This window comes from Delphinus delphis, chromosome 3 (assembly GCF_949987515.2).
Source record: "Delphinus delphis chromosome 3, mDelDel1.2, whole genome shotgun sequence".
In the NCBI taxonomy this organism is placed as follows: domain Eukaryota; kingdom Metazoa; phylum Chordata; class Mammalia; order Artiodactyla; family Delphinidae; genus Delphinus; species Delphinus delphis.
This window is the reverse complement of record NC_082685.1, coordinates 167,540,943-167,685,121: the sequence shown is the minus strand read 5'-3', so window position 1 is coordinate 167,685,121 and position 144,179 is coordinate 167,540,943. Positions and strand designations below refer to the sequence as shown.

At 46.3% G+C, this 144,179-nt stretch overlaps 3 protein-coding genes across 3 annotated transcripts; 1 reads left to right on the top strand and 2 right to left on the bottom strand.

The window, feature by feature from the left end:
• Positions 1-46,350: 46,350 nt before the first annotated feature.
• NSUN2 (NOP2/Sun RNA methyltransferase 2) lies at positions 46,351-75,835 on the bottom strand. Its single transcript, XM_060009684.2, has 19 exons — positions 75,640-75,835; positions 75,380-75,537; positions 74,117-74,221; positions 68,568-68,673; positions 66,191-66,262; positions 65,326-65,410; positions 63,962-64,154; positions 61,858-61,932; positions 60,590-60,720; positions 57,589-57,662; positions 56,890-57,020; positions 56,476-56,572; positions 53,576-53,760; positions 52,841-52,933; positions 51,976-52,111; positions 51,104-51,184; positions 50,651-50,789; positions 49,408-49,447; positions 46,351-47,434 (listed from the first exon to the last, which is right to left on the bottom strand). Exons 1-19 carry the CDS (start codon positions 75,742-75,744, stop codon positions 47,212-47,214), a joined length of 2,229 nt encoding a protein of 742 aa, XP_059865667.1. The 5' UTR covers positions 75,745-75,835; the 3' UTR covers positions 46,351-47,211.
• Positions 75,836-76,209: 374 nt separating this feature from the next.
• On the top strand, positions 76,210-103,465 carry SRD5A1 (steroid 5 alpha-reductase 1). The gene is made up of 5 exons (XM_060009683.1): positions 76,210-76,632; positions 89,290-89,456; positions 92,707-92,808; positions 94,507-94,657; positions 101,543-103,465. Exons 1-5 carry the CDS (start codon positions 76,352-76,354, stop codon positions 101,607-101,609), a joined length of 768 nt encoding a protein of 255 aa, XP_059865666.1. The 5' UTR covers positions 76,210-76,351; the 3' UTR covers positions 101,610-103,465.
• A 16,869-nt stretch (positions 103,466-120,334) lies between these two features.
• Positions 120,335-120,853, bottom strand: LOC132422325 (glycine cleavage system H protein, mitochondrial-like). Its single transcript, XM_060007109.1, has one exon. It carries the CDS (start codon positions 120,851-120,853, stop codon positions 120,335-120,337), a length of 519 nt encoding a protein of 172 aa, XP_059863092.1.
• Between the last annotated feature and the right edge of the window lie 23,326 nt (positions 120,854-144,179).

The window sequence follows — 144,179 nt, the reverse complement described above, 5'->3', positions numbered from 1 at the left end:
GAAGCGGGGCGGGAGCTTCAGAGCAAGGTCCGGGAGACAGAAGGTCTTGCTGGTGGCCCGTGAGGCCCTGGGCTCAGGGAGGGGCTTGGAAAAGCCAGGAGAATGAGGAGCCAGCAGCGTTCGGGCAGGTGACCAGCCTCTCTGGACTCGGATGCCTGTCTGTACAGAGCCGACCGGCACTGGTGCAAGGACATCCATCCCAGTGCCCTGAACACCCCAGACCGGCACCAGCGGGAACGGGGAAGCAGGTGCCTCGGGGTACGGGCGTGAGAGCCAGTCAGACAGGACTTGTGCTGGCCGGGGACCCGCACAGACGCTTATGGCTGGTGTGACCGTCCCCGCGGGCACCAAAGGCTCCACGTCCCCCAAGGTTTTCCCAGCTCTTGTGTTACTTGTTCTCTTGCTGAAGGTTATTGAAGATGGTAATTAAAACGGCAATGACATCTCAGAGTGTGTGCTCCTTTCCTGGGGAGGTTGAAACAAATTCACACCCACTGTGTGGCTTGAAACAACCGAGATCTATTGTCTCAGCGTTCTGGAGGCCAGGAGACTGAAATCAGGTGTCTGCAGTCCCTGTGAAGGCTCTGAAGGCGGGGCCTTCCCGCCTCTCCCAGCTTCTGGTGTTGCTGGCAGTTGTGGGCAGTCCTTGGCTTGTGGCTACATCTCTCCCATCTCTGCTCTGTCTTCAGAGCAGTGGCTTCCCCCCCGGGTATCTGTGCTCAGATGGCTCTCTCCTGATAAAGACTCCAGTCATTGGATTAGGGCCACCCTAGTCATCCAGGGTGACACCTTCACTTGAGGACCTCTGTGAAGACCCTATTTCCAAATAAGGTCACCTGCACAGGTGGGAGGGGTTAGGACTTCTCCATATCTTTGGGGTACTCAGTGTAACCCACACCAGAGGAGGAAGTGCATGAAATAACCGCTAGTCAGTAACCCTTCCGTTCACCTTTGTTTCTGCCCCCATTAGCCTGCTGGTTACTGAGGGACCAGAAATGGAGGCCCACGTTGATGTGCTGCACAGGTGGTAGCCCAAACAGCTCGGCTGTGTCTGGGGCAAGAGGGGCCAGGGAAGGAGAGGCAGTGGGGTGGGTGCTGGGGTCAGGGACTAAACGAGGGGAAATTTCATGGCCCAGGAAGCGGGCAATGGTTCTAAACACCCCCTGAGAACTCCGTCCTGGCCGGCCTTTGGCCCTAGTGGTGTCCCTGGATCCAAGATCTCCAGGGTCGCTCAGCAACCACCACCCTTTTAGGTTCTGAGGGGCAGCGACTGGACACACCTCAGAATTGAGAAAATAATTCCCAGGGCTTGAAGCCTGAGAGCTGCTGCTTCATAGATTTATGGGAGCTCAGAGTCGAGCAATTATAAAGGTCACTGAAATCTTCTCTCCCATCCAAACTGAATCCCTGGTTTTCATAAAACATTGAAGAGGTTGCCTTCAGGGAGGAGAGGATCGCCCAGCTTAGCATCATCTGCGCTAGAAAAAAGCTCAAACTCTTTGCAAACTTGGAACTTTTCTTCATTATGGAAGAAACTTCAGTTCATTGGGAAGAAATATTTTGTACAAAAGACGCATAAGGAGAGAAAGTATACCTGTCCTCGACCCTCGCCTCCACTCCAGGAAGGTACCTGCCCTTAAATGTCTGATGTGTGTCCTCCTTTTATCCACGTGCGAATGCACATCACCTTAGAGTAAGAACGTGGTCCCGTGGGTGTCACGGGTCCCCCAGGCACTCTGTGCTGCACGGGCTCCTGTCACACAGCCACACACGCCCCTCCTCTTACAGGGGCTTACAGCCTGATGACAGGGCCAGGCATCCTCAGGGTCTCTGCTCAGGACCCCCCTGTCCCGCTGGCCACTCCAGCGCCCCTCTGTCATTCTTCATCTGCGTCTGTGACATCACTGCTGTCTCTGTCGGCTTTGTGCCAACAGGCAGTCTGCTCCCCGCCCCCTGAGACTCCACGGCCATCTGGACCTGGCTCTTTGCTCAGTGGCCTCCAAGTAGGACATTGTCCGTCTCCTTTACACATCCAGCTACCTGGACATTTGGCCTCTTGTCACTTGGAGATTAACACTGACACCCGTGGGGTTCATGGGATAAAATTTAAACATGTCGTTGGATTGGTTATATGCTTCCCCCACCCTTTTTTTTTCATCTTTAGATTATTCTGATGTTTGTGTTTCTGGCAGTTTTGTTCCAGGTAAATGGAACAAATGATCAAATTAGCTCAATGCAGATAAGGGTGTTTTGTGATTGAAATGATGCCCTTTTAGCCCAAATCTAGACCCCTGTGCCTGCAGGAAGTGCAGGATGGGGTGATGGGTCCCCCTTTGAAAGCAGAGGGTGCAGCAGGTTGGGGAGAGGTCAGACAGAGCTGGAGCAGGGCAGGAGCATGTGTGCATGGACACATAGAAGTTTCTAAAGGCGGGGACCAGGGTCACAGCTGAGCCCCTCTGACCGGCTGGTTGCACACACTGTTGTCAAGGCTCTAAAATCCTTCCCTTTGCCTGGAGCTGCCCCAGGGCTGCTTATAGCCCAGGAGTGGGTATTTTTAGAGCTTCTGCGTTCAACTTACTCGGTTACCTTGGGTATAAAGAAGAAGGGTCAGCGTCCCTGGCTTCCTCGGGCTGGTTTTCGGGGCTGCTATAATAAATACCACACACTAGGTGGCTTAATAAAGGAGAACTTTATTCTCTCAATGCTCTAGAAGCCAAAAGTCCAAAGTCAAGGTGTCAGCAGGGCTGTGCTCGCCCTGACTCTGGGTGGAATCCTTCCTCGCCCCTCCCAGCTTCCAGTGGTGCCCATATCCCCATGCCCCTAACGTCTGCTCCAGTCTCTGCCCCATCACACACGTTGTCCTGTGCATGTCTGTATCTCTTCTCCTCTTGTTATGACCACACCAGTTACATCGGATGAGGGGCCACCCACTGTGGTGTCACTCATCATAATTACAACCGCCATGACCTTATTTCCAAATCTGTTCACAATTCTGAGCTTCCAGGGGTGAGGACTTCAATGTATCTTTTGGGGGAACATGATTCAGCCCATAACATCCCTCTCTTCTCTCAGTGACAAGATGGAATCACTGCCAACCGTGACCTGCTTATACCTCGACAATACCTCCCAGAACCCCTTGAGGTGGTGGATGTTATCAACGGGCTCTTCCATGGAGCAAATTTAAGTCACATAATTACATATAACACTGTGATCGTCCCATCATTTTTGGAATGAATAAGTCAATTTTTTCAGCCTGTAGCTCAGGGCAAGAAGGTAGTTATGCCCGTCAATTCGCCCTCTGACTGATTTCTGTGCTTGTAGCGTGAGGAGAGGATTTCCAGTTTGCAAGTGAGAACCTGAATGGAGAGAGAGGCTCCCCCCATTGCTGGCCGAAATGCCGCCTTGCTGGGACATGGGAGCCTCCCCCACCTCCCCCCAGGGACCTCCCCAGATACGCAGGCTCCAGGCCACTGGCATAGAAGTGGTGGGGCTGGTGCCGAGGGACAGGGTGCCTCCTACGGGTCACTATGAGAGCAGCATCCCTAGCGTGGACTGAATGTGTCCCCCCAAATTCGTACATTGAAGCCCTAATCGCCAATGTGACTGTATCTGAAAATGGAGACTTCAGGGAGGTAACTAGGCTAAATGAGGTCATAAAGGTGGGACCCTAATATTACCTACAGGACTAGTGCCACCTTAAGAAGAGGAGATTAGGACACAGGTATGCACAGAGGGAAGGCCATGGGAGGACACAGCAAGAAGGCGGCCATCTGCACCACAAGGAGAGAGGCCTGAGGAGGAACCAGCCCTGTCAACACCTTGATCTCGGACTTCCAGCCTCCAGAACTGCAAGAAATGAAAGTCTGTTGTTGAAGCCGTCCGGGCCGTGGTCCATTGTTACGGCGGCCCGAGCTGCTAATGGCCGTCCCCATCCAGATGTGAGGTCTGGAGCAGGGCAGGGAGGGCTTCAGGTGTATGGCTCTGGCAGTGGGAGGACAGGGCTGTGGCTGAGGGCACTAAGAGTCCAGGTGTCTTAGGTGTCAGTCAGCTCAGGCTGCCGTAATGGAACGCCTCAGACGGGGCAGCTGAAACAAGGGAGTTTTACTGCTTGCAGCTCTGGAAGCTAGAAGTTTGACACCAAGGTACCAGTACAGCCAGGACCCGGTGAGGGCCCTGTTCCTGACTTGCAGACGGCCGGCTTCTGTCCTCACCTGGCTGAGAGAGGAAGCTCTGCACTCTCTTCCTCTGCTGGTAAGGATTCTAATCCCATCGTGGAGGCCGCATCCTCAGGACCTCATCGAAACCTGGTCACCTTCCAAAGGTCCCACCTCCTAGTACCCATCCCACTGGGGCCGGGGATTCGGCCTTTAAATGTTGATGGTGCACAAGCATTGAGTCCGCAGCACCAAGCCAGGCGTGAATGGGAAGGAGGCTGCGGAGGGTGAAGCCGTGTGGATGGCTGAGGGGTCCAGGGAGGGAACCGCTTGCCTGTGGCGCAGCAGGTGCCACACGTTCTGGGCAGCGGGAGCTGGGAGGCGGTGACTTCGGCCTCAGGCAGGGCTTCCATCCAGGGAGAGGGTGAGGGAAGAGCCAGGCCCCCTGCTGAAGTGAGACCTAGGTTAGAGCCAGGGGGCGGGGGCCCAAGGCCCTCCTCCTTGTCACCGAGGATGCTGACACCCGTTTGGGGCCTTCCTCTCCCCCGGGACCCCTGCCCTCCCGGCCCCTCAAGAGGTGAGCTCCCTCCACCTGTGCCTCTCCCGGCTGTGCTCCTCCGATGTCACTGGAATGTTCTTGTGGCTCTGCACAACCTCTTGCCCGTCTGCCCCGGCCCCACCAGGCCACTGAACTCCCGGGAGATGACACCCCGTTGTTCCCATTCCCGGGCCTGCCTCTTCCACAACTCCCCTCCCGCACCCAGCAGGTGCCCGTCACAGGGGCCACCCTTCCTCACCCTCTCCAGCAGAGCCGGGTGCCCCCTCCTCACCCATGTCCAGTTGGTCCCTCCTCCAGCCACCCAGACCCTCAGGCAGTAACAGAACTCGGGGTCTCCTCCATTCCCCCCAAACCATCCCCACAGGGGTAAATGCCGCAACGGCTGTGCTCGTTCACAACCATCTCTCTGCTTCTCCCCCTCCCCTCCCCCAAGATCCTGGACTCCTGGGGGCAGAGGTCAGGCCTGGATCACTTTGAACCCCGGCAGTCGGGGCATCTAGCAAGCCATCTGGTACATAAGAGAGGCTTGCCAGTTAGTTTTTAGGAAATAATTAATAAATCCCTAAGAGAAGCTACAGTTCATTACTTCTAGACAAGTCTGAAAACTGTATGTGAGCATTACGTTTAATACTAACATTTTAATGGTTACATAAATAAAATATTTAATGCTTTGTGTCTGGGACACTTTCAAATTGTCCAAGAAAACTCATTTCTAAGTGAGCCTTTTCACATTTCATGGCGTCCCTACTCAACTCTGTGTTCTGTGCCAGGAGGAATATAAGAAAGGATGATCAAGACTGACTCTCCTTCCTGTTCTAGAACTTTCCAGCCGTTCCTGCCGCCCCTCCCAGCTCAGTCTGGAGACCGAGGACCGTGGTGGCCACCTCTCCTGGGAGCAAACCAGAGGCTGGGGGTGGAAGGGGACACTGCTCAGGGGAGCCTGCCTGGACCACACGCGCCTCCCCGGAGCTCTGCAGGCAGCTGACCACGGGCACAGGCCATGCGGCTGAGTCCTGTCCCAGCTGTGAGTCGACCTTCCGCCCACAGGTGGCCCTCTGCCCACGGGTGGCCCTCGGACAACAAGAGTGAGGCCTCTTGCCCCAACCCTGCAAACAGCCTCACTGAGGTAGCTCTGCGTCTTGCTTGGGACATTGTGGAAGGCCTTAGGAATGGGTCAGCCCCAGAAAGAGGGAATGGGGTCTTGTGGGCAAAGCTCCTTCCCCACTTCCCTGCAGGCCAAAGTGAAGCAGCCTCCCACTGGGGCCTTCTGAGCAGCGGGAGGCCTGTCCCTGCAGGGTCACAGGGTGACCTCAGCTGAGTGCAGCACAGGGCAGCAGGGCAGCTGGGGAGTGGATGGAGCCCCAGTCCCCAGGACCCACTCCCGCCTTCTCTGCTGTCTGTCTCCCAACCCCACAGAATGACCGTTTCCTACTCGTGCCCCTTCCTTGAGGAGCCAGCCCCCAGACCCTGGGAGCTCCTGGAAATGCCGGTTCTGGCTGAACCCAAAATAAGCCTCCGTGTCCAAAAGCTTCCCATTAACATCAGGGGTCAGACCTCTCTCCTGTTGAGCCAGTGTCCAGCAGAGATGGATGCAGGGCACTACCTACCTGGAGAAGAGGCAGCCCACCAGGATGCCTTTCCTGCTTGGGAGGGTTTGGGGTGAATCAGTACTGGGGGCAGCTCCCTGATCCAAAGCTCTCTGCCACCTCCTTCATTCTGTTTGATGCAGGTCCTGCGTCTTGGCAACCCAGGAGCCTAGATGCCAGGGCTCTGGCCAAGAAGAGCTGTTTTTCTAAAAGAACATGTGACATTCTTGGCAGAGATGAAAGAGAACGTCCTTCCTGCAGCCCAGCCTGGCTGGTAACGCTCTGAAGGGCGATGGATGCTGAAACTCACTTGCAAGATCTCCCTCCAGCAAAGCCTTCGGATGCGCGGTTTCCCTGGGACTCATGCCTTGGCTCACAGCCCAAGAAGGCAACAAGACGAGGAGGTGAACCCAACCAGATGCCAAACTCCCGCAGGGACCCCGTCCCCTCCCTCCACGAATGGTGGATGCGAATATTGGCAGAGGGGCTGCTGCCTTGGCCCTGGGCTGAAACCCCTGCCAACTGAGAGCTCGGGCCCGACATCTGGTGGCACTTGGTGAAGGAACCCAGGGGGCCTCGCTTCTTCTCCCTGGGGCTGTGCATGGGGTGATCACATCCCTCCCACCTTAGCTGAAAGGGGCTCTGGAAACTGACTTTTTTCAATGGATGTAATGTTGTCTTGGATAACATTGGGTTTCCCCTGGTAAGGAAGGCAGAGGTGAACACGGGATGGGCAAACAGCAGCTCTGCCCCAAACACAGAGAAGACCCTTCAGAAGGAAATGGGGGCCCAGTGACCCTGCTGCAGGGATGGGGCAGTGGATCCCGGGAAGGGTGGGCAGTGGGTCAGGCCATGTCCTCAGGTTGCAAACAGAGAACAGGAGAGAAAGAGCAATACCTAGAGGCCCAGGAAGGGCTGTTTGCCTTCTTGGGACAGTAAGAGTGAGGGTCACACTGAGCTGGGGGAGGAGCTTGCTGGGGAAGGGGCCCCCGTAAGCCAGACATGCTCTTGCACAAGCATGAATTCCCCACCCAGGCACCCCGCTCGGAGAGCTCTCACTGGGGACCTTATCTAGGGCTCTGGTCGCCACTGCAACTCAACACTGTTCCATTCCTGGCCCTTCCCCCCCCTCCCACGGCCCCCCAGCCCTCTAGGTTTGGAGTTCCTGGCAGTGGGATGATGTCCCCAGGCCGCGCTGGTCCTCATGAGCTCCACCTGGCGCCGTCTGTCCAGGGAGCACATGAAACATGGAAGCCGATGTCTTCCCCTGCCTGTCACACTCCTCGTGAGTCAACAACGAGACCTCGGTTGTCACTTTTAGGTTGGCACGTTGATCTAACTGACCACCTGGACACCTGATTGTTCAACAATCTCTAGTTTCTAGCATCGATCTGGGGTCCAGCCTCCTAACAGGGATGGAGATGCCAGGAGACCAGTTGAGGAGGAGCCAGCCTCAGAAGGCAGCACCGGGGCATCAGCTGACGACCCTGCAGGCTGAGCACCGGTCAAGGTCCCCCTGGAAAGGTTGGCCCCTGCCGCCAACCCCGGAGTGCCCTGTGCACTTCTCCCAGCAAGGATATGGGGATGCAGAAGTGGCCTCTCACTCACTGGCCACTGAGGGCCGCAGGCCCATCGTCCCACTCCATAACCACTGCTTTCTGCCCCCGACACAGGGCCTGGTGGACACGTTCACCAAATACTCCCCGAGATGGGGCGGGAGGGAGGGAGGGAGTGGATGAATAATGAAAAAATGGTGCCCTAAACTCGCTGAAGAGCTGAAGCCAGAATCACTTGCTGCGTGGCTCCTGTTTCCCCTCCCCAAGCACCAGGCCAGCATTCAAGTTACTCAGCAGGCAGAAGCAGGGTCTCCCTTTTACTGCTGACTTTGGAGCCCTTGGGCATCCCAGCCTCAGTGGACATGCCTCCAAGGACCACACCTGTCTCCTCACTCCTGAGTTCACGTCCTGTCCACAGAGCTGGCATGACCCTAGTGCCTGTCTCCAAGGCCAGGCCTCAAGGGAGAGGAAGCTTCCATATCCTGTACCCTGGGGCTTGATGTTGCCCAGCCATCATGCTGGGAGGAAGCCCAGGCCACATGGGCATGTCCTGGCCGACAGCCTCACTGAGGTCCCAGCTGACAACAAGCAATGGCCACCGGACATGTATGAGGGTGGTTCTGAGCTGACGGCTGGATGCAATCCTGCAAGAGACCCTGGTCAGCTCCTTAAAGGAGGAGCGGAGGGGGCAATAATATGAATTTAAAAGTAATAAAATTATTGTCTTTGCTTTAAGCCACTACATTTTAGGCTGATTGGATATTCAGCAGTAAAAACTGGAAGAAATGGTCAACTAATAAGAGTTGCTAAAATTGAAATAATAGCTCCTTCCCTGCCCTTCTTAGAATCAGCCTTCTGAGCTGTTAAATTCCATACAAATGAGTCATAGCTCTTCTTAGGAAAACTGCAGAATGCTCTTTTTATCACTTTGAATCTCTTGAGAAATATCACCTGCATTGTGGGCCAGATCTTTAAATTTTAAAATGTCGATTTGCAACGCAGGCCCTAAAGGCTACTCATAAAAAAGGCGTCAGAGAAGCAACTCCCTTTGTTCATGAAGACAGTATTTTCTGCCTGGCTCTCTCTCTGAGCAGCATAAAACTGTTTGCTCAGGGAGCCAATATTTGAGCAGGAACAGGTTGCTTTAATAATTGATTATTAGATAACTTTAATATAGAATATAAGGTAGAATGAAACACAAGGTAAATGCACGAATAAAAGTGAATGGGGGCTTCCCTGGTGGCGCAGTGGTTGAGAGTCCGCCTGCCGATGCAGGGGACGGGGATTCCTGCCCGGATCCGGGAGGATCCCACATGCCATGGAACGGCTGGGCCCGTGAGCCATGGTCGCTGAGCCTACGCGTCTGGCGCCTGTGCTCCTCAATGGGAGAGGCCAGAACAGTGAGAGGCCCGCGCACCGCAAAAAAAAAAAAAAAAAAGTGAATGGGGTTCCCAGAGCTCCCAGCACAGCAGCAGTGGCAGTGGAGATGACGGGCCCAGGTAGACAATGAACTTGCAAGCACACAGAGCCAAGGTGTTACCGTCTTCCTCTGAGTGTCTGCAGTTCTACTCTATTGAACTTGACCTTGAACCCATCCTACTTTATACCATGTTCTTTCTAGTTTTCCTGGGTGTGGTCCACTCATCCAGGCCCAGTGAGCCTCTCAAGGGTGAGGAGGCTGTCTGGGGGCCCACTCAGTCATGAGAGATTGCCATTTGTTGAATTAATGCATCAAAAGCCATCTTGTCTGGAGATTGGTTCAAGATGGCGGAGTAGAAGGACATGCACTCACTCCCTCTTGCGAGAACACCACAATCACACTAACAATCATTGACAGGAAGACACTGGAACTCACCAAAAAAGATACCCCACAACCAAAGACAAAGGAGAAGTCACAATGAGATGGTAAGAGGGGCGCAATCACAATAAAATAATATCCCATAACCACTGGTTGGGTGACTCACAAACTGGAGAACAATTATAGCACAGAAATCCACTCATTGGAGTGAAGATTTTGACCCCCATGTCAGGCTTCCCAACCTGGGGGTCCAGCAATGGGAGGAAGAATTCCCAGATACTCAGACTTTGAAGGCTAGCAGGATTTAATTGCAGGACTTTGACAGGACTGGGGGAAACAGAGACTCCACTCTTGGAGGGCACACACAAAGTAGTGTGTGCATTAGGACCCAAGGGTAAGGAGCAGTGACCCCATAGGAGATTGAACCAGACCTACCTGCCAGTGTTGGAGGGTCTCCTGCAGAGGCAGAGATGGCTGTGGTTCACTGCAGGGACAAGGACACTGGCAGAAGAAGTTCTGAGAAGTACTCCTTGGCATGAGTGCTCCCAGAATCCACCATTAGTCCCACCAAAGAGCCTGAGCAGGCTCGAGTGTTGGGTCACCTCAGGCCAAACAACCAACAGGGAGGGAACCCAGCCCCACCCATCAGCAGACAAGCGGATTAAAGTTTTACTGAGCTCTGCCCACCAGAGCAACACCCAGTTCTACCCACCACCAGTCCCTCCCATCAGGAAGCTTGCACAAGCCTCTTAGATAGCCTCATCCACCAGAGGGCAGACAGCAGAAGCAAGAAGAACTACAGTCCTGCAGCCTCTGGAACGAAAACCACATTTACAGACAGACAAAATGAAAAGGCAGAGGACTATGTACCAGATGAAGGAACAAGATAAAACCCCAGAAAAACAACTAAATGAAGGGGAGATAGGCAACCTTCCAGAAAAAGAATTCAGAATAATGACAGTGAAGATGATCCTGGACCTCGGAAAAAGAATGGATGCAAAGTTCGAGAAGATGCAAGAAATGTTTAACAAAGACCTAGAAGAATTAAAGAACAAACACCTGGAAGAATTAAAGATTAAACAGAGATGAACAGTACAATAACTGAAACGAAAAATACACTAGAAGGAAACAATAACAGAATAACTGAAGCAGAAGAATGGATAAATGACCTGGAAGACAGAAGGAATCAATAACAGAATAACTGAAGCAGAAGAACGGATAAATGATCTGGAAGACAGAATGGAGGAATTCACTGCTGTGGAACAGAATAAAGAAAAAAGAATGAAAAGAAATGAAGACAGCCTAAGAGACCTCTGGGACAACATTAAACACACCAACATTCACATAATAGGGGTCCCAGAAGGAGAAGAGAGAGAGAATGGACGCAAGAACATATTTGAAGAGGTTATAGTCGAAAACTTCCCTAACATGGGAAAGGAAATAGCCACCCAAGTCCAGGAAGCGCAGAGAGTCCCACGCAGGATAAACCCAAGGAGAAACATGACAAGAAACATAGTAATCACACTGACAAAACTGAAAGACAAAGAAAAATTATTAAAAGCAACAAAGGAAAAACAACAAATAACATACAAGGGAACTCCCATAAGGTTAATAGCTGATTTCTCAGCAGAAACTCTACAAGCAAGAAGGGAGTGGCATGATATATTTAAAGTGATGAAGGGAAGAACTACAGCCAAGATTACTCTACCTGGCAAGAATCTCATTCAGGTTCGATGGAGAAATCAAAAGCTTTACAGACAAGCAAAAGCTAAGAGTATTCAGCACCACAAAACCAGCTCTAAAATAAATGCTAAAAGAACTTCTCTTTTTTTTTTTTTTTAACATCTTTATTGGGGTATAATTGCTTTACAATGGTGTGTTAGTTTCTGCTTTATAACAAAGTGAATCAGTCATACATAAACATATGTTCCCATATGTCTTCCCTGTTGCGTCTCCCTCCCTCCCACCCTCCCTATCCCACCCCTCCAGGCTGTCACAAAGCACCGAGCCAATATCCCTGTGCCATGCGGCTGCTTCCCACTAGCTATCTACCTTACTACGTTTGTTAGTGTGTATATGCCCATGACTCTCTCTCGCCCTGTCACAGCTCACCCTTCCCCCTCCCCATAACCTCAAGTCCGTTCTCTAGGAGGTCTGCGTCTTTATTTCTGCTTTACCCCTAGGTTCTTCATGACATTTTTTTTTCTAAGTGGGAAACACAAGAGAAGAAAAGGATCTACAAAAACAAACCCAAAACAATTAAGAAAATGGCAATAGGAACATACATGTTGATAATTACCTTAAATGTGGATAGATTAAATACTCCAACCAAAAGACACAGGCTTGCTGAATGGATACAAAAGCAAGACCCATATATATGCTGTCTACAAGAGACCCACTTCAGACCTAGGGACACATACAGACTGGAAGTGAGGGGATGGAAAAAGATATCCTAAGCAAATGGAAATCAAAAGAAAGCTGAGGTAGCAATACTCATATCAGATAAAATAGACTTTAAAATAAAGAATGTTACAAGAGACAAGGAAGGACACTACATAATGATCAAGGGATCCATCCAAGAAGAAGATATAACAATTATAAATATATATGCACCCAACATAAGAGCACCTCAATACATAAGGCAAATGCTAATATCTGTAAGAGAGGAAATCGACAGTAGCACAATAATAGAGGGGGACTTTAACACCTACTTACACAAATGGACAGATCATCCAGACAGAAAATTAATAAGGAAACACAAGCTTTAAATGACACAGTAGACCAGATAGATTTAATTGATATTTATAGGACATTCCATCTGAAAATAGCAGATAACACTTTCTTCTCAAGTGCACACAGAACATTCTCCAGGATAGATCACATCTTGGGTCACAAATCAAGCCTCAGTAAATTTAAGAAAATTGAAATCATATCAAGCATTTTTTCCAACCACAATGCTATGAGATTAGAAATAAATTACTGGAAAAAATCTGTAAAAAATACAAACACATGGAGGTTAAACAATACGTTACTAAATAACCAAGAGATCACTGAAGAAATCCAAGAGGAACTCAAAAATTACCTAGAAACAAATGACAATGGAGACACGACGACCCAAAACCTATGGGATGCAGCAAAAGCAGTTCTAAGAGGGAAGTTTATAACAATACAATCCTACCTCAAGAAATAAGAAAAATCTCAAATGAACAATCTAAACTTTCACCTAAAGGTACTAGAGAAAGAAGAACAACAAAAACCAAAGTTAGCAGAAGAAAAGAAACCATAAAGATCAGAGCAGAAATAAATGAAACAGAAACAAAGAAAATGATAGCAAAGATCAGCAAAACTAAAAGCTGGTTCATTGAGAAAATAAACAAAATTGATAAATCTTTAGGCAGACTCATCGAAAAAGAGAGGGAGAGAACTCAACTCAATAAAATTAGAAATGAAAAGGGAGAAGTTACAACGGGCACTGCAGAAATACAAAGCATTATAAGAGAACACTACAAGAAATTCTATGCCAATAAAGTGGACAAACTAGAAGAAATAGACAAATTCTTAGAAAAGTATAACCTTCCAAGACTGAACCAGGAAGAAATAGAAAATATGAACAGACCAATCACAAGTAATGAAATTGAAACTATGATTAAAAATCTTCCAACAAACAAAGGTCGAGGACCAGATGGCTTCACAGCTGAATTTTATCAAACACTTCCAGAAGAGCTAACACCTATCCCTCTCAAACTCTTCTAAAAAATTGCAGAGGAAGGAACAATCCCAAACTCATTCTATGAGGCCACAATCACCCTGATACCAAAGATAAAGATACTACAAAAAAAGAAAATTACAGACCAATATCACTGATGAATATAGATGCAAAAATCCTCAACAAAATACTAGCAAACAGAATCCAACAACACATTAAAAGGATCATACACCATGATCAACTGGGATTTATCCCAGGGATGCAAAGATTCTTTAATATATGCAAATCAACCAATGTGATACACCATATTAACAAACTGAAGAATAAATACCATATGATCATCTCAATAGATGCAGAAAAAGCTTTTGAAAAAATTCAATGCCAATTTATGATAAAAACTCTCCAGAAAGTGGGCACAGAGGGAACCTATCTCAACATAATAAAGGCCATATATGACAAACCCACAGCAAACATCATTCTCAATGTTGAAAAACTGAAATCATTTCCTCTAAGATCAGGAACAAGACAGGGATGTCCACTCTCGCCACTATTACTCAACATAGTTTTGGAAGTCCTAGCCACAGCAATCAGAGAAGAAAAAGAAACAAAAGGAATATAAATTGGAAAAGAAGAAGTAAAACTATCACTGTTTACAGATGACATGATATTATACATAGAGAATCCTAAAGATGCCCCCAGAAAACTACTAGAGCTAATCAATGAATCTGATAAAGTTGCAGGATACAAAATTAATGCACAGAAATCTCTTGCATTCCTATACACTAACAGCAACAGGTCAGAAAGAGAAATTAAGGAAACAATCCCGTTCACCATTGCAACAAAAAGAATAAAATACCTAGGAATAAACCTACCTAAGGAGGTAAAAGACCTGTACTCAGAAAACTAAAAGACACTAATGAAAGAAATCAAAGATGACACAAACAGATGGAGATATACCATGTTCTTGGATTTGAAGAATCAATATTGTGAAAATGACTATACTACCCAAAGCAATCTATAGATTCAATGTAATCCCTATCGAATTACCAGTGACATTTTTTACAGAACTAGAACAAAAATCTTAAAATTTGTATGGAGACACAAAAGACCCCAGATAGCCAAAGCAATCTTGAGGGAGAAAAACAGACCTGGAGGAACCAGATTCCATGCCTTCAGACTATACTAAAAAGCTACAGTAATCAAGACAATATGGTACTGGCACAAAAGCAGAAATACAGATCAATGGAACAGGATAGAAAGCCCAGAGATAAACCCACGCACCTATGGTCAACTAGTCTATGACAAAGGAGGCAAGGATATACAATGGAGAAACGACAGTCTCTTCAATAAGTGGTGCTGGGAAAACTGAACAGCTACATATAAAAGAATGAAATTAGAACACTCCCTAACACCATACACAAAAATAAACTCCAGATGGATTAAAGACCTAAATGTGAGACTGGACACTATAGAACTCTTAGAGGAAAACATAGGAAGAACACTCTTCGACATAAATCACAGCAAGATCTTTTTTGATCCACCTCCTTGAGCAATGGAAATAAAAACAAAAATAAACAAATGGGACCTGATGAAACATAAAAGCTTTTGCACAGCAAAGGAACTATAAACAAGATGAAAAGACAACACTTAGAATGGGAGAAAATATTTGCAAATGAATCAACAGACAAAGGATTAATCTCCAAAATGTATAAACAGCTCATGCAGCTCAATATTAAAAAAACAAACAACCCAATTAAAAAATGGTCAGAAGACTTAAATAGACATTTCTCCAAAGATACAGATGGCCAAGAGGCATACGAAAACCTACTCAACATCACTAATTATTAGAGAAATGCAAATCAAAACTACAATGAGACATCACCTCACACCAGTTAGAATGGGCATCATTGGAAAAATCCACAAACAACAAATGCTGGTGAGGGTGTGGAGAAAAGGGAACCCACTTGCACTGTTGGTGGGAATGTAGATTGATACAGCCACTATGGAGAACAGTATGGAGTTCCTTAAAAAACTAAAAATAGAATTACCATATGAACCAGCAATCCCACTACTGGGCATATACCCTGAGAAAACCATAATTCAAAAAGAGTCATGTACCCCAGTGTTCACTGCAGCACTATTTACAGTAGCCGGGACATGGAAGCAACCTAAGTGTCCATCGACAGATGAATGGATGAGGAAGATGTGGCACATACATACAATGGAATATTACTCAGCCATAAAAAGGAATGAAATTGTGTCATTTGTAGAGACGTGGTTGGACCTATAGTCTGTCATACATAGTGAAGTAAGTCAGAAAGAGAAAAAACAAATATCATATATTAACAAATATATGTGGAACCTAGAAAAATGGTACAAATTAACCAGTTTGCAAGGCAGAAATAAAGACACAGATGTAGAGAACAAACATATGGACACCAAAGGGGGAAAGCGAGGTGGGGGGCGGGGTGATGGTGGTGGGGTGAATTGGGAGACTGGGATTGACATATATACAGTAATATGTATCAAATAGATAACTAATAAGAACTGCTGTATAAAAAATAAATTTGAGAAAAAACATGTAAAGCACAGGGAACACTACTCAATACTCTGTAATGACCTACATGGGAAAAGAATCTAAAAAAGAGTGGATATATGGGTATGTATAACTGATTTACTTCACTGTACAGCAGAAACTAACACAACCTTGTAAATCATCTATACTCCAATAAAACTTAGTTTAAAAAATAAAAGTGAATGAGATTAATAGCATCATTGTAGAAAAGGCCTCCTACTGCCCAGCAGGTCCATGTTTGCTTGACAAGAAAAATCAGTCACCTCATACTCCTTCAAGAGGGTCAGAGCATGCCAGCCAAGATCAGGGAAGACTCAAGGGCAGTTGACTGCCTGGGAAGGAAGTTCTTTGTATGTCATCAGGGACTTGTTCAAACAATGAGTCTTTAGAGAGCACAGGCTTTGGCTTCATCTACAAGAAGCCTTGGGAACACAATGCTACTTTTGGTGCTAGAAGGACCAAACCAAGACAGTTTCAAGGAAGTTGTTGACAGGGGCGTGATGGCTCCATGCAGACTCTACACCTGGGTTCTAGAGCAGCACGGAACGGAACGTGCATTTGCTTGGGGTGGAGGTAATCAGGACTATTGGGAAGACTTTTGCAGCCTTACAGCCCCTTTCAACCTTCCCCAGTACACCCCTGAGCCAAGAGTGTCTGTCAGTCTTGGAAGATGGATTTGGAAACTAAAGCCAAACCACAAGATTTATAAACAGTGCATTTGTTCCTGGTCTTCTTGACATGTGGTAGCTCAACTAAAGCAAGGTTTCTGTTCTCGTTTCTTCTCTTTTTTTAAAAAACATTGGACCTCAGATGTGCAGAATCGGGGTCTGTGCATAATCCTAGATTCAGGTTATCATACAACCATTGGTCCATGTATGGCTGTCTTTGTTAGGCACGCATGTCTGTCTGTCTGTATATGATAAACACCCTGAACTCACCAGCCAGCTCAAGCATGAGAACACTGCAGATAACGAATGCCTTCATACGCGCTCTTTTCCCATAATCACTTTGCTTCTTTCCTCAGAAGCAACTACTGTCTTGAATTTGGGATTCATCATTACTTTGCTTTAAAGAAAACTATATGACATACACATGTAGGCCTAAATATTTTGTGTAGCTGTGCATTTTTAAAACTATATTAGAAGGCTCTCATGCTATAGGAAGTCTTCTGGGACTTGCCTTTTCATGCAACCTTATGATGCTATGAAGCATTGTGTTTTGAATTTTATTTTATTTCTTATACAGCAGGTTCTTATTAGTTATCCATTTTATACATATTAGAGCATATATGTCAATCCCAATCTCCCAATTCATACCGCCACCACCACCCCCGCCGCTTTCCCCCGCTGGTGTCCATAACTTTGTCCTCTACATCTGTGTCTTGTTCGAGACTTCTTATACACGACTGTAAGCATCTCTCTTAATGGTTTCTAGGACTGGAATTGCCAGATTTTTGGGTAGGCTAATGTTCAACTTTACAATGTTCAAAGATTGATTTCCAGAGTAGTTTTAACAACTTAACGCTCCCACCAGCAATGTATAAAGTACACTCTTTTTTTTTTTTTTTTGTGGTATGCGGGCCTCTCACCGTTGTGGCCTCTCCCGTTGCGGAGCACAGGCTCCGGACACGCAGGCTCAGCGGCCATGGCTCACGGGCCCAGCCGCTCCGCGGCATGTGGGATCCTCCCGGACGGGGGCACGAACCCATGTCCCCTGCATCGGCAGGCGGACTCTCAACCGCTACGCCACCAGGGAAGCCCTAAAGTATACTCTTGATCTGCTTCCTCTCCAATACTTGGCACTGTCGGGCTTCATAATTTTGCCAAACATAGGTGTGCAATGGTATTTCATTATGTCATGGGCATGTCCCTGATTTCTAATGAAGTTCATTACAGTTTACTGGGCCCCTGTATTGCCTCTTCTCTGAAAGGCCTGTTCATATCTTTCACCCATTTTTCCCATAATCACTTTTTCTTATTAATCTCTAGAAGTTTGTTTTATAGTCCGTGTCAGTTGCATGTGCTGCTAATGCTGTATTCTAGTTGCCAAACTCATCCGTTTCATAACGCAGGCTTTTGCTGTATTATTACAGAAAGCTGTTTCTACCCCAAGGTCAGAAAAATAATCACCTATATTTCCTCGTTAAAAATTTTAGCGTTTTGTTTTGATGTTCCTACATGTAAAGTTGACCTTTGTGTCTGATGTGAGGCAGGGATCCCATTTTACTTTCTTCTGTATGGACGAAGAAAAGCCACTTTTCTAGTTCCATTCACTGAACAATCTCCCTCCAACCAGCAATGTCACCTCAGTCGTGTATCAGGTGGTCCTGCTTGTGGGTTCTCTGTTGTGCCCCATTGGCTGATTTGTTATCCTTAGCCCAACACCACACTGTCTTAATTGCTGTAACTTCGTGATAATACTTGACGTCTGCTAGGCAAATCCTCCTCATGTTTGTTTAGAATACACATGGCTCTTTCTCAGTCCTTTGAGCTTCACTACACGTGTTACAAATCAGGTGTCAAGTTCATGAAAACCCTGTTGTGATTCTGAATGGAGCTGTCTTAAATCTAGAGATCTATTTAGAGAGAATTGGTATTTTTGAGCCGTTCTGTTTTCCTATTCACGAACATAGGATATCCAGCCATGGACATGGATCCAGCCATGTCTTTGGTCCTTCTTTAATGTCATAGTCTGTACAGATTTTCTGTGTAAGGGTTTTACAAATAATTTCTTAGATTTGTTCTAAGAAACTTGCAGATTTTTTCTACTATAACTTCTTTTGCTATTCACTTTTCTTTTATTTCTTTTTTTTTTTTGGCTGCGTTGGGTCTTTGTTGCTGCATGTGGGCTTTCTCTAGTTGCAACAAGCGGGGTCTACTCTTCACTGCAGTGCACGGGCTTCTCATTGCAGAGGCTTCTCTTGTTGTGGAGCACAGGCTATAGGCACGCAGGCTTCAGTAGTTGTGGTGCGTGGGCTCAGTAGCTTTGGCTCATGGGCTCTAGAGTGCAGGCTCAGTAGTTATGGTGCATGGGCTCAGTTGCTCCGTGGCATGTGGGATCTTTCTGGACCAGGGATCAAACCCATGTCCCCTGCACTGGCAGGTGGATTCTTAACCACTGTGCCACCAGGGGAGTCCACTATTCACTAATTTTCTTTTTTTTTTTTTTTTTTTTTTTTTTGCGGTACACGGGCCTTTCACTGTTGAGGCCTCTCCCGTTGTGGAGCACAGGCTCCGGACGCGCAGGCTCAGTGGCCATGGCTCACGGGCCCAGCCACTCCACGGCACGTGGGATCCTCCCAGACCGGGGCACAAACCCGTGTCCCCTGCATCGGCAGGCGGACTCCCAACCACTGAGCCACCAGGGAAGCCCCACTATTCACTTTTGAAAATCAATTTTTCATCTAGCCACCTTGCTAAACACCCAATTTTTCTAATAATTTATAGACTTTTATGTTATCACTGTAGATAATCATATCTACAAATAATGATTTGTATTTGCTCAGTAAGCAAATAATGATTTGTAGATATTAATATTTGCACATCCGAAAATAATGACAAGTGTTTCTCTTTTTCATCCTATGCTATTAATTCCTTTTTATATGTAATGTCAAAAAGAAGCATAGGGGCTTCCCTGGTGGCGCGGTGGTTGAGAGTCCGCCTGCCAATGCAGGGGACGCGGGTTTGTGCCCCGGTCCACGAAGATCCCACGTGCCGCGGAGCGGCTGGGCCCGTGAGCCATGGCCGCTGAGTCTGCGCGTCCGGAGCCTGTGCTCCGCGGCGGAAGAGGCCGCAGCGGTGAGAGGCCCGCGTACCGCAAAAAAAAAAAAAAGCAGCATAGAGATATGGGACAGCTTTGCCTTGCTGTTGATTTTAAAGTGGACGCTTCCATGTTTCGTCATCAGAATGATTCATTGTGTATATATTAGGTACCCTTTATTAGGTGAAGAACATGTACTATTACTCCTAGTTTAATAAGAAATTTTTATTTTTCATCATGAATGGTTAAGTTTATATGAGGTTTTTTCAACCTCTACCGAAATGATTTTCTCTCTCAATAGAATGACAGTTTCAGATTTTCTAACATTAAATCTTCCTTGAACTTGTAGGCAGTCCTTAGGTATTGGCTATTATCATTTTCATACACTCTGGGATTCAGTTTGCTAATATTTTGTTAGGGATACATCTTCATAAGTGAGATGGGCCAACAATTTGGCTTTCTTATACTATCCTTGGTTTCAAGGTCGTACCTCGCTTAGAGAAGGAGCAAAAGCCAGTTCTCTCAAATAAATTAATTTCCTATCTCTCCTTGTTGACATTTTCAAGTTAACAGGGCCAGCTCAGTAAGCAAGATGGGAAGGAGTTCAAAAAGAGACAAGAGGGGCATTTTAACAAGTTATTAGGTTATGAACAAGAACATGTTTTATAAAGACAGCCTATTTCAGTGTCTCTCAACCCTGGATGCAAAATAGGATCACCTGGAGAGCTTTAAAAAAAATGCCTGTGTGGCTTCCCCGGTGGTGCAGTGGTTGAGAGTCCGCCTGCCGATGCAGGGGACACAGGTTCCTGCCCCGGTCCGGGAAGATCCCACATGCCGCGGAGCGGCTGGGCCCGTGAGCCATGGCCGCTGAGCCTGCGCGTCCGGAGCCTGTGCTCCACGGCGGGAGAGGCCACAACAGTGAGAGGCCCGCGTACCGCAAAAAAAAAATTGCCTATGACAGGCACACCCAGGCCAATTAGACTAGACTTTCTGGGGTTGGGCCCAGCCGTTGCATTTTTTAAAAGCCCTCTTGAGTGGATATAACCTGTAGCCAGGATTGGAAATACTGGCACCTAAGAACCTGGATTTTCCTTTCCGCAAAGCAGTATCACAGATCTTCATCTTATTAATAGAGTGTTTGCTGCATATTTCTGAGTGGTAACAATGGTGCTGATCACAGCATAAACAACAGAGACACTCATACTCGACAACTCGTGATTGAATAAACTATGGTTCTTTTATTCAATGAAATCTATGTAGCCACCCAAAGAAAGGTCTACAGAGATGTCAGTGATCTAGAGTTCATGCAGATTATAAACCAGGAGGTACTGATCATGACATTTCATAAAACATTTAGAAAGAGGAAAAGTTGCATGGATAAGCAACAGATAACCTCGTCAGTTGTTCTGTGTTGCGAGTAGGAATTGTTTCAGCTTGCTTTTATGGGTTTTTTTTCCCCTAGCCTGTTTGAAATGCGTAGGAAGTTCTTAGGCAAAAGGAAAACAATAAACGTAAAATATAATGAGACAGTTACATAATATCTTATTTTATTTAAGACAGTTTTGTTGCAAGGACAAATCCACTCATGGCAGCTCCAGCTTCTTTATGCAGCACACACACACTCAAGATGAGGCCAAGCTGGCGTAGAACCAGGACCGAAACTTCAGGGGCAGCCCCTTCTCCGAACTCCTGTCTCTCTCCCTCTCTGAGAACCTGCTCCTGCTTCCGTCTCCCCAGACGTCCCGTTTGCCCAAGTCTGTAGCTTGCCGTGGAGAGCCTCGGACTTAGTCATGACCACACGATTTTGAATCCAGTGCCATCCTTTTGGGCAAGTTGCTAAACCTCCTGAAGGCTTAGCTGGTCATCTATAAACAGAGACATAATGGGACAACCTCGCATATTTCTAGCAAAGTACCTGTTGCCTTAAAAACATTCAGCCCGGGCTTCCCTGGTGGCGCAGTTGTTGAGAGTCTGCCTGCCGACTGGGGGGACGCGGGTTCGTGCTCCGGTCCGGGAAGATCCCACATGCCGCGGAGCGGCTGGGCCCGTGAGCCGCTGAGCCTGCGCGTCCGGAGCCTGTGCTCCGCAACGGGAGAGGCCACAACAGTGAGAGGCCCGCGTGCCGCAAAAAACAAAAACAAAAACAAAAAAAAACCATTCAGCCCATGTTCACTGTAAAACATCAAGTGTGATTATTACTTGTTGAAGATGTGCGATTAAACCTCAGCATTGCCCAGGGGGACAGAGGGCAGCAAGGACATTCTGGGGCCTGCGGGGACAACAGCATGGACCAGCCTCAGCATCCAGCAGAGCCAGGAGGAGGGAGGCTGACGTGTGAAGGGGAGAGGGTGCCTGGAAGGATGGGCCCCTGGCAAGTCACATGGATGGCCTGCTCTGGAAGGACCAGGACCCAGAGCCCTTCCTGCTTCCAGAGCCTGAGGCTGGAAGGGGGGCAGCCACCCCTGACCTTTGCCATCACCATGAGCCTGGACCTAACTGCCCCGGCCAGCACGACCCGAGGAGACAGAGAGGCTGGACACGTCGACATAAACAAGGATGGGCACCCACAGGAGAGACGAGATTCTCTCCAACTTTCTGCGACTCTAATCCCACTAGTCTGTGCAGGCTGTTCACTGAGCGCTCGCCGGAGCCCAGGCACCAGGGCCGTGGCACTCGCTGACCTGCTAAGTTCTCTGACCCGCCCAGGCCACTGCTGTGGCCTCAGATGTGGGGCGTGAGGCACAGAGGTTGGAGGCACCTATCAGCCCCCTCCCCAGGGCACAGCCCAGCCTCTCCCCTCAAGCCCGTGCTCCCCGGGATCCGTGAGGGGCGTCACTTCCCCCACTCCACTGCCTGCACCCCTTTCGACCTGTCCCCCTCCGAAGCCACCACCCAGGTCCCTTCTGAATGACAGTGCTGACCTCTGAGATGCCTGGACTGCCTCCAGCCCACGTGGTCCGTACGACCATGGAGACCTTTCCCAACTGCCCACCTGACAGCGTGGGCCCTGCTCAGAGCCCCTCCCTTGCTCCCTATCACCAGGCACCAGGCGTCCCAGGGTCGTAGCACGTGATCCTAGGAGGTACTCTTTGCCAAGTCCTTTGAGGGGAATGCATTTGGAAAGGGCAGCGCCCCGTCTGCCCTTCCTGCGATCTACAGACACAGGAGCACGTTTAAGGCTCTGACCTGAGCCCAGAAAGAGGCAGAATTTACTGTCCTAGAGAAAGAAAGCAGAGCCAAGCTAACTGGGCAGGGGGAGGGAGGAACGGGGAGTTAGTGTTTAATGGGCACAGGGTTTCAGTTTGGGACGGCAAAACAGTTCTGGAAGTAGTGGTGATGGTCGCACAGCGTTGTGAATGTACTTGATGCCACTGAACTGTACACTTAAAGATGATTAAAATGGTAAATTTTATATGATGTATATTTTACAATAAATAAACCTAAATAAACAAAACCCCTAAATTTCTCTCGTGGTTTCCATGGCACTCGAGCACAGGTCAGCAGGGTTCTTGACTTCCAGGCTGAAATCACACTGTCAGCCAGCTGTGTCCTTACCTGGAGGCTCCGGTGAGGAATGATCACCTTCCACGGCCCTCGGGGTGGTGGTGGAACATATTTCCTTGCAGTCGTAGGAGACCTGGGGTTCCCATTGTCCTGCTAGCTGTTAGCCGGGGATGACCCTCAGCTTCTAGAGGTCACCCTCAGGCCCTTGCCATGTGGCCCCCTCTGCAGGCCCCTCAAACTTCCAACCTCTTGCTCCAGGAAGGGCTCAGCTCCTTGAAGGGCTCACCTGATTAGTCCAGGACCCCGGGATCCTCCGCCTTTTGATTAACTCAAGGTCAACTGATTAGTAACCTGCTTACAGGCATGATATCCCATCGGACTCACAGCTTCTGCCTCCAGGGGGCAGATTATAAAGGGCATGCCCACCAGGAGATGGGAATCTCAGGGTCATCTTAGAGTCCTGCTACCACACCTGCCCGTGTATATTAGAAGTTCCACTAAATCTGATTCAACCTACAATAACCAGCTGGTTCCACTGAGGTTCTCCGCTCGGCTTGTAGAGCCTCCTGGGAAAGAAGGTTTTACTGTGAGACACAGAAGGAATGAAAAATTAGTCTTTACCCTTCCACAGGGCCAGCCTGCTTTGAAGACCTCAGGAGGAGCATTTGCAAGACACAGGCAGCTGGAACGGTTAGTGTGTGAGTCGCTCCATCTCTCTGCAAAAGAGAACCCCTTGTGGCTGTCAATTAGCTGTGTTTGCTGGCTTAAGAGTCTGTTGCCCGGACTTGAAGGTAAAAAAACTGGGTCAAACGAAATGATATCGGGCCTGCGAAAGAGTTCTGTCTGCTGAGCATCCTGTCTGTGCTCTAGACGCTGTCAGTGCTTGGAGGCGGGTGGACAGTGGTCTCCACCCAGGTTGCCCGTGAGAGCCCCTAGGGACCCTTAAGAAACCGGTGCCTGGGCCCTACCCACCGAGACTGATCACATCACGTTCTCCTGTGTATTCTCAGCACTGCTCAGGTGGCGCTAACGGGCGGCCCAGGCAGAGAACCACTACATTGGATAATCATTTGGGGAACACGTCCTAATAAGATAACAATTAGAAACCAAGCTGATTTCGATGAAAGCGTACCCAGCTTTTTAGAGCAAAACTGGAGCCCTGTAGGGAGCGGGGATACAGCTTAGAAAGCACTTGGTTTCATGCAATGGGGGAGGGATGGCTTGTTTCCAGGACATCCAGAGTCAGAGGAGGATTCACGGGGCCAGAGACGCAGCCCACTGTGCACAGCACGGCCCTCATGGAGCTGTGGTCTCCTGGGCACATACGGCAGCAACACGATGTGTCCCAAAAGCTGCTCAGATCCTGGCTGTGTGTGTGTGTGTGTGTGTGTGTGTGTGTGTGTGTGTGTGTGTTTTAACTGGAGCACAACAGGATTCAACTCTGTGATCTTGCACTTTTTAGGTGAGATAATTGTATCATGGTGTGCTAAGAGAAGGCAGACCTTTTCCTCCTGGAAATTTATGAATGAGATCATAGACTGTCTTGGATTTGCTTTAAAATCATCTAGGGCAGGGGTGTGTGTGTGGGTGTGTGTGTGTGTGGGTGTGTGTGTCAGGGGGCGGGATCTGTAGACATAACAATGTAAGCCCCAATGTGACTTGTCAGAGTTGAGCGATGGTTGCATAGGGAGGGTTCATTGTACCATTGTCCCCACTTCTGTGCATTTGAAATTTTCCATAATAAAAGTTAACAAAATTAATCTGATGAACCAAGAGACAAAAGAATAACACATCAATTAAAATTTTACAAGTTACCTTAAGAAGAAACAGAGGAGTTCAAAGCGGCACGGAGCACTGCCGCTGCATGAGAAGATCATCACGGCCCTGAACCTGGAAACCACGTGCATTATGACCTGACACATATGCGAGACCCTGCGTTGGGCTGGGACCTGCCCCTGCCTTGGCCGTGGGCTCCTGACAGAGAGAGAGAGACAGCGCTCTTGATAGGATCCCCTCCACCAAGATCTCCGGGACAGCAGGGCCAGGTCTGCATCTCTTTGCACCCTCAGCGCCTGGAACAGCACATGGTGCAGAGAAGTCCCTGAAAAATCGCTGGGCGTTTACAGAACCAAAATAAACCGACTGATTTCTTCTTCTCCTTCCAGGTCCGGTCAGGCCCTTGCAGAAGATGCTTCCATCTGGGGATCCCTGTTTCCCAAGGATGTAAACAATGGAGAGAGTGGAGATGTTGAGACAGAAGGGCCTTAGCAGGGGGAGCAAAGGCAAACCGCAGACGTGCAAGGTCTGGACCAGGATGGGACTGGCTATTTCTCCATGTGGCACCCAAAGGAGATGAGAGGTTTCTATTCTGGATCAGGAGTGAGCCACGTGAGAGACGCTGAAGAGCTTGCTGTGCGGTCATCCCACGGGGCAGAGGTCATGGCTGTTCTCTCACCAGCCATCCTGAGCACACATCATGGCGCTGGGCATGTAAGGGTACACTGTGGAAGGAAGGAAGGAGGGGGAGGGAGGGAGGGAGGGAGGGGGGATAGAGGGGAGGGGAGGGGGAGGGCAGGAGGGAGAAGCTCATTATATCAATAGGCAGTTACGGCATATTCCACACTGGAGACCTTTTAAAGAAGACAGAAACCGTTCGGGGATTTGGACTGCTGAGTCGCAATATTGAAAATGCAGGACTCAAACCAGTCCAGGAGATCTGAACCTTGAAGCGGGTGGTAGAAGAAACACACAGGACTTATAACACACAGGCCCACAGCCTGCAGTGACCAGCGCGGGAAGAAACGCCTTATCTGCAGTAACCAGCCCAGGACGCTGCCTGCAGTATTTAGTGACAATCCAGGAAGCAAAACAATAATCCCAGCCTCACGTGGACAGCACTTGATTAATAACTAATGACTTCCCTAATTTTTTTTTCCCCCTTCCTACTTAGGAGCAGCCAGAGAAAGCCAGATGTGCTCCCCTAATCAGTCACGTAGGTTACCGGCGTCCAGCCCCCAGGCCCGCAGCCTCGGTCTGGACCACCTGAGCGTCCCTTCTCCCCACCAGGAAGCTCGCCCACTCCTCGTCTCTGCCAGAATGCCTCGCCACAGCCGGCTCTGGGCAAGCAGACTCTGCTCTCCTCACGTGGCGGGCCTTCTGTCATTTCTACAGCCCTCACCCCCAGACCGTTTTCCTCCCACTTCTGCCCCTGCTGCCCATGCTCCCTCCTGTTCCCCTTTCTGCCTTTGCTGGTCTCTGGACTGGGCTTACTGGATAAAATACAAGATGGGAGTCAAATTTGAATTTCAGAGAAATAACAAATAATTTTTTAGTATAAGTATATCCCAAATATTGCATGGGACATACTTATGCTTAAAAATATACAGTCATGGGCTTCCCTGGTGGCGCAGTGGTTGAGAGTCCGCCTGCCGATGCAGGGGACACGGGTTTGTGCCCTGGTCCGGGAAGATCCCACATGCCATGGAGCGGCTGCGCCCGTGAGCCATGGCCGTTGAGCCTGCGCGTCCGGAGCCTGTGCTTCGCAATGGGAGAGGCCCGCGTACTGCAAAAAAAATAAAAATAAAAAAATATACAGTCATACCTTGTTTTATTGCACTCCTCAGATATTGCATTTTTTGCGAATTGAAGGTTTGTAACCCTGTTGAGCAAGTCTATTGGCACCATCTTTCCAACAGCACTATTTTTTAACTAAGGCATGTACATTTTTTAGACATAACTGCTACTGCACACTTAATACACCACAGTATAATGTAAATATAAATTTATATGCACTGGGAAACCAAAACATTCCTGTGACTCACGTTATTGCCACATTCGCCTTATCGTGGTGGTCTGGAACCGAACCCAGGATATCTCTGAGGTCAGCTTGTACACGTGTTGTCTATCTGCTAGTCAGATTTGACCACGTGTCCCGTGTTCTTATTTCCGAAGGCTGATGACCCTACCCTGTGCTTCTCCAGGTGGCCATTTACCCCCCCTTCCCCCAGCTCAGTGACGACTCGGGACAAGAAAGAATGGCCTCTGGCAGCAGGACCTCTACACCCCCAAGATTTCAAAGAAGGAAGCGGAGACTCAGGACGCTGATGTGCACACAGGGAGGTGTGGTAGCTGCACTACCTCTGCGCTCCCCCGAAGCTGGGGAGGGGGCCCTGCCGGCTGCCTGAGTCACACAGTCACATACGTGTCACGAATGATCCTCTAATCGACACTGTGCAGTCATAATTCCACCCATTTCAGATGGGGAAGCCGAGGTCACAGCAGGGCTGGACCCGCACTCTGGCCTCATCGTGTGGTTGGGTGCCCACCTCATCCAGGTGACCACAGGCAGCAAACACAGCTCCCCCTCTGCCCCCTGAGGCATCCAGGCTGTGAGCTGGGAAGAGGGCGAGGCGGGAGGACCCCCCTGAGAAGAGATTCTCCAAGCCTGGAAATGCAAGAGCATCCTTCAACTCACCTGCCAACGATTACCTCTGCGCCCGGAACGCACGTGCTTGTGCCTTGATTAGAGCCCCACTCGGAGACGCTGGCTGTTAACTTGATAAACCTCAAGCGACATCTGTCCCCAAATGTTATGCCACAGCTGCCCCGTGGGCTAGTGCCCAATTTTGCATCATACAAGCTTATTCCAGCATCTCCTTGCCAGCTGACTGTGCCTATCTCCATTCCTCAAATGTTCACTAAACCAGCTTCACCTTCCCGCCGCTCCCCTCGTTGCCTTATGAATCATCAATGAATCGTTGATCCACGGTCACTACACACGTGTCTCAGAATCGGGTTTTGAAATGTTCGCCATTATACCTGGACCCCAGGACGGCACGCTTGTGCTGACCGGTTTTCTTTACATGCAGCAAATCAAGCCGTGCTTCCAGAAAGCCATATACAGTAAAAGTCTGATGTTACGATTAGCTACAGGCTAATATTTATCTTGTCCTCAAATACCAGCATTATTTTTAAAAGAAAAGAAAAGGCTTGCTGAGCTGTGGGGCCCATGGCAGCAGCCGGGACTGGAGAACTATAGCACTGACTGGAAGATTGTCACCCACTTTGGTTTCCACTCTGGACTGTCACCTCCAGGATGGGGGGAAGGGGCATGTGCTTGCATATCTTGATGTCTGGTGATGGTGCTGTGTCCTTGTCTACAAAGCCCTGAGGGGGCAGAGCTACTCTGAACAGCAGTAATCACAAAAGGCCCTTCAGGCGACCTAATTTGATGGGACAAGCAGGCAGCCCACAGGTTTGTATCTGGCGAGACCCTCTATCGAGATGGGAAAGTGAGGCAGTTATCTGATACGACACGGATTGTGGAGGGGTCAGGGGGCCCCACTCAGGAGACAGGGCTCAGGCCCTAGCTGGACCCCGTGTGGTCTGCTCCCTCACCAAACAGCCAGGGCGTGGACCGGAGTCCTCAGTCCCAGCTGCGGGGAGAGGCGATTTCGGGCTTCCTGCTCTGGAGGAGGAGGCCTGCCAGTCTTGGGGCTCCTGTGCCTCCAGTTCTGTGACTTTGGGTGACGCCCTTCTCCATCCCGAACGCCATTTCCTCACCGATAAGCGAGCCGGGAGGGCTGTGTAAGCTCTGAGATTCTTCATCTTGGTGGGTGATGATATTCCCGCCCCTGATTATGGAAGTTTATAGTAATCATATTTTTATTTGCATGACAACTTTTTTGGTCTTAGCTCTGACTTATTTGATGCCAAGCCCTTGTTACGACAGCCAGCTCGCCCCCATTTTATACCATCTCTTATTCTCATTGTTCCCTTGGGGAAATACTGCCTGCCTTCTAACCATTTCTAGAAATGCACTCCGGCAAAACACCTGTGGTGCTTGTGCCGGGCTCTCCCAATCACGGGGTGAGGGAGCTTCTGCTACGGTCGGGGGTCGGCCTGCGAGTTCCCTGCTGTGGCTGACACACAGTGACGGTCCTGAAGGTGCAGAGCAACGGGGGCTGGGGGAGGAAGGCCCCAGACACCTCGTGTCGCCTTGTATGCCACGATGGGGAAGCAGGGCACTGAGGGGGTTCTCCAAAGGCCTGCAAGTACTTCTTAGAGCCACTGCGCTCTCTTCCAAAGAGATTGATCCCCGCGGGACATTCACGCGTGTCTGGGAAGCTACTGAAACCTCAGCATGTATTCATCCTCGGAAGATGAATGATGCATCTTCAAGACAGAGGAGGATCTCCCTGATTCATAGTGGCTGCCAGTCCTGGGACGAGGGAGGACCACACACGAGAGCCAGTGTCCGTCGTTGGTGTGAGGTTGATGGGCGTTGCTGATTCAGCTGATGTGGAGGTGACGTGGCAGCGGGTCAGCAGGGAGGGTAGGGCCCCGGCTCAGGGATTCTGATGACTCTTCCATGGCTTCCAGACACACTTTTCTTTGAGTCAGTGACGGGCTGTCTGGTGCCAGCCTGCAGCCTCAGAGGGCAGGGTCACCACCTGCTGGGCTGTGCTAGCCACAGACGAGCCTGATGCCTGAGTGGTCCAGGCAGCCCATCCTGGGCCAGGAGGTTGGAGAGGCACAGGGGTGGGGGGGCAGGGCACAGTTCCACCCACCGTGAGCTCACGAGCAGGCACCCAGCCCAAGAGCAGGGGAGGCGAGAAGGAGTCTAACTGCCCACGTGGGCATCAAACCGCCTGGGAGGTTATCCCAGGGTTTGAGGATGTGTTTCCTTAGCCCCAGATCATCTCCTTACCTGAGGCTCAGGTGAAGAAGGAGTGATCTGCTGCAGCAGGGAGACAAAAGCTCTGTCTACCTCCTAAATGGCACCATGCATCACTTGGGTCACACGAAGTGGTTAGCTCTCATCTTGGTAACTCAGATGGCTTACACAGCAGAAATTTATTACTCACAGCTCTGGAGCCTGGAAGCCCAAGATCAGGTGCCAGTGAGGTCGGGTTCCGGTGAGGACTCTCTTCCTGGTTTGCAGATGCTGCTTTCTTGCTCTGTCCTCATGTGGCAGAGAGCAGAGAGATAGCAGCTCTTCTGTCTCTTCTCATCAGGACACTAATCCCATCCTGGGAGCCCCACCCTCATGACCTAATCACCTCCCAAAGGCCCCACCTCCAAATACCATCACATTAGGGATTTGGGTTTCAACATGTAAATTCTGGGAGGATGTAAACATTCAGTCCAAAGCAAATGTATTAGTTTTGTGTACCATTTATTTTTAACAAGTAATATATATACACAGGACAAAATTTTAAAGTATACAATGCATTCCCCTCCGATTCCCATTGCCCCAGATACCCGGTCTCCTCTCTGGAGACAAGCACAGTGACAAGTTCCATGGGTATCCTCCAGAGATGGCCATATAAATAGTGCAAAAGCTGGCAGGCCATATGGGCCATTCTGCACCTTGCTTTTCTGCACTCACCGATGTATGTTAGAGATACACACCAGTAAATATAGAGCTGCCTTATTCCTTGAGCAAGTTTTATTCCGTTGTGGACATAGAGCAATCTGTTTCACCGATCCCCTATCAGCAGCTGGTTTCCAATCCTTTGCTCTGACCAGGCCATGGTAATTAAACTGAATACACACCCTTTTCCCACTTACCAAAATATTTGTGGTATAAGTTCCTGGGAGTATAATTCCCAAGTCAAAACGTATAGGAATTGTAAATTTGACAGAGATTGCCCAACCGCCATCCAGAGAGGCTTCATCAGTGTGCACCCCACCAGCAATGTGCCAGGGCACCTTGCTCATAGTGTTACAGGGGAAAGACAAACTATCCCATTGCTTAAATTTGCATCCTCTCATAAGGCTGGGCATATTCCAGAGGTTTACTGGCTATTAGTATCTATAGATTTTGCCTGTTTCTCTGGCTGTTGGTCTTTTTGTTTTTGATTTGGAGGCACTCTACTGGAGAAATTAGCCCTTTGATTTGGTGTGCTTTTCCATTTATCTTTCGTCTTGACTATTTTATAGGTTCTTTTTTCCATACAGGGGATTTTTATGTAGTTGAATTTTTGAATCTTTTCTTTCATGTTTCTGGGTTTGGGGGCATATTTTTTAAAGCCTTCCCCACCCCAAGGTTGTAAAAATCAGTTGAACTTTAAACGCCCCCTACACACACACACACTCACACTCACACTCACACTCACACTGTATTAAATGTAAGTCTACTGCAGTCACACTGCTTAATGTCCCCCCATAGAATCACTGATCTTCTAAGCTGAAGGGAGATCAAAGGTCAACAGGTCTGGCCCCCTTGTTTAAGCAGTGAGGGAACTGAGACCCGCTTGTAGTGACCTTCACCCCCTGCAGTCCCACTGGCAACTGGCCATGTGGCTGTGTGAGCACTGGCCACAGGGAACCCATCCTCGGTCTCCCCTGGATTCTGCCCAGCCCTACCCCACCTCCAGGCCCAGTCTCTCTAGCGAACCCAGAGAAGAGCTGAGGCGTGGCTTCCGTTTATAAAGTTCACAGTGTTTCTGGTTGAAATTCAATTGATATTTAAATCATGCAATGCCTTAGGCTGGGGGCTTTGGTAGGAATTTCAAGGTACAGGTAGAATTCCAGGGAGCAAAGAGAAGAAATTCTTCTTCCTGCCAATCCTTTTTCTGCGGGATAGAAAAACACATCCTCGAAAATGCCCATCCTGACCGTGGCATTCCCTGGAGAATGACACACAGAACAGCACAGGATGAAGAGCTCAGAAGGGGGACCACTCTGCCCATCCACGCGCAGCCCTTGGGGAGAACCCGGTGGAAGATGCCCGGGCACCTGACCAGAGGGTGGGGATGGAGGAATAGTGGCCGCGAAAGCTCTTCTGGACACTGAGGATTAACTGTTGCTGCTCGGTGGGACCCAGCCCACGGGTCACCTACGAGAAGCTCCCCCACTGGGATTGGAAGTGGCTGATTGGCGTTTCTTCCTCGTCTATAAAATGAGTCATTTATTACCCATCCCACCGGGACGATTCACTTCCCGATGGCTCTAAATCAAAGAGCAATTCTCTCTAACCATCTAATACATGATCTCAAATAGATCCCTGGCCTTCTGCTCCACTGTAAATCCTGGGGGCCCAGGGCTCAGAAGGTGGGCACAGCACCCCAACTCTAGTGAAGGGAGGGCAGAGCCACCCCCAGAGAGAGCTGGGCTCTGTGAGCAGGTCGGAGACCTCAGGGCTTTAGTGACTCCCCCTGGCGTGTCTGACATGCAAAGACCCACTGCCTCACCCGCTGATGAGCATGTCTGTGCAGCTGTAACTGGTGCGTCTTCAAACCCCGGATCTCTGGGAACAAACGACGCACTGGCCCCAGGAGCTGCAGAGGCTGCCCACACCGCACAGGCGAACGCGCTGCCCACTCGGGTCCCCGCATGGCTTGGCTTTCCCAGGCTTGCTCGGCTCCCGGGCTCTCAGCTAAGGGGACAGCAGGGGGCAGCAAAGGTGAAAATGTGACGGGAGGCTGGTGGGGCAGTGTGGCCCGGCGTGGGGAGGGGAGGGGTGTTCAGAGGCCGACATCAACCACTGGCCTGATCTTTATTATTCACAGATATCGGGGTGCCCTGTGGCCTGTGGCTGGCCCTACTCCACAGGAGTTAGCCCCTTATAAGAACTCAGGGAAAGCACACCTGTGTGTCCTCCTCGGCGAGGGCTGTGCCGTCCCCGCCAGCCCTGCGGATCCCAGGCACCGGACGCTCACCCTCGTCCATCATCGAAGGAGCCTCGGAATGCACCCACCCACCCCTCCCCAGGCAAAGGAAACCAACATGCTCCTGGCGCATCCCGCTGTCCCCAGGAACAGCCCGAGGTATCTGGGCGCCCGGGTCCCTCCTCCAATCCAGCCCAACCACGGCGACTCAGAGCTGCCCCCTGCTGTCCCCTCGGCTGAGAGCCCGGGAGCCGAGCAAGCCTGGGAAAGCCAAGCCATGCGGGGACCCGAGTCGGCAGCGCGTTCGCCTGTGCGGTGTGGGCAGCCTCTGCAGCTCCTGGGGCCAGTGCGTCGTTTGTTCCCAGAGATCCGGGGTTTGAAGATGCACCAGTTACAGCTGCACAGACATGCTCATCAGCGGGGTGAGGCAGTGGCTCTTTGCATGTCAGTTACAGGAAGGACCTCCCCGCCCCCCCACCGCGAGGGCAGCACGTTTCACAGAAACGTGGAAGCTTTTGCCCTCTATGTATGCACCCGCTTCTGCCCCTTCCTGATGACAAAGAGGGAGAGGAGAACAAGGGCTCAGGGCCGTCTGAGACCTACCCGGCCTCCTGGTCCTGAACCTCCAGGGGGAGCTTTTAAAATCCTGTGGCTGAAACTTGGCATCTTTCCTCTCACTCCCCCTCCTGGAGATTCTGATACTGTGCCTGCATGGAGGGGAGGTGCTGGGAGGGCCCCAGGCTGGGAAGGGGGTCTTCTACAGAGCTCCACCTGCCAAGATTCAGATGAGCTTAATTTTCTGCAATTAATGATGTTTTAATGTTCTTAGTGTCATGTTCCAAGTGTAAAATTCATATTCATAATGCTGAATAGACATGCTTTTTAAGCTACATCTGCACAAGACTGCACGAGGGGTCTCTCCTCCCCCCACAGGCTGCCCTGGCGAGGCAGGAGAGAAACCCCAGCTCTGTCCCTGGGTAGAGCCCTCTGAGCGCTTCCTCCCGTTTCCTCGTCCTGAAACGTGCCAGGCAATGATGCCCACCCACCAGGCAGCGTGTCTCCATGTGGGAACAAGGCACAAGCATCCAGCAGGTGTCGGCTTGGGAGGTGAATCGGAGAGCACGTGGGAGCCGCACGCCAGGTAGATGCTTCCCAAGCACCGGCTGGTTCAGGTTCCGCTCCTTGAATCTCACAATAGGCTGGTGTCCCAGGGGTGGGGGGATGGGGGCTTGTTTAGCCCCTTCCCTGAGTCCTGTGACCAGCTGGGCAAAGCAGACACACACACACACACACACACACACACACACACACACAGGTGACCAGAGAGCCAGTCTCACTTCCTCCCAAACCATAAGCCTGAGGGAGGGACAGAAAAGCCAGTGTCCCCACGAGAGGCTGGCATCCCTCACACAGGACGCCTGCCGCTGGGATTCGCTTACCAACACCAGGCCCTGCGGAGAGAGGTAAACCTCCCCGTCCTGGCAGAGCTTGCTGTCTAGAGGGAGGGAAGCAGACAGAGAGCGAATGCTAGAGGGCATGTGGAAGCGCAGGTGCCAATGTGGCCGCCAGGGTTTATGACAACAGGTGAGCACCTGGGCGGGGCCTGCGGCTTCAGCTGGTGAGAGAGGGCTTGGGAGACATCTCAGCTCCCAGACTCTGGGTGACACCTGACACCACCGCTGTGGCTTTTATGCACATCATGCCAGTGAAGACCTCTACTAGGACTGTCACCCCTGGAGGGTCACAGCCAGCCAGGCAGAGGCTAAACACGCAAACAAACACACCTGGCCACCCTTCAGCCCCGTGAGAGAACAGGGAAGAGCCTCATCCGTCCGACTCCTGGGACCCAAGTCCTAGAGCAACTGAGATCCACGGAGATCCCCGCCCCTAACCCAGCACCACAGCCTCTCCTGAAATCTAACCGGAAGCACAGGGAGAGCCCACCTCCCAAGATGTGGCGCTAACCAGAAGGGACCCATTTGCCCACCACCTTCACCCCTTCAACTTTGGTCCCTTTGATGAGTGAATAATCAAAACTCCTTGACACTGTCATTTCTCATTTCTGAAGTCTGCGTGGGGCTGTCTAGTGGTCACTTGCACATCTTTTTCTGCAAACTACCTGTGTCTCTCCTTTGCTTACTTTTCTCTCAAATTGTTCATCTTTCTCTTAGTGATTTGAAGAAGCTATTTACATAGCATGGAGGTGATGTGTTATCTGTTATACATATGGCAAATATCTTCTCTCAGCGTGTCACTTTGTAAAAATCTTTGTTTATGATGTCTTTTATCTTTATCAAATCACTGAACTATTTAAATAAGAGAGTTTTATATACCATTACAGTTCATTCTCTTGGATTTTCATACATAGATAATTATCTGACATGCAAATGATGGCAGTGTTGATTTCTTCTTTCCCTCATTTCTTCTCTTGGTCTCACTGAACTGACCAGGACTGTCGATGTGGACTAATTGAGACAATAGTGAACAATATCTGTTAGTTGGTTCTGGTTTCTAATATTTTTACTGTTAATTATGATGTTTGATACAGGATTTCTGATAAATACCCTTCATGAAGTTAAAAAAGTTCCCTTCTTTTTTTTTTTTTTTTTTTTCAGTACGTGGGTCTCTCACTATTGTGGCCTCTCCCGTTGCGGAGCACAGGCTCCAGATGCACAGGCTCAGCAGCCATGGCTCATGGGCCCAGCCGCTCTGCGGCATGTGGGATCTTCCCGGACCGGGGCACGAACCCATGTCCCCTGCATCGGCAGGTGGACTCCCAACCACTGCGCCACCAGGGAAGCCCTCCCTTCTATTCTTAGCTTATTTTTACTTTTAAGGTAAGGAATGAGTCTTGAATTTCATTAAGTCAATATTTTAATTTTTCTCCTTTAACCACTGAGTATTCCTATGATTCCTTATGTAGCTGTATTAAATGTATACATTCATATATAGTTTATTTTATAATGTAAATATATAATAAATAATATCTACAGTATATATAATAGAATATATAATTATATAGAGAATGTAATTCCTTATGCCCCGTGAATACATCATAGCACATCCCTTATTTTAATTCCCGGCTTGTCTTGTCTCACTAATGTTTTACTTGGGTCTTTTCACATCCACGGTAGTGATGTGTCAGCAGCAGGGTTTCCTTTTTGTATGTGTCCTTGACCACGTGGGGCCTCCTGGGTACGCCAACACAGAACAATGGGGGAAATGTCCTAACTTTTTCTATAAAGTGAATTTAACATAGGAAAGAGGTGTTCCCTGAAAATTTGGCAAAGTTCACCTGGAAATCCCCCTGGGCCTCGTGCCTGTTTGGGGCGAGGAGGTGGGTGCATCTCCAACCGCCCTTTCCCTTTGTTTCTCTCCATTTCTTGGAACAAATCTGGTGATTTCCTGTATGTTTTCATTTCACCCATGCCTTCAAGCCCATTGGCACGAAGGGGGATGGATGTGTCCTTGCACACTTACAAGTCTCTCCAGTAGTGCAATTGCCTTCTCTCACTGTCTCTTTCTTCCTTGAGCAGTTACCAGAGAGGTGCCTGTTTTACTGGTCTTTCCAAAAGCTTTTGAATGATCGGTCACTCCTAATGGGTATGTGTTCTATTTCATTACTTAGTGTTTGCTCAGGCTTGTTAATTGATACTCAAATCGCTATCTTCTACTTTGCTTGTCAATTTCTGATAGATGTTATTATTAAAATTTCTTAATATAACTGGATTTGTCAATTTCTTCTTCTATTGGCAATATTTTTTGCTTTTTTAGTATTTTGTTGTAAGGTGTTTTAAGGTTAAATGCTGTTATATGTTCTTGGTAGATTATTTCTTTTATGAATATAAAATATATAAAATATTCCTGTTTTTCCCATTTAATGTGTCTTACAATGAATTGTTTTATTTGATATTAATATCAACACGCCTGATATCTGTCCTAATTTAAAATGCACATATTCCCTGATCAATAAATGTCACTGCTAGGAATTTATTCTAACCCACATGCCGTGTGCAGTATTTGAAATGAAAGGTACAAGGTTATTCTTGCAGGCTTTTGGGGTAGTAACAAAGGACCGGAAACAACCCAAGTGTCTATTCACGAGGTTTTGGCTAAGGGGATCCTCTGCCCCCTAAGAAAGAACGAAGCTCCTGAGGTCCTGATATGAGATCATTTCCAAGCTGCATTATTTAATAAAAACAAATGCTAGGAGCAGAACATTCTGTACAGAAGTCATATTTGTGTAAAAGGGAGAAAATACCTGCATGGAATATCTCTGGAAGGATATACAGGAAATTACTGATGCTCGTGGCTGCCATGGAGGAGAAAGGGGGCCGGGAGAAGGTGGGGGGAGGCATCCTGCTGATCTGAACTTCTCAAATACGGAACGCTGTGAATGTTGGACTCTTCCACATAATATTAAAGCAAAACACCCACACCTCCATCTTTCGTTAGTGTTTGCCTGTGTCCGTCTCGTTTCAGTTGTTTGAGATGTTTTGTGTTTGTGTTTTCTTGTTATTTCTATCCTTTTTCCCCATTCATTGCTCCCCTTAGACTGATAAAATTTTGTTACCTTTTTCCTCTAGTGGATGGGAAGTCATAATTCCTATTTTTATGTCTCTACCATGTTGCCAAACACGTGTCAGTTGTGTAGGGAATGCACCATGCTTGGGCACACAGCCCAGCCCTGCTTTCTTCCCTGGGCCTAGCGTTCTGATCCAAACTTCCTGCATGCAGATCTCCAGCCCGGGGCTGTTTCCCAGGGAACCTAACTAAAACATGCATTGATTAATCAGCCTTAGAGAACTGTCACCTCGCTCCCAAGCAGGACAGGCCCTCAGCACACCTCGACCTTCCCTCACCCACCGGACTTGACTTGCTGATATCATTGGGAAGCAGAGCACTGCCCACTTCTATATTTATATGTACTTTATGTCTCTGCCTTTCCAAAGCCTGGGCCATGCAAACGGTCCAACGCTAATAATGAGAGATCAGTTATAAAAGGCATATCTGAACGTTGGCACTGGTTGCATCCCGTTAGTGCATGCTCTGGACCCTTTATACTGTTTGTACTTGTCATTGTTTAAAACTGGCTTAAATATTTAGACATTTTGTTACTGGGAAATGCTATCTGTTGCAACCAAAATCCACCTGGAAAAACAAACCACAGATATTTATTTTTATTTCAAAAAGTGTAGCCATTCTCCTGACACCAATGACAATCTTATAAATAATCTAATTAGAACACAAATTTGCATAATTTCCCAGGTGCTTGGATACTTTTAATGCAAGACCTATGTTTTCCAGGTTTTATGAGTTTCTCATTCGCTACTTTAAAACTATCTTCAATACTGAAGTTTGACTTTAAGGCTGGAAGGAGCTGGTGATGGAAACTGGCGCTTGAAAATCAAAGAATGGGGTCCACTACACAGTTCTGTATTTCCTGCCGAGACCAGTTCCTGAGCTGCTACCCCTGGCATGAAACACCCCCTCCCCGAGCCCAGGAAAAGAAGTGAGAGCAGAAGCATATGAACCAGGTGGTGCTATGCGGTTCCCGGGCTTTCCCTCCGTGTCTGACTGCCTTAGTCACTCCTGAGACTGAGGACCTTTGCAGCAACAGAACCTGTGAGCGAGACCACAGTTTAAGCTGCATGTACTTCACCCAGCTGATCTCTGTCTACCTGATCAAAAGGTTTTATCCAAGAGGGAAAAGAAACAAGGGCTATGGACTTCCCCGGTGGTGCAGTGGATGAGAATCCGCCTGCCAGTGCAGGGGGACACAGGTTCCATCCCTGGTCCGGGAAGATCCCACATGCCACGGAGCAACTAAGCCCGTGCGCCACAACTACGGAGCCTGCGCTCTAGAGCCTGTGAGCCACAACTACCAAGCCCATGTGCTACAACTACTGAAGCCCATGTGCCTAGAGCCCGTGCTCCGCAACAAGAGAAGCCACTGCAAGGAGAAGCCCGCACACCGCAGCGAAGAGTAGCCCCCACTCGCCACAACTAGGGAGAGCCCATGCACAGCAACGAAGAACCAATGCAGCCAAAAATAAATAAAATTAAATCTTTAAAAAAAAAAAGAAACAAGGGCTTAGCAGTGAATGCCTTGTCCTAGCAGCCTAAAAAAATCAGCCTCCACGTTGAAACACTTGCTGTCAAGTGCTGTCCCCAGCGTGTCCCACTCTGTCACAACTTCAGCCCTATCAGGTGGGTGCCGTCATTATGCCCATTTCACAGATGAGGAAATGGAGGCCCAGAGATGTTAAGAAACTTGCCCGGGCTCACACAGTCAGTCAATCAGTCAGTAAGTGACTATATCAGATATCTATGGCTGCATAACGAATCACCCCAGGATTTAGTGGCTTGAAACATTTACCGTCTTGTGGTTTCTGTGGATCAGGAATTTGGGTCTTTTCTGGGTCTCCACCTTCAAGGTGTCTCACGAGGCTCAGTCATCTCAAGACTTGACTAAGGACAGACCCACTTCCAGGCCCGCCTACACAGCTGTTGGCAGGATTCAGTGCCATGTGAGATGCTGCCCGAGGGCTCTCAGCTCTTTGCTCCTTCAACACAGCACTCACGTCATCCAAGTGAGTGAGCCAGGGCAGAGGTGTACCGGGAAGAGCTAACACAGCAGGGCTGAGACCACTGTCCTCAGAAAGGCCTGAATGCAAGGCTGGCCTCTGGGAACTTGAATTTGGGGAGTGTTCCTCCCACCCTAACTGATTGGGAGGGTTTCTGTGCCTCGACTGTTTATGCAATGTCCTGAACACCTGCTTTCCTTGCGGAAGGCTGGGATTTTGAATGTGCCAGGCAGGGGGTGCCTACATGACCAGCCCTGGTACAAACCTTGGGCTCTGAGTCTCTGATGAGCTTCCTGGTGGACAGCACTTCACACGTACGTCGCAACTGGCTGGATGATTCTCCCAGTCCCCTGGGAGAGGACTCTTGGTTTCCTCCCGCCTTTTTGATGGCGGGAGTGTTCCTCTGCATGGTTAGGCATCATTAATTTCACCAGTGCCCTTGCCATGGGCTTCGCAGGTCTTTCCAGTTTTCTGTTACCATAAACGATGTTGCATTGCATGATGCAGACACATCATTTTGCTCACTTGCAAGTGCAGGAAGTGGACTTGCTGGGTCAGGGTTATGTATATTTGTCATTCTTTTTTAGGAACTTTATTTTATCATCTTCTCTAAGGTGGCATTCCAAGGCTCAAAGGAAACAGAGGCTTTTAAGTGAAAAATTTGTCTCCCAGGTTGCCTCACCTGCAACCAACCCACCGCTATTTCTGGACGTGTGGGTCTCCTTCAGAGATGCCCTCTAGGCAAATACGAGCGTATCTGTGTCCTGGCGAGAAAACGTTCGTTCTTCAGCCAGATCGGTCTTTTCTCCTGCAACACCCTCTTTTCAGAGCAGAAACCCCTCACCAAAATATTGATTAGAACCGGAGAGAAACCTTCAGTGTAAGTGTTCATGTTAAGAACATCCTTGTCAATTTTTATTTCGGGTTTTTAAATGGTCTCATCAGGCTTAGCCATATACCATCATCCTCTAGCTTATTTTTTAATAAAAGGGGTATTTTTTAAGAAGCTTTCTTCTCCCTGTAGTCTGTGCTTCTTCCTAGCTGCTTTGTCCTGTTTGCTTTGATTCCTATATTCAACGACAGAGGCTGTTTCCAGGTGTCTGGGGAATCCTTGGTTGTCCACTCTTGACTACCGAGGGCTCCAAGGCGTCTCAGCGGCACTGCTGGAGAGAACGCCACCTGAGGGTGACTCTAGGCGGCCAGCTCTGGGAACCCTGAGGCCACACTTTAGATCTTTCCCCTGGAGCTGGACGGGTTCCAGAGAAGTGTCTTCCAATAATCTCCCACGGGGAGACTGACTGCCCCAAACATTCAGGAGCCCAGGGAAGGGCCGCCTGTGGACAGCTGCACAGCGGACTGCTTCTCGGCTGTGCTCACCACTGACTTAGGCGTTCACTCTCTCGGTTCTCTTAGTACTACCTCTCAGTTTGCTTTCCAGCTTCTGAAATTGTGTTGCTTCTGTACTGCCCTCTTTTTGTTTTTGTTTGTTAAAATATGGTTACTGTAGTTTTATGAGGGCTTGGGGGGCAGTGAAATTAGATGCCTGGATTCAATCCATGTCTCAAACCAAACCCTCCTAATTATCCTCTGCTTCAAGAAAAGCTCATAAATTTACATTTGACAAAAAAAGCTTAGAGGTTTTAAATAGCTTTAATTTTAAAAGAAGCAAGAAAACATATACTCATATATCACATTTGTTCCTCTGGAGGTTCACTCCTTACTGGCAATTTTGAAAAGCTGCTGAAACCATGAAAATGTGATCACTAAAAAGCAGCCCTTGCAATGCAACTATCCCTTAAAAAGGGAGGTGTCCTGTGATAGAGGCCCCAGTCACAACTGAACTGCCGGCTCTGCTCCTGTAGGTCAAGACTTTTTTAAAAATTGGAATCCTGTTAATTCAGGGAAGGAGCAGGTCTGAAGAAAAAAATCTGAATTTATTTTTTCAAAAGGTAATGAAGACTTGGTTATGTAAATAATAATAATAAATGTTATATGCCAATTGCTGTACCCCTAATTAGGGAATCAGGGGAAATCATTTACATTTAAATTTGAATTATTTTCTTTATGTTTTGGTAACTAAAGTTCCCGTATTTATCAAAACAGCCTACCTGCAGGCTGCTCATAATGTGATAAAAAAAAATAAACTACTGTGTTTTAAAGAAAAAACAAAACCAAAAAAATTGGAATCCTGGCTTTGTCACTTACTCTGTGTAATGTCTGGCAGTTACTTATTTCTTGCTTCAATTTCCTTATCTGTGAGCAGGGGTGATAATACCGCCCTCCATTAGGTTGCTGTATTGAATGAGTCACGTATCACTGGTCAGTTTATTGTCTCATGGCTACAAGTTCATCCATCATTGCCCTCTCTGCCAAAAGGGATCTGGGTCCTTGAAACAGTTCTGCCAGTTCTGGCAGTAGAGGGCACTAGAGAGACACTGCAGGAAGAAGGGGTTTTGCCTCAAGATTCTGGTGTCCTTGCTCCCCAGCTGCCCCACTGTGTGCAGCTGCCCCGTGTCCAGCTCCTGCGGGGTGCAATGGCCAGCAGCGCCCAGTGGCCAACAGCCTTCCCCGGCACCCTAGAGGGCAGATTTCCAGCAAGTTCCACCAACGCAGAGCCATAGCAATGTCCCTGCAGTCACACACTCCTCAACAAATCCCGGGGTGAGGAGTGATGGGCTCCTCCTGCGGTGCTCTCGCCCAGGGCTAGCTGCTCCTTCTGTCATTCCCATACCCTTCACCATTCTCTTTACTTTTTACCAGCCAAGCCCTCATTACCCCGACTCCACTACCATAAGCCATCCTTCCTATTAAATTTCCCGTTCCCACAAATTACTATGTGGTTTCTCCTGGTCACACCTGACTGATATGAGTCAGTGTAAGTAAATCACTTAACTATCATTGGCAAAGGTCCGACATTGCCCTGTTAAATGACTGTTATTACCTAGGACTTGGGTTTGCTTATACATTAGATTGGGATGAGATCTAAATACTCAAGGGTGTTTTATCGACTGCGTGGGCCCACAGCAACTATGATGCAGTGTGGACAGACCTGGGTTTGAATTATGGCTGTCATTTAATATTGGTCGTGACGATCTAACCATGCCTATATAGACTACAGCTACACAAAATGTTTGTAAAGTACCTCAACTGAACAAATGTTAGCCATCTTTACTGCAAAGAAAACGGCAAGGGTTCTAATTTGCCTTTAAGGTTATATAAACCAATGGTCCTCAACCTGATCACAAGTCAGGCCATATGGGGTTTAGACTCCACACGGCCATAAGAAATAAGAGTCTCCAATAATAGGGCCAGAAATCTGCATTTTAAAGGAGCTCTGGAGAAACTTGAACAGAACTAAGAGCTCCCCCTTCCCTTTGGCTGGTGAAGTTGGCTTCGGCACAGCTGGTGGGAATTGGAAGGGCCAGGGTCTGAGGCTTTCAGCTCCAGTGAAAGAGGGGATTAGTACCTTCAAATGTTGAACAAATAGAAATAGGAAAACCAGGGCTACGCTGCTTACGTGGGAAAAAAGGGAGGGTAAATATGGCAGGGGGACTACAATAGAACCAGGTGGTGGGTTGGAATCAGAGGTATTGGTGTGACATGGTTTTAAACAATGTACAGGTAACACATGCAGATGTACAAATGTAAGGTGTGTGCACACACACGCATTTATTTCCTAGCTCTCTCTGCTGAGAGGGCCTGTAAGAAACAACACCCCAGTAGCTGTGAGCACACCTAATACCAGACGTTGGTTTCTAACGACCAGGTTCCACTAAAAGGATCTGGGGATCCGGGGTGGCTCCAGGACTGGACCATCATTGTACCAGAAAGAAGCATGATGGGGACATGTGGAAGGACGTTAGAACCGACTAGAAGCAACTCCCATCAGCAAATCCTGGGACAATGACAGTAACATATAGCTTACTGAATAAAATAGGAATCCCTGAGTCCACACGACATAAATGAATAAAGAAGTAAATGGGGGAGAGGGGAAAAGTGTTTAGTGTAGAATGCAAACTAATAATGTAGAGGAGTGATAAAATTGCAAATTATCATTTTGCAGATCTCATAGTAAATACTAGTTCAGGAAAAATTACCAAGAAATGCTAAAGCTGGTCAAGTTTGATAACAAAGAGATACACAGTCAAAGTATCTCCCTGCAAAATACCTGTTAATGTTTTAAGTGAAGAAATGTGGAGGCAGTTTTACTCCAGTAAAACTTAACTAGGAAGCGACAAATCCACGTCACGAGCCTCTTGATATGCTCCCGGTGCCTTTGTTTTTAGCAAAGACATGCTGAAGTAGTAAGGGATAATGAAACATGTCTGCAACTAACTCAAATGGTTCAGAAAAAAAAATTAGTTACACACACACAGACACAGGAATTTAGGTGAAGGGTAAATAGGAACTCTTCACACTACTGAGCTGGAAAGTATTTCAAAATCAAGACTTAGGAGACAAATCAACCAAACACGGCGTGTGGCCTATTTGTCCAAACCAATTTAAAAAACAAACTGAGAAGAAGCAAATGTGAACATTAACTAAGCTATTGGTGGGGTTTTTTGGTCTTTATTTCTTCTCCATCTCCCAGCAGCCACTTTTCTACTGCTTTTTTCTGAGTTCAACTTTTCTTTTTTAGATTCCACACATAAACGACACCATGTCGTATTTGTCTTTCTGTCTGCCTTATTTCACTCAGCACAACGCCCGAGGTCCATCCATGTTGTCACAATGGCAGGACTGCTTTCTTTTTTACGGCTGAATAATATCCCGTTGTATATACATGCGCCACTTCTTTACCCTTTCATCTGTTGATGAACACTTAGGTTTACCCGTTTCCGTACCCTGGCTATTGTAAATAACATTATGACTAACATGGGGGTGCAGATATCTCTTGGAGATAAGTTTCATTCCCTTTGGATCAATACCCAGAAGACTGCTGAATCATCTGGTAGTTCTATTTTTAATTTCTCGAAGAACCTCCAGACCGTTTTCCACTCCCACCATCAGTGTACCAGGGTTCTCTCTTCCCCATGTCCTCACCAGCCTTTCTTCTTTTAGGTAACAGTCATCCTAACAAATTGTGAGGTGACATCTCGTGGTTTTGATTTGCATTTCCCTGATGACTGCTGATGTTGAGCACCTTTTCATGTATCTGTGGCCATTTGTCTTCTTTGGGAAAATGCCTACTTAAGTTCTTTGCCCCTTTTTTAATTGGATTTTTTTTAAAATTCAGTTGTATGGGTTCCCTGTATTTTTAGTATTAACAGGTTAAATTTTAGTATTAACCCCTTATCAGACATATGGTTTGCAAACATTTTCTTCCATCCCATAGATTACCTTTTCATTTTGTTGGTTTCCTTTGTAGTCCCACCTGTTTATTTTTGCTTTTGTTGTCATACCCAAAAGAGTCATTGCCAGAAGCCATGTCATGGAACTTACCCCTTATGTTTTCTTCTAGAAACTTCAGAGTTTCAGTCTACATTTAAGTCTTTAATCCACTTTGAGCTGACTTTTGTATATGTGTAAGATAGGGGTCCAGTTTGATGCTCTGTGCATGTGGCAATCCTCTTTTCCCAGCACTATTTATTGAAGAGACTGTCCTGTTCTCATTGTATAGTCCCAGTTCCTTTGCCAAAAATTGACCATATACGCATGAGTTTATTCCTGGGCTTTCTATTCTGATCTACATGCCTGTTTTCCTACCAATAGCATACTGTTTTGCTATAGCTTTTTAATACAGTTTGAAATCAGGAATATGATGCCTATAGCTTTATCCTTTTTCTCAAGATTGCCTTGGCTATTCAGGGTCTCTTGTGGCTCCATATAAATTTTAGGATTCTTTTTTCTGTGAAGAACGCCATCGGAATTTTTTAGGGCTTGCGTCAAATCTGTAAGATCACTTGGGGCAGTATGGACATTTCAACAGTATTAATTCTTCCAATCCATGAGCATGGAGTATCTTCCCATTTATTTGTGTCTTCAATTTTTTCATCCATGTCTTAATAGTTTTCGGTGTACAGAATTTTCATGTAAGTTATTTGACGTTAAGGAATTGTTACTGCTTTTGGTGTGAAGTTATTGAGGTTATTTTTTTATTTTTATTTTTTTTTTGTGGTATGCGGGCCTCTCACTGTTGTGGCCTCTCCCGTTGCGGAGCACAGGCTCCAGACGTGCAGGCTCAGCGGCCGTGGCTCACGGGCCCAGCCGCTCCGCGGCATGTGGGATCTTCCCGGACCGGGGCACGAACCCATGTCCCCTGCATCGGCAGGCGGACTCCCAACCACTGTGCCACCAGGGAAGCCCCTGAGGTTATTTTTTACTTTTATTTTTTAAAAGATTTTTTTGATGTGGGTCATTTTTAAAGTCTCTATTGAATTTGTTACAATGTTGCTTCTGTTTTATGTTTTGGTTTTTTGGCCATGAGGCGTGTGGGATCTTAGTTCCCAGACCAGGGATTGAATCCAGGCCCCCTGCACTGGAAGGCGAAGTCTTAACCACTGGACCGCCAGGGAAGTCCCGAGGTTATTTTTTAAAAAGAAAAAGGGTCCTTATCTTTTGAAATGTTAGACACGATTTACTTCAAAATAATATAAAAAGGTGGGTATTAATAAGACTGTATTCACTGTGAAAGCCAGATGACAGGGCCATGAAGGTTCACCACACCCTACTCTTCTCTTCTGAAATTTTGATTGTCATGATAAGATGTGTCACCCAGAACCCCGCCTGACACATAGCAGGGACCTGGTAAGTGATTAACTGAAATGACCGCGCAGCTCCTGCCTGGTCAGCACAGTGCCCGAGGGAGCCCATTCAGCACTGGAGATGGTTCCCAAGCTGCTAAGCAACCCTCTACCCACCCAAATCGGGCTCACTGTAGTTGAAGGGTCAATACCGCCCTCTGGAGGATAAAAGGTAAACCCACAAGAAAGTCCTTCAAGCGCTTTCAGGCCTAACTACTGACTTTATTCAAGAGCTGTCTTCACATTAAAATTCCTTCCACCAGCTAAGGCTTTAATCCTAATGTTTCCATTTACCCCAAAATAAGTTAGTTCCTTCTGCCTCATGAACCGGAGTAAACACTAGAGTCGTACACATACCCATTTTCATTAACGACTCTTTATTTAAACTTTCGAAGGATCCCAAACCCCATTTAAAAATTAAAATTGCAGGGTACTCCAATAACAGCACATAAGCCCCTCACGACTAGTATCACAATTCACAATACAGCTCTTACTGTGAGAAAGTGTATTTTACCTTTTATTACAAAGGCACAGAAGTCATCTGAGACCTCAGATATTAACCCCACTGCGTATTAATGTCGCACTAATGGGCAACTTAATACAATTATTAAAGCTGATAGTACAGTTTTCCAACAATCCACGCGTAGTTACAGATTCTCCCTAAAAAAATGCCTAAAAGAAGCACTAGGCCTTAAGACCAATATAGGCATAACAAAAGGGACCTGAAATTTTCTGCCAGGGCAGTTATATGTCTTGGTGGAATAAGACTTTAACAATGAAAGTCTATTACCGGCAACAGGCATACTGGACCCATCTTTGCCAAAGAAATGGGGAAATTCTAACAAGCTAAAAAAATACCTTCCATACGCTCCATGTGAAAGGAGTCCGGGGGTCATTCAAAGACCTAACCTTCCGTCACTTCCCAGTCTTTACAGATGTGTGCCTCACCAGTCAGAAGTAGGCCTGGGTTTCGTCTCAGCGGCGACGCCAAGGTGGAGGCCCCCTGCAGCCAGCGCACCAGGGCGGGCCGGCCGCCGGGTCACTGCCTGTGGCGGCATCCGGCCGGCCGGCTACTCTGCCCCTTGCTCGGCACCCGCCTTGTCCTCCGGAGCCCCAGGGCTGGCTGCACTCTCGCTTGTCGGAACAGCCCCCTCTTTCTTCTTTTCTGCCAACACTTCCAGCCCCATCATCCTGAGATAGTGAAGCCGTTCGTTCTTTGGCACAAAAGTTCGAATCGAGGCCTTTCCCCGCCATCCACACAACACGATGGGGCACTGGAGTGTGTCTGGTTTCCTGTGAACAGAACGGCTCCGGGTAAGCGTTAAACATCCTCCTAACTGCACCGTAGGCAGTACTAACATAGAACTGCTCCCCCAAAAATACCCCCAAGCCACGGGGAAGGCATTTTAGTCTGTGATTCTATGGAGGCTTCTCTCAAAGAAAACCAGCTTCCTTCTTCCTGTCCTGAAGAGCATCAACACCCTCAGGTTGGCCAGTCTTTCCTTCTAAAAACTCACAGTGGAATAACCCCCAAATCTGCAGATTTCAAACACTTTCAGTGTTAGAATCTCCAAATACTTGCGTCTTCGCCAATGTGAAGACCTATCTGTATGCCCACCCTACCCACCAACAGGAATCTGTCCTGTCCCTCATGGCTCCTTGCAGCTCCTGCCCACGTCTACAGGTGAGCAAACTGAGGCCCCGCAGAGGCCGGGTAACTGGGCCCAGAGCAACAGCGCCAGCTGCGTGGGGTGCCAGGACCGGGAGCCAGGACCACCAGTCTTTGCAGACTCAGTGCTTCCCAGAATTGGGTCTGGTCACCCACCCCCACAACGGTACAATGCCCAGCACACCAAGCCTGCCTGTGTCCAGCAAGCAGTGCCATCCGGGCCCAAACACCCCGGCTGCGCGACCGGCTTCCCAGGCGGCACCGACTCCCCTTTCCTAACTGGGAGGGCGGCTACTGTCTGTATTGCGCATGTGTCCCTTATCAAGCACTGTGCGTATCAGCGTGTACCATGCATACTGTTATTTACTTTCTTTCAAATGTGACTCTGGTCTAGTTTTTAGGCTCCTAAAGCCCTCATTTAAGTAAACATGTGTCCCAAGCCTACCTGATGCCAGGCATCAGTGACACAGGCTGTGCATGGAACAAACAAGCGTTTCAATCATATTTCTTAAAAAACAAACAAAAAAAGAGAAGAGAAAGGCCTGAACCAGGAAGAGAGAAACCACTAAGAAAAGGAGATGGAAACACATCTCCTTTTCTTAGTGGTTTGGTAAAAAATGATGACAGGAAAATACCAGAAAATTCCCATACTCCCATTGTCTTCCTCTTTAAAAAATCTAATTCCTGAAGCTGTCTTTTCACCTGTGTACTTCAACTGGTAGAAACCAGTGTATGTGGAAAAGCGGACCCACATCTTAAAACAGCCTACAGTTTTCTACGTGGGCCACACAAGCACTGTTACCTTAAAACCCACCTGCCATCTTACTCCTGGTCCCACCCCCCCCACAAGGCTGCTCCCCGCAGACGATGCTGGATGCTGGGACCTGGCCTCCTGTGCAGACTCCACCCAGGCTGCTGTCCAGCTGGGTCCTGCCTTCCAGAGAAGCTGCCCAAACCCCTCTCCAGCCCAGACCCTGTTCTATCTCCTCCTTTGGAAATGGTGCTTTATTTGACAGAGGCAGCTGTTAAATGTAAACCAGTCTGGGGATGAAAACGCTGACTCTGCCATCCCCTTGCTGAGGACCCCTGGGCCTGACACCCAAGTCCTCTGTCTTGTTTCTGGCAAGTGCTGACCACGTGGGACCTGCTCCCCCTGTGAGGGGTGTCGCAGAACAGTGGTTCTGTGCTCCCGAGGTGGCTGTCAGTCTAGCTACGGGGGCCGGCCCCCCATGCCCCGGCCCAGAGCAACACTGCCTGATACCTAACGGGTGATCCACAAACACCAGCCAAACCAACAGCAGAGGTGGAAGAACTCAACCTCTCTTGACTGTCCTATCTGTACACTTCCTCTGTTTAAGATAAAAATCAGAATTAGATTTCTGGGGCACAGAGAATAGGACTCTGCATTTTATCTTCTAAATAAAAATACACATGGCTTGTTTTATCAAAAGTATCTTCATGATATACGAAAATATTCCATTTCTAAAATTTGCACAGTACTATTTGAGGGGAACATCATAAAAGGCTTCTAAGACCACCCACCATCCTCCCACCTCCAAGAACACGGAGGCTCCGATGGCAGGAGCGTCTCACTTACGTGGGGTCCGGTTCGTACTTCAGGACGACGCTGCCCTTGGCTGGAAGAGAAACAGACACACACTGGTCGAGCTCTGCCAGCAGAGACACCTCTGCGGTGCACGTTTATGTGCCCAGAGAACAGTAATCTGGACTCTTGATCTCAGGGGTCTTGAGGCAGAAAAGAGGCCTTTCCGTCTAAATTCACAATGCCGTCCGCAAGCCAGGCACCAAGTGCCAGGGGACAGTGTAGGAGAGGCTCACGTCAGACCACTGAGAGACGGAAAACACTCAGCAAGCCTCTCTCAGGAGCAGGGAGGTGGGGATTAGCTACTGCTTAATTCTCAGAACTCAAGACTAAGTAAATAACTGCTCCAACTCCCAGAAAGAGCATGGAGCAACACATTAAAAACTGTCAAAAATTATGCTGCGGTCGTCCAAATGTAGGATTAAAAGAGAAAGAGAACACATGTCCCCATATCCTTTAAAGCAATCCCTACTTTGAACGCAGCCCTGCCTGGGGAGACGAGGACGCCTCGGCACGGCGAGCTCCTACTGCTCAGGCTTCAGGCCGGAACGTAAGGCATGAGACCACGTAACTTCAATGACTGATTTGTGCCCTTTTCATCCAATCGAGCCGGAAATAAGGAATAAGTTATAAAAAAGCAAGCAAGAATGAAAAGAAAAACAGAACTAGAGTCCCAGGTGGAATTATTTGTATTCGTAGGAGGAAACGTCACGCAGTGATTCGAGGTGGACGTTTATGAAACAGAAAAGCAAGGATGTGACCGCTACCCACAGAGCAGCAGGAACCTTGGGCAAGGACGCACATTCTACCGCGGGGGGCTGGTCAAGCTGCCAAACCAAGCCGACAGCCTGCGCTCGTCTCTCCTGGGCCTCGAGACGCAGACACACCCGAGTGCTGGGACCTGCCCTCTGCGTCCACGCGGGGCCCGGTCCTGGCTGCCTGAGTGACAGCGGGCGGCTTGGGGCTCTGGCAGGTGGGCCGGCCGGGCCCCGACACCTGCACAGGTGACCGTGGAAGGCTGGCTCGGGGAAGGAGAGCAACCCCAGCAATGCCCTTGACCCTCAATGAAAGGGATTATCAGGTGTGTCTCCAGAAATCCCTCCGAAAATCGACACAGGCACTAAGAACAAAGCCACAACATACATAAAAGTGAAAAAGCTCCGTCAGGCAGGAACACCTGCATCTCCACTATGTGTGCGAGGACAAGCAGCGCCTCTGCGCCAGTCAAACTGCTTACCCATGTCCTTGACTTGGCCGTATGCCTCACTGCTGAGTTTTCTAAAGAATGGATTTTCCTGGGTTAACAGAATTTTAACATCTTCCATCGAGACGGTGACAATTCTTGAATTAATAAATGGATACAATGTATATATTCCCTGTGGGAATAAAGAGAGTGGCCATTACGAATGGCAGCACACCGCCCATGCAGTGAGGTGAGCCGCCCGCCCAAGGCCGCGGGCTTTGGCGGGCCCTCCCCTCACGTCAGCCCCACCCCTCACCACAGCCCCAGGCAGGCGGGACACACGCCAGCAAGCACAGCCCCACCCTGGCGCCCCGGGAAAGCTCAGTGTCTTCGAGAGCCCCCCTGGCAGCAGCCGGCCCGGTGCTCAATGGTCCTGACCCGCCGGGCCGGCTCAGAATCACCCATCCACGCCTTCACGGCTCGTGCCGCCCCACCAGCTGCGCTTACCTCCTGCGCCAACCGGAAAGCACAGTCGAACTCTTCACCGCTGTTATTTCGACACCAGACTTTAACCCCAGTGTTAATAACCTGGAATGGAAAATATCAGGTGAAACGCACGTAAGTGAAAGTCAGGATAATCGACTAAAATACTCCTTTCTAGCACAAGGAGACAGAGCTCTAAGTAGCTGCTGAAAAGAAGGAAAAAAGGAGTGGAAAATACTTCAAGAGTCATCTGACTAAAATAGACGTTCTCTTGCCCCGACCGATACTCTCACACGGCTTTGGTTTCTGTGGCTTATACGGACTGATAATTACAACAGACGTTAAAACGAGGAAACTCTGAGAACACAAGAATAGGTCAGCACACATTCCACGGGCCATCGGGAGCAAGGATGCCGTCAGCCTGGAAGCCCCAGCGGACACCCAAGAGAGGACAGGAAAGATGGCACCTAATGGCCTAGCACTGTGCTGAGAACACTCTGACCTCGGGGGCCTCCAGACCACAGAGATGAGCTGCGTTAAACAAGCAGGCAAGAGGGAAATGAGCTGGGAAAACTGTAAAGCAAATGAAAAGGGGGCCCAGAAGTGGAAAAAATCTAAGGAAAATGGAAAAGAACAAAGCCAAGCGCCCACAGGAGCAGCAGGCAGACGTCGGTCCCCGGTGACGCAGACGGTGTGAGCCCAGCGGGGCGGACGGGACATGGCCGGGCAGCCTGTGCCTGGCAGTGGCTGAGGCCCCCGGGCAGCTCGGCTCCCCTCTGCCCACGATGGACAGACTGGCAGGGCCGCGTCAGGGCCAGCCCCTCCCAGCCGAGTCCGAGCAGACACGAAAGCACCGCGCGCTGAGCGCACGCGGGCCCCGGGGCTGTGAGCTGTACCTTCACTCTCTCACTGTTGTTCAGCAGCACGTTTCTCAGCTCCTTGGACACCATGTAGAGCTGCCTTCTCTTCCCCTCCACGGTTCGAGTTAACAAATTCATCTTTGGGAAGGAAGGGCCCAAAGCATAAAATTTCCTGTGAAAAAGACAGGGCTGCTTATAAGAGCTCCGTTCAGAATGTGACGAATGCCTCTTGGCGGCCTGCTCTCCCCGACAGATCCCATTTCTCAAAGCTGCTGTGGTCAAGGGTGCTGGCACTCTGCCGTGGACGCCCACCTTCACCTGCTTCACCTGGGCCTCCAGGAGCTTCGCCTGAGCACAGCTAGATCTGGGACCTGCATTAACAGGTGTAACTTCTCCCCTCAACTGCTGCTCCAACAGCACACCTGAGAGGACCCACCTGCTCCACGGGCATTTTAGGAGGGAATTTTACAAACACAGGCAAAGGACCAGTTATCTACAAGACGATGAATGTAAGTGACCACTCTGGTTTAAAGATACTAAGTTCAACAAACAAGGAAGAGATGAACCCAAGACTGTTATCCTGAGCACCTTGTTCTACCTGGAAATCCCACCCAGACGCACTACTCTTCATTTCCTAACCGGGAGCAAGGCGGGGAGCCCTGGCCGCAGTCCAGAGTTTTCCATCTCTCTATCTTCTGTACCTTTGGGTGGCTTAGGTTCTCTGATTACTGCTCACCTTAAATTGAAGGGTTCAGTAAACACCCTCTAAACTTTCATCCAGCTCTGACATGCGTTGTTAAAAAGGGGCTAAATGAAAAACTGCAGTTAAACGTGACCACATGTGCATTTCACCCTACGGGAAATTTAAAAGAAGAATTTAAAACGCTGAATTCATCCTTACTGGATAGGTGGAAATAATGGGTCGTCTTCAGGAATAAATACAAACGGATCTTCTTTAAATCCAAATAACTTCATTTTCTTAGATGGAGGAGGACTGAGAAGGGAATGGAGACGAGGTTATCTGTCATCCGAGGAATACCGCTAAATCCCAACAGCACATCCCTCCTCCCGCCCAGCCCTCATCCCAGCTCCATGCCGCCCAGGCTCTGGAGGGAAGTAGGTCTCTTCCCTCCGGGGGTCATCAGCACTGAACCGCGTCCTATACAGCAAGGACCTTCTCACCCCTGCAAAACCACCCCCGAGAGAGATCTGGGTTCCTGTTTAATCTACAAGGGCTGGGGAGACACAAGAACGTGAGGATCAAGACACAACCGTTGGGCTTCCCTGGTGCGCAGTGGTTAAGAATCCACCTGCCAATGCAGGGGACACGGGTTTGAGCCCTGGTCCGGGAAGATCCCACATGCCACGGAGCAACTAAGCCCGTGTGCCACAACTACTGAGCCTGCACTGTAGAGCCCGCGAGCCACAACTACTGAGGCCATGTGCTGCAACTACTGAAGCCCGCATGCCTAGAGCCTGTGCTCCGCAACAAGAGAAGCCACCACAATGAGAAGCCCGCGCACCACAACAAATAGCCCCCGCTCGCCGCAACTAGAGAAAGCCTGCGTGCAGCAGCAAAGACCCAATGCAGCCAAAAAGAAAATAAACAAAATAAAAAGACACAACCGTTTCTTACCCACACACACCATCTTTCTTATTTTCATTATTCTCTAAATTCTCAGCTCTTTCAGTTGCTTCTGTGTCACTAATACCAGCGGCCGGTTTACTCTCCAGCTCCAAGGGGTGGGAAATGCTCCTTCCCATGGGATCTGCGGGGCCTGGCTGCACAGGCCCCTGCGGCTCTGCAGACTCACCCTGCAGCTGGAACAGGGGGTAAGCTTGTTTAAACTCAGACAACAACCTCCTCTGCCCTGATACAGGAAAAGAAGGAACTCAAAATGTCACAAAATCCATCCAAATGAATACAGCATTTCATGTACAAAAGAGAGACAACAGAATTTTTTTAAAACAAGTGTCTTAAATCTATCTGCTATTATAAGCAGAATTCACGGGCACTGATTCTAGTTTTAACTTCCTGTTTCCTAGCAAAGGCCAACAACGCCAGCTTGTCTTCACTCAGAAATGCTGCCGTGCATCTGCTCTGCGTGATGAGTCGCATGCTGCCCCAAACATACTATCTGGGGCCGAGAAGACAAGGACATACATAAAGGACAGTGGAAACTCTCCCAGGATCCCTGGGTAAACCGCTGTGGAAGTTAGAAGAAAGATAGTAGAAAGATAAAGTGGACCTCTAGGGACTGAGAAACTACCTGTAGAAAAACGAACTTCTGATCTGGGATAACAGTATAATTTTGGCTTTAAGAATGTGCAAAATGTTTCACTTACATTAATTTTTTATGTATATTTTATATACAAGCTTATATAAAAAAACTATTGCATAACACAGTACAGCGACTACAGGTAATAACACTGTTGCATATTTCAAACTTTCTAAGAGAGCAGATCTCAAAAGTTCTCACCATGAGGAAATACATTCTGTAACTATGTATATACAAACAGAATCATCATGTCGTCCACCTGAACTAATATAATGTTTTATGTCAATTACACCTCAATAAAATTCTTTAAAGCTACACGTCCTTTCTAACAGGTCACAAGATTGGTAAAAGTGATAATTCTCAATCCCTATGAAGTGAGTTTACAAATTAGGACACCTGAACACAGAAAAGTTCAACATGTCCCTCAGTTCACAAAGCTATTAAGTGGACACGTTGGTAAGGTTCTAAAGCTATTAACACTAGGCAACACTGCCTCCCAGAAAATGTACTCTATTTGTTTAAAAAAAAAAAAAAAAAGGCAAAAAAGAACAAACCCTTTGCCAAGGCTAGCAATGGTACGCATCCTTTCTATGCCCACCTGTGCCTGCTGTTCGGAGCCCGTCTCCCATGGCCCTCTGTGCAGGAGGCTTTTTCTGTTCCATTGCAATGACCCAGATCTAATCCTGCCCCCTCACAAGGATACCAACAGCACTTTGTCAGCATGGCTCTCCCCGGCTCCAATTCTGACTGTTTTTACAAGCTCCATCACTTCAACTAGACAACGGCGTCCTGAAGACTGAGAATCTGAGTTATCAATGTGGCCCCAGCAGAGTCACGCTGGGCGAGCTCACAGGGCAGGCCGCCAAAACAGGTTTTCAAAGCTAAATGAATGAGGAGCTGACATACTCACAGGAGACAGAAGTAGTAGTAAGATTTAAATGAGCAAATGATACCAAGTTGTTCTAAAAGGTAAGATGCCCCATCAGAGGTGGCACACTGAAGAGAAAGCTCAAAACCACTTATGTGACAAAAATGTCAACACAGCCCCAAGTGCAAGTGAACCTGAAGTACACGTACGTGACAGGCTCTGACCAGTACCCTTGTAGTACAGCACAGTCGTGCACTCTGACCATGTCAGATGTGCCCGGTGCTATGTAAGATGCTTCTTAGAGTGGAAGTTCACACTGTTTTTAAATCTCGGAATGCAAGCATGAAAAATATTTCACTAATAACTTACTTTAATTGCATGAAAATCACATTTTATTATACTGCGATAAATAAAATGTCATTAATCTCACTTTTTCGTTCACTTTTTATAATGCGGCTGCAAGAAAATTTAAGTTACCATGTGGCTGGTGTTCATGTGTCAGGGAGTGCTGCTCTGAGCCCCATGGCCCCATTCCTGACCGGGAGTGAGGGGCTGTGACAGCCAGGGGCTCCGCCTCTGGGAAAACCTCTCCAACCTCACAAGCGCCGTGGCGACGGCCCGCAAATGCCACGTCCCTTCAGTGTGAGGCTGTGACCCAAGCATTCGTCTGGATTAGCCATACCCCAGAGAACAGTTTCCTTTCTGTTTCTCCAAAGGCCAAGCATTATTTGTCCTCGTTTTCCAGCATGGACTGTGACTCCAGGCCATGTTCCACGGCAACGGAAGGAAGGCTGATGGACATGCTAACAAAGTTCCCCACGTTGATACACTGATAAAGGGGAGGAGAGCGCATCACACAGCAACTTTGTGTCAAGACTGAAGGCTGCCCTCTCCGAACCCCTCGGCTTCATGGCCTCCCTTACATAACCCAGGGGGCGGCTGAGGTTCGTTCGACAGGTCAGGCCCTATCTATGTCCACTTCAGCCAGGCCTGGACAGCTTGTCATTACCTCTTATGGCCAAGGCAAAGACTGGCTGGCCTGAGGTTGGCAGAGTTGTTCCGACTGAAAACTACCCACAGGAAGGCAGACACAGACACTGGCCTGCAGGGGTTCCTTCTGATCCTAAACCACAGAGCAGCCGTCTTTATGACTTTCCAATTTTTATTAAAGAACTGGATTTAAGATATAGAAGAAATGCATTTCCCAACTCCGCCTTTTCCACCTCCCTTATAAGACACGGCTGCTTTCTGGAAAACTCAAAATTTAAATTTAAGAACACCACCATCACCGCCTCACACACAAAAACGCTCCACTGACCTCGGCCAGCTTCTGCCTCAACTGCACAAAAAGACCACACGGTATGCTACATTGTTTCGGAAGATGTTTACCTTTGGGGGACGTTTATTCCATGGCATTGAAGACTTTTTCACTAATACTGCTACGAAGAACCCTCCAGTGTTTTGATGATGTGGTAATATCCTAAGACTGAAAAAAACAAAAACAAAAACCCACACAATTTACCCTTTTTAACTGATCCTAAGTACATTCTTTTGCTGTAAATATTCACCCAACCCTCACTGACAGAATCATCAATGTGTAATGTGTAAAAAGTTAACGTAGTGGCCAAAGTATTACCTAATTAAGTTCAAGCCATTTATTTTTGTTATTTACAAATGCTCAACGCCTGCAGCTCAGGCCCTGAGAACCTTACTTGCTGAAAAGTTCACACATGAGGGGTCGGCCATGGGCGCAGCCCAGACCACGCAGGATACGCTAGAGGTCCCACCTCCCCACAAGCTCACCACCGCTCTAGGTGCATCGCCTGTGACTTCTCGGGGTCCTTTGGGGGGAACATGGTAGGCCGAATTTGGGTGTGTCTGCTGTGCGGAACATCATCCCATGCTGCAAACCACTGCCCATCCTTCGTCATCACCTGCAGAACGAGAGGGTGGGATTCTAGATTACCAGCCCCACCTAATAATAGGAAAAGTCAGAGTGGGCAATTCTCATTTCTCTCCAAAGCGAGGACTGTTTGCAAAGATAAAAATGCGACCACCTTTTATTCCATGAAACAGGACAATCGTTCTAGAAAGCAGCATTTTCATTTTCCATGTGGGTTTTTCTTTTTCTTTTTTAAAACAAGCCTCAGATTGTTCCTCGTTTAAAACTGAAAACTGAATTGTTTCATATTGGAAACAAGGCTTGAATTCCAGCCAGTTAAAAGAAAAAAAGCAAAACTATACTTATGGGGATGAGAATAAACAAAGCTGACTTCTAACTGCAGAATAAAGACAGGAAAACTTTTCCAGTGCCAGAGAGAAATATTTGTGTAATCATACCATTTGTCATTAAACATAATTTTGAAATTGATTCTGAGCTGCATAACCAAATGTACTATTTATTCAAGTTACCCAACTGTGGGTGCTCTAACACACCACAAGTCTAACAGGTCTATCAAGTTGAGCTGCCCTTCTGAGTCAGAGTCCTTGCAGAAAGACTACCTTCCACTGTGTGAGTCCAGGCATCCACTTTAGTCCTGGCAACTCAGAGGACACATCAGCAAGTTCCAAGGCACCTATGTATCAAACAAAAGACAAAACAAAAATTCACATTACGCCCAGTGAAAGAAACTAATTATAAAAGATCACATATTGTATGATCCCATTTACAGGGAATGTCCAGGGAGGGCAGATCCACACAGGCAGAGAGCAGATTAGTGGTTCCTGCGGCGGGCGGGGTGGGAACAGGGAGAGACTGCAAATGAGCTCTTCTCGAAAATGCAGTGAAGTCACTACAGGTCACTGAACTGCACACTTAGAACAAGTGAATGTTACGTGCATAAATGACAGCACAGTAAAGCTGCTGCAGTAAGGAGCTGCAGAGTCCACACCACGTCCGAGACAAAGTCCACAGCAACAAGAGAAGCCACCGCAGTGATAAGCCTGCGCACCACAACGAAGAGTAGCCCCCGCTCGCCACAACTAGAGAAAGCCCGCACGCAGCAACGAAGACCCAGCGCAGCCAAAAATAAATAAATAAATTTATAAAAAGAAAGAAAAGAACACTGTGTCTACAGTAGTACTGCTACAAGAAGCTGTAAGTTAGGGCCATTACAGGAAACCTCTCAAATGAACTACCATCCACAGAACACAGACAGAGCAGACGGTCTCAGGAAGAGGAAAATCCAACATAAGCTCCATGGAAGCTATGAAAAATGCAGGCAATCATGAAAACAGAGCGAAAGAATCCCCGAGGTGGAGGTCCAACAGTAAGAAACCTTTGACAAAAGCATCATACTGACCTCCACTAGTACATCCAAATATTCTGGCTTTTAAAAGCAAACACTAAATAATAGGGCAAGTGTACGAAAACTGGTTTTCTCAATCAAACACTGCCCTGCGCTCAGCAGTGACTTTCTGCCAGCATTTGGGTCAGAAGCTGCCAACGCTGGCCCAGCGCGTGTAGACTGAATGCGTATCGGCCACCCTTCCCCCAGCTGAGTCTGAGGACTTCAGGGCGGGGACCACAGCCTCTCCAGTCGAAAGCCCCAGCAACTGCAGAGTACAAGGCCCAGCCAAGGCCTACTGTCTGATGAAGCCACGTCCACGCATGACGCCTCTACATGACGTCTACACGTGACGGAGGACAGAGATGAGACATGTACAGTGTGGTCTGGAGCAACCACGTGCAGAGATGGCTGTGAGAGCAAAACCGAGACTGGAAACCCACCTGCCTGGTTAGAAAGTAATTACAGAATAGGACACTAAGAGTTAAATTTACTATCAAATTACATCACCCACAGCTCTCCTCTTCACATGCCTTTCGAAATAAAGTACCATCAAAAATGTAGAGCTCATAACCATGCAAGAAACACTGTTCAGAAATCACATCTTCGGGCTTCCCTGGTGGCGCAGTGGTTGAGAGTCCGCCTACTGATGCAGGGGACACGGGTTCGTGCCCCAGTCCGGGAGGATCCCACGTGCTGTGGAGCGGCTGGGCCCGTGAGCCATGGCCGCTGAGCCTGCGCGTCCGGAGCCTGTGCTCCACAACGGGAGAGGCCACAGCAGTGAGAGGCCCGTGTACCACAAAAAAAAAAAAAAAAAAAAAAAAAAAAAATCACATCTTCATGTAAGTATAGCAAAACAAAATAAATACAACATAGTAAATTCAGGTCGAAAAGACCCCAAAGGTGCGAACAATCAGAGGGCTGACCACACAGCACAGAGATCACTCGGCCACTAAGAATGTAACGGAAGCCTAGACGGTCTCGGTTACTGCCTCAGGAAATGCACACCTGTTTCAACATCTGCATTTCAACTTGCTTCATACATAAGTAGAAAACTCGGTAGCATTCTATTCTGGAAATATAGTTAGTTTGAAATCTCCAATTATTTCTGTTAAGGAGAAACTGATGGAAAGCTTAACATTTCAGCAAAAACATGAAAACATTATGAAATGTTCTTACAACCTACGCTGGTCCCTCAGTATAAAACAGTGTGGTAAGACCTCACACCCATTAGGATGGTTACTATCAAAAAACAAAACAAAAAAACAACCACCACAACAACAAAAAAACCCAGAAAATAACAAGTGCTGGCGAGGCTGTGGAGAAATTGGAACCCTTGTGTGCTGTTGGTGGGAATGTAAAACGGCACAGCTGCTGTGGAGAACAGTATGGTGGGTCCTTAAAAATAAACACAGAATGACCATCTGGTGCAGCAATTCCACTTGTGTGTACGCACATAAGAACTGAAGGCAGGGTCTAAAAGAGTTATTGGTACAGCCACGTTCAAAGCAGCGTTTATTCACAACAGCTAAAATGCAGAAGCAAAACCAAGTGTCCATCAACAGATTAATGGATGAACAAAATATGGTCTAAACATACAATGGAATATTTTCAGCCTTAAAAAGGAAGGAAATTCTGATATATTACATAACATGGGTAAACTTTGAGGACATTATCTGAAAAGAGGTAAGCCAGTCAGTCACAAAACAACAATACTGTAATGATTTCACTCAAAGGAGATATCTAGAGTGGTCAAAGTCACAGAGGCAGAAAAATAATGGGGGGGCGGGCAGAGGGGATACTGGGGAGTTGTTTAATGGGTCCAGAATTTCAGTTTAGCAAGGTGACGAGCTCTGGAAATTGGCTACACAACAATGTGAATGTAGTTAACACTATCAAACTATATATTTTTAAATAGTTAAGATGGTACATTTTTAAGTTATGTAAGTTTTACCACAATTTTTTAAAAAATGCAACAGTGTGGTAAGGATCTGACATAACCTTTCAAACCTAGAGAAACAAAATGGGCAAACTGCAGAACTCATGAAACACAACAAACCCATTATATAAGCATGTTTTTAATCAGGGATACCTCATTTTAGGATTTATAGGCTAATCACACAAGCAAACGTAGAAAAAGCCTACAGAAAAATACACTATAGCAATAAAGGTTTTGAAAAGTACATACTCTTATTGAAAGATCATCATGCACTTACCTTCACTCTTTTCCAGTAAAGATGCTATGACTGCTTCATCTTCAATGGGGTTTAGTGAACACGTAGAATACACCATCCTGCCGCCTTCCACTAGCTGTTCAGCGCCCCGAGTTGCAATCCGCAGCTGTAAACTAAGGGCCGGAGACTAGGTTACCCCATGTGCCGAGCACATCCGCATGGCACATACATCAGAGGCACTGACTGTAGCACATATTCATTACAAATTTTATGACAGACATAATAAAATATAAAATACTCTGTGTAAGATGAGCAACTCCCATATAAAGAAAAAAATAACAACAAAAATTTTAAGATTTTTAAGCGAAGTTAGATTAACCCTATATAAGATGTTCCCTGTTTATCTAAAAAGCACCTATTTATAGATGTTGTTACTATATGTTGTTACTACAATGTTGTTACTGTTGTTAATCTTTCCCAACATGCCAACAAGCAAAGCATAAAGCTGATTAACAAATGAATTCAATATATTAGCTAAATTTCACTATTAAAAAGTCTCCATACTTATACAAATATTTGCTTTTTCTTTCCATGAGCAGTTTGTATCTCTTAGTACATCATATTCCCAATTGCCTGTTTCACAAAAACAGTAGTAAGTTTTTAACAGAGAAACAAAATTTCCTGAAGTTATTTATGGTAAATATTCATTAGTACCCTCCAGATCACCCATAGTTCTACATTTGTATAATTTTAATGTTAAGTGAAAAAAAGAAAGCAAAGCTCTGTAGACAGTAAAATCAAAACAGCTATTTTAAAAATCCCTCTGCACAGAAGAACACTATAATATACCAGGCATGACAGAAATTATCTTTGAGTTATAAGAGTTTCTCTTCCCTTTCACTTCTAAGAACTTTCCAAATTTTCTTTAAAGACAACCAAAACATATTTCTGAGAGGTCAAAATGTTAAGCAAAATAATTCAACACAAAAGAACTGAAAACAGAGAGGAGAAATATTAGTAAGAAATGGTCATTTCATGGAAAACACATGCCTGAAATGTGACAGGAAACTTTTATAAAAGGCGTTCTCAATAAATGTATACCTGAAATGTATACAATCTTCAGTTTCCTACTCTTGAGAGGTTTTAAAAACAACTACTTCTGACAAATAAGCAAACTCGCATGAAGGTGGCCATTAACATTCTGAGGATTACAGTCAGTCAGCTGAAGCTCTGGATGCCCAGGTAATTCAACCATAAACCTTCACTAATCTCTTAGTCACACAGGGCTACCAATTACACAGTTTATTTACCCATGCAGCTGCAAGCTGTTTAAGGTGCTCCACTTTTTCCAGACGTCAATGTTTTTCCTCATAGTGCCATCTCCACTGCAAAGAAAGATATTTAAAAACTTAAAACTCTGTACCGGTTAGATGATCACAGCTTAACAAATATGTCATATTTGAGTTAAATTACAAAACAGGTATCATTATTATTACTATAAACACCAATTAGAAAACAATCTAAATTCTCACAAGCTACAATAAACTTTCTATTTTTGTTTTGGGGACACTCTAGTACAGTAAACTAATTGCACTTCCATTTCAATGCAATAAGGAAATAAAAGATTTGAAAAGAACACCTCTCTCAACAAAGAGACAGTAATTTGTTTCCATTTGAGAAAAAATACTATAGCAAAACTAATCTTCAGGGCTTCCCTGGTGGCACAGTGGTTGAGAGTCCACCTGCCGATGCAGGGCACACAGGTTTGTGACCCAGTCCGGGAAGATCCCACATGCCGCGGAGCGGCTGCACCCATGAGCCATGGCCACTGAGCCTGCGCATCCGGAGCCTGTGCTCCGCAACGGGAGAGGCCACAACAGTGAGAGCCCCACATACCGCAAAACGAAACAAAACAAAAAACTAATCTTCAGACCTAGGACACAGAACCTTTTGATCCTGCTACTTAGAAAAGAAACTTGGCTAATCAACAGTAACATTTTAATCAGAATTACAAGAATAATGATAAACTTATACTCATAAAGGATTTCCACAGCAAATTCAATTAAGCCAATTTAATTTCTTTACCAAGATTTTTCTATATATCACACTTAAACATTTTTTAATTTCTGCTTTTACTTAATGGAAATCATTTACATGTAAATTCCATAATACAGAGTTGATCAATTAATCTTTCTGTGCATGTCGAATTTTATCTACTCAGAATTTGAGTAATTCCTGTGTCTGCTGGCTTTCTCTGTAAAATTTAATTTTCCTTGATGGTCTAGTCACATGTCCTTGAGGTGAGGGGTCTGCAGGATGGAAACGTCCTATACGATATAACTGCTTTCAAATGACATCCCTTGCATGTATGGTGGTGGCTTAAATTCTAATTCCCTCAGCTTACAACTCAGAGCTCATGAGGTCACGTCTTTCTCACAGTATGATATTTGTGATCGCAAAAACACAGGGGTGGGAAAAATCAGTTTTTCTGATCCAAAGGAAAACTAAAAAGCTGCAATCTAGAAAGAAAGGAACATAGCTCATGACCTATTTCAATTTTGTGAAGGAGAATTCTTTCGGTATTTGACAGGCGGTCACACTCAGTGCTAATGAGTTCTGCCACCAGCAGTAATCTGCCCCTTGTTTAAATAAGACAGGATTTAATTCCGATGTGTCATATTTAAACACTGTGTTTAGTGCTAACAAAGTTCTGTGGCAGCGTCTGTACTAAACTTTGTCTCAACAAAGTTTGTACTTTGTCTCAACAAAGTCGTGTGTTCAGAAGGTATTAAACATGTGTGACACCAGTGCCTGTGTCACTGCCTCCAGGAAATTAACAGACGTTTTAAGTTTGATTCTCTTCTTTTTGGAAAAACTAAGTTATTCAGTTATGCCATGAAATTCTTTTATAGGTAAACTCTAAAACTCTATAATTTATTTGTAAAACTTGAAGAAAGGCACGTGTACAAATACACTTGAGTTTCCCAAAGGTTGGAACCCCTGAGTTTCACTGTGCTACATAAGATTCACCACAGAAGCCCAATGTGATCACGTATTATCCTATGACAAGTATCCTACATACTCACCAGAAATAAGCACAAGCAAATCGCTCGCGGCACTAACATCCTGAAATGCCTGTTAACGAGGCTTTATGACGACACTGCTTGCCTCTCAGGTATCTTCTTCGTGTCCCTTTTCAAGACGATCAAAACCACCCCCTTTCTGATCTCTTCGTTCTGTTTATCACTAAAATTGAGTTTCTGGCTTCTGATTTACGCTCAGTGTCTCTCTCTTCAAACCAGTTGCCACAAGACTGACACCTGCAATTGCATGCACACCGTGTGCAGATTCACTTTAGACTATATCTGATTTGATTTTGAGTGGACTCTGGGCTTTCCGGCCTCTTAATCATACCTGCAAGGGACGTCACATAAGATGCGGTCATAGAAGAGAATCTCCTTCTTCCCATTCACATCCATCTGGAGCCGAGGGATGCAGGAAGCATCGTGGTTGACCACCATGATGCAGGGACTGCTCAGCCGCTTGGCCTGATGCACAAGCAGGTAACAGCGCTTGTTGTCCACGTCATTCGCGATGACAAACCCCTCTGGGAACATAAAACTGCGTCAGGTGAAAGGTGGCGTAAGTGGAGCAATTTCCTGAAATGTGTAACCTCTAGGTTGGCAGGTGAGACGGACAACTGAGCAAACGTAAGACCGAGCTTCAGATTTGCTAGAACTAGGGAAGTGGTCCAGAAAAAGGAACCAGGTGGCTCGGCATGGATTTCACAGTCAATTAAAATGTCAAAACTTCAAAATTCATCTGTTCAACAATTATTCACTTTGTACCAATTACTGTGCCAAAAGTAACATTTCCATTATTAACGATTAACTAAAAAGGAGGGTGAGGGAAGAAAGATGTAGAAAACAACGAAATCCCCCAACAAGTGTTTAAAATAGTGCACATGTGCTGGGCCTCCATTCTGGACCCTGCGAATCTGCTTCCTGGGGAGGGGCCGAGGCTCCTCAGGGTCAAGTCAACCCGCTCCCTGGGAGGCTCTGACCTTTGCAATCTTACATAATGTCCTCCAAGTTCAAGACAGATGTCCCATTTCGTATGTGATGTCTGGCAATGTCACAGAACTCACCTATTAAATGGCAGTGGGATTTGAACCTGGGGAGTCTGACAGCAGCTCTGGACAACTACATTCTCCTGCCTCTCACATAGGTAGTAAAGAGTCAAAAGGAAACAAAAACCCCAATGTGAGACTGTTACTACTGAAAACTCAAAGGGCAATCTACCTACTATGGCTTTAAAAAGAAACACCACTTGCTTTTATAGAAAATACACGTAGGGGGCTTCCCTGGTGGCGCAGAGGTTGGGAGTCCACCTGCTGATGCAGGGGACGCGGGTTCGTGCCCTGGTCCGGGAGCATCCCACGTGCCGCGGAGCGGCTGGGCCCGTGAGCCATGGCCGCTGAGCCTGCGCATCCGGAGCCTGTGCTCCACAACGGGAGAGGCCACAGCAGTGACAGGCCCGCGTGCCGCAAAAAAAAAAAAAAAGAAAAGAAAAAGAAAATACACGTAATTCTAAAGTAAAGGCCCTCCCCACAATGCACGTGTGGGTCTGAGGACAACTGACAGGTGTGCACAGCGTCCAGCTCTACTTCCAGAGACACAAAACCCATCTGCCTGATGCCTCCTGTGTTATGCTCTTTTCCTTGTCTACAACCCACCAAAGTAGCACCCCTACCCTTCAAAAACCAGCCCAGTGCATACCTGGGAAAGGCACGCTCATGTCGGCATGCAGCATTTCGATTAGCTGTGTGGTCTTTGATCCAGGTGCTGCGCACATATCTAAAATCTACTGAAAAGCAATAAAATGTCTGATGTTCTTCTTTTAATAAATCAATCATCCTACATTTAATTTAGAACGACTTAAAACTAGTTTCTCATTTCTATTTCACAACCCAAATACATTTATTTATAGAATGAATCTATAGCATATTATACTGAACTTCCAGAGGCCTAATATTATATGATGTCCCCAAACCACAGAAGGATAAAGATACTTACTCCACAGGGGATAGGAACAAAATGGCACTAGACACCAGTGAAAGCAATACATTTAGGGATGATGAGTAAAGATGCTAAGTGCGAGAAGCAGTATAACAAAATGCTAAAAGGCAGAGCTGGCTGGGTTCAAGTCTCAGCTCAGTCACTGGCGACTAGTTGGTGACTTCAGGCTCCACTTTCCTTTGCCTCCTTCCCCTCATCTGGAAAAAGGGGGACAGTGATAGCATCTACCCTCACAGGGGTATGTGGATAATAAAGTGAATCGATTCACAAAAAGAACATAGAACAATCCTCAGCATTCAACAAGTCCTCAATACATGTTCACTATGATTTTCAACCGATTTAGTCAATCAAGAACACTGAAGATTATCTGAGTAGTAATTAAAGAAACTGAGTTGTAAAAATTGCAAAAAGAACCTAAAATAAATGTCATTCTCCACTTTACCCAAAGTGAAAAGGAAAACAGAAATGATTAACTATATAAAGAAAAAAAGGTCTCAACAGAACAGAGAGACACAAACACTGAGGGTGGTCTACCCACCAGAATTTTCTATTCAATGCACGATACCTTATGGTGAGGGTGAGCATTAAGCAACAGTGGTGGAATCATGCTAACGGCTTCTTGACGACTGATGTTTCCCTTAGAAAATAAAATTTTTTAAAAATCAGCAATGGCATTAAGAAAGGCAGAAAAAAATTAATACTGGGCGTTATTTCCAATGCAACAGGAAAATACCATATAATTATACCAGAACACAAAAGTTAGTACTATCACATAGACAGTAAGTAAGACAGATTTTTATACTAGTGGATAAATGGTTGCTACCAAAAGACTAAGTAAGGATGACCATAAATATCAAAACAACATTAGAATATTAGAATTTCAAGTATAACACGAGCACAGGACAGGACAGAAAGTCCCCGTTAAAAGTTTCATAGCTGAAACTGTAAGTTCTATCTCTTAGTTCTCCTGTTTCCAGAACAGCCCACGCCTGCTCTGTATTCCTGAGAACTGTCCCCATCAACCACTGCCCCCATGTTTCCTGTGGAAGAGAGAAAATAATTAAAACTCCTCACTAAACCAACCATCCTCTAGATCTTCACTCGTGGGTCAGGACATCTGTTAAAATGTACAGCTGTTCAGATTCAGACAAAGTTCCTTAGTGAAATCCAGCACTTGTGCCAATCACAACTCTATTGTAACAGCTTAGGACTAAACACTTAACAAAAAGCCAAAAGAGCATCAGCTACCAGGAGGCTTCTGCTTCTTTACAACCTGGGGCCCCTGTCCTGGAAAGGCCACCCAAGCAGCCATCACTCATCTTACACCTGCGCACCTGACTGTCAGAACCTAAACACAGGCCTCCACTCACACCTGTTCCTTTCACCTCATGGGTTTCCGGCCAGCACTGCATCTGTGAGGACTGAACCATGACTGCCTCGCCAGGGGCACGGATCCCAAGTTCTGGGTTACACCTGTGATTCTGAAGAGCCTGCCTTCTGTTTTCACCCGAGTTGTCACTCAGAGCATTCATGTAGGACGAGGATGTCAGGCCCGTGGCTAGACACCCCAGCAGGTGGTCCCTGGATTCACGGACACTCTGCAGTCAACTTTGAACAACCCAGGGAGTATTGCACCCTGCTGACTCCTGATCAAAAATCTGGACTGGTTCCCTACCATACACGCCGCCAACACTAAACTCCAGTGTCCTCTACCTTTCAAAGCTGCCAAAACCCAGCTCTTCACGACCTACCGGACTGTGTATCCCTCCATTCCCCACAAACCCTCTGCTCTGTTGAAGTTTGAACCTAAATTGCTCTCTAACGCATCCAAGTAGATTAAGAGCCGAGCCAGAGAACCCCTTCTTGTATGAGCCCGAGCACAGAACTGGGCCCGTGGTGGTGCTCAGCTCTGTTTACTCCTTACCAGGGTAGGGATGGGGGTGGGAAACCAGGCAAGCGGAGCCCAGGTTACCGGGTTACCAAGCTGGACACAGAGCCACAAGAGGGAACAGCTCTACCCTGGACTGAGTAGCTACTAGAACGGAGCGGGGTGAAAGGTTTCTAAATTGGTTATGGCTTCACGGCAAGAAACATGGGAAGCACGATAATCCTGTCAGCTGGACACAGACGCTCCGAGTGAAAAAGAAATAAAAACCATCTGGTGACACAGAGGTTTCCTTGGCTAGAAAAAGGAGATTAGAAAATAAGAAGGGGCAGCTTCTGATTTTAAACGTGAGACTATTAAGAATGCCCAAAAAACTGAAAGTAAACTGCAAAGCTCACAACATCCAAATTTTATGGGCATTCACTCAATCATGCATTACACGCGGGAACAGCTATTTTGTCGGGGAAGATGTGAGGCTAAAGGTTAGAAGTTCAAGTGACTGAACCGCCATCAGGGAACCTGGGGAGGCGGAGGGGCTGACAGGGCGAAGGCGAGGTCGTTCTACGAGAACCAAAGTTGTTGCATTTAGGTCTTGTTTGTCTGCCTGGCAAATGCGGGGTAAAACACTTTAATAAAATACACATGGCCGCGAGAGCATATCGCTTTCTCCGCGGGAAAGGCGCGTGGCACGTGCACCTCGGAAGGACATGAGAGCGGACAGGGCAGCTGCTCCTGAGCGAGGCCCATGGAGCAGGGCGCTGTGCCCCGCCCCCGGCTGCGGCCACCCCAACCCGGAGCGGCCAGAAACAAGGAGCCACGCCGGCATGTGTGACGGTGCCCGCCGGACGTTTCACGATCAGAGGCGCCAAACGAGACAGCAGCCACGTAACTTAGCAGAAATTCAGGGGGCGCGCACACACTTCAGCGGGTTTTTCTGCCTGCCTCATCCACCTCGGCACTCCCAGAGGCACGTATGGTTAAAATAAAACTACCGGACTGATACTAAGGCCCAGTTAAAGTTTCAAGGAAACCAACAAACGTAGAGGCATCTACTCACAGATTCAGTTTCGCTAACCAGAAACTGGTGAAACTTTTCCAATTGTGGAGACTTTCTCAAGATTTTTCGACTTAAGTTTGTGTGCCAGGCAAGTTCTTCAGGATACCTGACCGAAAAGAAAGCAAAACATTTATGGGTTATGTTAAAGCGGCCTCTTCACAATTTCTTGCTTATACAGGTCATAAGCCAAACGAGACACCCGGCTGTGTTCCGGCCGCTCAGTCCCGTCCTCGCGTGACGGCCAGCAGCACCGTGAGAGCCCTGGGACACACGGGTGCACTCTCACTGCGCCCCGTGGCCCCGGCACAGGCGGCCTGGGCGCTCTGAGAGACACACGCACATGACACCACTGAGAAGTTATGGTGATGCATGTCCACGATCTGATGAAACGGGAGCCTCCCACCCCGCTGCTCTCCACTGTGGTGAGCTAACGTGACGGCACGGAGGCCAACAGAGGACATAAGGTGACGAATTACTTAAAATGCAGATCACACAGAATCAAAGTGATGCCGTAGGGCAGGTATTAGAATGTTTGCCAGACGTTTGATTACAATCCTTTTTACTATATTTTTCACTATTTCCAAAACAAATCAGTCCAATAATGTACTGAAATGTTTTACATACCAAAATCCTTGGAAATCACCAATGCATTAATTTGAGCTCCTAGGCTGCTACTTATACAGACCTAAGAATGAAGCTTCTCCTGCCATTTCTGGGAATATATTTGAACTGTCTATAAATCACACCACCACTGATTAGGAAGTGTGTGCTTTTTCATCGCAGCTTGCACCTGCCCACCCACTGAGCTCCAACTGCACAGGTCGGTACACGGATAGGACACATGGGGCCACGCTCAGCATAACGTGGCACTCGGTGACAAATCACACCAAACTCATTGTTAACTCTGAGGTACAATAATGAGCTCAACTTAACAATGCAGGGTCACGATGTTTCCATGTGTCAAACTGCAGCTAAGGCGACAGCCAAGAAAATGAAGCTGGAACATCTGAAAAACAACACATCTGACTGCTTTGAGACTCTGATTATTTGACAGACACAAACTCAGGCTTAAGATCTGAAGACACTGCTCAACTGTCATGTTATCATGAGATACATGTGAAAAATACTTTCCACCAAACAATGAAGATTAAACTGGCTGAATCTGTTCACGGCCACCCTCCAAATGTCCCGGTGCTTTGTTTCTATCTCTTATGCCTGCTTCTCTCTTCAATATTTAACCTGTTTCAAAAATACAGAAGCAAAATGCAATCATACTTATCAGACAATTTCAAAAAGTTTAGCTTTAAATACTCCCTTTGGCCTCACTAGAGGTGAATGGCAGGGATTCACTCAGGTTGGCTCCAGCTGTAGAACTGAAGAAAACCTGCTGACTCACTGCTACCTTTGCTGATATCCAAACGTCTACTGGCAACCCCAAATTGTCCGTGACTAATGACAGCACACATGCCAGTTACTACTTTACCAAGCCACCAAACACCACTAATTTGAATGCTGCCTGCCACTATTCATTGTACATTGCTGAAGTTTCATTTTCAAATAGAGACAGCAGTCTCTAGATATAATTTGAGGGAATATTTCCTTATGTGCCTTACAGGTTGAATTTCTAGTAGTTAAAATGTAAATTTACTATTATAAGAATAAAATTCGATTGTAAGTTATTGTACGTTATTATGATTGTGAAAGCTCTTACTCATATGAGAAAAATATTTAAGAACTTTTAGACAGTTAAACACAGACAATTAAAATGAAAAAGTATGTTTCTTATATAGCTTTAGGAACAACTCTTTTGAGCTAACAGATGTTTATGAAAATCTTCACAGATTTCAACATCAAACAATCTTAAAAAACTGTATTTAATTTATAGTTATGTAATTCAAATTTAGCTCCTGAGTCTCTAAAGTCCTATTTTGCAAACTTGTCGTATCTTTTAAGGATAAATTAAAAGCACCACTGTTCCCTTTGTCCCTAAAAAATTCTTAAGAGAAACAGTCTCTAAATATATACAACACCTACGATAAATCATCTTCAACCCAGACATTTAAAAAGAACACAAACAGCATGACAATAAGGTGTGTTCTCAACAACTGATTGTCAAAACAAGGTCTCTTAAAAATTGCTTTAGGATAATTCCTTACAGTTCCTAGTCTATGAAAAGTAAGGATAAAAATGAAATCTGCCCAAGCTATAAGTCCTATACATGATAAGTCCTATACCTTCTAGAAAACCTGGTTCCCAAAAACATTTCTCCTATATTATATCCCACGATGTAGCAAAAGGTTAGAAGAATACATGACCTATTTCTGCATTTTGAACAATATAGAAAACCACCAGAAGTAGTTTAAGCTTCTGCTTTACTTGCTTACTGATTTATGGGTTTCCCACACTTGACAAGTGAATTTGATTGATTAAATGTTTATACAATAAAACTATCACACAACTTCACCGATAATGGAAGAAGGTTGACTATCAGGAACCCAAATCTTACAACATGCTGCTCACACCCTTCAGCCATGTTCAGAAAATTAAAGCAAACAGTAACGTGTAGAGAATGCCTGGCTGTTACTGGAGTGACTCGCTTGTGTTCTTCACCCACAGAACACCTGCAGAGCCTTTCCAACAAGTCTGGGAACTGACTGGTCCTGTACCCATACCCCAAATTCAAAAATCGAGAGCGAAAAATAGCCGTTAAATGTTCAATGAGCTGATTAAACAAAAGTATGACCACAGTTTGCAGAAAACAATAAAAATAGCGAGACTAGGGCTTCCCTGGTGGCGCGGTGGTTGAGAGTCCACCTGCCGATGCGGGGGACGCGGGTTCGTGCTCCGGTCCGGGAAGATCCCACGTGCCGCGGAGCGGCTGGGCCCGTGAGCCATGGCCGCTGAGCCTGCGCGTCCGGAGCCTGTGCTCCGCAACGGGAGAGACCACAGCAATTAGAAGCCCACGTACCGCAAAAGAAATAAATAAATAAAAAATAATAGCGAGACTAATTCCTGTATTTGTTGGAGCTGTGGAGGAAAATCCCACGAGAACAGGCCCAGAGAAAAGGCGCCTCTTTCCCACAGGAGCACGTGCTGAATTTTCACCTCCTCTTACTGCCCAGACCCAGAGGACACTCAGAGACCTTCGCATCCGAAAAGCTGCACCTCTGAACATAAGGCTGAAGGAATAAAAATGTTTTCAGGTGATTGTGAGAGGCAGCAAATGCAGGCAAGATTATTAGAAATAGAAACGTGCACAAAGACAACCTTAAACCTGCTTCTGAAAACATCAGATGACCCCTGCTTAAGCGCCAGGACATCAATCACATCTCCAAACCTCGGCACGGAAGAGTTAAGTCTACAACCCAAGTCCTCTGAGAGGAAGAGCAGCTCACCACGTGAAGGCTACCTCACTCGGCAACACTGTAGGTACAGCAACTGGAAATACATCTTCCTTGTCCACTGGCCTCAGGACCGCGGACATGCAGTGAGTGACCACCAACAGCCACCGAGCACCTGAGTCCTTTTCCTGTCCTCTAACAGTCAAGCTTTTAAACTCTGACTAAAATCGTTTTAACGAAAAAAAACACCATGAAATGTTCTGGCTTAATACTGAAGGTTTAGTCCTGTGTCCCAGAAATGCATTCTATAATGCTGACATTTGGTTTTGATCTGATTTTAGCATCTGGCCATTCAGCATTCATTCTAAAGGTGGATGATGTGCACATCTGTGATACAGACACTGAAAATCCAAACGGCCAACAAAAGAATGAAAAGGAAGCAAATCCACAGCCCATGATTAATGAGAACCTGACCTTGGTCTGTGATCACTAAAGGGTATCACAAGGGTAAAAATGAAAGGTAACATCAAATACATGAAGAGTCAAAGCTTCAGAAGTTGCCAGGAAATGCTGATTAAATTCAGCTTTTTATAGCAATCATTTAAAATGTGTTGTTGTTTTGTGAGAACTCTCAATACCGCAAAGTTGATCATCGGAAATGTGGAGCTACAGCAATTTAACGACTTTTCTGTTTATAAATTAGTCCAGGGCTCGGTATTGCTATGGTTTGTGCTCGAGTACTCCAGACATTTTACGAGACAGAAGGGTCTGCCTTCACACATCTGAGCCCTGAACTGGACCCTGAGAAACAAGTAAGCCACAGGACACCTACGGGACAGTAAGATTAAAGGGCAGTGAGCAGAGAGGGCAGGAGTGTGCTTGGGAGACACTGGAGACAGCCGACACACAGGACGGCTGAAGCAGCCTTGCTGAGCCTTTGCCAGGTGAAGGGCTATGTTGTGATTTCTAGTCATGTGATTCCTACTATCTCTTTTGTTTAAAATAAATTTATTTATTTTATTTATTTTATTTTTGGCTGCGTTGGGTCTTCATTGCTGCGTGTGGGCTTTCTCTAGTTGTGGCGAGCGGGGCTATTCTTCGATGCGGTGTGCAGGCTTCTCACTGCGGTGGCTTCTCGTTGCGGAGCATGGGCTCTAGGTGCACGGGCTTCAGCAGTTGTGGCACGCAGGCTCGGTAGCTGTGGCTCGCGGGCTCTAGAGTGCAGGCTTAGTAGTTGTGGCGCACGGGCTTAGTTGCTCCACGGCATGTGGGATCTTCCCGGACCAGGGCTCAAACCCGTGTCCCCTGCATTGGCAGGCGGATTCTTAACCACTGCGCCACCAGGGAAGCCCCGATTCCTACTCTCTTGTATGACTTTTGGCAGCGTTGAGTAGTCCGAAATGGAGTCACAGTGACCAGTGTGAATCTCCGTGGTGACTGTTCGGAAACGTCTGGTGTTTGGTAACGTCCTCAGAAAGACGGCATGGGAACAGAAGGGTGACAGGTAGAGAAGAGAACCCCAGGTGCATAACTCTTTAAAACACTGAGACAGTGGCTGGAAGGCTCATCATCCCAGGACCTTATGCTCCAAGGCCGAGGAGCTGCTTCAGACAGAGACGCTGCTGGAGGCACTGTCAGATCAGATGGGGACTTCCCGCCTGCTCACATCCCAGGAAAGGGGACCAACATTCATGCTGAGACGCCCCCTTCATCACCCCCTTCCTTCCCTCAGGTGCATGATTACCTTCTCTTATGTCGTGTGGTGTGTACAATAAACCGAGCGATTCACAAACTGAACATCGGCTACCCTCCATGTTACCTCCCGTGCCGCGATTCTTACCTGGCCTAACGGCTGGGCCCTGCAACAAAACATTAAGTTTGCAACGCTTCTGACATGAAGACAAGGGGTGTAAATGGAAATGGTGGAAATGGTAATGTCAAGGAAGGTAAGAGGCTGGACTGACTTGGAAAAATTAACTGAGATCAAGACTTCAACACACTACGGCTGCAAATCACATAGGAAAACTTGCACACCAGCGTGAACTAACAGCGATAAAAAAAAGCACTGGGAAGAACAGGAGAATGCCCGGAAAATATATTCAGGTTCTTTCAGGCCAACAGCAAACGCACTACCAAGAAATACATTCAAGTGAGAAAGATTAAAACTCCAGAGAAATATCCAGCAGGATGAAGCCTCGTTATACCTACCAACTCAGAGGCTGTGGAACTTCAACTTTCTGCCCATCCACCTCCAGGTCCTCCAGTTCCTTGAAATACTTGTTCTTTAAGCAATGGAGAATCTCTTTTGCGTGGCTATTAAAAAGTAAGCAAGTTTCAAATCCATCTGGAAAGCTAATTTAATAAATTTTATCTCTCTGTAAATTCAAGATTATGTTTTAAAACTAAAACCATCATTGTGTGGAGAGAACACATTCTTTCATTACTGCCTTTTTACTCTATTCTTTCAAAGCTTAACAATCCTCATTGTCTGACCACTAAAAGGTGATAAACTAAATACAATACTACTGCGTTCCTTCCCTCCTAAATATTCCTCGAGTTCCAACTTCACTTGCAGGTCATCTTCAAAAGGTATAACTGAAACCATACCCTGTAACTTACACACTCAAGGCCCATAGGCAAAACACAGTGATTAACTGAGACCTCTAAGCTTGTTTTGCAAAAGACCAGGGATGTGCAGACATGGAAACAACATGCTAAAGGCCCCTTCGCGTGGCACAGGCGCGTTTAGGGACTAAAATAACGCACGGTAAACTTTAGACATCACAGGCTGAAAATCCACCACATGTAACAGACAAAACGCCCCACCCCGAATTTGCACATGGGACCCATAAACAGGCATGAAGGACAGAGAACCTGTAGGGAACTCTTGAAACTCACCCCAACTTTCCACCCATCATTTCCAAGCCCCCTCCTCCTCTTACTGGCCACCTCCAAGATAAATACCCCAGTCAACAGCTGACGGGGAGAGCTGAGCTCTGCCTCCTGTCTCCTTGCTTGGTGGCCCTGCAATAAAGCCTTTTCACTTTCTGCAAAAGCCCCTTGCCTCGGTATTTGGTCTTTGTGCAGCGGGCAATGGGCGCGCACTTGCTCACCTACAAGACTACAAAAAAACATTATTTTTAAGGAAAGAGAACACTGTACGTTTCACTTAAACTCGGTAATGTCACAAATTCTCATGTGTTCCAAAGGGTGGGCATCCTCAACTCACGAATTCCCAGGAGTCAACCCTTCCTCAGGCTGCATTTTCCTTTCTCATTCTGGCCTCCCAACTTGCAATCCCTCCTTTCCCTACGCCGTAGGACACTTAAGCTCCCTCCCCTCAAGGCCTCCAGGATCTCGAATCCGCACCGCTGACATGCGCTTCTTAGAGGAAAAAATAACACCCGCGTTTTAAACCTTGGGCGTTCTAACCCCAACTTTCCAGGAAATACGAAAAGCATGACCCCCTACCTTTTGTAACCCGTAATTCTTAAAGTGGCCGGGAGAGGCTCCCTGAGCGCTTCCATGAACTGGTCCCACTCGCCTTCGGGCACGATCTTGAGCTCCTGATAGTAGTGCTCGAACAGCTTGTTCTCCTTGACGATCTCGGGGTACCCGCCTTCCCAGCCCTGAGGAATAAGAGGGACGTGTGCCCAGGGCCGGGGAGCCTCCCCTTCGCCGCCCCACAGGCCTGGGGATCGGGGAGGTCCCCGCGGGTCCCCGGCTCCTACCGCCCCACTGCGCTTCCCGCCGTCCTCGGCGCCGTCCTCCGCGCTCCCGGGTCGCTGCTGCTGCTGCTGCTGCTGGAGCCGCCGGCTCCGCGACCGCCGCCCCATGGCCCACGCGGCAGCGCACGCCGCCCGCACACAGCGAGCCGCCACCCTCGGCCGCGAGCACTTCCGGGCTGCAGCTCGAGGACCCCGTGGGTCAGCGCCTGCGCCTCTCCCGGACCTGCAGGACCCTTCAGGAAACAAGCCAGAGCGCCGCGACCCGTGCTCCCGGAAAACGACGAGCAGGAGGAGCCGGGGACAGTCCTGAGTGGGAAAGTGGCTCCAGAGAGCAGGCCGAGAGACGCCTACTGGCCGAGGGCCTGGGTTTCCGCGCGGGCTCAGGCGGCGATGCGGACAGCCCGAGGTCACGCATGCGCACCAAGGCGACGGGGGGGGCGGGGCGGGCCCGGAGTGGGCGGGGCTCTAGCTTGTGGGCGGGGCGGGTGGCAGACCCGCCTCCCGCCCAGTCCGCGGCGCGCCCCTTGTACTGGTGAAACAGGCGGAGTCAGCGTACCCACTGCTTCCTGGCCGCCAGGGCGGCGTGGATCGCGGCCCCGGATTTTGACAGCGGGCCCCGACCTCAGGTAACCGCGCCTCCCGCCGCCCCCGCCGCCGCCCTATATGTGGCGCGTCGCGGCTGCCGGGCCATGGAGCACGCCTGCTGTCCCCCACAATGGAGCTGGCCGAGCGGTTCCTGCTGGACGCACTCGCCTACCTGGAGTGCGCCCTGGGCTTCCTGTGCTACGTGCTGCTGAAGCTGGTGGGCTCGCCCTACGGGCGCTACGCGTCGCCGCGCTCCGCATTTCGGCTGCCGGCGCGGGCCGCTTGGGCGGTGCAGGAGCTGCCCTCGCTGGCGGTGCCGCTCCTCGCGTGCGCCTGCGCGCCCGCCGAGCGTCTCAACCGCTGGCCCAACTGCATCCTCCTGACCATGTTCCTCGTCCACTACGCGCAAAGGTGAGGGCGGGCGGCCCCGTGCCTCTCCCTGCCACCCCTGGTGCGCTCCCTTCTCCCTGCCACCTCTGGTGCCCTGCCCTCTCCCTGCCACCCCTGGTGCGCTGCCCTCTCCCTGCCACCCCTGGTGCCCTGTCCCCTCCCTGCCACCCCAGGCTGGCTCCCTCCACCTGTGCAGCAGGGCCTGGCGCCCTCTCCTTGCGCCTCTGCTTCTTCTCCCAGCATCCTCTTTCTACTTTTCTAGTTCCACTTTGGGCTCTTTGCTGTGGGTGGAGGAGCTCTTTTCCTCCAGCCAAATGGGCACCTGCAACTTGGGAGCCTGGTTTCCTCAAACTCCTTGTGACTTGCCCTTTACGATGCACGGACTGTATGGGCTTGAATGGATCACGCTCAGAGACTTTCACCTCCACATTATGCAAGGGCCCCCGCGACTGTGGAAGTGGCTTTCCAAGAAATAACCTTAAACACACATGAGGTCTTTACACTGACTTCCAAGTGTTTCGTTTTTGTGAAGAATGCTCAATGGCTGTGTCTGAACTGTTCAGGTCTAGTAATAAGTTGGGACTTTCTCCAGCTCTTAGGTTTTGGCTTTTACACCGCTAAACCAAATGGCTGGACAAAAGTTTAAAATCAGAATTTGAAAATGTGTATTCAGACTTCAAAAGGCTGCCAAGTTAAAAAGGACGTTCCCTGCATGTGAGAGACCTGGGCTCACCTGCTCTGTGAACGTGGGCAGGTTACTTGACCTCTGTGATCGTGGGTCCCACCCCACTACGCCCGCTTCATAAAGTGGGACGGGAAAGAAGTGTGGGTGTCTCTAAGCCTCTCTTGAGCCCCTGGCACAGCTGTGTCCCCACATGCTTTTAAGCAGGCACGGGAAGTGGGCAGAGTCCGCGTTCCACAAGGCTTTCTGGGTGCCCTGTTTCTGACACTCCTAGAGAATTCCAGTAAGCAAAGTTGTTACCAGACTTATGGAGGTTCTGTAATGTGATTGAGCATTACTGCAATTTGCATATCAATAGAATTCTCATGACTACATACATTTCTCCATAAATATGCCAGAACCTGTGTCTGTCTGTTTCTGTCACAACTAAAAGCAAGCTCTCGAGTCAGACTGCTAGGTGTTATCTCAACCGCATCACTGGTGACTGGTGAGGTAAGTTATTAAGCTGCTCTGCAGCAGATTGCCCCATCAATGAAATTGGCATAGCCATGGTACCAGCTACCCACCAGTGGGACTGGCATGCATATTAGATACTAAAGGCATTCCATAAAATGCTTGTGAGGTTCTGGGAAATCTGAATGCTCAATGGTGACAAATAACACCACTTGATATCACCATGCAAATGGGCGTATCCGCATACACACTCTGCGTGACATTTGTGCACGCTGCAGCCAGCTTCCAGTGCCAAGAAAAAAATCTGAAGACATTGAAGGCATTGGAAAGATGTGAAGGGAGCACTTTACAGAGCTTTGTCTGAAAGCCTGGAGTTGAAGCTTTTTGATGTAAGGTGTCATGTGTAATTGCATTGGGGCTCACTCTAGTGGGAGCCTGGATGCGGCCTCCCGGAGGGCCGAAGTCGCTTCTACAGATAGAACTGGAATAGATCCTTTCATACAGATGAGGCCACAGAGCCCCAGAGTTCAGGTGTTTTATCCAAGCTTGTTGGATGAGCGATTGCCGGGACTAACACCCTGCTCCCCTCCTCGGTTTCTAGACCAGTGGTTTCAAAAACTCTGTTCCAAAGGATTGGACGGGTCACGTGTAGTTTTTTAAACTGCTGGGCTATTTTTTTTTCCCCAAGTCGTGCATGTTACTATACACATAGCCCATGTGGTTTGGGGGCATTTAAGTTTTTCCAAATAGAAAAGATAAACATCTTCCATTCTACCCAAGCAACTAATTTATTAAACGGTCATTTGACCTAAGTCGGTGAGCTCTTGGACGAGAACGGAAGTGCAAACCACATTGAGCGCTTGTTCCAAACCACTGAACTCCTTGACCCAGAAGCTGTTTCTTCAGCCCCTCATTTGTCAGGGCTCTGTAGGCCAGACAAGACAGTGAGAAGGCAGACGGGTGAATCCAAGCCCGAGTCAGGCTAGTGGCGGGAGAAACACAAACCATGGGACGTGCTTGGGAGACATGAGACCGAGTGGGCAGCAACTTCCAGAACTTGGCAGACGTGTGCCGAGGCCCTTGTGCTAAGACGTGGGCTGACCCGGGAGGGAGGCGGGGCCCCGCCTAGGGGAGCTTGAGCCTCTTGAGGACTGAAGCCAGAAGGAGGCTTCCCACGGTCTGTGAGAAGGAGTGTTTGCCTGTGTGTTTCTAGCTCTTCATTCGGCACACACTGACTACGGATTGTTTGATGTATTTGGCATTCTACTCACCGTTGGGCGTACAGAGTTGAGATGTTCTCTTGAGTCAATGAATACAGGACAGACTCTGGAGAATCAACAGGATCTTTGGGGCACAAGAGCCAGGGATGGGAGGGAAGGCCTGCCTAGGAGGGCAAGAGGGGACAACTGTGGGACAGAACACACCAGGGCCCTGACCAGCTCCCCCAAGGACGGTGAAGGATGTTTGTAGTAACTTTTTTTTATTTTGACTTTTTGGCCGCACTGTGTGACATGTGGGATCTTAGTTCCCTGACCAGGGATCGAACCCACGCCCCCTGCAGTGGAAGCGTGGAGTCTTAACCACTGGACCACCAGGGAAGTCCCCGTAGGAAGGATTTTTTAATCTATGGCAAACCACATGGTTGTCCCGCCAGCGGCCTGTGGCCTTTGCATCCTGTCTGCACTGAGGTCACCTCCTGTTGGTCACGGGCTTCTGAGTTCCCAAGGGCACCACCGCATCTTCTTACACCGCCCTTGGTTTCGTGTGTGTGGAGCGTATCCGACCTCTCGCCTGCTCACCTGAGGCAAGTGTATGCCGGAAATGGGCAGTTGCCTGTTCTCAAGTCAACTCAGAGCTGCTCTGCATTTGTCAGAAGCCCAGGTGTGGCTGCCTCAACCCCGTCTCACCTCGTGTTCTGCTGCTTTCTGTCCAGCCAAGCAGGGATTCGATATGACCCGAACCCAGGGTACCTGTGTCACAGATTTTCCCTTTCCCTTCAGCAGTGAGTGAGTGAGTCAGTCACTGATTATTTCTTAACAGCTCCTCTGTCTAACAGTAGTTATAAACCAAAATCCCACTTGAGCGCTGAGCTGTTTATTTACCGCTGGGGCCCCAGTCACCCTGAGGCCACAGAGGAAGGGTGCCAAACACCCACCTCCCAAGTGTGCAGACTTTCAAACACCCACCCCAAGGTCTGTGCTCAACCAGATCTGTGACCTTGTGGGATCTTGATTCTGTTGTCATCCTTGACTGCAATGCCTCAAAGCCCCTCACCTACTTCAGGTTCATCGTTCCTCCAGCTGGGGCCTGTTAATGGTCTGGGCAGAGCCTGGCCCAGCCTCTCTTTTAACTGTGTCATAAAGCATGTATAACATTAAAACACAGCAGAGGACTGGAGAGGGTGAAGGGCACACCAAATCCTTGGCCCTTGCCTTGTGGATTCAAATAACTTGAGAAGAGGAAAACTTTTATGTCAAAGTATAGAATGACAGAAAGTAAAGTATTAATTGTGTCTGTGACCTTGCCTTGAAAGAGCAAAGTGCTTATTTAAGTATGTAGCTTTACTGCAGTTTAATCACTCCAGGGAAAGAAAAGCAAAGGGAACTGATCCAAATGTAGGAAGTGCTGTAGATTTCAACGATGTCAAATTGTTGAGAAAAAAGTAATACAGTCAAATATTAAAATCAACAACCACTCTCAGTTTTAAACATTTAAAAATGGTTAAATCTACCATTACCTAAATTACCGCCAGATCACCAAATTGGTTACTTAGTGTTCCCAAACTTGGGTGGGCGACATTATAGGCTGTCCTAGGAGATGATGTCCAACTGCTTCCATTTCCAGAGTCAAATCATTTGCTGAGTGATTGCGTTATTTCTCGTTGCAAGAAAACTGCAGTGTTGTTATTGCAGTTTATTGGGAAAACATTTGAAGAGAGAATTCTTATACTTCACTATGCAAATTAAGCAGTCATGGAGCTTGTGTCTGGGAGCCCAAAAATTGAAATCTTAACTTTCAACCATTAGAGAATTGTCATTCCACATGGTTGCCGGCATGTTGACCTTTGAAAGGAATGCTTTCACTTGAGTCTTTCCAGCAGATGGGCGCAGTGGTTATTTGCCAGTTAACTTGGGTTTTGTGTAGGCATTAACCCTACTGGCTTGAGTGGTTCAAGAAACCACGTGAGAGCTGCTTGGGAGGATGAGAAGCTTGGGTCTCTGGGCGCTACTTTGCAGTGAGAGTAGAAATGCGGGCTAGCTCTGGGGACTTTGTTCTTTTCTGTAATCCATTTTCCTTCGTGGGTGCTAATAGGATACTTTCTTGTTTCCTTAAAATTCAGGAAAAAATTTAAGGAAAAATTTTTGGTTTGCTTTATTAATTTTGCCTGATTCTCTCTGAGCCTTTTCCAATAAGCAATTGCAAGTCTTCAGCCCAAGAAATCAAATTTCTCCCTCTCACTCATCAGGTCTGTTCTGAATGTATTAGGTTCCAGGACTTAAAATACATGTGTGCATATTGCATGCAAAAGAACCTACAACTGAGGTACATGCTCCTGTACAAAACTTAGAAAATGTGGAGGAATTGAAGGAAGAAGATAAAAACCACCTATAGTTCCATCACCCAGAGATAACACTGACGATATTTTGGCATATCTCTTTCCCATCTCCTTCACTGTCTTTAATAAGTTTTTGATCACTTTTTTTTCTAAGCAGTAAAGATAACACGTATAAACATGCATAAAACCTTATATCCCACTTTTGTCACTTAACATAAGTATTATACTGGCCTAGTAGAAATACTTACTAAGGATGACTTTTAAAGACCAATGTGCCACAGAGTGAACAGACAGAGCCAGCCCTGCTTGGTCCTGCTTCTCGCCACCACCTTGCGATGTGTTGGATGGCACACCTGGGTCATTGCCTCGGAGCCTGCCTCTTCCTAGCCTACTGTCTCTCTCCATCACCCAGGGCACCGTATTCCTCTGAGCCTCTGGGTCCTGATCTATTAAATAGGGTAAATAGTAACAGTTCTGAAAGTATTTTTTAAAAAAAAAAGTATGTTGTATAGGATTAGGAATTATTGGGAACATTTTTATCAGGAACTACGAAAAGCACCTTTATGCTTTCTAAGCATGGAAACTCACCCAAAAAGTAAACAGGTGGCAGACTGCCCTGAGCATCAAAGCCCCGCGGAGTTTCCGGCATCTCAGGGCTTTTGGTTCATCCAGTCGTCAAACATTCCCTGCGTTCCTGATGGTCCTACAAACACAAACTTTTGTAAGTTTCCCTGGGTAATTAAAAACAATTTGATGATTGGGCTTCCCTGTTGGCGCAGTGGTTGAGAGTCCGCCTGCCGATGTAGGGGACGCGGGTTTGTGCCCCGGTCCGGGAAGATCCCACGTGCCGCAGAGCAGCTGGGCCCGTGAGCCATGGCCGCTGAGCCTGCGCGTCCGGAGCCTGTGCTCCGCAACAGGAGAGGCCACGGCAGTGAGAGGCCCCGCGTACCGAAAAAAAAAAAAAAAAAAAAAACAATTTGATGGAAAGTACATATTCTTTCTTTACATGGAACAGAAAGAAAATAAAATAAGGAAACTGTAACACAATGAAGAACAAAGTGTCAAATTCAATCCCATATCTGCTTCTGATGATGTAGGAAACAGAATTCCTTCCTAGCTCCTTGGGACCTGGCTACTGTGTATTCAGAAAAGGAAATGGCTTTATAACCCAGTACCTAAATAAAATACTTTTTTTTTTTAATAAGTGGAATTTGTGGCTTTATTTATTTATTTATTTACGATACGCAGGCCTCTCACTGTTGTGGCCTCTCCCGTTGCGGAGCGCAGGCTCGGGACGCGCAGGCTCGGGACGCGCAGGCTCAGCGGCCATGGCTCAGCGGCATATGGGATCTTCCCGGACCGGGGCACGAACCCGTATCCCCTGCATCGGCAGGCGGACTCTCAACCACTGCGCCACCAGGGAAGCCCTAAATAAAATACTTTTAAGCCCAAGTGCTGCATAGTTTCTCAAAAGATTATTTCTATTTTAAGGAATTTTCAACCTCTGACTTAATGCCGTTATTTTAAAGAGGGGTGGTATTCATTTCCCATAGGTGAGTGTGAGGGTGAGGCAGTGTCTGAGAAGAGCTTTTGAAGACGAGTGTCTGTTGTAACCAAGGTGGCCTGGGTCCCAGACCCTGGCGCATGACTGGTGCTGTGTCCATCCAGCAGGTGTGCCTGCCTTCCTTACTGTCTGAGCCTGGATCCTTCGCCCTGATAGGCGGCTGGGTCCACGGCAATCCCTGAGCTGCTCTTGCCCCTCCAAAGTCTGGATGAAGGCTCAGATGAAAGCCAAGCCCAGAAGCCACCACTCCTTGGTCCCATTCTGGTTCCTAAATGGCCCAAGTCAAAGGAAAACACTGCTGACAACAGCTGCCTGGATTTCCGAGGAAAAGATGTAAAGCTAAAGGAAATAACCCAAAAAGAGAAAAATAATCGAAAAGATGCCAAGAGGGGGCAGAGCACTCCCCTCTGGAAGGCATGTTGCATTTGGACATCTGGCCCCTGAAGACCCTGGCCGGCATGTCCTCAGAGGCAGTTCTAGAGGTCTGCAGGCATAGGTGGCGTTGCTCAGCATAGCTTGTTCTGACTTCGATGGTTTTTATGGCCAGGCCTGTGGACATCAGGGTCACTGCTGTCCCCTCCAAGGGCAGAGAGCAGAGAGCAACGGAAGAGGCCTGTGTCAACCATTATAAGGCCCTGTTTCCAGTCCTTGCCCCTTTACTGACATTCACGTGAGACCAAAGAGAGGTAAATCCTCTCCCCAGGTTCTTTATGACTGTCTTCCCCAAGTTCCCCCCAGGGCATGCATAGGAGCAAAAGTCAGCGCACCTCTCCTGCCTGGTCAGGTAACAGGACACAGGTGCGCAGTCCCTGCCAGCCACTAAGCCACAGTGAGCCCCGGGATGCAGCGGCTGCCCGAAGCCCAAATGCTGGGGCCACAGGCAGGAGTGTTTTCTAAGAAAATCAAAGTGATGGTTCTAGGTTAGATCTCCTGTTTTAATCTAGACCAAGAGCTGTGAACTTTTGGGGAAAGGGCCAGATAGTGCATATGTTAAGCTTTCTGGGCCAAAGAACAAAATAAGGTACATGGTGTAGGAATTTATAACAAAAGAGAAAAGATTTCACAAAAGTTGTATTGACAGAATTTGAAATATGATACCTTAGTGCAATTTTGGTAATACAGGTGTAATGTTGAGGAATAACATGCAACTTAATTGGACATCAGGGTTAGGGCACCTTCTTATGAAAATCTCTTGTGTCTACCTCTTACCGCGATGACATTTTATCTTTGAAAATGTCCTTTCGCACATGTATGTCCTGCCAAATATTCGTATCAGTCCACACGTTTATGATTGCAATTTAACACAACCCTGGCTTGAAAGCCTTTTGTGAAATTTTTTTAAACTTTATTCTATAAATGTATTTATTTATTTATGGCTGCGTTGGGTCTTCGTTGCTGCGCGCGGGCTTTCTCTAGTTGCGGCGAGTGGGGGCTACTCTTCGTTGCGGTGCACGGGCTTCTCATTGCGGTGGCTTCTCTTGTTGTGGAGCACAGGCTCTAGGCATGTGGGCTTCAGTAGTTGTGGCACGCAGACTCTAGAGCGCAGGCTCAGTAGTCGTGGCTCGCAGGCTCTAGAGCGCAGGCTCAGTAGTTGTGGCGCACGGGCTTAGTTGCTCCACGGCATGTGGGATCTTCCCGGACCAGGGCTCGAACCCGTGTCCCCTGCATTGGCAGGCGGATTCTTAACCACTGAGTCACCAAGGAAGTCCCATGAAATTCTATTGCATTCTTCTCTCTTGATATCTGCCTTTTAGTGGGTCATGACATTGTAGATTAATATCTTGCGATTGAATATCAGGTGGCAGCTCCTCGATTACACAGCTAAGTGGATTTTGAAGTATGGAAACCAAAGTTCGAGAAGCACTGCTAGAACTAGTCTGGGCTTGGAAATTGTCCACTGCACATTGATGTGAGAAAGTAGATCTTGCTGCTGCTTTTAATTTTAACAGCACGGAAAGTATTAATATATAGAGCAGTCTGACATGACTTGTGATTCAAACAGTGTCAGTTGTCATTGAAATAACTAACACAGTGTAAATTTTGCACCTGAGTGATTTTTGTCCTACAGTTTTAGGTGGATTCACTAAGAAGGTGAATTGAACCTGCAGCAAAAGCTAATTTCCAAACGCTTTAAAACTCAGTAATAGTGGGCTCCCCCAGTGGCACAGTGGTTAAGAATCTGCCTGCCAATGCAGGGGACACGGGTTCGAGCCCTGGTCCGGGAGGATCCTATGTGCCACGGAGCAGCTAAGCCCCTGCACCACAACTACTGAGCCTGCACTGTAGAGCCCGCGAGCCACAACTACTGAAGCCCACACGCCTAGAGCCCGTGCTCCACAATAAGAGAAGCCACCGCAAGGAGAAGCCCACGCGCAGCAACAAAGACCCAACGCAGCCAAAAATAAATTAATTACTTTAAAAAAAAACTCAATAGTAGTGGCTGAGAGCAATTTTTCTCAATGAGAAAATTTGTCTTGAGCTCTAAATAGTGGTCAGGTCCATGGAGGGAATGTCACATGCACTGTTGACACTGTTGATTCAGTCACACACAATAGATTTTGTTTGTTTTGCCAAGTGCCTGATGGTATAGGAGATAGCTTTAAACACCTTACATTTTCACAAGCTTTGTAAATTTGTAATTTATCTGTGTGTCTGTCCCACACATTTTTACCACCATGAGTAATAACATCCTAGCTGATTCCCCTTTAGGCTGTACTGAACTAGTGTTTCCTCAACCTCTTTGGAAGTATCCTCACCTTTAGCTGTTCCACGCAGACTGTTTAGAGAGCCTGAGCCTCCAGTTGCTCCAGCCTCGGCACTGAACCCTAGAATGAACAGCTGAGCGATAGCATCCAGTTCCGTGGACACACCAAGAGCCAAGGATGCTCACATGCTGCATCTTCTGCCTCGCTTTTTTTTTTTTCGGTACGCGGGCCTCTCATTGTTGCAGCCTCTCCCGTTGCGGAGCACAGGCTCCGGACGCGCAGGCTCAGCGGCCATGGCTCACGGGCCCAGCCGCTCCGCGGCATGTGGGATCTTCCCAGACCGGGGCACGAACCTGTGTCCCCTGCATCGGCAGGCGGACTCTCAACCACTGTGCCACCAGGGAAGCCCCTTGCCTCGCTTTTTAACTATAGACGTCACTCCTGGTATCCTAACTCCTCAAGTGCTGTTCTCCCCAAAAGGCTAATAATAATGTACAAGTTTATATTCCCTGGACATGGTTCTTTGGCTGCTGCAATTAATTGCCTCACCATTGGCATATGGTTTTCCTTGTTTGGCTAACAAAATGAACTGCTTGGTAGCTTCCTGGGGGTCCGTAGCCTCATTTTCATTTCTTTTGTAAAGAAATTCTGTCATGGGGTGCGGTTTTAAACTCTCTGATTTTTTTGATCGTTGCTTTCCTGGGAGTTGGGGACATTGTGATGACGGCTCAGCCTGGTAGTGGGGACCTCTGTTATATTCTCCTGGCACAGCTATAGTGGCATTGCATCCCAAAGAATGCTTTGCCCTCTGATGCAGTAACAAAATAGCCCACACTCCACTGTACCTTCAAAGCACGAAGAGGCCATCAACTTTTCTTGTTCTGACAGGATGGGTATGCACTGGTCATACACAGCCCAGTGCTGTACTTGGTACTCAGGTCACTGCATCACGGTGATGGGCAGCGAGCACACCAAGCAGCAGTGCAAAGCGATAAGATGGTCATGTACAGTTTCTGCCACAGCTACTGAACTCTGCGCAGACAACGTGTAAACAGAGGACCATGCTCACGTTCCAGTACTGCTCCATTTATGGACACTGAGATTTGAATTTCATATAATTTTCACGCGTCATGAAACATTCTTTTGATTCCCCTATCCCCAATATTTAAAAATGTAAAAAGCATTCGTAGCTCACAGACTGTAAAAAACAGTGGTGGTGGACAGGATTTGTCCCAGGGGCTGTGTTTGCTGACACCTGATCCAGACTCACGTTTTGATATCACAGGCATAGAACATTAGTGACAGATGAGGAACATTTGTGAAGGCAAAACAAAAGAGAGGTTTGGGTTTCACCTTTACAGTGTGCCAGCCAATGTTTGCCAGTTCAGAATTCAGCCCTGAACTTGAAACCGGATTGGGAGAAATCCATCAAAAGTTTGCTGTACAGAAACGTCTACCACCTTTGCAGAATGTTTCCTCAGAGTTGCTTCTACAACACTTTATACATCTATAATCTAGAAATTTGTGACATCTAGCCTAGAAGTTTGCCTCCCACCATTTTTTAGTACCTGTTTTTCCTATTCCAAGCTTACTGTTTTTCCCTCCACTCTCTGACCCTGCGTTTCTATTAGCCTGTGTTGAACTCGGCATGTTCCATTCAGGTCAACAGTCCCAGTCTTTCAGGAACGGAGCATTCTACATTTTAACAGGCATCTTTCTAAACCAAGTCCAACCCCTGCGTCTACCACAAGTCTTATATCCTGCTCTCTCTTCTTTTTTTTCCGTGTTTCTCCAAACTTGGAATTCTAACACTTTCTCAGTTCAGTCCTGCAATTTGCCTCCTGGAAATTTCCTTGAGACCATAACTCCCCGAGGAGATTTTTCCTAACTTTCTCACCATACTGTCCCCTTTCTACTTTCCCACGACTAGAGAATCCCCTACGCTGACTGTGGAAATGAGGCTGCTCACTCCTGGTACTTCTGAAGTCTGGGCACTCAGGGACAGGGTGAGAACCATTTTGTATCCTGCCATCTACCGTTTTCTCTGGGTCTCACACAAGGGCCCCTACCCGGGCTGAGAAACAGGGAGAGGCAGAAAGGCACCTTGACAACAGTGCCCAATCACAACATGTCAGAATCCCTGCCTGTTTTTAAGGGAGCCTATGCCCGTCCAAGACACGCACACTTACCCCCAATCAAGACCAAGTCCTGATCTTGCAGTGTGAGTGTTCGCAGTTAACCTGCATCCCCAGTGCCAGCCCACTGTACCAACTGTCTGCCAGATAGGAACCGTGTTTTCCCGAGGCAGAGAGAAATGGTTGAGATTCCCTGTTCTTTTTGAGGGGCTGGTCAACACTATAGTTTCCAGGTAAATCTCTACTTCACTGATGATGTCATAACCAAAGGGATGCTTTGCCCCGAATTTGAATAAGGTCTTCTTTGGGGGACGTGTCGTGAACAAGATGAGAACCTTGAAGGCTGCTTGTGATTCGTGTGAAAGTTCTCCCAAGATGCTGAGTGAGACTGTTGGGGAGAGAATCCCTTGAGGATGTATAGCCAACATTATAGTACTATTCTCATGCTATTACTATTACGAATCAATTACGTTTTTACTCTAGAGTAGATGGCCAAAATGGAAACAATAAGTGTTTACATTTTTCCTTGTTTTAAGCTATAATTTACATAAATAAAATTCACTCATTTTAAGTCTATAGTTTGATCAGTTTTGGTGATTGGATTAAGTTGTGTCGTCATGGCCACAATCTGGATACAGAACTGGTGTACAACAATTCCTTTCACCGACAGAGGGTTTCAAGTTGTCACTTTCTTCTTGAGTCAGTTTTGGTCACCTTTGCCTTTTAAGAATTTTGTCTATTTCATCCACGTCAAATGTATTGACATAAAGCTGTTGAAAATAGTTTCTTATTATCCTCTTAAGTGCTGTAGGTTACATAGTGATGCCCCTTTTTTAAATGTATTACACACTGATTCTAAAGAGAAAATTCAAACACAGAATAAAATTTTGCATCCTGTTTTCTTCATACATTTCACGTTTCTTGTCCTTGTATTTTCCCTCTTTAAATTTTTAGTAATGTGCCCCTACACCAGCATGATATAACCAAAGAACGTGATGTCAAATTGCCCAGGTTTACATGGAAACTCAGCCACTCTCTAGCCCTGTGGCCTTGAGCAGATTACTTAACCACTCTGAGTCTTAATCTTGTCCTCTGTCAAATGTGCGTAACGCTATCTCCTGTGCAGGTAGCTGGGAGGCCTTGCTGTGATGGACACTCAGGGAATGAGAGCCACTGTGATGGTGATGGACAACGTGATGGTGGTCCCCAACGCGTAGTGCTCAGACTAGAACGAGTTACTGGTTTTAGGATGGTGGGAATTTTGAGAGTCTCTTGAAGCCTTCAGTCTCTCTCATTCAGTGTGTCTGTTTCGCATTCTGTACAGTTGGAATCCTGAGTTTGTGCACAGTGGTGTCCATTATTGAAACACGGTTAATTCTTTAACTAGAAATGCTGCTTTTAACAGATGTGGTACTCTGGGCAAGTATTACTAAGAATGACTTTTGTACAAAAAGCAGGATTAAAAACCCAAGACACTTAAAGTAGAATTGCAGAAATTAGATTCTTTATCGTTGTTGCTTTTCTTAAAAAAAAAAAAAAAATATATATATATATATATATATGTATGTTTCTTTTTTCCGAAGGGCCTTGATTTTCCCATTTCTGATCCGAGGAGGAAAGCCCATGCCATTGTACACCTTTATCCTGGCATTCATGTTCTGCACCTATAATGGCTACTTGCAGAGCAGATACTTGAGCCAGTATGCGGTGTATGCTGACAACTGGCTCACTGACCCCCGATTTCTAACAGGTGAGTGTCCTTAGTGATGCCCTCCATCCTCCTAATCATAACTTCGGTGCTCACCTTCCAGTAGTGTCCAGTGAGAAAGTGCACACTTCTTGAGAGAACAGAGAGTCTGCGTAGGTCCATGACCTAGCAGGGGCCCAAGCACTGGCGGGAGGGACGGTCAGGCTGTCCCAGCACCGCATCAGTAGCAGGAGATGACGCAGGTGCCCATCACCCTTGCCCACTCAAGCACTGAAAGCACAAATACCTGTTCTTAAGGTGAGCCTAAAAATAGCAACCGGTTCCAGCAGAGTGAGCAGTGGACGGAGAGTGAGTTCATTTGGGCGCTAGTTGACTGTGTAATCTAAGACAGGGTTAAACCTGCTACGCTTTCTTCCGGAAAGCGAGAGAAAGTCAGACTGGGTCATCTTCCAACAAGGTAATTAGACTTTTATGGTTATACTGACTTTAAACTTTGAGGTTTGTGAGGTTTTTGAATTTTTTTTAAATTTTTATCAATGAATGTAATGTACATTTTCAAGTTCTAAGTATAACCTTACAAGTTCTGAACAAAAATGATGATAGAACATTAGCCATCAAAAATATTTGCAAGGATGTTAAAACTACGTAATTTGGGAGCTCTTGTTTGTAAGGAAGTTTCTTCTATATGTTTACCCTCCTAACATTTAGACATTCTAGCACATTCAGGTATAGCTTACCCCCAAGGTAGCATGCTAAGAATCTGCAGTTGGTCCATCAAATTCTCAAACTGCCCCAGAGCCCTTCACCCTAAAGTACATAAAGTGATCTTATGTTTCATCTGGCTTTTTCTCCATGTGTATGAATTTGTCATAATAGAGAAAACGAACATTTGAGTAGTACTTTGTTGTTGACGAAGCAGTTTCACATTTCTCGGTCATATTTTTTTCTGTGAATTAAAATTTTGCTCCCAGGGCAGAGTCCTCATCGAACCTGAGAACTGTGACAACAAGGGATCTGCTTCCTCATCTGTCAGAGGGGGGACGAATGCGAAAATTTTCAAGAGCCTTTTCTAGCTCCACAAGTCTGTGCCTCCATGAAACACCAGACTAAATTGTTCCGTTTGCACCCTGCCACCAAATATCATCTTGATTTATCTGCTCCCTGACTGTCTGATTTTCTTCTGCCCCAACTCTCAGAAGGAGACAGAACAGGCTTGGCCATCTGCCAGGAGCTGTACCCATGCTTCTGCCTGTCCGAGGTTCAGAAAAGGGCAAAAGTTAGGTCCTTTTCACAGGAGAAAGAAAGGTCATATGGTTAAGCAGCTGGCCCCAGATCTAAATCGAGTAACAGCAGAGTGGTGGTTTAAACCAGCTCATCACACTGGCCCACAAAAGGCAATGAGGGACAGAGAAAGGGGATTGTTTTTTAAACTAAAAGATAAAGGTTTTAAATGTTTATTTGAGATTCTCATGGGAATCGTGTTTATGATGAATTGTTTGAACTTTTGATGAACAACAAAACAAAAGAATTCTTTGGTCTGTGAATTTCAGTGTCATTTAAAGGAGCTCTATAGATAGACCATGTTACCTGCAGGTGCCTTTGAAATTGGTCTAAAATTTAAGACATCAATAAATTGTATACAGACTTCTTGACTTCTCTATGATTGAACAGAAGTAATTGAAAATGAGGAAATATGCCAACTGAGAAACAAACTGGGTTACTTTTTTCATATTCATTTCATAAAGTTTATAGATTTTGTAATTACATGAATAATTTTGGAAATCACATAATTAATTATACTTACAATAGTTATTATGAAAAGGTTAAGCAAGTATCAATAGTAATAGAATCCTAACAAAAAGTTTCCCAGAGAAGTAAGTGTGGTTAAGCTAAAAGAATTTATACAGAGATTTTAAGATCCCTAACCATGGAATTAAATGTTTAGTTCAGATAAGCACAAATATTAGTTTTCCTACGAATCTAGGCAATAGAGGGAGCTTGTCTCTTAGAAGACAAATAAAGGAAGCATGGAATTTTGAGAACGTGATGCTTTCTGGAGCATCACATTGGGGGCCAAATCACCTAGAAGGGACATGCTGAAATTCAAACAAGGTAGCGAGTCAGCCCTAAATTGATGGATCCAATAAGTGACTTACAAAACGTATGAGACAATTTGGTACAAACTGTTTAGAAAGGAAGCTGTCTAGTGAAATCAATAGGAAGAAATCTTGCAGGTCTTACTGTAGACCTGAACATGATTCACATGTCCCTGTTCTAACTGTGGAAAACTATTTAATGCCACGGGGGTAACTAATAATGTTACTCCAAGTGTACGTTCCCTTGAAATTGAATTGAATGCCACCATTAAGCACCATCTACCTTTCACATTGTTTTAAGTATCTCAGAATAATCAAATTAACTCTTTTTATGAAATCAAGTTATTCCTTTTATCAAGCACTATTTTGACATCTTGCCTTTTCTTGTTGGAATTAATTGGTATGATACTGATAAGTCTCCTTTAAGTGATGAGAAACCTCTGAAGGCTTTGGAGAACTGGAGAGAAAATGTTCAGATGCTGTGGAATATCTACGCAGAGCTGGGCGGCTGGCAGTTGAAGATTTAGTTGGGGGAGATGAGGTGGACGAACAGACCCAGGAACACCGACTGATGAATAAGCAGGAAGTCGGGTGGGGGAGGCCGTGGATGTGCGTTAAATTGTTCAAATGAGGTTATGGAGAAAGAAGAGAAGAGGACCAGAGGTTAGCTCCTCCGCACCGCCCCTCAAGGGGCCTGAATGCAACCAGTCATGGTAAGGCACGCGCTGGGATTTCCCGTCTCCTCTTCTGCGAAACAGAGGGGCCAGAGGGGGCATCGTGCTTCAGACAGTGTTTGAGAGGACAAATAAACGTTGTGGGCTGACCCACTGACAATGGTAATACCTCTTCCTAGAAAAGAGCCTTGTGCCTTAGTCATAAGTCAAATTTCTGATCATACCAGTCATCCTACAAACATAGATTGTGGCCATCCGGTCAAGCTATCTTAAATAGTTTAGATAATTTAATAGTATTATTAGAAAAGCAAAGCCCTATCTAGCAGGCCTAGAGCAGTGCTTCTAAGTCATCTTCCTAAATAAAGCACAGTATTTATTATATACAATGATTTTTGCTATCCGTCATGGCTAATGTGTTATACCAATAATACCCTTCATTCAGGCTTGGGTTTGTAAACTGTGTAGTTTATTAACCGTAATACTCTTGAATATTTTATTTTCTTTATATCTCATTTTCTTTAGGTTTTGTCTTGTGGTTGTTAGGTCTGCTGATAAACATCCATTCAGACCATGTCCTGAGGAACCTCAGGAAACCAGGGGAGACTGGATATAAAATACCAAGGGGTATGTACCGAAGATGGGGAATTTATTCTAAAATCTTACTGAATGATGCTTTGCTGTTTTAGTTTTGCCAGATCTCGTAACTAAAGTGCAGTATGTTTTAGCTGCAGGTTTTCAGTGTGAGTCACCATTATTGTTCGTAACAGTGACTGATGACTGTTTTGTTAAAATGATGAAGAAGCAATTCTGACTAACTGGACGCTTATTAAGCAAAAAGGAAGCTCTAGTTATATCTGTGTTTGGAAAGAGAGATTAGTAGGAATTTGTGGTCTACAAGGGGTGTCGGATACCTCATTTCTAGCCACAGAATAGAATCGATAGCTCGATTGACCCTCCCTCCGAAAACAATTTAAAACGTTGGGTGAAAAATTTAAATGCGTCAGTGTGGTATCAAGAAAGCAAGTAATCATCAGAGGGCAAAATCTAAGTGAGTGCTAGAGTCCAGAGTGCATCCTGTTTTAACCACTGGCTGACCCTCATGCTGGTTTTGTGGCCCAAATTCGTGCCACTCGTCTGGTCTGAAAAACGTCCAGCTGTGAATTAGGATCCATGTATTCCTGGGGGCGGTGCGCTCATGCCTGTGGCCAACGCAAGCCCAGATCCCCAGGGAACCTGCCTTCAACTCAGGCCTCCGAGAGCCCAGCAGACCACACGCCACAGAATAAGGGCCGCAGTCAAAAGTTGCAGAGCCCATGAGGAAAAGGGCACCGTGAACAAGAGCTTCATGAACGTGAGCGAGCTCAGATCTTAGAGTTCATAGAGACAAGTTGTAAAGTGAATACTTAAACATATAAAAAATAAAAAAGGGATTGAAATTATGAGCAAAGGAGCAATATACTCTTAAAAGGACAACATAGATACAAGCTGGAAACCAACAGAGCTTCTGAAAATTTTCTTTAAATATCAGTAGGTAAGACTACAACTAGAGTGAACGTGAGAAGCACACAGCAGCACTTAGTTTGGAATCCTTCAGCCTATCTTCCTGGAAACCATACAGGAACAACAGCAGAACAAATGACCAAAAAACCCTGTACAGCTCAAATGACTTAAACTGTGGCCCTGGGGTTCCCCTTGGAGTGTGCAGCTCTGCTCTCCGGCCCGATGACTTCCAGGCCCCCGCGCCCTGCTCTGCCCCTTGGGTGCCCCCCCCTCCCTGGGGTGTAATGGCCCAGATGTTGGGGGAGGGGTCTGGTCCACACAGCACCCCACGTGCTTCGAGAAAGGTCTGGCCTGTCATGTAGACTTGATGCATCTGTGAAGATGTGAGGAGTGAGTGAATGAGTCTGTCCTTGAAAATCTGTATTTTCTCCAGCTCTTTGTGTAGGGGTCCCTTAGGTCCATTTTATCAAGTTGGTTCATTACTGTTAGTCTGTGTTCCCCATCCTTGTTTAAGTTTTGTCAGCTTGAGTCATTAACCAGGGAGGTGATATATTGAAGTGTGTTAAAACCGTAGCATTTTATAGTCAGACAAACAGATAGGTATGGATACAGGCATGTACTTCCTACCAGAAGTTGTGATATGAAATAGTAAAACCGGTCATGTTAGATGTGTCTCATTGATGAAAATTCTGTAAAGGTTGTATTTCCCCAGAGTTGATTTGTGTGTTCTCCGAGGACGTATCCACTGGTATCTCTTAAGTCAGGATTTCATTAGGCACTGTTTCATAGTAAACGCACTGCTGGGTCTCTGTTTTCTTCTAGGGGGCTTGTTTGAATACATCACTGCGGCCAACTACTTCGGAGAGGTCGTCGAGTGGTGTGGCTTCGCCCTCGCCAGCTGGTCCATCCAAGGCTGGGCTTTTGCTGTGTTCACCTTCTGTGTCCTGCTCACCAGGGCTCAGCAGCATCACCAGTACGTTTGAAAATGCTTTTAGCATTTCTAATTTGTCCTCCGACCTTGGTAGAGCAATTTGCAGGTTAGATTTTTGAAATGTTCGTATCAATTTGCCAAATCCCAGTTTAAACCAGGCTTTAGCTAAATGAGCATGGAACCACGCAAATGTCTGAAGTATAGCCCAGCTGTAATCGTCAGGTACGCGTCAGCCACATCATTTGCTCCACCCTGCTCTGAGCCTCTTTGAATGTCTGCTGCTGGACTCGGTGGTCAAGTTGAATGTCAGGCAGGGGGATTCAGGGTCTGACGTGGACTCGCCAATGATAACAGGGGACACTGACCGGGCAGCAGGCCCTCGGGCGGCTGCAGTTGGAAGCATCAGTGTCTGGCCCTGGCAGAGCCCCTTCCCACAAGGGCATCCCACTGTGCAGGGTCCCTGATGGACTCCTGGGATACCACACCTCGAGGTCACATTGTTTTCCAGAGTGTGAGGCCTTTATCAGATCCCCAAAAGGGTCTGTGATCCATTTGACCAACAGTATAGAAAACAAAGTATGTTAAAGCTGAAGTGAGCTTGGAGGGCATCTTCCCCATCTAACAGGTGGGGAAACTGAGGCTCAGGCTCAGACAGGGTGGAAGTCAGTCTCGCTGAGACTGGAGAGCTCGCAGACCATCTGAGCACCGGGACAGTCCCCTGATGCCGCAGCAATGCTGGAAGTTTGGCGCGGCTCGTTCCCCAGTGCCCACATGGACAGCTCGTGTCCTCTGAGCTCGAGGGGACGCTGCTCTGCTTCCCTGGCTTCATGCACTTGGAAACATTCCATCCTGACCTCCAGGGCTGCTGACACAGAGGCATCCAAAAATGTATATCATTGTCCTGCTTCACGGACTTTGCCATCTCTTTGGGGAACAGGACAGAGCTGGAAGGCCAGCAGAAGAATAGATGATATCTCGGTGCAGTGGGAAACACAGACTTCTTAGAGTCAGAAGTCCTGGGTTTATTTCCCAGGCTCACCATGTATTTGAAGACACAGAGGATTATTATCGGAGGTAGTAAGGAAGAGCTAAAAATATCTGTTTAGCTAATAGTTGAAGACATTACAGCAAAAGCGTGAGAGTTATTGAGATCCTGAGAGCAGCACCTCTGTTCTTTGAAGTACCCCCTGCGCTGGTGAGTTGTTGAGCTTCGCTCCTGCCAGTGAGGGGAGCAGGGCCACAAAGCCAGGTCCCGTGTGTATCCCGGAGCTGCTGTGAAGACAGGGGTGGGAAGGAAGCCCATACCAGCGAGGGCTCAGGAAAGGGGTTACAGCGTAAGAAGTGGCTCAGACGCACAAACGTTCAGGAATGATTCGCCGTCTAGGGTTGGATTGAGTCCTAACCCCAGGAACAGAGTCCGTGTAGACGGGCTTAGTTCAGATGAGGTCACCCTGGAGTCAGGCCCTAGTCCAGTAGGACTGGTGTCCTTACGAAGAGGAGACGCTTGGACACAGACATGCACGCAAAAGAAGCGACGGCTGCGTGCAGACAGACACAGAGGGAAGCTGAGGGCCAAGAGTGTGGCAGTGATGCAGCCACAAACCGAGGAACCCCAGAGGCTGCCGGAAGCTGGGAAAGGCTGGAAGTGAAACCGTACACCTCAGACTGGGACTTAAACCCACGCCGGCCGGGACTCGAACCGGGCCAAAACCCAGTCTTCCAACTGAGATCACACACCGGGTTTCAGGACTTAAATGAAGCTCAGATTCTTGATGTCTCATCGCAGAAAGAATTCAGTGAGAGACAAAGTGATGGGTAAGAAGTGGATTTATGTAGAGAGAAACACACTCCACAGACAGAGTGTGGGCCATCTCAGAAGGTGAGAGAGGCACCAGGGTATGGGAGCGGGTAATTTCATAGGCTAATGAGGGGGAGGAGTGTTCCAGTTGTTTCAGGAAGGGGCGGGGATTTCCAGGAATTGGGCCACTGCCCACTTTTTGATCGTTATGGCCTGTCCTGGAACTGTCATGGCGCCTGCGGGTGTGTCATTTAGCGTGCTAACGTGAGCTTGCTGATACCGAGGCTCAAGGTCTAGTGGAAAAAGTCGACTTGTCCGCCATCTTGGACCCATTTGGTTCTAATCCGTTTATGTCACGTCCTCGGGCTGTGTCATTCTTTCAAAGGTTGTGCCCTGCCTCTTTCGCTCCTGTTTCAGAAAGACCCTCCCTTGGAGCCTGGGAGAGAGCAGTGGCCCTACCACACCCGGACTGCAGGCTTCTGGCCGCCCGGCATAAATGCCGTTGTTTCAAGCCCCGGGTTTGTGGCTCTTCGTTATAGCAGCCCTGAGAAACCACACCAGCCCTTCCAGGATTTACAGTCCATGGGGACTGGCATTGAGCAAAGGCATTGAGCCTGAGGTCCTCAGTTTTCTCCTCTGCTAGATGATTTCCCCAGATCTCATGCCTATGAAACACTTTTCTCAGAACCAGAAAGATTCATACTCTCAGCAGGCCTGGCTGAAATAATATGTTATTATCACTTTAGAATAAAAGTATCTAACAACGTCCTAGAAAATGAATAAAGCAAAACTAGGTTCATGTAACAGCAGTGACAACAACTGCAAACTATCTTCCCCACCCCCACCCCGCATCCCTTCCCCTCCCCCTCCTCCACCTTCCTCTCCTTCTCCTCTTCCTTCCCCTCCCCCTCCCCTTTGTGTCCCCATCTCCCTCCCCCTCCCTTCTCCCCTCCCCTCTCCTTCCCTCCCCCTCCCCCTTCTTCTCCCCTTCCCCTTTCCTTCCCTCCCACTTCCCTCCCCTCCCCCTCCCTTCTCCCCTCCCCTCTCCTTCCCTCCCCCTCCCCCTTTCTTCTCCCCTTCCCCTTTCCTTCCCTCCCCTTCCCTCCCCTCCCCCTCCCTTCTCCCCTCCCCTCTCCTTCCCTCCCCCTCCCCCTTTCTTCTCCCCTTCCCCTTTTCTTCCCTCCCCTTCCCTCCCCCTCCCTTCTCCCCTCCCCCTCTCCTTCCCTCCCCTTCCCCTTCTCCCTTTCCCCTTTCCTCCCCTCCCCCTTCCCTCCCCCTCCCCCTTTCTTCTCCCCTTCCCCTTTCCTTCCCTCCCCCTTCCCTCCCCTCCCCCTTTCTTCTCCCCTTCCTCTCTCCTTCCCTCCCCCTTCCCTCTCTCCCTCCCCCTTCTTCCCCTCCCTCTTCCCCTCCCCCTCCTCCCCCACCTCAGCACCAGCACCTACCCCACACAGCCCAGTGCAGGGGCCTAAGACCACCTTCTCATGGCCATGGGGGAGATGCTATTCCTGTCCATTTGTTATATTAGATATTAAAAAGTGAATATTGATTGGTTTCTAATAATAAAAGCAAAAGAGATAATCCTGACATTTTAAGAAAGTGGAACAGAGGAAGATTGAACAAGAGCACACTAGGTCAGTTGTAAAGATGTTTTCTCAAATGAAAACAGGGCACAGGAAAATCCCTCTCGGTGCTGCAGTGTGACACAGATAGAAATAGAAAATAATCCTATTTTCCAAATGAAAGTCTCTGTAAAGAAAACCCAAAGGTGTTCTTTGCAGATTCACGGGTTGAAAGGGCTCTTTTTCGTTCATTTGCTGTTTAAATTGATGTCAGTGTGAAAGCAATTTTAATTGCTGAACAATTAATTCGGTTTAGGGGAAGTATGTTCAGAAATGTTAGATTTACAAGCTGAGGACAAAATTAAGCCTATCTTTGTTGTTTTTTTTTTAAATCCAGTCAACCCAACTAATGAAACCATCAGATAAATTGCTTCCAAAGGAAACAATCCCTGGGACTAGTCCTTGCACTATATTTGACTTACTGACAATGTTCCTAAAGCCGTACTTTATTACAATGAACTTCTTTCTGTAACAGCTAGATGTGAAGTGTTTAAATCCATAAATGATTGTTATATTGATAATTAGATCTGTAGATCAGAAACTTAGGGTCACCTGTTCCGAGTAGCTAACAGATATTCAGGTTCGAGGGCCACATTTCAAGGAATGGTTAAGGGGGGCACGTTCTCTCACCGTTTTCTTCCCTGCCAGCCTCCAGCAGCCATGCTTGTTGGATGGGGCCAGGGTGTGGCTGCACCTGATTTCACAGGTGTGTGAGAATGAACTCAGACGTGTGCTCATTCACACCCGGGCACTGGAGGTGGGGCCGGCCTCAAGCACAGTCTTTGAGGGCAGACTCTGTTGCATGCTTATCTATTTGTTAACTTTAATGTCATTTTTAAAAATGAACTCAATGAGTCCTCAAGACACTGGTTGATGACACAATGATTTTTTTTAAAAAGACCCACGTGAATATGACATGCTGCCATCATGTCACAGCCTGTTTCATGAGACGTGGGTGCATAACCGTGATCTGTGAATGCTCGGAAAGTGTTTACTCAGCTGTCAGTGGCCCGTCCCCGTGTTCACAAACACAAAGCTGTTTCTGAGCCCGAAACACACAAACGGTTAGGGATTATTTTGCATTCAACAGAAAGGCAATGAGATGTTAGTTCAGTCTCCACAGTAATAAAATCAAGACAAAAAATTGGTATCCAGCCCTGGTCAGTGTCACATAAACCTTGGTTCTAAGGGTAGCAAAATGAATGAGAAAAGTGATAGAAATATGCCGCTTGTCCTTTTAAAAGTATCTATACATACACACATACTTAAAGTACTTTTTTCTTTTTGGCTGCGTGGCATGTGGGATCTTATTAGTTCCCTGACCAGGGATCAAACCCATGCCCCCTGCAGTGGAAGCACAGAGTCCTAACCACTGGACCACCGGGGAAGTCCTTTAAAGTATGTTTTCTTGAGGTGGGTTTGTGGTCTCAGTGTTCAAACAAATGAGAAGTTTCCTGGGTGGCTGCACAGGGCCTGGAGCCGTCCCGAGGGCGTGGGCGGGAGCGCCTGTCCTGTTCTTGCTGTCTTTGGGCCGCGGCCTTCACTCTTGCCCATCTGAGGCCGGTGTTCCGGGTCCCTGGGCAGTTTCAGGACAGGGGCTTGCCTCCTGCTCTCCTAACGTGCTGTCCACACTGCTGCCCCATGGGAGGCTCTTCGAAACTGGCTGTCGGGTCTGTGTCCTGGATCCTGAGCGGGCTGTCTTAGTCTGTTCAGGCTGCTGTCACAAACATGCCAAACCCAGGGCCTTATAAACAACAAATGAGGGCTTCCCTGGTGGCGCAGTGCTTGAGAGTCCGCCTGCCGATGCAGGGGACGCGGGTTCGTGCCCCGGTCCGGGAAGATCCCACATGCTGCGGAGCGGCTGGGCCCGTGAGCCATGGCCGCTGAGCCTGCGCGTCTGGAGCCTGTGCTCCACAACGGGAGAGGCCACAACAGTGAGAGGCCCGCGTGCCGGAAAAAAGGAAAAAACAAAACAACAAACGATTATTTCTCAGAGTTCTGGAGGTTGGAAATTGGAGATATGGGTGCCAGTACTGGCAGTTCTGGGAAAGGCCCTCTTCTGGGTTGCTTTCTCGCTGTAACCTCAAGGACAGAAAGAGCCGGGGGGCCTCTTTAATCAAGGCACTAATTCCATCCTTGAGGCTCCACCTTCATGACCTCTTCGCCTCCCAGAGGCCTCACCTCCTAATACTATCATTGCCTCGGGCGTTAGGTCCTTCACATGACTTTTGCGAGGGTCACATTCAGACCATAGCACAGGCTGACATGAGTAAATATGTGGACTGTACACATTCTTGGCACCTCTGCTGCCCGTAGCCCTGCTTGTCTCCACACACATCACTGATCTGGAAAAGTCCGTTGTTACTGTGGCCTCATGTCAGGGGAGGTGCTGCTTGATCTGAGGCCCAGTGACCAGCTTCTGTGGGTGTTTCTCATCCTGTGTCTTTTGGGGAATACAGAACAGCGCATGAGAGCACCATGGCATCTGCTATGTTGTAATTCTGTAGTTGTGGATGACAGTGTTTAGTTGATCTAAAATCGACAGGATTTTGTTGACTCACTTTCAGGTTGTTGTTTTCATACGTTTCTGCCGTCTTAACAAATTAGCTAATTTTTTTTTAATTTAATTTAATTTATTTATTTATACAGCAGGTTCTTATTAGTTATCCATTTTATACATATTAGTGTGTATATGTGGATCCCAACCTCCCAATTCATCCCACCCCCACGCCCCCGCCATTCCCCCCCCCTTGGTGTCCATACGTTTGTTCTCTACAATAGCTAATTATTTTTCATCGTTGTTTTTAGTCTGTTTAGCACTCTTTTGTACTTATGGAAAGGCTTTTTCTGCCTATTTCTCCATTTTGTCAAATTATTTTTAATCTTTTACTCCACCCACTTAGCTGCCACCCTTCCCAACGGGCTATTACCCCACAACGAATGAGTGTGCCTTTGTTGATTTAATTTATATCAAAACTGAAAATACCTGTTTGAGTGCAGGGCCGAATTATGGACGACCCGTGTCACGTGTTCCTAGGTTTGTTTGAGAGTCACCTGGCATTTAGCTGCGTGCCCCTGCCACAGACCCTGGGTCTGGAGCAGTAGTTCTCTTCTGGGAACTGGAGAAAACTCTTGGGGTAACTAAGAGATACTCAGGTTACAGCTACTCGGTTCCTCTCCCCTCCCCCAGTCAGCCTGCTTCCCAAGATCTGCAAAGATGGCGCCCCGGTATCCTGATCTGCGTGTTTATCACATGCCTGTAGTTTTCCCTGCCAATATAAAGGTGAATTATATGAGTCACATCTTCGTGAATCGTGCTGTACCGTCTGATATGTTCATTCATGATACAGACAAAGTCAAGCTATGTGTCTGAGATGCCAGAATTTTTATTACTACTTTTAAAAATCTCGGTATCCCTTTATGATGAGAAATATTGTCCGTTTTGTTAGCAACTGTTAAACGTTTCAGTGAGAAAATTAATTTTTAATGTATTTTTTTGTCTTATTTCAGGTGGTACCATGAGAAATTTGAAGACTATCCCAAATTCAGAAAAATTATGATTCCATTTTTGTTTTAAGTTCGTTGTCAATGGGGTTACCTTCAACTTGAAGCTTTTCGATCATGTTTCTCTCAGGATGATATAAATGAATGTGTGTCTGTGTAATGTTTCTGCTACTTCACCTTTTTCAAGATTTGCTCTAGGATTGTGTAAATGAGTAAACTAGCTAATAACAGTAGCCAATGTGTAAGCTACCTAATAACAGTCTAATCAAACTGAAATGGCAGCTGGAAGTATGACGCTGCATACCGGGTCACGGATCTGGAACTCTAATTGCAGCTTGACCCTCCTCTCATTTGTCTGCCTTTTTGGACCAAAACATTCTCTACCCCTTGCACAACTCCCTACAGCAATGGGTTTAAGGTCAAAGGTGATGTTGTCCCCTCCCCCTATGGAGGTGTGTTCTGTCTTCATGTCCCTCTCATCCCCCTAGGTCGGATCCCCCTAGGCCTCTGCCACCACAGCCTCTCACTGTTGGGTGTTGGGCAGGCAGAGAAGCTGGGCGTAGAGAGGAGAGGCCCAGCGGAGGCCGATGCAAAAGGCCTCTGGCACCTGCTCCAGCCTGGACCACCAGGTGGCTTCACTGGCAGGACAGGGTACTGGGGGCATTCCTAAGGAGCAAGCTGCTGTGTCCCCCACGAAAGGGACTTACTTCCTGGAGGCCCTCAGCTGGGAGCACGAAGGTGCTGCGGGGCAGCCTTCCCATCTCGGGTCACTCGCCATGAGCCATTAGGAGTCTCTGGCTTGGGATGATTTTTCTTCCTCCTTCTAGGTAGAATTAACATTTTTTAAAGGCACTTTTTCTTTTTAAATACCTCTCAATATTGCAAAACTATAATTTGAAGCAGAATTTCTTATTTTAGATGCACTCAAAACCTCCACGGAGATGAATGACAGTAATAAAATGTACTACTTATTGCCAGATATGTGAAAGAAATCTCCCCACTGGAAGGCTACCTACTGAGTCTCTTGCCCGCTCTGTGAAAATCCAATGAACACATGGTACGGACCCCTCCTCACCTGGGACAGCACTACCTCTATTGCTCCCGCATTTGCAGGGGTGGGAACCGAGCAAGGTGTTAAGTGGAGAGAGTCCGTGTTCACTTAACTATCTCTAACGATGCTGGGTGGCAGAGGCCTCCGGGACATGCCTGACGTTGCGTCCTGTATGTTCTCCGACCGACTGCCACCTTTGGGCAGGGAGCAGGCCCTCCTGCCCCCGGCACCCCGGGGCCCCTGGGCACCCCATCAGTTCCCTCCCCCCTTCTCCTGGCTCACCTTCCCAACCAGGGGCTCCCTCCCCATGAGGTTTCATGTAGAAACTGTGTTCTTGGTGTTAGTGGTTTTTAGAGTCCCTTAGGGTTTTAGAATGACACGGAAAGCTTTTCCTGATGTGGCCGTGCTTCATTTTTAACTAAAAATGGAATGCTTTTGTGGGGAAATGTTATGATCAAATAAACGTTGGCCCTTTTTCTGACTGAATAATTACTTGAAACCATAAAACAATAAATATTTAGGATCTCCTCCAGAAAACTCAGAAATCTGAGCAAGTCTTGACGGATCTGGGCCCCTGGGCTCTGGAAGGTGTACCTGGCCAGAACGATGCTTGTCTGAGAGCTAGAGATGCTCACTGTGACTTTTAATTCTGTTGGTGCTTCTTTTTTATTTGAGTGACCAAAAGTTTGGGTTAAGTGGGGATTTGATGAATGGTTGCTACTTCACTGTCATGTGCTGGGTGGATGATTGACAGGACGAAATCTTGTTCTATGTTGTCTGCCTGTCTTCCCTTTGCTAAAAACTGTAACTAGCAGATTATGACAGTTTGTTATTGTGTTAGTTATAATAATTAAGGAGATTAATAAAATTACTGGTAAAAGTTCGGTTGTTTTGTTACCCTTCTGTGTGGACAATTCTTCACGCTAGAAGTTCAGACAGCCCTGAAATCTCTTTCCCACCCATATTAATATTTCATAGTGCTAAATATTCTCTTCTATCTCTCAGTAGAGCTGTGTGACATTCTTCGTATAAATCTTGTGCATTTCTGCTAAGGATATTTTTATTTATTTCATTTTTTTAACATCTTTATTGGAGTATAATTGCTTTACAATGTTGTGTTAGTTTCTGCTGTATAGCAAAGTGAATCAGCTATATGTGTACATATATCCCCATAGCCCCTCCCTCTTGCATCTCCCTCCCTCCCACCCTCCCTATCCCACCCCTCAGGTGGTCACAAAGCACCGAGCTGATCTCCCTGTGCTATGCGGCTGCTTCCCACTAGCTTTTGGTAGTGTATATATGTCCATGCCACTCTCTCACTTCGTCCCAGCTTAAGGTTATTTTTAGATATATGTGAATGAGAATATGTCCCCAAATACATTTTATAACCAGGATAAATCAAACCTATTGAGGTTTGTATATTTGTCACATCCAGCCATGCTACTAAGATTATTTTATGAATTCCCACCTTTTGTTGCTGTTATTCTTAGGTTCTCTAGCTTTACGGTCATACCATTCTCAATAAGTAGTTCTTATTTTGCAGTATTTGAAGCTGTTGCTATTGTCGTTTGCTGCTTATATTAACAAGAAATTCAAAAGCAATATTAAATAATAGAGGTGATTGCTAGGATTCTTGCATAATTTTGACAGGAATGCCTAATGTGAAATGATTATTTTGAGCACTCATTTTCTTGTGTGGTTATGGTTCTGTTTAAGCTTCAGCCGTTGGGATCTTGTCTTTGCTTTTTTTGTTTATCTTTTTATTGAGAATTTCAAATGCACGTCATACAAATCAGGAATGAAGACAAGGGTTGGCCAGCAGGCGTAGAGGAGATGGCAAACTAAGAACAGGCCCACTTGGACATTCTGGTCTTGCAGGTTATTCATTAGATGTTCTTGGAGTTTATCTTTTTCTGTTTTACTCTATGTTTTTTATGGTAATTTCCTCTGTATTGCCTAATTTGTTAATATTCACTTTGATCTTATTTTCACGATTCTAATTTCACTCCTCTAATTTGGGGGAGATTTTTCCATTGTGTTCCTAGCTGTTGAGAAGGAGTGCTTCATTTATTTTCTTCTGAGCATGTGTATTTTTTGGCTTTTATTAAGGCTCTGTGTTTCTCCTAAGTAACATCGACCACATTTCCTTAAGTTTAACCAAGTTCCTATAATTATGATCCTGAGGAGTCCCAGCTATACTTCTTAGATTTGCTTTGATCCAAATATTGTTAGGAAACTAGTTTTTTTGTTTGAAATGGTGCTTTTTACTTTTCAACCATTTGGGGGGATTTTATTTAAACATTTTTTGTTCTTTTCACATGTGTGGATATAGTAGAGACCATTTTCTGTGAGATTTCTCCTTTGTGGATTTTGAGTTTTCCTTTGTAGCCTCAAACCTTTTTTATAAAATAACAACACTATTTTTAAAGTTGGTGCTGTTTGTTCTATAGTTAATTCAAACATGTTAGTTATATTGTTAAAATTCCCTTTATTTTTTAGCACCTTAGGAATGATTTTAGGTTTTTAGGAGTTCACTTAGAAGCTCCCAGTTAAATATGATGAGCTGAACTTATACTTTGACTTCCTCCGCCTGCTGACAGAGGTTTACAAACCACATCTGGTAGAGGTCTTGTATCCAAATATGTCAAGACCTCTCAAACTTCAGTAATAGATATTTTAAATATATATTTAATGGGCAGAAGATTTGAACAGACACTCATCAAAGAATATATTCGAATGGCAAGTAAGCACATGCAAAGGTGTTTACCATCTTGAGTCACTAGGGAAACACCCATCAAACCACAAGGAGATACCACTGCCCATCTCTTTGAATATCTAAACTTAAAAAGAATGACCAACCAAGGTTTGCCAAGGATGTGGAGACCCTGGAACCCTCACATACTGCTAGAGGAAATGGGGAATGAGCTAACCACTTTGGAAAACACTTTAACAGTTTCTTAAACAAACACTTAAACGTACATTTAATATATGACCCAAAATTTTCACTCCTATGTATTTACCCAAGAGAAATAAAAGCACATATCTATACAAAAACTTTTACATGAATGTTCATCGCAGTTTTATTTATAGTAGCCCAAACCTGGAAACAATCCAGTTGTCCACCAGTTGTTGTGTATCCACACAATGGAATACTACCCTGCATAAAAAGGAATAAACTATGGATCTCAGCAACAACATGAATGTGTCTCAAAATCATGCTGGCTGAAAGAAGCCAGATAAAAAAGAGTACCTGCTGCATTGTGTGGAGATAAGCGTTTGCCTGGGAATGAGGGCAAGGGGGAGGGGGCATGAGGAAACCTTTGGGGTTGATGTTTGTTATCTTGGTTATGTGAAGCTGTGTGCATCCAAGGATACACTTTAAATATATGCAGTTCATTGTATGTCCCTTATACCTCGAGCTTTTAAAAAAAAATCATGTTATTACACTTGCAAAACAATAGAATGCTATGAAAACGAACTTATCTGAGAACAATGAATCTAGGAACTTAGAAAATGAGAATTTGATAGAAGAGGTAGAAGGCAAAATCAAGGCTGTCCTAGAAAATATAACGACCAAGAACAAGGAAACACAGCACCACGTAGACGGTCCCACATTTGACTCATGGGCATAACAGAAAAGCCTTCTCCCCAATTCTTCCCTAACTGGGATGATTTCAAGAACCTCCGTCCACATAAGCTGATCTGAGGATTGCTTCAAGGTGACCTGTGAAACAAGGTGGACTCAGACTAGACAGGAAGCCCTGGTTGGCCTTCTGGTGAAGGAAGCAAGCAAGCGGCACGACAATCACTGGAGAATGATACAGTGTTTGCAAGTTGAGAGGGAAACAAAACGCTGTATCTGTGGAGAATGTGTGTGCACGTGTAGTAAAAGCATGAAAACAGGGATTGGACACACAGAAGTCCTTGGTCATGGTTGTCTTTGAGGAGGACGTTTCAGCAATAAAAATAGAAATGAAGTCCTCCCTCCCCTGAGAGCAAGGAAAACAAAGGGACAGCGAACAGGCTAGAGAAGAAACATAACCTGGCCTGAAAGAGTTAATCACGCCTTGGTTTACTTTAACTGTCACTAATTTGGAGTAACTAGATTTGTACTTTACAAAGCTAACCTCACTCCCTCACTCCCTGACACTGTGTAATTTACATTCGGTACCCATCACCCCTAACTCTGTGTGAGTTACACCCCCTGCCTCTCACTCCCTAATCTTATTATGTCCAGCACTTACATTCTATAGGCCCCTTGTAACAAATCACCCCCTATAGGTTTTGCATTTCAGAAACAAGGTCACCGGGCAATAAACCAGAGGCAAACGGTTGCAATTACCAGACAGCGGGACCCCAATTACGGGGCGGCCTGACGCCAGCTATGACTGTTTTGAAATAATGCAAAGGAAAGGAAGAATGCAAGACCTTCACTACTTTGATCCTTATCATATACCCTGGACTGCAAGCCCCACATATAAAATCTTCCCTGATTCCCAAGGAGGGAGGACACAGCTCTGGAGGTGCTAGCCTGCTGCATCTTCCCTTCTGCCTGGCAGAAAAATAAAGCCATCTCTCTCTTTCTCCAAAATCCCTATCTCTGTATTTCTGTTCAGCCTAGGTGCACAGGGAAGCCAACATTTCGGCAGCAAGGAGAGGAGACTGGAAATGGGGAGGAGAATCTGGGCTACTTCAGGCTTCCAGGCATGTTTGTTCTAAAGATCTAAAGCAAATATATCAAATCTATGTTTCAAATAATATTTATGCTGGGTGGCTATGTTATACTTTGCAGTTCTATGTGTTTTTATTTTTTAATTAAAAAAAGAAAAGAATACGGAAGTGGACAGTGGAGTCTGGATGGTGAGGAAAGTGAAGCCAGGATGCTGTAAATAGGAAAGGAGAAAACGGGCTGTAAGCAAGGCGTGCCTTGAGTTGGAGCAGCCGTACACATGGAAACTCACAGGACTCTGGAGAGCTCCACACAGGCAGCCATCCTGTTCTTAGGGCAGAGGGTCTCACACCTTCCTTTGCTGTCGTTGTTGTTGTTGGGGGCGTCAGAAGCAGCACAAGGAGTTCGTGAACACCACTGAGATTTGACGACAGTTCCTACACACTGAATGAGGAAGTTTAACAGATGACAGATACTGTATCCCTGTATCCCAAAAGAGAAATGCAGGATTAGATTACTCAGTACGTTTCTGGAGAAACCTGTGGTCCACCGTGGCCAGTCACGGAATTAGACAAGGGGGCTAAAAGGCACAATGTAGTTGTGTCCCCAGTAGATCTGGGGTCTAGTGTATAAGGAAAATACAATGGGACGCTGCATTATGGGAAATGAAAAGGACAGAGGGCCCTCAGTCTGCTCAGTGGCTATTGTATGTTTACAATTTGGGGAAAACAGTCTGGGCAGAGGCCATATCTGTAGAGGCCAGAGGAGTGGAAGGCCAGGAGGCTTCTGGGACCGAATTTAGTCCAATGTTGGTGAAAATAATGAGAAAGGGGGAATTGGAGGGGCTAAGATAAAACAGGCGAGGCACGTGTGAGGAAGACACCATGTGGCAGGCAAAGGACAGAAAGTCCCGTCGTTCAGAGCCCACAGGCATGCCTGAGAGGGGCTATGACATCAGACCTGGAGGCTCCGGAGGTTTCTCTGGTAGCCATGAGCGTGATGCAGAGGAGTGAGCAGGACAGGGAGATGGGTGAGGAGTCAGGAGAAGAGCAGGTGTGGACCTGCACAGACAGGTGTTGGGGGAGGGGTGGGCGTGATAAATACCGAGGAGTAGAAGTTGAAAGGCTGTATTTCTTTTTAATTTTTTTTTTTTTTTTTTTTTTTGCCTCACCGCACAGCCTGTGGGATCTTAGTTCCCCGACCAGGGATTGAACCCCGACCCCCTGTAGTGGAAGCACTGGGTCCTAACCACTGGACTGCCAGAGAAGTCCCATGAAAGGCTGTATTTTTAAATGATCCAAAGATCTGAACTTCACTAAGGAAAATACACCTGTGGCAAATAAGCACATGAAAAGATGTTCAACATTTTTAGTCATTAGGAAAATGCAAATTGATACCACAAACATACTACCACACATGTGATAGAATGGCTCAAATGAAAAGCCTGAGCATACTAAGTGTTGGTGAGGATGTGAAGCAACTCAAAGTCTCACCCACCTGGCTGGGGGGAATGGAAAATAGCAAGACCGATTTGGAAAACCAGAAATTTCCTTCCTCTCTTTTTTCTCTCTTTCTCTCTCTCTCTCTCTCCCTCCCTGTCTTTTCTTCGTTTCTTCCTTGTTTTCTTCTTTTCATTCTTATGTTCTTTCTCTCTCTCTCCCTTCCCTTTTTCCTTATTTTTTTTGAATTGTCAAATTTTTAATGCTAATTAAAGACCCAATGGTCTTACATTTTTATCACTATTTGATCATGAACAGCAAACATTGTTGGTCTACAACATACCATCTATCTATATACAAAAACACCGTAACATATTCTTAGGCTCTTAATTCTGAGTTTGAAAGTTAAGCTGAATTTCTATTGAATTTTAGGAAATGTTAACTGTAAAAGTGATTGAATTTTTTAAATGTATTGCTTGTTCTTTGAAGACCATTGACAGTGTGAATTTAATAAGCACACCGCTGGAAGCTTTAGGAGTTACATTCCTAATATTTGTCTTGCCTGGACTTAAAATTACTGAAAGCTTTCCTTCATTGTCAAAGCTCAGAAGTATTGATTTCATGGCATACTGAACTGGAAATGTGCCCATTAGAGGATTTGGAAACTGTTTATCACATACGAAGTAAAGACCATAGTACCATAAGAGACTCCAGTTCAAGTTGGCAGGCAAAATATAATTTAGACTTAAAACGCTGTATTTAAAAAGAAAATAAATTTTCAATTCGGATAAATAAAAATAACTTCATTTTCAAAGCCTTGGCACCACAAAGGATGGCGTGCACAGTAAGAATCCTTAATTCACAGTGTCCCTCTGCTCTTTCTAGAGACTTGAACCTGGTCAAGTAATGAATAAGAATGAACATTTTCCTCAGTAAGATTCATAAGTCATAACTTATTTACTTCCCCCCATTAAATACTGTTACATTTACTTCAAATCATTTAAAAACTAGGTCTGTTCAAAGTGGAGGTTCTCCAAGTACAATGCAAATTTGTTTGACCAGAGAAAAGCAAACCTTCCTGAGAATATAATCTTTATTGACAACATTTTAACCCTCTTTTTTAAAATTTAATTTAAAAAGCTAGTCCAAAAATGGCCTTTTCCTGTAAAGATGCATCTCTTCCAAACCACAGTGAAAGAGACGTAAGTCATTTTCTATTTCATTTTCTACCACATGCCTCAGAATTCCTCACGAAATCACTCTCGGACACACCAGAAGAGCATTTGCAGAATGAGTTATGGGGATGACAGTGTATGAGCCTGTTGGACACGTAGGCAATGAAACCAGGACGCTGACTGTTAACCTGTTAAAATTATTCAGACATCAAATGGTTGGTTATATGCTAATTATTTACATAGAACATGGATTCACCAGCATAAAAAATAGGTAGCGGCTGCCAGGAGACTACTTCTTTTGATGTGCAGAGGGTTAGCTATTCTTCCCACTTCCTGCAGGCAAATCCTCCCCCTGATAGACATTTTATGCCTTCCTATGATAGAAATCTCTGGCATTTTCCCAAGTGATTGTCTGGACAGCAGGCTAGCAGCCATCATACACAGAGACGTCAACCTCAAGTGCTCCATTCACCCAGGCTGATCAGTGCCCAGGAGGCTGGGTTCCAAGGATTAGATATGAGCCCAGCGTGGCCTCCGCCGCTTACGTTTTATCCCCCCTGGACAGCACTATCCCAGAGCCCGTCCGTCGAGGTCCACTTGAAGACCTGGTAGGGAACCTGGGGCATAGTCAGGGATCAAAACACACTTGTTAAATGAAACAATGACTCCCACACTGCTTCTCGCTCAACAAGAAAACCAAGGTAGAAAAGCTCCATGCTTTAGGACGGGCCAACCTGGGCCGAGGGTCTGGATCCTGAAATAAGTGTCCCGTGGGGAATTGGTGGCTTTTACACAGACAGTCTGGACAAGTGTGCCTGTCGCTGCCTCTGGCTGGAGGTCATTCAAGTGTATTGCCGAACTCAGCTGGCCTGTGTATTTTTAGACCCATAATCGTCTTGGAATCCTGTATGCTTGGAAGCGAGTGAGTGGGTACACATGATTGATGGCTCTTGGGGGTGTCCCCTGGTGACCCCTCTTGCACAGAAGCAACTTCCAGAAGCTAAGACCCCACCCTGGGCCAGCTTGGGGCCCTCACGTCTGCCTCTTTGCTCTGTTACCTGGATCTTGTTCTCAAAGCGCAGACTCAGCCTTGACTAGCATCACTAAGGATGAGATTTGGGGTATCCTTGCGCTATGATGAAGTCCAAGATTGCCAAATAAGTCACGACTTAACAGCCTGTAGCTCCAGCGTGATTCAGGGGCCCCTGGTTCCTCCAACCTTCCGCTATGCCCCTGGGGAGAATCCGCTGTCTTTGTTTTGCCCATCGGAACATGTGTCTCCCTCCCTGACTGAGACCAACTCTTAGCTGAGATTCAATGTTGGACTCTGGCGCTGTCCACCCATCCCAGGTAGGAGGCTGGTCTGCAGGGAAACTGCCCTGCTCCTGCTGAGGCTATAGCCTCTCCTCGGGGACCAGCGTCCCAGCCTCTCTCTAGTGGCCAGGGCAGTCTTCCCTCATCGTTCAGGATCCCTGGGGAACCAGGTGCATCCAGGGGTCCAACCCACAGCTCTTCATTCAGCATGGAGAGGAGCTGGCCTCCTTGCCCACAGACCTGCTGCCTTCTGAGCTGCCTCTCAGCATCTGCAGTCTCCTATAAGCAGCGTGCTTTCCCATACCTGGCCTCCTTCTGCCAAAATCACTCTGCTGTGGCAGCCCTGGGGCTGGAGCAGGGGCCCAAGCCGGGGGCAGTTTCAGAGAGCCCCTCCTTCCTCCCCTCACTGTGCCCAGGTCTGGAAGGGGCAGGCTTCCCACGCTGTCCTCGCTTGCCTAACTGGGCTTTCTTTCTGCCCTTCAACTTTGTGGTTGAGCCTTGCTGCTGCACAAGGTGCAGGACAGAATGCGGGACTTGTTTAGCATGAAGGGGCTGAGGTCGAGCGGTATTGCAGAAGCTGTCATCTTTTACAATTGCCAGCTGCCTTATTTGTTTTAACCCCAAGTGATTTTTCCCTCAGCCCCAACAGACGGTCCCTTTCCTTCACTGACTCAGAATCCCTCCAGCAACCCCCAGGGCTCAGTGCCAAGCTTCTCCTCACTTGACCTGGCAGCAGTTGGCACTCTGCCTGGCAGGGACTTCTCTCTCTACCTTTTACCTGCTTCTCATCCAAACCACCTGAGTCCCAGGCTCCTCCCTCCCATGACTGCGCAAGGCGTCAGTCATCTTCTAACTGCTACCCACTCAGTCTGCTGCTATTTATGGGAAAATAATCCACTGGCTGTCTCAGCTAAATCTGAAATCCAACAAGGCAGAGAGCTTACTATACCTGCCCTCCTCAGAGGTTGCTTGTCCAGGGCCAGGCTTCCTCCTGTGACTTCCATTTCTGCTGGACCCAGGAGGGAATGTCTGTCCTGGGCTCCACAGCACAGCAGTTTGAATCACTCTGCCCACTGATTCCATTTCTAGAAACCTCTGTCTTATGGGGTAGGACCCTCTTGATATTACATCTCAGTGAGAAGAGAAATGCCAAAGGGGATGGATACCCAATGGGTCAGCTCATGGAGAAGGCATCTCCAGCAGGCTACCTCACCTTCCCCTGGTAAGCCCAGCATCGCGGACAGTGCCTGCAGATCAAGCCCACTTCTGATACGTACTTACAACACATACTCTGAGATTTGCAGTTCCTGTTGGGAGTTGGGGACAAGACTTTCAGCTCTAAAAACCTCATTCGAATCAAGCTTCCACAAAATTTAGAGTCGAACCCATAGTTTTACGTCAATACCATAATTACTATAGCTTTGTAATATAGTTTAAAATCAGGGAGCATGATGCCTCCAATTTTGCTCTTTCTCAAGGCTTCTTTGGCTATTTGGGGTACCATACAAATTTTAAGATTATTTGTCCAATTTCTGTGAAAATGCCATTGAAATTTTCATAAGGATTGCATTTATTTGTAGATTGCTTTGGGTAGTATGGACATTTTAATATTGATTCTTCCAATCCATGAGCACAAAATATCTTTCCATTTATTTGCGTTCTTCCTCAATTTCTTTCACTGATATTTTGTAGTTTTCAGTATACAGAGCTTTCAGCTCCTTGGTTAAATTTCTTCTTAGGTTTTTTATTCTTTTTGATGCAATTGTAAATGGGATTATTTTCTAAATTTCTCTTTCTGATAGCTTGTTATTAGTGTATAGAAATACAACAGATTTTTGTGTATTGATTTTATATCCTGCAATTTTACTGAATTTGTTTATTAATTCCAACAGTTTTTTGGCAGAGTCTTAGGGGTTTTCTATATTTATGTTATGTCATCTGCAAATAATGACAGTTTTACTTCTTCCTTTCCAATTTTGATTCCTTTTATTTCTTTTTCTTGCCTAATTGCTCTGGCTAGGACTTCCAATAATATGTTGAATAAAAGTGGTGAGAGTAGGATTTCTTGTCTTGTTCCTGACCTTAGAGGAAAAGATTGTCACCACTGAGTATGATGTTAGCTGTAGGCTTGTCAAATATGGCTTTTATTATGTTGAGGTATCTTCCCTCTGTACCTGCTTTGTTGAAAGTTTTTACCATAAAGGATGTTTACTTTTGTCAAATGCTTTCTCTGCATCTATTGAAATGATTGTATGATTTTTATCCTTCATTTTGTTTAATGTGGTATATCACATTGACTGACTTGAAGATATTGAGCAATCTTTGCATCTCTGGAATAAACCCCACTTGTTCATGGTGTATGATCCTTTTTTTAAAAAATTTTTAATTAATTAATTTATTTATTTATTTATTTTTGGCTGCATTGGGTCTTCATTGTTGCATGCTGGCTTTTCTCTAGTTGCGGTGAGCGAGGGCTACTCTTTGTTGCGGTGCTCAGTCTTCTCATTGCAGTGGCTTCTCTTGCTGCAGAGCACGGGCTCTAGGTGTGTGGGCTTCAGTAGTTGTGGCATGCGGGCTCAGTAGTTGCGGTACATGGGCTTAGTTGCTCTGTGGCGTGTGGAATCTTCCCAGACCAGGGCTTGAACCAGTGCTCCCTGCGTTGGCAGGAGGATTCTTAACCACTGCACCACCAGGGAAGTCCACGTATGATCCTTTTAATGCATTGTTGAATTTGTTTTTTTAATATTTTGTTGAGAATTTTTCCATCTGTGTTTATCAGGGAAATTTTCCTGTAATTTTCTTTTCTTGTGGCAGCTTTGCCTGGTTTTGGTATCAGAGTAATTCTGGCCCCATAAATGAGTTTGAAAGATTACTTTCCTTTTCTGTTTTTTTAAAGAGTTTAGGAAGGATCAATATTAATTCTTTGAATGTTTAGTAGAATTCATCAGTGAAGTTGTCTTGTCCTGGACTTTTTATTTTTCTTATAAATTTATTTATTTTATTTTTATTTATTTTTGGCTGCATAGGGTCTTCACTGCTGTGCGCGGGCTTTCTCTAGTTGCGTCGGGTGGGGGCTACTGTGCGTTGTGGTGTGCGGGCTTCTCATTGAGGTGGCTTCTCTTGTTGCAGAGCACAGACTCTAGGCATGTGGGCTTCATTAGTTGTGGCTTGTGGGCTGTAGAGCGCAGGCTCAGTAGTTTTGGCGTACGGGTTTAGTTGCTCTGTGGCATGTGGGATCTTCCCGGACCAGGGCTCAAACCCACATCCCCTGCACTGGCAGGCAGATTCTTAACCACTGCGCCACTAGGGAAGCCCTGGGCTTTTGTTTCTGGGGAGGTTTTGATTACTGATTCAATTTCTTTTATGTGTAATTATGACATATAGGACTGTAACACCCATCTTGTAAGATGCTCTCTCTGCTTTGAAGAAGCCAGCTGCCATGGTGGAATCTGCCCCATGGAGAGGTCCACATGACAAGGAGGTAAAAATGGCCTCCAGATGACTCACAGCAAGATGCTGAAGCCCTCAGTCCTACAACCACAGGAACTGAAGGCTGTCAACAACCACACCAGCTTGGAAGCAGATTCTTTCCAATTAGAATCTCTGATGGGATCCCAACCCAGTTGACACCTTGACTGCAGCTTGGTGAGACCCTGTGCAGAGGACCCTGCTAAGCTGTGCCCTTGAGTCCCAACCCTCAGAAACTCTGAGGTCATAAACATGTGTTGTTTTACACCTTAAAGTTTGTGGTACAATTGTTATGCAGCAATAGGTAACTAATACAATTATAAAGAGTATGATGGTTTGCTTTTTTGTTTGAAAACCACAATGGACTGAGGGTGGAAAACTTTTCAGAGCAGCTAAGACAAATATACACATATTAGGACATCCTCTTAACCTCACAAAGAACCAGAACATTTTGTAAAACTGCCTTTTGTCTGTTTGTTCTAACCCCAGTGCTAACATCAGGTTTGGTCAAAATGTCCTTCCTGCTTTAAGTCATTTCAAAACTCAACTTGTCAGAAGATAGTAAATGGAACTGCTAAGTCAGTAAAATAGTCTTTCTGAACTTCTAGGACCTTGTCCACAGAATGATGGAATCTAATTAACACTATCATTCAACTATGAACCAGTTTAAAAACTGCTGAAAGCAGGTTTTTTTTTAAATGACATTCTCCACTTTCCCCTGAAGAAAATGGGGTTGGAAAATCATATTTATATTGCCACTGACTAACGGAACTCAAAGGTAATATTTCAGAATGTTCACCTTCATTTATAAAAGCCTCACCTTTGTCAAATACAATACGAATGGAATATTAGATTGTTACCTCATCAATTCTTGGGTCTCCTAAAGCAGTCAGTTTTTACATAAAATGAAGATATGTTTAAAGAAGCAGTATAAAAATCCCTCAGCATTTAGTGGTCTATCTAGACGTCTGTTGGCAGATGGACAGGTGTCTGTATATAGGGAAGAACAGGAAGGATTAGATACTATACTCCTGCTTTCAGGAAGGATGATGGGACTCTCTAGCCCACCAGAAATGAAGCAAGATGGATTCAACAGGACTGGAACATGGAGAGCTGATGCGGTGCTGGGGAGGGCTGCCTTAGCATTAGGCTGAGGACTAAGGGTTTGCATCATCCATGCAGCTAGTCCCCCGGTGAGCATTTGCTCTGCTCCAAATGGAAAAGGGGAGGTGGTATCTCTTGAAGACTGTATATATGAAGCCCTCTGGTCAAAGAGATCTGCCCTTTGCCAGGGTACCTCCCCCAGTTTGCATTTCCTCTAGGAAGATACTGGAAACCCAGCTGCTTTGTATAGATTACACTGGAAGAGTGGGTTCTTCAGTATCTATGAAGGAGTTGGTTGAGCAAGAATGAATGAATGAGATTGTTAAAACTCTATATCTTGGAGGGAATATTTGGAAAAGTTTTATGTAATACCCAGAGCGGAGTGAAAACCATGATAAATGAAGGGCCCCTGGGCTAAAGACAAAGCCCAAGGGTGTTAAAGACATCTCACTTCCCGTCTTGCCTCATAGAGCGATGCTCGACAGAGCTTGGCCAGGATGAAGATGAGCAGCAACAAAGCTCACAGTCGAGCTCCACAGTCTGGGTGCATTTGGGAAGAGTCTGGCCTGGATTCCTGGAAATGCTGACTTAGACATTCCAGAGACCTGACAGTTCATTATTCCCCAAAGCTTAAGGAGGAAAACTCAAGCTGTGAGTAGGGGGCCTCTAGGAACCATGGTGCCCACACACTGACCATTGCAAGGACACATTGAGGATCTCAGACAGACAGCCACTGGGCTCTGTCACTCAGTCCCACTAAGAGGAGGTCCTTCTTTGGGGTGGCACGCTTCAGGGCAGACAGCTCCCATTGTCAATGTCAAACTAGAGACAGAAAGAGCTCAAGCGTCATGGTCAAGCTGGACGTTGAAACTTCTGGCAGTTGCATTCCTGTTTGTAGATGTTTGCTGTCTGGGCTGTTGTCTGTGTATTAATCCCGTCTTCCCATCAAGGTGACAAGGGAGCCACGACTCTTTGCTCTTTGCGTCTCTCACTGTGGCTGACAGGGTGGTCCTTAAGAGATAACGTTAACGTCTTAATAAATATTGGCTCATGGAGAATTTGCTGGAGCAAGCACAGACACTAAATTTAAATTCTTCAGTTTGATAGAATTGAAAACAAGCCAATCCTCTCAATGAGGTGACAATTGCCTTTCTCTTTTTAAAACTCTAGCTTGCATGACCTAAAATACACAAGTGGGAGGCAGTATTGTAGAACTATCTCAAGTTAATTCGTGTCTAGCTCTTTGCAAAGTATTCAACAGTCTAGATTGGTTGCTTCCGCACATTGCACATCAGCAAGATTTGGTCTCAAAGGCTCCACGTGGCTGAGAAAACTCCATTCCCAGCTAGGATCCTCTGGAGAGGGCATCAATTATTCCCCATTGTTTTAACATTGATTGTACCGTCTAATTTGAAAGCATGTAAAAAAGAAAATGTTACTTGGCATTAGTATCATTTCCCATCACTTTTGAAAGATGTGTTAAGGGAGTGTTTGGCCCAATCAGTCTAGAAAAGTATTCCTCCCATAATGACAAGCCAATTATTTCTGCTTTGAATTACAGATATCTCCCTTAGGCCCATAGGGAAAAAATGAGTGACAAGCATATGAAAAAATGCTTGATAGCATATCAAGTAGGGAATTGCAAATTAAAACAAGATACTACCGCAGACCTATTCAAATGGCCAAAGTCCAAAACACTGACATCACCAAATGCTGGTCAGGACGTGGAGCAACAGGAACTCTAATCGGGCTTCCCTGGTGGCGCAGCGGTTGAGAGTCCGCCTGCCGATGCAGGGGACGCACGTTGGTGCCCCTGTCCGGGAAGATCCCACATGCCGCGGAGCGGCTGGGCCCCTGAGCCATGACCGCTAAGCCTGAACGTCCGGAGTCTGTGCTCCGCAACGGGAGAGGCCACAACAGTGAGAGGCCCGCGTACCGCAAAAAAAAAAAAAAAAAAAAAAAAAGGAAGTCTCATCATCGCTGGAGGGAATGCAGAATGGTGCAGCCACGTTAGAAGACAGCTTGGTGGTTTCTTAAAAAGCTGAACATACTCTTACTATACTATCCAGCAACTACGCTCCTAGACGTTTGCCAACCTAGCTAAAATGAGTTGAAAATTTATGTCCACACAAAAACCTGAACATGAATGTTTATAACAGCTTTACTTACACTTGCCTAAACTTGGAAGCAACCAAGATTTTTTTTTAATTAATTTATTTAATTTATTCATTTTTGGCTGCGTTGGGTCTTCGTTGCTGTGCACGGGCTTTCTCTAGTTGTGGCAAGCGGGGGCTACTCTTTGTTGCAGTGCACGGGCTTCTCACTGCAGTGGCTTCTCTTGTTGCAGAGCACGGGTTCTAGGCGTGTGGGCTTCAGTAGTTGTGGCATGTGGGCTCAGTAGTTGTGGCACACAGGCTTAGTTGCCCCGCGGGGACATGTGGGATCTTTCCGGACCAGGGCTTGAACCCATGTCCCCTGCATTGGCAGGCGGATTCTTAACCACTGCGCCACCAGGGAAACCCCCAAGATATTTTTCAAAAGATAAATGAATAAGGAAATTATGGTACATCCATGCAATGGAATATTATTCAGAGATAAAAAGCTCTCAAACTACAAAAAGACGTGGAGGAAACGTAAGTGCGTATTGCTAAGTGAGACCAATCTGAAACGTCTACATATTGTATGATTCCAACTATATGATATTTTGAAGAAGGCAAAATATGGAGACAGTAAAAAGATCAGTGCTTGCCAGGGGTTGGGAGCAAGGGGAGCATTGAGTAGGCAGAGCACAGAGGATTTTTAGGGCCATAGAGCTATTCTGTATGACACTATACTAACGGACACATGTCATTATGCATTTGTCCAAACCCATGGAATGTACAACATCAAGGGAACCCTAATGTAAACTATGGACTTTAGTTAATAATAATGTATTATTTTTATTATAATTATTTTAATTCATCATTTAAATAATAATTTAATTGTCAAATGTAAATGCTATTTAGGTTTTACTTTATTTAAATTATATTTTTAATATCATTAATTGTAACAAGGGCACCACACTAGTGCAGGATGTTAATAATAGGGGAAACTATGTGTGGAGAGAGGGAAGGATACAGAAACTCCATTTTCCGCTCCATTTTTTTCTGTAAACCTAAAACTGCTCTAAAAAGTAAAGTCAATTAATTAAAGAAACAATAGCTAAGTGGAAAGAGAGGGCATTTTGCCCATTCGGACAGACCAGGGATGGAACCTGCACCCTCTGCAGTGGAAGCACGGAGTCTTAACCACTGGACCACCAGTCTTGTTCTGATTTTAGAACAAGACACTTGCATCTGCTAGAAAACTGTCAAGATAAGTACAAACCTGCACTGTCCACACTTCTGATGGTACCTCCTAGACGTGGTGCCCCCCTCCGCACTCCCCAACCACCCGACAGCTCCTGGAATATCCATCCTGGTGGCTGGTCCCCTCTGTCCCCCAGGAAGCATCCTCTTCCACACTCACTTGTCCCTGCTGAGGGGCCAGGAGACCTCACAGATGATGTTCAGAATCCCTTCGTGCAGCTTCATCAGGAGTCCTTAGGAGTTTTCTAGGTTAATAGCACAAAAATGGGCTACTGTTCCACGTTTCTGTTTATTTCCATCAGTTAATTGGACTTAGTTCTGCCTGAATAAGAAGGTTTTCTCTCTGGGCTCCTTGAGAAGAGAAGCCTTGGGGTGCCGTCCTAAATCTTCAGTGGACAGACTCCCCGTACATTACCCTCCCAGTACTGAGTGCAACGTGGGTCCTGAGAATGTCCAATGCCCATAATTTACAGCTGTTTTTTCTATTATAGGTAATAATTTAATTCAGGACAAGAGATGTTATTCAAAGACATATAAATAATAGCCTCTACTAAGAATGTTCATTGTGTTGAGAATAAAGCGCTGGGAGTTTCAAGATTGGCAAGTGAATGCCAAGGCTGGTGGGGCTCGGGGACAATTTTCCCTCTTGAATAAATGAAAAGGAGCATACTGCTACTTTCATTTTTTTTTAAGAAGTTGAATATTTTATTATTAAACCGTTTCTTATTTTCCTGCAAGGCTGTTGCCTCACTGTACAAAAATAGTACCAGCAAATACAGTATATTGCAAAATTAAGAGAGTAATGCTCTTCATTGGACACTGTACAACTCACAAACTTTTCTCCACTGCCATTTATTTCCAGTGGGAAAATCATTGAGTATTTTGATCCAAATCCAGGGATGGCTGTAAGCAATTTACAATATTGTATAAGGTAAGATAACAATGTCATTCTTGAATTACATAATTTTCATAACTAGTTTTACCACAGATAATTTCAGGAATTCTGAATGTTATAACTGGAGACTAGCCTAAAAATCATAGGCTGTTGAGAAAAAGATGCATAGGGTTTATCTGACATCATTAGGAAGTTAAGGGGTATTTTCTTCAGACAATATTGTAGCAAGTAGTTTCTTTTGCTAAAAGTTGCTTTTAAAAAATCTATCAGCTACTAATTTAAGACAACTATGCTAGGTTAAGTTGTTTCAAACTAGTTTACTTAGGGGTTCCATGTTCACTCCTCAATACATTTTATGTATTTCTCATATGCCTCTTCACTCATTAGTTCATCTAGTTCTGAAGGGTTACTGAGTGTCATCTTGATCAGCCAACCATCTTCATAACAAGATTTGTTGATAAGTCCTGGATTTTCTGCTAGAGCTTCATTAATTTCAGTTACTTCTCCTGACAGAGGAGAATGGAGTTCATTAGCAGCTTTCACATTTTCCAAACACCAAATTCCTCGTTTGTTCAATTTTGTCCCAGCTTCAGGCAGCCTACAGTAAACAACATCTCCCAAAGCTTCCTGTGCAAAATCGCTGATTCCCACTGTTCCAACACCATTTTCTGTTGTTACCCATTCATGTTTGTCTGTGAATTTACACACCGACAGCAGAGCGGGGCTGGTGCGCAGCGCCCCGCCGGCGCCCACCCTCAGTCCCCAGGGCCACGGCGGGCAGGGCATGTTGGGCACAGAGATGGCGCGCAGGCTGCAGACCACGGCTGGCACACTCCGCACTGCTCGCAGTGCCATGTTCTCAGGGGTCACTACTTTCATTTTTATTAGAAAATATGCCTTATAATAGCTCCCAATTTTTCTCTTTCAAACTGTCAACTGAAAATAATGCACAACCTAAAAGTTGAGAGTTGTTTAATCCGGTGGACAAAAAATGAGGACTTAAGCCGGGGACAAAGAATCTCAGATCACTCTGAAGAGACAAGGTGGGGAGCCAGGTTATAGAGGAGTTTTTGCAAAAAAGACTGGGTAGTGGGAATGTCAAAAGATTATTGTTAATTAAAGAAAACCAGACATCTCAAGTTAAGGAAATTGGTGCTCTTCTCTGTATGGGAAGATACAAGAGTCTGGACTCACTGAAATCGTTCCTTTGATGTGCACCTCAGCTGTCTGGGGCCGGTATCCTGTGCTTTCCCATCCTGAGTCTCCTCAGGGCGCATCTTTGTGGGGTGGCTGCAGTGACTGAGGGCTTGATGGCGGGCATCCTGTTTCTATCCTGAGTTCCCTCAGGGCTCACCGTCAGGAGACTGTAACGTGATGGCTTAATGGCTGCTACATCCTTTGTTTATTGATATGGCAGGCAGCATTTTTAGTCCACATAATAGAGAACACCCATCCTACCCTGCAGAGAGGATAGATTCAATGTCCACTCTCCTCCACTTGCCTCCCTCCCCTCTCAACATCCTCCTGACAAGCATTCATTCAGCTCTTGCCAAGTGACAGGCAGAGCTCAGGCTCAGGTGCTACAGAGATGAATACAGGACAGTTCTCAACCTTGAGGCACTCATTACCTGATGAGTCAATAAAATACATTTTTAACACAAGGTGGCAGGTATGTGATACAAAGTATGTTCAAGACATGTGTAAGTGGAGGGGGAAACGTTTGATTCTGCAAAGACAGCAGGTAACATTTCAGACCAGTCTTTGGCAGAAATAATTCTCATTGTTATCAACCATTTAATTCTCTTCCTGTGCAACCAGGAGGATGACATTTACCAGCTCCATTTACACAAATGGGCCCCTGAAACTAATTCCAGCCGGTGGGAGGTAGGCAGATATGATAGATGATACTTCTAGGCTGGCCCATAAAATACCTTGCACACCTGATCCTTTCTCCTCTTCTGCTGTAGCAAATCTAGAGCCACATGTTAGAAATGGCAGCATTTCAAGACAGAGGAGCCAGGATTGCTGAGTCACTGCCTGAGGGAGGTGCCCCAGCTGGAAAATCTGCATTGGATATCAAGTGCATGAGAAACTTCCACTTTGTCGAGCCACTGAAATTTGGGTGTTGTTTACAACAACTACCGAAACTTATTTAACACCATGGAAATTGCTGTTTTGCAGTGGGCTGTTTGGGTGACAAAAAATAGGTGGCTATTTTCTTAGCAGCTGGGCAAGAGAGGGTTAAGAAACAGCATGCTGGGTGGCTGGACATCTATGTGATGTAGTGATAAATCATTCGACCAAAGGGTCACCTGCAGAGATTTGGAAGGCAGACCCCATCACGATAAGGGGTGTACTGGAAAATGGAATGTTAGAAGCGTGTTTTAATTGGACTTGGCTCTGTTTGGCAAGGCAATCCAAGGAAGAGATGAACCCAGGAAATAGTTGGCTGTTTTTAAGCAGAAAATGAAAGGTAATAGAGAGTCCAGAAATTCAGGAACTTGTAAGACTGCAAAAGGTAACTGTTTCTAGTCCCCAAACAGTAAAATATGGGAATAAAATGTAATTGAGCTGACTTTTCAGTTTTGGTGAACTTTCTGAGTGAAATAACATGACTTGGAACAAAGGTGTGAGTGAGCGGGTAGACTGCCCCTCAAGCCAGTGGCCTCCAAGAGGCTGCCTCTTTGTTGAGAGAGAGTCACAGGAGTGAGGAGGCCAGAAAACAAAGGAGATTCCAGAACAGTGCTTAAGAAAAGTCTTTGGGTGCAGTTATAGGTACCTGAGAGTGACTGGAGGCAAATATATCAGCAGTCATTAAGTTTTTGAGATGATTGCTTTGCCAAGAATACCACGAGGCAGTGAGGTAAACAGGGAAAAGGGGTCTGTCTTTAGGTTAAAAGAAGGCTGAGAGATGGTCAAGATTCAGTGTTCTGGACACCTAGGATCTGATCCTGTCAAACTGGAAGATAGATACACAAGCCTTGATCTTTTTTTTTTTTTGCATTACTGGGGCCTCTCACTGTTGGGGCCTCTCCCGTTGCGGAGCACAGGCTCCGGACACGCAGGCTCAGCGGCCATGGCTCACGGGCCCAGCCTCTCTGCGGCATATGGGATCTTCCCGGACCGGAGCACGAACCCGCGCCCCCTGCATAGGCAGGCGGACTCTCAACCACTGCGCCACCAGGGAAGCCCAAGCCTTGATCTTTTCAGAAGGTAATTGGACTATGGATCACCACAAACTTAATTACATGGTGACTCCGATATTAGCTGTTCTTTCAGACATGGTACCTTTACTGGAAAATATGAACAGAGCTCCTGGCATTTAATATGCAGCTATTTATCTGAAAAATGCTTTCATTGATTATTTTCCAACTTGCAAGTACCAGAAGAAGTTTGCTTTTACTTGGCAGGGCCAACAATATACCTTCACAATCTTGCCTCAGCATTGTATTCACTTGTCTTCTCTGCCGTAATCTAGTCTGTGGAGAACTTGATTATTTTGATATCCTTCAGAATATCACACTGACCCTGCATGTGCCTGGAATTATGCAGATTGGATTTGATCAAGAAATAACAAGTACTTTCAATGCTATCTCAGTCAGCTCAGGCTGCCATAACAAAACACCACACTGGGCAGTTTAAACATCAGAAATTTATTTTCTCACTTCTGCAAGCTACAAGTCCAAGATCAAGGGGCCAGCAGGGTTGGTTTCCAGCAAGATCTCTTCTTCTGGTTTGCAGATGGCTGCCTTTTGCTTGTATCCTCACCCAGCCTCTCCTCTGTGTACTCAGAGAGAAGGAGTGAGCACTAATGTCTCTTCCTTTTATAAGGACACCAGTCATATAGGATTAGACCCAACCCTTACAACCTCATTTAACCTCAAAGGCCTCTTTAAAGACCTCATATCCAACTATAGTAATATTGAGGGTTAGGGCTTCAACATATGAATCTGGGGGACATAATTCAGTGTATAGCAGATGTCATATAAGAACCATGACAGTTAGAGCAGGTGAGATAAATACAAAGAAAATTCATGGGCCCATTACCTTGATAATGTCCCTAGGCCTCTATGGTCTATAGCACATCGGAATATTTTTTTTTTTTTTTTTTTTTTTTTTTTGCGTTACTGGGGCCTCTCACTGTTGGGGCCTCTCCCATTGTGGAGCACAGGCTCTGGACGCGCAGGCTCAGCAGCCATGGCTTACGGGCCCAGCCGCTCCACGGCATGTGGGATCTTCCTGGACTGGGGCATGAACCCGTGTCCCCTGAATCGGCAGGAGGACTCTCAACCACTGCACCACTAGGGAAGCCCCGGAATACTCTTTGAAGGCTAAAGAAAAGTTGCTGCACACAACTTCTACTTAAAAATAAAAACAGATTCAATACTTAGGGGCACTTTCAGAATTTGGAGGCAACACATTCCACGTTTGAGTTTGCTAGTCCAACCTATCTACAGAATAACCAGAAAGACCACCAGTTTTCAGTGGGGTTTCAGAGTGAGAGAAGATTCTGTAGCAGGTGCAGATTACAATCCAAACTGCTCTGCCACCTGAGCCTCAGGACAGAGCAGATGGGTGATGTTCCCTGTGTGTTGCCTCTCTGGGAAACCCCAACAAGAGGACCATGGGACAGAACCATACACTTTTGGAGCAAAGACCTCTCTTCTGCAGAGCAACAGACTTCTCTTTGAATAAAAGCACCTGGCTTGGTAATAGGCCTTGGAAACTATGGAACTTTGACCACAGGATCGGTGTCCTTGAGAGCTGAATGCCTCATTCTGGACTAGGTGCTATCTAAGCTACCAAGTGTGGGTGGATGCATGAGTATTTCATTACCAAGTAGGTGTTGTGTCTATGTGCTTGGCCCCTGGCTGGTATAGAAGGCACAAGGAAGTTGCATGAGTATGTGGTTCAGACTCTGACCTCCGTCCCTGCCGAGCTGCCTCATTTTCCTCGTGGGAGATTTGTTATGTCTAGTTGACTGGGGAGAAGCCCTCATGCCTGCTTTATAGTTGGTTCTACACAACGTGGAGAAACCCTTGATGTGGACGCCTGCCCAGTCAGGGGAGTCCCAGCCACCGCTGCTCAACTCTGATGTCCTAATACAAAAGCAGCCAGAGACAATATGGCCCCAATACACATGGCTATGCCCCAATAAAACTTTAGTTATAAAGACAGGAAGCAGGCTGGAACTGGCCCACAGTCCATAATTCTTGACCCCCTATCCATGGGAGACAGACAGCGAAATGATTGATGAATAAGATGAGTCACTGGCCATCAAAGACTCTCCATAACCTCCCCGAGAATCTTAAAAACCACTTTGAGATTTGACATATGCCTGAGGCATCCATTTGCCGTGAATCATTTCTTACCTGCATTTAAAAGGAAATCTTAAATTTACTCTCCATTTGTAAGAGGATTTAAAAATACTCTTCACGGACTTCTCTGGTGTTGCAGTGCTTAAGAACCCTCCTGCCAGTGCAGGGGACACGAGTTCGAGCCCTGGTCTGGGAAGATCCCACATGCCGCGGAGCAACTAAGCCCGTGCACCGCAACTACTGAGCCCGCGAGCCACAGCTACTGAAGCCCACGCACGCAGAGCCTGTGCTCTGCAAGAAGAGAAGCCACCGCAATGAGAAGCCTGCGCACCACAAGGAAGAGTAGCCCCCGCTCGCCGCAACTAGAGAAAGCCCGCGCGCAGCAACAAAGACCCAACACAGCCAAAAATAAATAAATAAATAAATAATAAAAATTTAAAAGGAAATAGGTTTTCTTAAAAAAAAAATAAAAATACCCTTAAGACGTATTTTATTATAAAATACCTTAATCTGTGACCCCCATAATAAATGCAGTAGTGATCGTTTTCAAGGAGTAATTCTTCACTTTTCAAAGACGTTGCTTTTGAATTTCTTTAAATATTTATATCCCTGCCTGAATTCACTGTGTTGGATCTGGCAACTGTAATTTCCAATAGAGGGGGTAAGTAGGTAGGGGAACATTTTTAACCTGATGCATTGTAGTTAATTTACTTCAAAATGGTGAAGGGAGAGAACCAACGGAACAGCGGGGCTTCTCTGGGCCTTGAGCTGCTCTGTGTGTGTGTGTGTGTGTGTGTGTGTGTGTGTGTGTGTGTTGCGGGCCCACTCTCTCTTCCTCTCTCTACCGACTGTGTGGCCACTACCGTCCTGGAGCTCACCTTGGCCACTGCTGTAGGCCACGCAGTGGGCAAGGACGTCAGAGGCCCTGGGGAGGGGTGCACCCCTGCCATAGCATCTCCCCTCAAGGCCAGGTTAGAATCCCTTTCTCACATCTTGCCCTCCACTGGTGGAGGCCAGTGTGGTGCTACAGTAAGAGCCAGGAGCTCTGCACAGACTCCCAGCCCCACGCCTCACCAGTTACGGGATTCCTCACATCCCTTACTGCTCTGCAACCTCAGTTTCCTTGTCTGTAAAGTGGGAACGATAGTAGTTCTCTTGCAGAGTTGTTGTTAAGATTAAATGAGGGCTTCCTTGGTGGCGCAGTGGTTGAGAGTCCGCCTGCCAATGCAGGGGACACGGGTTCGTGCCCTGGTCCGGGAGGATCCCACATGCCGCAGAGCGGCTGGGCCCGTGAGCCATGGCCGCTGAGCCTGCGCGTCCGGAGCCTGTGCTCCGCAATGGGAGAGGCCACAACAGTGAGAGGCCCGCGTAACGCAAAAAAAAAAAAAAAAAAAAAAAAGATTAAATGAGACAGTATCTGAGCAGCCAAAACAGGGACACCCCACAAGCAAGGTGGCTCTTAGCCCAGTTCAGGGTCTGCTTCTGATATTTATTAAGCCTTCTTCAGTGAACTTGACCTCTCCTCACTCGCCTTCTTCAAAGTAACACTTTGTCATTTGTACAGAGGGATTCAGTGTGTTCTTCCATGGTTGTTTCTCATGTTCTCCCCCTAAGAGAAAAGTGACTGTAAGAGCCGTGCCACGCACTTCTGTGTTTTCACCAGTAACACACACAGAACAGCTGTTAGTTTCATATTCAATATTGGTAATAAATATTGATATTTATTTTTATTTCAGGGAGGTGAGCAATTATTTGCCTTCCTTCCATCCTTCCTCCCTTCCGTCCTTCCTCCCTTCCATCCTTCCTTCCTTCCATCCTTCCTTCTTTCCAGCCTTCCTTCCTTCCTATCTTCCTCCCTTCCTTCCTTTCTTCCCTCCTTCCCTCCTTCCCTCTTTCCTTCCTTCCACCTTTTTGGGCACAGGGCAGTGGCACAATGGGTTCTGGCTTCAGCTGTGACAGCTCAGGCTGCCCACCTCAGGTCTGGTGCTACCTTCCATCCACACAAACAGCTCTCTGCATCTCTGCAGGGACCACATCTGGCCCAAGGATGGAACGGCTCTTCGAAATCTCTGGAGCTGGGGACTGGACTGTCCTCCCTTCCTGCAGGGAACCTAGCATGCAGGCCGATGCTGGTCTTTGTGGTTGCTTCCCTTTGTACTACGTTGACCCAAGGGGCTCAGGGCATCAGTGGCAGCGCCTTGGGCTCAAGAACTGCTCTCCCAAAGTGTCTGTTCTTCCCCGACCACCGGGCACTGTGGAGAGGAGGCCACAGGCTGTTGGGCAGGCAGAGAGTGGGGTGCAATATTTCACAACCACAGGTCTGCTTAGGAGAAGTGCAGGACCAGCCACGGGGACAATGTACCAGTCAGAGCGCCACCGAGAGACATCCAACTTGGGATCTTTCTGTCCATCAGCCGAAATAACAAGACCTCCTGTCCCAGCACCCCTTCTGGTACCCAAAAGCCTCTGCTATTGGTCAGAACTTCCTTGGTTGAATGTGAAATAAGCGCAAAGGGGAGAAGGTGTTCTCCAAGGAGACATCGCTTGGCCTTCGAGAGGCTGGTTGCCAGGGAGCTTCCTTTTCCCTTGGTCAGTGCCAACTTCTTCATCTCTTGGAGCCATCCTTTCTTCCTGTTGGCTCCTGGCCTGGTTGACCAGTGCATCCTTGATTGTCCATCACACGTGGTTGTAGGAACAGTCCCTGTTTGCCCCAGGCCCATGCCAAGTACAAAGTACTTTTACTCACCCTTCATTTATTCACTCAACCAACAGTTAATGAAGACCTACTGTGTGTGTGTTCCAGGCACTGTGCAAACATCAGTGAACAAAGCTCACATTTGTGGAAGAAGACAGAACAGAAACAATAAACACAGTGAAGAAGTGAATTCCACAGCACGCTGGGAGTTGCAAAGTGCTGTAGGGAGAAGAATGACAGACTCAGGCAGGACTGCGGGCATCAGGATCGTGGAGGAGAGAAAGGCGTACTGATCAGGGCTACCGAGGCGGGCGTGGCTGAGACGGAGGGGAGGGAAGGAGCCAGGGGAATATGTGGAGGAGGGTGGTGGGCGGAGGGAGGGGCCATGGCAAAGATCTAAGGTGGGAGCCTGGGGGGCTTGAGAAGAGCAGGGAAGCCAATGTGGCCAGAGCTAGGCAGAGGAGGCAGACAGGGCAGGGGGAGCTGGGCCAGCCGCTGTACCAATATACCACCCCTGGGGGCGCTCATAAACAGCAGAAATTGACTGCTCACAATTCTGGAGGCTGGAAGTCCGAGATCAGGGTACCGACGTGGTTGGCTGATAGTCCTCTTCTGTGTCATAGACTTCCCACATCCTCCAATGGCAGAAAGGGCCAGGGAGCTCTCCGGCACCTCTTTTAAGGGCCCTGGCTCCATTCATGAAGGCTCCACCCTTATGACTTAATCATCTCCCAAGGTCCTGCCTCCTCATAGGATCACTTTGGGCATCAGGTGTTCAACATATGAATTTGGGGGGATGCACAGATTCAGTCTGTATGTAACAAGGCTGTTATGGCTGAACTCAAGGCAGAGGTGATGGTGGCTGGGACTGAGGTGCTCGCAGCGGGGATGCTGAAAGGGGGTGGGTCCTGGGTGCACAGGGAAGGAAGAGCCAGAGTGAAACAGTAGGAGAGGAAGAAAGGATGACTCCAAGGTTTTTGATCTGAGCAACTGGAAAGATGGAGGTGCCATTGTTAGCAAAGATGGGGGCTAAAGGAACGGGGGCTTTCTTGGGAGGAGCAGTAGCTTCAGATCTTTTTATTGAAGTATCGTTAATTTACAATGTTACGTTTCAAGGGCACAGCAAAGTGATTGTTATACATATAGATTCCTTTCCAGATTCTTTTCCATTATAAGTTATCATAGGATATTGAGTATAGTTCTCTGTGCTACACAGTAGGTCCTGGTGTATAGCACAGTGATTCATATATATGTATGTGTATGTATATGTATATTTTTTCAGATTCATTTCCATTATAGTTCATTACAAGATATTGAATATAGTTCCCTGTGCTATACAGTAGGACCTTGTTGTTATCTATATTATATGTAGTAGTTTGTATCTGCTAATCCCAAACTCCTGATTTATCCCTCCCCCCTCCTCCTTTCGTCACCATAAATGTGTTTTCTATGTCTGTGAGTCTGTTTCTGTTTTGTAAATAAGTTCATTTGTATCACTTTTTTTTTTAGATTCCACATATAAGTGATATCTTATGATATTTGTCTTTCTCTGTCTGACTTACTTCACTTAATGTGATAATCTCTAGGTCTACCCATGTTGCTGCAAATGGTATTTCATTCTTTTTTATGGCTGAGTAATATTCCACTGTATATATGTGCCACATCTTCTTGATCCACTCCTCTGTCGATGGACACTTAGGTTGTGTCCATGTCCTGGCTGTTGTGAACAGTGATGCAGCTTCAGATTTAAGCATTTTGGATCTGAAGTATCTACTCATAGCTGGTCCCCTCTGCTTTTCATGACTCTGCCTAGATTCCCTCTCAGAGAGTGACTTTATCCCCAGGTCTGCAGACCCCTCTCCAATAACAATGGAAGGATATTACTTTTCCCCATAGAACTACAGGACTCAGTAATGAAAGTTGTAGCCATGATGTCATATGCATAACCAATAAAAAGTTAAAAGTCATAGTTTAATATTGTCTGTCAAAACTTTTTATAACATGTAGCCAAGAAGCGTCAGTTACATATTAGCAACTTGATTTAATCTCAGCCAGGTTTCTGAGGTATAAGAAAAGCAGAAAGTAAAGCAATTTCCCCGTACATTTAATTCAATTGAGAGAGAAAGTCAACCAGACAGTTCCACTGGAACGACTATGCCTTGTACAGGTGCACTTGTTTGGAAAGCTGCATGATATATATTTTTTTTCTTTTTTTTTTTTTTTGCGGTACGCGGGCCTCTCACTGTTGTGGCCTCTCCCGTTGCGGAGCACAGGCTCCGGACGCGCAGCCTCAGCGGCCATGGCTCAGGGGCCCAGCCGCTCCGCGGCACGTGGGATCTTCCCAGACCGGGGCACGAACCCGTGTCCCCTGCATCGGCAAGTGGACTCTCAACCACTGCGTCACCGGGGAAGCCCCTGCATTATATTTTAAATATGTACCTATACCAGTCAGGGTTTTGCAGAGAAACAGAACCACTAGGATGGTTGGATGGATAGATAGACAGAGGGACAGGCACACACACAGAGAGAAATAGATACAAAAAGATTTATTTGAACAAATAGGCTTATGCAATCGTGGGGCTGAGAAGTCTGAGCTCCATCGGGCAGGCCAGCAGGAAGGGCACGCTAGAAACGCAGACAGGAGCTGCTGCTGCTGCCTTGAGGCAGGATTCCTTATTCTCTGGAGAACCAGTTTTTGCTCTTAAGACCTTCAACTGATTGGATGAGGCCCACCCACATTATCAAGAGGAATGTTTATTTCAAGTCAACTGATTGTAAATGTTAATGACACCTACAACATACCTTCCCAGGAGCACCTAGATTCATGTTTGACCAAACAACTGGGCACCATGGCCTTGCCAAGTTGACACATAAAATTAAGCCTCCCAGCAAACGTCACAAGCAAGGGTCCTGCTCTTCTTAGAAAATTCAGATCTTTTTTTTTTTTTTTTTTTACTCAGGGCTCTTATCAGTGAGAGAACTGCTAAGACGTTACCATCAGCTCAAAGGAGAATCTGCAGAATAGATGTATATAGATGAATTTGCCAATTGAGGCCCTAGGATGTTTGGAATCATCCTTTCTACAGGGTAGAAAGCACTTGTATCTTGACAGGACAAAATTCACTTGCATGTTTAATAAGGGGACTCCTCAGTTCTGTGCATGTTAACTCCTATCTCTATAGAGTTTCAAAATGGCCCAGCCAGAGACAAGGGTGCTGCCCCTATGGATCAGATAAGCCATACCTGTCCCCTAGACACACCAGAGTTCCACTGGAGAATTCAGATCTTGAAAAGATGACATATATGCAAAAAAAAAAAAATACTAAGCTTACATTTTTTTTTGGCCACGCTGCACAGCATGCGGGATCTTAGCTCCCCAACCAGGGTTCGAACCCACGTCCCCTACAGTGGAAGCACGGAGTCTTAACCACTGGACCGCCAGGGAAGTCCTTAAAATAACACCAAACTTTAATGGAAAGAAATTCATAATAAGAGTTTATAACAGTCCTGAGCAGATCTGAGGCTTCGGGAACTGTGCAGAGGCTGAGCTAAGGGTGGTGTAGGCAGCCTGGAGAATCAGGGATGCTTCGGAGGGAAGAGTCAGGGGCACAGGGCACAGGGCCTGCACCTGCTCTGTTTCCTTCACCCACCCATCCCCACTGGGGGGCTGTCATCAATCACAGAGGCTTACTGGGTTTCCGCCTGCTGCTACGTACTTGGGGTTGGACCAGAGGGGCACCAACAGTTAGGATGGCAGATTCCTGCTCTCTAAACCCCACCTGTGTCACTCTTCCTTTCACGGTGGATTATTCCATCCTTCATATTCATTGAGCACCTGCTGGGGCCAGGCCTGCAGTGGGCCCTGGGGATGTGAAGACCAGGAAGCTGAACCCACAGTCAGAAGGGGGAGGCTGCCAGGTGGTGATGGCAGAGTTAGGGTAACCTCAGGGTGCTGTGGAAGCTCCAGAGTTAGCGGGGGAGGGATGTTCCTACACCCCAGGAAGTTCAGGGAAGTCTTCTCGGAGGAGGTGACCCCTGGACAGTCTTGAGAATCCTCCAGCAATTTTGTAAAGATCAAACCACAAATGACCTGCACCTGTTTGCTGAGGTTCAAAATGATTGCAGGAAAGACCTAAGAATTTTTCTATAACATGGTTACATAAATAGTCCCAGCTGAGTGTCACAATTTCCAATCCCAGTTGCTTACCCTTTTCCCATTCCTGTGCTTTTTTTGGCCATACAGCTTGTGGGATCTTAGTTCTCCAATCAGTGATCGAACCCAGGCCACAGCAGTGAAAGTGCCAAGTCCTAACTACTGAACTGCCAGGGAATTTCCCCATTCTTGTGTTTTTGACTTGTAGTTATCTGAAATTATCTTTAGGAAGGTCATAGAAATCTCTTCAGAAGAATTTAAACTCATTTCATGAGAGTACTATGAGGCCACTTAAAATTGAGCAAGTTGGGGGAAGTGATTAAAAATCAAGCAACATGGCATTTAACATTTCCAAAAAGGATGAAAATCACCATTACAGATGCAAAGCGAGTCCAATGCCGCCTGAATTCGCTGAGTGTCTTTTAAAAAATCAATCGAGACATGTTTAGGAATCAGAGAACTGAAGAACCCACCGGGATTTCTTTGTCTATTTCAGGTTTGAGCCTTTATACTCGAGGGAGAATTAATGAGTCGTCACTATGTAACTGTCATCTGTTGAGAGCCTTCTTTGCTGAGTCAGCGGAGGCCCCGTTCGCAGGGAGTTGTTAATGAGTCACACACGTAAGTAGATGTGTGGTTTGCACAAATGTCTGATTCAGGCAGGACTGAAGCCCCCGGGACCAGCGGTGGGATAATAGGTAGGACTCACTGTCTTAGTCAGCTGGGGCTGCCCTTGAAAAATACTACATACGGGGTGGCTTAAACAGCAGAAATTCATGCTCTCACAATTCTGGAGCCTGGAAGTCTGAGATCAAAGTATTTGAGGTTTGAGAACCTGCTGCCTCAGGGCTTCGTGGGTATCTTTTTTTTCCTGGGAAAGACCAATATTTCATCTTTTCCTCAGGTTTTTGAAATACCACTTCTTTTCATTTCCTAGATTCCGAATCTACTAGGGTCTGTTTTGGCGTTCTCTACTTTGCTTATTAATTTACTAGATACAAGATTTCTTGGAAGACTATACTCTTACAGTGTTGTTTGATATCTGGAAGGACAAGTCCCCTGTAATTATTTTTCTTTAAAAATGTTTTTCTTTAAAATTAAAAAAACAATGCTTCCATAAATGTATTGTTTCTGTTATTTCATTGCACTTTAAGTTGATCCCACTTTAATTTATAGCCAATGGAAGAGCCAAAAACACCCCATAATGCACTTTACCAGTGTGTAGTAAATACTCAGGTTTTCTCAGTGCAAGACACTGAAATGAGTTACAGGAAGATGGGCTCCTGCTGGCTGGGACATACAGCCAAAGCTGGGGCCTGAGAAAGAGAAAATTGCAGATGTGATGTAGTGAGCACAGGACTCTTGGAATGTAAATAATGAGTTTATTCTCAATAGAGAAGTTTTAGAAAGTGAAAAATGGTGAAATTAAATGAGTGGATATAAGATTATATTTAAAATGTGGAGACATGGACGGGAGAAGATAGGATGAAAAACAGTGTGGTGTGTGTTTGTGTATGCGTATGTGTGTGCAAAGGTGTGCATGTGTCCGTGTGTGTATGTGTGCATGTGTGTATTTGAGGGATTGGGTGAGATGGAGCAATAGATAGTAAATCAAAAAGTAACATTTAGATCTTTACTCTGAGAATTAGAGAAGGTTAGCTCATGAGCTTGTATTAAAAATCAACAATATAACCATTTCCAGAATTAAAGGTCAGGATATCTAACTTCAAAATATAAAGCTTCTGCTCCATACCATCAAGAAAAAAAAAAATTAAGGCGAGGAGAAAGAACAAAGACGTAGAAGATAAATGCAAAGAACAAGAAGACAGAAGCAAGCAATTATTTATCAACTAGAATAAAAAATATAAATGGTGTAATAACCCAGAATCAGAAAGAAAATTTTCAGAAAGTTCTGAAAATGTGAGTACTATTCATGAGAGTCATGCCTACAAAATCTGATATTAGCAGATTGAAAGTTAAAGGAAGAAACTAAGCGGAGAAGGACTCCAGCTTTGCTCTGATTCAAGATTTTCTTGCTGTTTCAGCATTATGCGTTTCCATATGCATTTTGGAATCAGTTCTCCAAGTTTCACAATAGTAGACATGCTGGAATTTTACTTAGGGTTGGATTCAAGGCTCAGATCAATTTGAGAGGCCTGGCATCCTTAGCATATTGGTTTTCCCCATTTATGGACATGATGTACCTTTCCACTCACATGGGTCTGTTTTAATGTCCCTCAGAAATGCTTCATCACTTTCAATGTAAAATTCCTGCACATATTCTGATACATCTACTTCTAGGTATTTTATTTTTATGTTATTGTCAATGATACATTTTTTAAAATTCTTATTCTGCTTCTTTATTGCTGGCGTATAGAAATACATTTGATTTTTGTGTGTGTGTTGGTTTTGTATTCAGTCACTCTGCCCCATTTGATTATTAATTTGAATACTTCATAGATTGCTTTGGCTTCTCTATGTACACAATGATGCCATCAGCAGATAATGAGTTTTATTTATTTCTTTATAATTCTCTTGCCTTTTTTTGCTTGGCTTGTCACAAACGGAAGACCTACCATATAATGATGAATGTGTAACAATGGACATCCTTGTCTCATTCCTGATTTTATGGGGGGAGTTTCAATATTTTATCATTAAGAGGTTTACTTCAAGGTTCTTGTTGATGTTTCTTATTAAAGATGGCCCATTATATTCCTGGTTTTCAAGAGTTTAGTTTTTTGGGGATTTTTTATAATCATGAATGGGTGTTAAATCTCATAAAATGCTTTTTTTCTCTGAATCTATCTAGATGATCATATGCTTTTTCTTCTTTTTATGCTAATGTGGTAAACTAGGTAGATTGATTTCAAATGTTAAACCTTCTATTGTAATTACCCCAAACTTGACCTGACGTATCATCATGTTTATATATTGCTAACTTTTGGCTCTGGGTCCAACTTGTGCTCCTGACTCCTGGTCCTGCTGAGAAACCGTGTCCCCAGGCCACCACCAGGCAATTGGTTGTAGACCTGTACAGACGGCTGTACTCAGAGGCAGCGCCTCCCTTGAGGCAGAAGTATCCCTGGCCCTCACCAAGGACTCGCCCTTTGTGGTTTCACTTTGGAAGCAAGACCTGCAAGCCCCCCCGTATGTCCACCAGCTTCAGATGAGCTGGTGAGTGATCGCTTCTCAGATCCTTCATCCCCCTTCACAGACCTTCAGTGCCCGAGCCTCTCCCACACCTGTCAGCCCTGGGTCCTAAAATAAGTCCCTCATTCTCATAATGCTCACAGTGGCTCTGTTATCCTGACAGAATGCTGACTCACCAGCGAGAAGAAGCGGATTGAATGGAGCACAGGGGTGTCACTTTACATTGTTAGATTATACAGTTCAGAACAAATATATAACTTTAATGACTCTTCAGTGACCAAACAACAGAGCTTAAAAAAGGCAACAACTATTTAGAACTACAAAACAGAAATGGATAGAAACACAACTTTATGCTATAGAAATGTGAAAACTGATGTTTTGCTAGAAAGATGTAGATAACTCAAATGGATTCGATAAGAAATAGAAAGCCAGCAAAGAACTCTGGAAATTTTAAAAGTTATCAGAAATCTGTCTTCAGTAACATTGCTGTCACAAGATAATTTTACAAATCATTGCCATGAAATCCTTAAGGAACAAATGTCACTATTTAAACTACGTATGAGTCTCACAGATGCAAAAACTTTAATAAAATATTAATGTCTAGTGGTCTATTCCAGTAATAATCCACCATGTCTAAGTAAGATTTAACATAAATTAAGTTGTTCTACAATTCTTTTTTTTTTCTTTGTCTGCGTTGGATCTTCGTTGCTGTGCACGGGCTTTCTCTAGTTGCGGCGAGCGGGAGCTACTCTTCATTGTGGTGTGTGGGCTTCTCATTGCGGTGGCTTCTCTTGTTGTGGAGCATGGCCTCTAGGTGTGTGAACTTCAGTAGTTGCAGCATGCAGGCTCAGTAGTGGTGCACGGGCTTAGTTACTCCGTGGCATGTGGGATCTTCCCGGACCAGGGCTTGAACCCCTCTCCCCTGCACTGGCAGGTGGATTCTTAACCACTGCACCACGAGGGAAGTCCTTGTTCTATAATTCTTGAATGAATAAATAGGTCAAAGTAGAAAGGCTTTGGGCTTCCCTGGTGGCGCAGTGGTTGAGAGTCCGCCTGCCGATGCAGGGGACGCGGGTTCGTGCCCCGGTCCGGGAAGATCCCACATGCCGCGGAGCGGCTGGCCCCGTGAGCCATGGCCGCTGAGCCTGCGCGTCCGGAGCCTGTGCTCCGCAACGGGAGAGGCCACAGCAGTGAGAGGCCCGCGTATCACACACACACACAAAAAAAGTGGAAAGGGTTTATGATTTTTTGATAAATATAAAAAAGGTGTTTGATAATATTCATTTCTGAATTTAAAAAAAAAGCTTCTAGAGCTAGAATGTCATTTTCTTAAAAATCTAAAATCCTATTGGAAATAAGCAGGTAAATTTATTTAGCAGTGAAAAAATATGGGCACTCCCATTAAAATCAAGAACAAGAAAAATGCCTACAATCACTGTTATGGTTAATCATTCATTTGAAAATTTTAGACAATGAAATAAGATGAAAAAAACACGAAGCTGCATATTGCAAAGTAGGAGACAATGTTATCTCATTTTACAGGCAATTTGACTGTCTGCCTGAAAAGCCCAAGGGAATCAACTTATTAAAACTGTTTTAATTAATGACAAACTCAAACTGAGTGGTGGTTAGCAATCCAATACACAGAGATCGATATCTTTCTGAAATAGCAGCAATAGCAGTAAAGTTAAAAAATCATCTACATATTTTCAATTAAAAAAATAAAGATACTAGTAAAACACAGAATGTGCAGAGTCCCTGTCAAGTCGCTACTAGCACTTTACTTCAAGACATAAAATTCTTTTTTTTTGGCCCGCCTTGCATCATGAGGGATCTTAGTTCCCCAACCAGGGATAGAAACTGCACCTCCTGCGTTGGAACATTGGAAGCACAGAGTCTTAACCACCGGACCGCCAGGGAAGTCCCAAGATATAAAATTCTTGAATAAGTGAAGAGACATAACATTCTTCAGGGTGGGAAGACTTACATTAATTCTTATATATATTTAATACAATGTAATAGAATTGATTTATAGGATCTAAAAATGTAATATAATTTAATACATTTGAATTTATAGAACTCTATTGGGTCTTTATTTGACCTTGACAAAATTATTCTAAGATTTACCTGGAACAATACCTTTACTGAAACATACAAGATAATTTGTTTCTTGTAAAGTAACATAAAACTTTGGAGAGGAACCGCCCCCCTTATCAGACATTAGACATACCAATGTACAATCTAATAATTAAAATGGTAATTTTCGGGTTTAAGAATGGACAGACTAATTATCAATACAGAAAGAAACTTTAGAAACATATCAAGTGTTTGTAAAAATGTAGTATGTCACAATCAGAGTAGTCAGAGAAATATTGGATTGTTTTTGTTTTTGTTTTTGCGGTACGCAGGCCTCTCACTGTTGTGGCCTCTCCCGTTGCGGAGCACAGGCTCCGGACGCGCAGGCTCAGCGGCCATGGCTCACGGGCCCAGCCGCTCCGCGGCATGTGGGATCTTCCCAGACCAGGGAACGAACCTGTGTCCCCTGTATCGGCAGGCGGACTCTCAACCACTGCGCCACCAGGGAAGCCCAGAAATATTGGATTGAATGACTACTTATTTGGAAAAACTAAATCAGATTTCCTATCTCACAGTTTACACATAAATCAATTCAAATGCATTAAAGTTTTAAATGTGAGATATAAACGCATATATTTATTTCCATTGTGTATGCATAATATAAATGCATACATATATGGTGGAAATAAATATATGTATTTGAATGGGTGAAGAAATTCTAAGTGGGACTCACAGTCAGAAAAAGTATTCTATGAATTGTTTATCCCTTCACTGTGGTTGGTCATTATTCTCAAAATATTATACTAACCCATTGAACCCTTGTTTTATTTTCATGATCCACCAGTTGAAAACAGTATACATGTTCTTCTCTCGAATTATTTTTTCATAAAAAATTCACAAATGTAGAAGATATTTTTCAGTACTGGGCTTAACTTTACCGTAAGTATTTTTTCTCCCATGAAATTATACGTCACATTTTAGATGTCAGGAGACTGGGTCCTAAGGGGTCACAATTTGGATTTAAACATGTCTAGCTTTCAAAAATTTTAAGTAGCAGCTGTAAGTAATGTGCCAGTGTTGGCAATAATTCTTTACAGCAATTTAAAATTTTTGAATTCTGGAAATGTCTTTGTCTCCACAGCATATTTGTTTTGCTTTAGACATTTTGCAAACAAGATGCTTTTGGAATAAAACTTTCTAACTCCCCTGGAAAAAAAAAATGATTTTATCATTTTATTGTTTAGACATGAAATGCGTTCACCTGTCTGTTACTACACAGGCCTTTATTAAGTAATGACCTAATTACAGGATTCGTGCATATATTTTCTATGACACTTCAAATTTTCACAAACTCATTCTTAGAAATTAGTGGTAAAGAAACGAGGTCAAAGTTTCTCCCATCTCCTTCCAATAGCCGTGTGCCTGGTGGAAAACACACGCTCTGGTCTGTGTCTCTAAACCATGCTGAGCGCATTGTCCTGAAAAAGAGCCAGTTTCTTTGGGAAAAAACTTAGCCAAGATCACTTGCGAACTTTATGATAAAATGTAGTGTTTCATTATAAAGCACATATTCTGTTTCAAAAGGATGGGAAGCAAATTTTTAAAAAAAATTTTATTGTTGTATAGTTGATTTACAATATTGTGTTAGTTTCAGCTGTACAGCACAATGATTCAGTTTTTTTATATATATATATATATATATATATATATATATATATATATATTCTTTTTCAGATTCTTTTCCCTTATAGGTTATTACAAAATATTAAGTATAGTTCCCTGTGCTATACAGTAGGTCCTTGTTGGTTATCTATTTTATATGTAATAGTGTGTATCTGTTAATCCCAAACTCCTATTTATCCCTCCCCCACCCCCCTTTGCCCTTCGGGTGAACGTAAGTTTGTTTTCTATGTCTGTGTGTCTCTTCCTGTTTTGGAAATAAGTTCATTTGTATCTTTTTTGGGGTTTTTTGTTTGTTTTAGATTCCACATATAAGTGATATCGTATATTTATCTTTGTCTGGCTTCTGGAAGTGAATTTTAGAAATATTATTTGATTGAGCTAAGGATGAAAACAAAATAAATTGAATATCTCCCTTTACTCTGGGACAATTTTTTGAAATTTTAGCACCCAGATAATCCATGTCAGCAATTGTGCTGAGTTCACTGAATGCTACAAGCGACCCATTTCAATCTTTTGATTTTTGCTTAATAAGAGCTTATGTTTTCAAACCAGTGTGGAAAAACTTCTCTCTTGTCCACTAAGTTGAGGTCTTCCGGATAGTGGGCAGCTCAGAGCCTGGCACCCTGATGTGCGGTGGTTACTCCTTAAATACTTACAGATTCCCCCTTTTGCTGCCTGGAGCACTTGGAGATGAATGGTGTCTGTCTTCTGTTAATTTGAAACTTTTGTAGTTCTTTTAAAAGATCTGTATCCAATTGCGGTTAAGGACATTTCCTCCCCTGTGATACTGGGTGATCCCAGGCAGTGTCAGAAGGACCTGTGCCTGTCCTGTGAATTACAAAGGAGCAGAGAAGCAGCTGGAAACACGTCACACCTGCGTGGATTCAGCGCCTCCTGCCGGCCAGCTGAGGGGCTGGGGCCAGTGCAGGGCTCAGATGCTCAGGAGGTAAGACTCCTGCTGTGATGAAGCCTATGGTGCACCTGGGACACCGAGTAAAAGGGTGAAAAATCAAGGGATCCCACAGTTGCCAGATTCCAGGCAGTGGGAGAAGCCCATCACTCCTTTTCAAAATCACTACAGTAACGTTCAGAATGACTGTAAATCTCCACTTCCTAATTCCATCACTTTGGGTTAATGTGGCCAGGAAAGCCTTGCAAAGGTTTTGGCTGGACCTGGGTCTGGGAGGTTTGAGTTGTACTGGGAGAGGGAAAGATGAGGTTGAGAGAAACTTCCAGAAAATTGGTGCACCTTGAACACAGGTCAGAGACAAGAAAGACTGCGGCTCGCTAAGCTCAGGGGCTGTGAGCAAAGAACCCTGAGACCCTGGGCACCAGCAAGTGGCAGAGTGCCTGGAGGGAAGCTGGTCTGGAGGTTGAGGTCCGGTTGGGAGGATCTTGAATGTTGGTTGCTTTATTCAGTTGACAACTGTGTATGGGACACCCCACTGAGCTGTGCCAAAGGGTGCGCAGGTTGGCACTGTCCCTGTCCCCAGCCGGGGTAGCAGAAGGGGATGTCACCAAGGTCACGTCACTCTGACATGGCTCATGGCCCATCTCCTGTGCACAGAGTCGGTCACACTGAAACTTTCTACCCAGAACTTTGACCTCCTTTTCCCAGACATTTGCCTTTTTCTCACGGGGGGTGGGACCTTCCCCGGGACTGAGGAATGTGTTTGACCTCGAGTCCTCATTCTGACTTTCTGATGGGAGGATGATCCCTGCGGTATTCCCTGCTGTCCATCCTGTACCCATCCCATGGGGGCAAAAGGACTCCACATAGGTCTGTTCAGTCATTGCATAATGAATGCACAAGTGGACGAATTTATCTACAGAAGAACCGAGAAAGACACGGCCACAAAGACGAAGCAAAGTTTTGACAGTTGAAATGGTTTCGTTCTTGTTTCCAAACATCTTGAGGTCAGAACATCCACTAGTCTTAAATATTTTTAAGATAAAAAGAAATGGACTTGTTAATGGCTGTTTTTAAACTTAGCCAGACTGAGGCAATGAACAGCCCTGCATTTATTAGCCCAGAGTCTGCAAATTCCAGCGCCACCTTGGAACACAGAAGCATTGTCTATGAGTGGGGTGGACCACTGGTGAGATGTGGAGCGTGCAAGGTGACATCCTTTGTCCGGAGGTGGTATTGGATCTCCATTATCCCTGATTGTTCTCCGTCCTCTGTCAGAGGATCACGCATCCCATCCTCTCCCTTGGGCGTGGCTTCAGCCAGTGGGGTGTGACTTGATGTGGCACCGCCACATCCCAGCAGAATCCCGAGAGCCAAGGTGCGGCTTGGCTATGTCTTCCTTTTCCCTCGCCGTGTGCCTGAGCTGGGGACTGATCCTCCGGCCAGGGTCCCTGAATGAAGAAAGTATGATGTGGAACAGTGCTGGGAGGTGCTGCCGAAGTGTGCCGTGTTATTCCTAGAAGCCACTGAGATGGGGGCTGGGGGTTGTTACTGCAGCATAAACGAGCAAAGCTGACTAATCAAGTGAATTTTATTTTATTTTATTCATTTTATGGTATTTTATGGCCACGCTGCTCAGCTTGCGGGATCTTGGTTCCCTGACCAGGGATCCGGCAGTGAGAGCGCTGAGTCCTGACCACTGGAAGGACAGGGAATTCCAGGGATTTATATTTTAAAACGTTGAACAACATAGTGTAGGCCAAAGGAAGCGTGTATCAGGCCAGCGTGTTCTTCGCAGCTCAATGCCCACACCCTCCCCTCCAGGAAGGCTAAAGTGACTTCCGGTGACGCTGGCCCATCTCTACCTTAGGGCACGGTCCTCCTTCAAAGCGTCTGTGCCAGGACAGGCAAATGCATCATGCAGAGCCCCCCAGGCTGGAGCACCCTCCTCCAGCCCCCTTGTGTAGGGGTATTTGATAACCCTGCCCACTCCCTTCAAATCCCAAACTCTTGAAATGCAACTGTAGGTCCAGAGCAGGAGTCCAGCCCAAAAATACTTCCCATAGAATGACCATGTTCTCTCTGAGCTGCACTAAGGCACCTCATGGCTAAAATTAAACACTCCTCCAATTCAAGAGAATTAATAAACGGAAAACGACAATGATTAGCATCCTGTCCTATACATTTTTTTTTTTTTCCCAGTATGTGGGCCTCTCACTGTTGTGGCCTCTCCCGTTGCGGAGCACAGGCTCCGGACGCGCAGGCTCAGCGGCCATGGCTTACGGGCCCAGCCGCTCCGCAGCATGTGGGATCCTCCCGGACCAGGGTACGAACCCGTGTCCCCTGCATCGGCAGGTGGACTCTCAACCACTGCGGCACCAGGGAAGCCCAATGCATTTTTTAAACCACGGTACTTGTCATCGTTTCTTTGCTGGGGGTGAAACCCATGCCTTTTTCACAACTTGTGGTCTGTTAAGGAAGCACTGCGGCATCGTGTACTGGTTTGAAACTTCAGAAACGGATTCATTTGATTGCTCCCTCATTTTCAGGCAGGAGGGTGCCCTGTGCTTTAGGGAAGGTGACCGTCCTGTGTCCTGTGACCATCCACCTCCCATTTTCTTTCATGAAGGGCTGTGGCCCTTCGTGATGGGGGACTCCAGCCATGATCCTGTCATGGCTCAAGTTCAGAAGGAAGGCGACGTTAGGATGAGAATGTTTTTCTCAACAAGTAGCGGGTTGCTGGACGAGGAGATCCCCAGCACCGCCTGCATCTGCCCTCCTGGCAGCATGGAATTCACCAGAAACGCCTCTGCCGACAAGTCTCCGGGCCCAGCTTGCCTTCACCTCCAGCACTGCTTGGCTGGGCCCGCGAGGCCTCACAGTCAGGAGAAGAGAACCCGCAGGTCTGTAACTTTCTATTTTTAGGCCTCGGTGGACCTAAGCCAGTTACCCGAGGGTATGTAGTAATTGCTGAAATATTTTATTGAATACGACCTTGAAAAGTGACAACACACATCTTAAATCTACTCAGAAATTTGAACAGGTTTAAAACGCCATGCAGCGAATTCGCACAGTGACATGAGCTGCCTCGCCCTGTGCCATCAGGCTGGTCCCATCCCCCCTTGGCTGCCCTGCCAACCACACCCACGGGGCTGAGCTCACCCATCGGCACTACAGGCCAGCAGTGAAGCTCCCTCCCAGACACGCCTCTTCAGACCAGTTTCTCTTCCAAACACAGCACTTATGTGGCCAACCACCTCCTGGGTATCTCCCCAGGATGTCAGGCAGGGACATCGCAAACCTAACGTTTCCAAAAGGGATGCTTCTTGCTTTCCCTGTGTCTCCATCTGGGAAAGGAAGGCTCTCAACTGCTCAGGCCACCAACCCGGGTGGACCCTTTACTCTTCCCTCTGCCTCACTCCTCAGTCAATCCTAATAATTCTACCTTCAAACTCCATGCTGGATCTGCCCACTGGTCCCCGTCAGCCCCCAGCATCCTGGGACCAGCGCCCGTATCTCTTCCGTGGAGCTGCCGTGGCGCCAGACTGGTTCCCTGCCTGGATTCCTCCCTCTGCCCGGTTGCCCTTCACAGAGCATGCGGGGCGACCTGCTGGGGGTGTAGGCGCCGTCTCCATGGCTGGGCCCAGAATCCTGTCGCCCTGGCCTGTGAGGAAGGACACGTGTCTGTGGGTCCTGAGGCCCCTCTCATCTCTAGCTATTAAATGTCATATACAGGAGATTTGACTCAAGCGATGGTTTAGCAATGACTGGAAATAGGGATGCTTCCATTCCACCCGTCCAAGTCCTGGTTTGCACAATAGAACAAAACAGACATCCAGAGGGTTTGTCTGTGACTGAAGAGAAATAGGAAAATGAATGAGTTCTTCAGACCTGCAGAGCAATAAACTCTTCTCTTCCATCACCAGGGATGTTGGATCCTGACCAAGAGCCGAAAGCAGAGAGCATGGCCTTTGACTGCATCTTCCCCTCAGTTAGAGGAGGAGATAACTAGGAAACTAAGGATGCCAGGAAAATTCTAGCTTCTTTAAGAATCTCCGCGAAATAACCTTGCGAACACACATGTAGCACCTGTGCTCTGTGCCAGTCACTCCGGTAAGCACTTCACATGTATGACTCTTTTAATCTGCACACAATCCTACGCACAGGTTACAACTATTGTCCCCATTCTGCAGATG

Coding starts and splice junctions, on each gene's coding strand:
- NSUN2 (XM_060009684.2), bottom strand. CDS start 75,744: ATGGGGCGGCGGTCGCGGAGCCGGCGGCTCCAGCAGCAGCAGCAGCAG. Junction 68,674..74,116: donor GTTCCACAGCCTCTGAGTTG/GTAGGTATAACG, acceptor CTTTTCGGTCAG/GTATCCTGAAGAACTTGCCT. Junction 64,155..65,325: donor CATGAGCGTGCCTTTCCCAG/GTATGCACTGGG, acceptor TTATGTTCCCAG/AGGGGTTTGTCATCGCGAAT.
- SRD5A1 (XM_060009683.1), top strand. CDS start 76,352: ATGGAGCTGGCCGAGCGGTTCCTGCTGGACGCACTCGCCTACCTGGAG. Junction 76,633..89,289: donor CTCGTCCACTACGCGCAAAG/GTGAGGGCGGGC, acceptor TTTTTTCCGAAG/GGCCTTGATTTTCCCATTTC. Junction 89,457..92,706: donor TGACCCCCGATTTCTAACAG/GTGAGTGTCCTT, acceptor CATTTTCTTTAG/GTTTTGTCTTGTGGTTGTTA.
- LOC132422325 (XM_060007109.1), bottom strand. CDS start 120,853: ATGGCACTGCGAGCAGTGCGGAGTGTGCCAGCCGTGGTCTGCAGCCTG.